Genomic DNA, 111,607 nt, shown 5'->3' with positions numbered 1-111,607 from the left:
TCTCAGGCTTCACTGTATTTGGCGCTACGGGGTTCTCCCAACGAGATATATACTGTTATATGAAGTCGTTGGGTTCTCCGTCTGCTTTTATGAAGAACTCTAGTAGCTCTAGCAGCCGCTAGCGCGGACCTGACTCTCTTTTTCCGCCTTCCACACCTCCTTCCATACTACTCTTCCTCCTCCTCCCTTATTCTTATCAGAAGTTGAGTAAAACGATGTTTCTACATCTTGACACTCGCGAATAAAATACGATCTGTGTGTGTGTGTAGTAGCTCTAACTCCGGCATCACGAGGCACGTGACCAAGGTTCTTTAATATACTAAAGGTTAGGCCAGGAACCGGAAAAGCATGCCATTGGTTGCTGGTAGTGACGTCACCCGAGTGACAAAGATACATCGGTCGACGCGTCTGTTGCATAATTTCAGTAATGGAAAAAATGTAAACTAAAGCAAAATGATAATTTTATATGTAGTATGTATAATAACATATTGGAAATACCGGGTATATACTTTCCTTTTAAGTATTTTGTCAAAGCAAATGTTTATTTTATGTTCAGAATTCGTACGAATGCTAAAATAATTGTAAACATCCAGAGTCGTAGCTAGGGTTTTCAGCGCCCAAGGACAACTGAAGATTTCGCGCCCCTTGCTACTTGCCAAGGATGGAAAAAATTTAATTCTACAATGTCGTAACATCAGTTTGGCGCCCCTTGAATTCTGCGCCCGGGGACAGATGCCCCCCTTGCTCCCCTCTAGCTACGTCCCTGTAAGCATCTTTTTCTTAAAGGAAAGCTTTAGAATATGAAAAATGATATTTCAGTTAATGAAACTAAATATTGTAAAACGCGGTATTTTTAAATCTTTTTACGTTGTATTGCCTGCACTTAATAAATCTTGTTGAATAGAACACATGAAGGCAGAACTGCCAAAACCATGGTAATAACATAATCAAAAAGTATTTTCCCCATATGTTTTTATTGCTCATGCATTTTTTTAATAAAAATGAATTTTGATACTCTTTCAGTCATATATGATCGTGATTTTCAATTTAAATTACATATCTCAAGTAAAAAAATGTATAAAAAGATTTGAATCACCAAATTCATACTCAATTAATATAAAATTCTACAAATTTCTTTACAGCGTCAATATACTTTTTAAATAGACTTATCACATTCATTTTAAGGTGAAAAGTCACTTATATTGATTCATTTCAGATGTCAGCAGAAGTACATATATTTTCAGTATTATCTAAAAGTAATCTTTCCCTAATTCTTAATTTCAATTAAGCCTGCGTACAAATTAAATATTTTTAATAACTACTGTATTTATATCACCTTGTTCCTTAAAATACTTTTGTTATCTTCGAAGTAGTGTTCAGCATTTAAGTATTTTTCTTTCTGTTATAATTAAAAACAAATTATATAGAATCAAAATTAAAAACATATGCTACAGTTAAATAACACTGAAGAGAATAGCTTACTTACTCTTTCGCTATGTGTATTCCAACACAACACACATATTTTTTTTCCTTCAAGGTCAAGCATGGGGAAATTCACTTAGTTATGTTAATTAAATGACATCAAATTCAGTTAAATAACACTGATGGGAATATGTCACTCACTGATTCGATATTTGCATGGTAGTGTGGTCGAGAAACTGTTCTTTCCTCAGGGTGAAGCATATATCAGTTTACTTTGTACGCAATGCTTAACCCAAACATTGCTTCAATATATACAATTACTTTTGGGATGTAAAGAAAGTAACCAAAACACATAGGCATGTGACTGAAGTTGTATCAGCGAATTTAATAATTAGCTAATCATTTAGGTAGTCAATATTGGTAAACATGACTCTGAGTTTAAATATCTCATTGTGATAAAAGTCTCATTCACAAAATGAAGATTATGATAAAAAGTGATTTAAGAAGAGAAAATATTTTAATTTAAATGTAAAATATTAGTAAAATGACCTATAAATGTACAATTACATATACTAATGTATCCATTCGATCACAGTTTACACAGAATATATGTATGAAAACTACATAAATTAATTAAAAAAATGAGCAGATATTTTATCTGGTTCTAACGACTAACTCAAATGTGTCACTTCAACTAAATCAGATGTCTCACTGGGTGTAAACTGTAAACTGAGTTGCACAGTCTCTTATGAGCTTATAGCCTTTCATTTTTGGGGGAAAGGGAAGCTAAATTTTCCAATGATCGTTTCCTTGCTTCGCGAGACTAACAGCTGCTTGCTCTATGTTTTTTTAACCTAAGCTTGAATGAATCATTCGTCTCAGAAATATTTCTCTCCTGATTAACTTCAGTTTTCTGAAGTACAACTTATATAATGCATTCGTGAGTTATTTTCGCACGATGATGATAAAAGATGTAAAGTGGAACAGCATTGGCTTTCAGCACCCTTTTAGAAGTTGAATCAAGCGCATTTAGATACCGTATGTAGTCATCAGTTGTAAAATGAAGGGCACATATTCTTGAATTTTCGATGTTGGAATTATCTGCTTTTTCGCAGCGAACAGTCCATAACTTACGAAGTTCTGGATCACTTGGAAAACGATGATATGTGATACCTTGACTTCTAGTTTTCCTTCTAAATTCTGTCATAACGATACAGCACAACTTGCAATTTCTGACCAGGTATAATAGCAAATCAATAACACAAATCAATTGAAACTGTCGATGAAACGAATGTAAACAAACTCCAAGAACTAAGGACTGTCACTTACATGACGTCATGCGCACGCGGCATAAATTTTCTCCCGGCACTACGCATCGCTCTTGGGCCGCTCCTGGCACGTGACAGAGACACGATGTGACGTCACGATGATGTCGACATGGACCTTACCACAGCCGACTGTATCATGGCCTTGAAGCGAAATCAGTTTCGGAAGGTCACGTGATCGAAATAGTCGATTTCTTCCTCTTTACTATAATACCGGAGTTAAACTTTACCGAAAATAGTAGTTTGTATTAAAATAAATATAAGTAAAATTAATAAACGTGAGTAGTTCGTATGATTAACATTAAATTTTTCATAGTGCAATATTTTTACAGGCGGTAAAAATGCATATCTTCAATAATTTTTTAAACAATTTGTACTTCGTTTATGTAACTAAAAATATCATTGAGAATCACCTCATGCGAACTTTATTTATGTAATTTTGATAAAAATGAAATTCATTTATGTAATCTGAATCAAATTTATTGCCAAAATAATATAAAATCCACATAAGGGGGGGGAATTCAATAGATTTATGGATGCAAATTTTAGATTTTCATACTAGTAAAATAAATATTAAAGGAAGAATTATTTTGTAAAACTCCATGCCGCTACCATCGCATCAGCTATATAAATTTTTAAAAGTCAAATACCCATAGTCATCTCTCTTCACTCTTCACTAATAAAATCTGCATATCTCAATTTTATCAAAACAGGAAAATGAATTAAAATTCCTTAAACGCTAGAAAATTTGAATATAAAGATGAAATTACATGCACGTTATACTATAAATAGATCTTTCAAGATAATTTCAAAGAGCTAAATGCTAATTGCATTCATAAAAAAGGACAGCCATCTATTTGTACCAGTTACAATTTTATGTTGAATCACTTTTTCCAAAGCATCCAAGAGATAAGTGATTTCCCCAAATTACAGGCCTATACCACTATTAAAATTAAATTCATAAAACTTGGAGCTGTACCATATACATACATGCTACATATTATACATAATCTATGCAGAAACAAAGCATAAATCAAAATAAACAATTCAGTTATTAACTGAAATTAATTAAATTTTTTAACATTTTTATATGAACATTTTATATTAATTTTGTCATTTTTATATTTTGTATAATTATTTAACATTATTTTACAAGTTATCAAACATATTTTCTAACCGAGTTTGTAAAGTCATTCCACAAGTGCAAGAATCTGTTAAAGTAACTGTATAGTGTACTAACCGTATGTAAGATAACTTATATAAAATATCCATTTGCTTTCCTGACATAAGAAATGCGTTTTCCATGTTTTTAAGAATTTCACCAAATAAGAAATAGACAATTGAAGATTTTAATAGAGTAACTTCAGATGGAAAATTTTTTATTTCCCCCTTATCTAATTTTTTAAGAAAACCAAAAATATCATCGGCTGTATCTACTGAATGAGTACTTTGCAACAAGTCCTGGCAAATATTGCATTTTATCACCCTTAATTTTTTCATGGCATCATAACCTGAAACATAAACTAGCACTGCTAAAATATCAGAAAAAAACATTTTCTATAATAAAATCATTAATTAGTAAATTTTAATAATCAATTAATATTCGCAAAAGTAAAGATAGAATCCTTATCATAATCTGGTAAAAGAGACATTCATATTTGATGATGAAATTATAAAACGAAGCTTCTTCTCATTTTCTAATAATTGTAGGTCATTTATTTAATAATCTGAACCTGACATTTGCCGATACATTTCAAAACGTGATTCAGGAACATCAGTGTGAAATTTTCCTAACAATATGTATTTAGCTTCATAGTTTTGAAACAAACATGGAATCAATTGAATGAATGCATCTATAGTTGTTACTAATGCCTGAAATGTTTGTGGTGATAAAGTTTATTTTATTGGAACAGAATGTCAAATATGCCATTAGAAAGTAATAATCAAAATAAGGAATTCCTAATGTACTATTCCAAACAAATATTCAAAACAACACTACGCGAAACGTCCAAACTAATGTATTCGATGTTATGTTAAAACGAAATACTTGGATAATAGGATTGAGAACAGCTACAAATTTTCCCAAATAAATCTAAAAATTAAAGAAGTATAAAACGAAGTATAGATAAAAATATTATTTACCTTAGCATAAGTGATTTAAAATCACTTAATAGCAAAATATACATCCAAGAAATCCAAGACCACGAGTTCACAACCACACACTACCACAAAAATACATCGACCATCTTGATCACGTGACTTTTACGCTTCAAGGCCATTATAGAGTTGGCTGTGGGACCTTATAAGAAATAGACTAACCCAATTGCGTTTTCTCCCTCGTCTGGCGAGTTCCCGGCTGTCACCTTGATCACATTCGGAGGAGTAGGGACGACTTCCAGAAATTAGCAATGGTTGGCTATTGCAGCGCGTACAATTGTCACGAAAAAGCTGGTGGTAGTGTCTCATTTCACAAGTAAGAATTTTTAAATATTTTTATTTTTGACACTGAGATTGCTTTTTAAATACTTAGCATGTTTTTCAAGCATAATTAACGTTCTAAATAATTATAAAGCTGTTGCATGCTTTCAGGCTTGTATATATTTTTAGCTTTTTCTATAATGTAAGCGAATTTGTAACTTCTTCTTTTAGAAAATAATATTTTAAATGTGAACTAACAGAAAAATTCAATCAAGTAATTTTCCCTTACAATTACTAAAACTATAACTAATACTAAACTATAGCTAAATACTAAAATGCCTAAAAATGAATTTTTGAAAGTTTTTCTTTAAAATTTATAATTTTTTGCTGCTTTTTTAAATTATAGGTAAATTTTAATTCCTAGCATTATAACTAATCAAAAATAAGAATATTTAAAAACGAAAAGTATACATCTTATATAGCTGGTTTTGTTGTTAAAAGCTTAGCTTATAAAGTAAAATGTAATATCTGTTTCTCAGCTTAAGTTTCAACAGAACCATATGATGGTTTGCTAGGTTTCAAATATTATAAATCTGGATGTAAAGGTTTGACTTCTCCTTCCAGTGACGTCCGAATGATATGAAGAAATAATTTTTAGGCAGACTGAAGAGGAGTTTAAATTGAATAAAAAAAATATTATAAATTTCATGACTCTAAAAGTCTTAAAAAGCGTAGGAACACATATATTTCCTTCTCTTCAAGACCATATCTATGATGATGGGCCAGATAAAAAACCACCTGATTAAATTAATTAAAGCAGTGATATTTCAATATTTAAAAATCAGAATGCATCATGCAGTTGCATGTTACGATGAATCTAAACAGAGAGAAAATATTCGAAGCAGATTTACTAAATTAATTTTATTTAAGCATCAATAAACCATATTATCTGTTTCTCTTCCTCTCTCTCTCTCTAAATAAATATATATATAGGTGTGTGTATTTACATTAATAGATAAATAGATATAATCTTGTTTTCACAAATATTTGAAATAAAAAGTGAAGTAAGCGAATTTTTCAATGCAACAAATATCCTAAATTGTTTACTTTCATACATATGTATTTATGGATGTATAGTCATTCTACTTAAAGTATTTACAGGTATATAAAATTACAAGGTTACTTTAGGCGCATTAATAAAAGTTTAAGATTGGACATATAATATCTTGTATTTTATGGTAATTATTTTTTTAATTTATTTCTAGTTCCGCATAAGATTTTTTTATTTACTGCGAATTTTTTAAAAAATTTTTCATTACACTCAGAAAAGTTTATGCTCCGAATTTTATGAGTTATTAATATTGTCATAAATGATCATCTTTTAAAACCATAATAATTTTGAAAATAAACATTTGAAATGATAAATATTTGCTACTACTGCCTGAAAATGTTCACAAAATTAAAAAAAAATTACCAAATCTTGTTTAATTTTACCTTATTTGTTTCATAGCATCATGTGCTATCAATCTTACTTAATTTTACTTTATTTGTAGGCAAAAGTAAATTCATAAATTTTTTGTTTAGAGATTTAACCGTTTTATCAAAGTAATGATGTTTAGACAAGAATTACGCTTATGCTCAAAATGCAGTAAAAAAAATACTCAAACTGCACTAAAAAGTAGTTTCATGAGATATATAAAATCTTATTAGCAAAAACTGTGATTTTTATTGTCTCATCATTTATACAACGTATCACATTTAATAATTAAAAAGAGTTATGTGATACAAACGCCATATGTTTTAATGTCACGATAAACTAAATCGTCTCTACTCTCTCTTCCCGACATGTGTGTGACGCACGCCCCACCCACTGGGTTAGTCTATTTCTTATAAGGTCCATGGATGTCGACTATTCATCGCAGGTTTTCCTGTAATGTGCTGACTTTGTTGATTTTACTAACTTTGTACTTCGGCAATCTCTTGTAAAATCCAAACGCTTTCCTTACGCTATCGCGCTGGAAAAGTTAGGTTGTTGTGGTAATGATCGTAGAGTGTCTTTAAAAGTACCTGCTATTATTTATTTCTATATTTGGACAATAGGAAGCTATTAAACGGCACATTCCTTCTGTATTCCGTGCCGTATGTCCTTTTGTCCTTATTTTTATGTTTGAGGAACTTTAAAATATTTATCGGAGTCAAAGCGTTATATTGTTGATAGTGTTTAACAATTATGTTCACAGCTGGAAATGTAAGTTAAAAAAACTCTTATTAAAATTATTATTAATTTTTTTATTTGTGAAGCAAAATCGAAATGAATATTTGGTTGTATGCGATTTATCCAAGATTAGATAATTAGTAATAATTTCGGCGATTATTAACATCCTGATCAACACATTTGATTACTATATTTATTACCTTGATTTAAAGTTAGAAGGAGGAATTTGTTTCAGTGAGAGAAAAATGGTCCGTATAGTTTATGCAATTACGCTCACATACTCCCCATTATTGCGCGAGAAGATAAGCACAGAGTAAAGTGGAATCTGTGTAATACGATGTGAGGCAGAAATATTGTACAAGCACAGAAACTGTTTATATATAGACACTCTTTTTTACTAGATGTGAGATTTTCCAAGTGAAAATGCTTGTTGAAATTCTTTCAGTTACTGTAATCCATTTTAGAAATGGTAAAAAATTCTGGTAAACATTTGGATGACAAAGATTTGAATGATATCTATACTTTGAAAAATTGCTGTAACTTACATGTGTTAATGCTTTTCTCTTAGAGGAAAATTAATTACATTACACTAAAGAGTAACTTATGTTCTTCAGTATTTTTTTAGTGTTAGTGTAGTCCGTATTGATGAAAAGGAATGTGTTATAAAAATACTAAAAGAAGTCTGGGGTTGAATGGTTTTAGAAGGGAATGCCAAATGGAAATTGAGTTAAAAATTTACATTTATTATTAATGAGAAACAAATTATCACAGTATCTGAGGAACAGTCCTTTTTTGCTTGAGAGAATTAATTATTCTACCTCTTAATTTCAGTAGTAGCAGTTTGAATGATATGTAATTTTAGACCAAGATCTTTTTCATTAATATTATTGCAGATAATTTATTTTTCAAGGGTTGGTTGCATTACGATTGAAATGTGTATTGCAAACATCAATTAGTTATGTTAACTTCTTTTTATTCATACAGAACCAAAATATCGACTTAATGAGCCCCAGATATCTTGTGTGGTTTTTCAGTTCAAATGCATGTTAACCTTAAGTTACATTTAACCTTTTTGCAATCAGTCACATGGTTATATGATGATTCGATTCAGATATGTCTGTAATTTTATCATCATCAACTTGAGGAGATTTGAACATTGGTCATATTCAAGTGAAAAATCTCTGGGCTGAAATTTTTTAAACCAGTTCTGACACATGTGTTCTTTTAAGCAATCAGTACATAAACTTCACATATCTCTTTGTCAGCCTCAGCTGCCTTCTTACCTTGAAAATAAAAAAGTAAAATATGTCAAAAATGTTCATTTTTGCATCTTATGTTACAGTTGACTGTAAACTTAACAGTTGTAACAGAAAACTATACGGAATTTGTTTCTGTGGAAGCCTAAAAGTGTCAGCTGCCAGATCTTGAAAGAAAAAAATATGTATAAGATTGACAGAAGAATAACAATACGAATATAACGTTATCTATTTAAGTAAACTAAAATTACTTTCTTGCCAACCCAATATTAAGCATTATAAGCATGTGCTTACAGGGTACCAAGGTAGAAAATAATGCATAATGGAATTTTTTTTTACAGGAAAAATTATGATGTGTCCCTTCCTTTCTTTTTTGTTTCTGTATTTTTAGGTCAAGAAAGGTTTTTCTGTATTGAATCCTTGTTCTTGGCATCAGTTGACTTTTAATCCAGTTTGCTGCTTTGAAGGATGAGATTTTTATATTTTCCTTTCATCGGGGATGTATCAAGAATAAATAAATCAATCTATGGAGGGGGGGGAAGCATGTTGTGTAAAATACAGAATTCATAGAATTGAAAAGAAACATCAAAATATATGGTTAAAGAAAGAAGCCATAGGTTAGACAGATTTAATATAAAATTCTATTTTGAATTTTACATGAGATATGCATCAATCTAATATTTTTAAATCATAATTATTATTATTTACTGTTTTTAAGAAATGAGTAAATGACTGGTTAAGTTACAGACTGGCAGCATAATAGGTACACATGCAAAAAGGAATGATGTTAATTTTACCCCATAATTTATTTAGCTCACAAATATAAATTATGAAAATATTACAACACAAAAAATAATAAATATACATAAACCTTTCTGGGAAGTACTCTTATGCATGCCTTCAGTTGGCGACAAATTTCTCACCAAACATTTTCGGCGATAAACTCCATGGCGCCATATTACTGTCTAAGTTTTTTTACACACAATTGTTGCCAAAAATCCAAAACAAAAAAATTAGATAGCAGAAACGTAAAGTTTCTAACCAAAAATCTTTGACAAGAGTTGGTGTACACTATTTTAACTTTAAAAAAATCAGAGAATTGCACAATCTATGCAGCATAGGAATCTAGGAATTACGCACACCTCGCTAAAATAAACTAACATAACAACAATAAATTTCAAACAATACCATGTACACAGCGTTCTGTTTTAACTTTAAAAAAATCAGTGAATTGCACTATCTAGGCATCGCACACAGCCTCGGCATTGTGCACAAATCAACAAAATAAACTAAAATAAATTACAAACTATTAAAAAAACAACAATAATGACGGAAATTCATAGCAAAAAAACAATGAACATAACATTCTACAAAATAAGAACAACAATAAAATAAAGTGCACTTACCATTGTGGATGCTTCTTCAAACAGCAGAAATATCAATTTCAAACATTAGTAAATCTGCTAAAAGTATATTTATGCGTACCTCTTGGCGTTTTTTGACTGTACATGGATACCAAGTTTGTGCAATTCTTTGACTTGTGTAGCGGTGACCAAAAATCGCTGCTACACAAAGTCAAAATAACAAGACAAAGAATTGCACAAACGCGGTATCCATATACACATCGACCTTCACTTCAAAAAAATCCCAGAATTGCACAAAATTGACATTGCACACTCTCTTTATCCATATACACAATCAGTTTTTCACTTAAAAAACATCAGAGAATTTATCCATGTACACATCGAACTATCTTCGCTTAAAAGTCAAAGGAGCAGCCAACCAAAAAATATATAATCCCAAGAAACTACTTTTAAATCAAACAATGAAATAATATAAAAAAGGAAATTCATCTTTGCGCTACACAAAGGAAATATCTACTTTATTTACGAATTAACACGTCTTCGGTCAAACAAAATTCCTTAACAGGAAAGGAAACAGGTCCTAGAAACAGGACACTTAATAATGGCTACTAAGTAAACCTTCATTTACACACCAGTCAAGTAATGCTCTTTTTCCCTTTCTTTCCAAATTGTACAGAAACTTCAAATTAATCTTATTTTATTCAGCCAGTTTACTGTCTAAACCAGAAAATGAGCAATGTACTTCCTAACCAACACGCATGACAAGCCCTTACAAATTCACCACAATCATGCAACTGATTTTGTCATAATAGGGTTTCCATAACACTCAACTACTCAAGCTACCATAAATAAATCACCACTTGGTGATAAATGAAACAACAATTTGGCGATAAATGAAACGGCAACTTTGCGATAGAAAGGGTACCCTTCTCTCTACTCTAACCACAAAACTCATCAGTTTCCACCACCTTATCCTTTCCCCCTATCTTCTGAGACACAGAGCATACAAAGTCCAGCATTCCAAAAATTCCCAAAATACACTTCGATCCACATAAACACAGCTGTGAACAAAAGACTCGTTAACAACTCCAATATCGTACCTTTTAATAAATTTACCTTGCACACAATCCAAAATAGGCAACTGAAATTTTGTCATCATGTCTTTCATTGCAACATAAGCCATTTCAGAACACCCATCAAACCAACCACTCCAGCAAAATCAAGTTTAAACATCAAAAGAGTTGCTATACAAACAACATTGCAGAACACACAATCATGCCAAAAACCAGCGCAGAACACATATCGGCCACATTTGGTGATGCTATACATCTGAGGGCGTATGTAAGAGTAGTACCCCTTTCTTGAACTTTAAAAATATATTGTCTAACCTTAAACACTCATGTCAGAAATTTCATAAACAAAATTGTTTTGCTATATATAATTTTTTATAAAAGATATATTTGCTGAAGTTTTTTTTCCTCTGTCCCCGTTTAATTCTTTTACGTCCATAATTTTCTTGTTTCCGTCGGCTGTAATTTTTTGGGTACTTATGTATTATCGCAACCAGGTCAAAGTTCGCATAAATTGCGAAATTTGGCAACCCTACGTGTTATACGTAGTTTTGTAAAAAGAGCATGTGGAGATTCAAAAAATTTTCCTGCATTTTCGTGCAAATTTTTGTAATTTATGAGAAAATAGCAGTGTACATGGATAAAGTGAAGTGTGTGCGCAATGCCATTTTTGTGCAATTCTGGGATGTTTTTTTAAGTAAAAATAAGTCGACATGTACATGGTTATGGCGAATACGGTTTTTAATCAGTGCTAAAAGCAATAGCCAAAAGATTTCCGCCGAAAAAATAATTCTGCAACTTATTCAAATTCGAAACCGGAAGGGTTTAATTGCTATTTTATATTTTAAAAGAAAATAATATAAAAAACTGTATTAAAAATTATCTGTAATTAATAAATGTACATTTTCTTTCTATTCATACTTTTTTACTCAAACTTACAAATAGCGTCAAAACTTACGAATAGCGTCAACCTGGTTGCGATAATACGTAAGTACCACTTTTTGCCTCACCTTGCCCTGTACCTTTGTGCTGTAACTGGAAAGCATGTACAGCTATCATCAGAATGTCTGGAGTTCAAATCCTGTAGAGGGCATCATTAATTTTTGGTATTGCCTGCAGTGGCGTAGCGAGGGAGGGGGCAAGGGGGTTTATGATGCCCCGGGCGCCGCTCGCAGAGGGACGTCAAATGGTCTCCAAACAAGATTTTCATCATGTCAGTGTGTTTTTTTTGGGAGAGGGGGGCGCCAGTTATGCTCGCTACGCCACTGATTGCCTGCTTCAATTAACCTAACGAGTCTACAAAGTGACTGATAAAATTCACCTTTTAGAAAGTTCCTGATTTATTAAAATTTGCACCTTGCCAGTTTCATTTCTGCAAAATCATTTATTTGATTCCATGAATGTATTGATCCTCAGAATACAGTGATATCCTTCACTTTTTCGACTATATGAACTTCATTGCATAGTTAGTGTCAAGGTTGAGTGGAAAACTTCTTTTCTGCATTGTGAACTCTTCATATTCTACTACTGAAGTAAAAGCAAAATCATTATTTTTAGTAAGCATGTGATTTATTTTCCATTTAAACCAGTAAGGAATATTTATCTATGTTTGACAAGATCCATCGCAAAAACGAATTGTAAAGTCATAAAATGCGACTGAGATGCACTGTCAAATATCACGCTTCCGCTAACATAATCATTCAGCATCTGTGACTTTTGAAAGGAATTCCCGACTGTGAGCTTGGCAAGATATCCTGGGCTGCTGAAGTTTTTCCGCACAAAAGACTATTATTTCAGACCATCACAATAGATAATTGTGTACAAGCATAAAAAATATTTTGATTTGCATAATGATTGTGCTTGCTGCTTAAACAATTTATACAAAGTGCATTTGTTTAACAATCCTGAATCTTTGCATTGGAGTCATTATTAAAAATAAGGAACTATTATATACAAAATGCGACTGTTTACATAATATGCATGATTAACTGTTTGATTTTAACATGAAATTTCTGGTTTTATTTGAAATGTTTTTGGTGATGATAATTAAACTCTACGCAAATTTTCGAACAGTTGTAATTGTTTTTCTAAATATTCCATGAGCATTCGAAATGTTTGAATGACAATTTTTATTTAACAATTAATTGATGCATTAGTTCATTAGCTTCTAATTTTAGTAAGTTAAACCCCCTTAGGTTTTTATTCAAAACATCAACTAAATTTCTAAGACTCTTACATGATTCAGTATGTATTTTCTTAAAAAGTTCAGCTTAAAATAATTATAAGAATTAACAAATGTTGATTTTGATTTCTCTCATTTAAAATCTCAACGGCTAAAAATTGTCTTCTGGAGTTTCTGCAGCATTTGCTTCTCCTTTCAACAAAGAATGCAAATAGAACAATTTTTTAAGTATCATTTAAAAAAGAGTTATTTGTAATCAAACTATCAAATTGTTTAAAATTACTCCAATTCTCAGTACAACCTTCAAATTGTGATAAGCTTAAAACATATACCGTAGTAGAAATATAATTATAATTCTCAGTCTTCCATTATCAATTAAAATCTATAAATTAAAATTTAATGATGATGTTTGTAAGCTTTTTATTTCTTTTAATTGGTCTTCGAATTCTTCATATTCTAAACCCACAATTTCATCAGCAGCAGCATCGCACTATTCTTTCGCAGTCTTTTGTAAAATTTTGTAAGTTTTTTAATCACTTTCATCTGGAAACCAGAAAAAACGTAAATAGTCTATCCTCTTCCGCTATTCCTATGGTCAAAAATACTCCCTAAATGTCCCAGCTGAATGCATATTCATATTCGCGAAATCGCAAGATTGCATCCAAAATTCTGGGATTCAACGGTGGCCCAGGATTCAAGCATTCATTAAGAGATTTGCACCCATTACCTTTTGACGATGCATCAAAAACCAATTTGACTTTCGTAATGTCCCTATCTGATCTTACTACAGCTGAATGAGACATATAATAAGAATTCTCTTCTAAGCCGGAAAGACATTCTTTAACAATATTCAGTTTTAATTGCTCCTTAACTATATTCTTATATTCATTATAAACCCAATCATTTTCTTTCATTTTTATACTTAAGTTACGAAATCGTCGTTTTGCTACCGCTATGTTGTTGGACAAGTTTTCTGGTTTACCATCCCAGAATAATTTAGTTGTATGCATTCCATTTTCATATTTTAAATTACTTTCAAATTGAGAAATAAATTCCTCATTAAATTTGAAATCTCCACTATGAGTATCATTTATCCCCATTGAATCTAACTGCCAAAATTGCGTTAGTTTTTCATTCAATGCGGTGCAACATTCAATTTTCATAATAGAAATATCCCGATTGGCATTTAAATCTGATGAAGGGATTCGACCTTGAACAGCCTTTCCAAACAGAATATCAATCAAATACAAAGATTTGTTTAATCGCTCCTTTTCTCCCGTATGAATATCCCGAAAATACTGTGCTCCAATAAGCAGGGACATTTCATTTCCTGACGATTTACTTAAGTTTGACAATTGAATGTTCTTCGTCGAAAATATTTGCATTAATTTGTTATGTGATACTTTAAACTGCGATCCAGAAATACAGTCAGTCAAAAGTGCTCCAATCGTTATTTTCTTGTCCGAATCACATAAATTACAAAGTGTAAACCGAACTACATCATACGTTTTTTGTACTGGCACTCTAGAGCCGAAAATGTAAACAGCTAGACTTTCTTGTCGAATTACGAGTAATTTCATTTTGACGGCTAATTCTTTTCTCAAAAAACATCTCTGTGACGCATTATCTAACAAAATATTAATCTTCTTACTTTTATTACTGCCGAGCAAGTTTCGAGTAGTATGTCGCAATCATCTGATTCAGTCACACATGCTATGGAAGACACAACATTTAATTTATTCATGTCGACAGTCTGACGAGATTCCTGAGTGGAGGAAGAAGAATAAACATTGGGTTGATCGCAAATCAATTTGTGATGCATAAAACATTTACAACTTCCACAAATAGTTTTTGTTTTACACTGCTTATATGCATGCCCCTTCGAAAGGCAGGCATAACACATACCATTTTTTCTAAGGATTAATTTTCTCTGTTCTACTGATAAGGGACAAGAGGTAGAATTGTGATCTATTTTCGGTTTTGTACAAAATATAAATTTTTTCACATCAACAATAAATGCAGAAGTAGTTGGAATGTTCGAATTTAATTTATTTTTCCCGTTATAATCAACTTTGGTTTTATTAAATCTCCCATACTTTTGATTAGGTTTTTGTAGAGGATTAAATTTAGGTTCCATTCGCGAATCTGAAGTGTTTAAATTAAAGTCTCTACTTAAGTACTAGTTACATTAACGACAGTGAATTTCAATCTTTAAAAATTTCAATAAATCAGATATTTTGTTTTCATCTTCCGAATGTGTTTTACGAGAAAATTCTAAGGACAAATCTTTGGGTATCGATTTTAACAACATGGGATACAATAGACAACTGTAACTATTAGGATTAATTCCGTTATTTTCTAATCCTCGAATATGTGTTTTGCATTCTGAGTAAAGTCTACGCAACGCTACAATGTCATATGATTTTCGTACTGGACTTAAGTCTAAAAGTCTTGCCATATGCGCATCTATAATAATATCTTTTCAACCAAAGCATTCTTTTAATATGTTCAAGGCAATTCATAGTTTTCAGAACTTAACGCTAAACCACGTAGAGCTACCTCAGCTTCGTCTGTTAAGTACGATTTTAAATAACTAAACTCCTCTACATTACTAAGATTCACATTTTTATGGATAGCTACTTTAAACTGAGAATAAAATTCGTTAAACCTTAATATATTGCCATTGTATTGAGGTATCTGCAAGCGAGGAAGTTGTACTGTATTCTGCTGTTCACTTCTGGTTTCTACAACATTCGTTCTTTCAGTTTCGTTAACAACTTCACTTTCTTTCGTTTTCAGGATTCTATTCGCACGAATTTTCCAAGTAATAACTATTATCTTTATATTCTTGCTGTTTTTCAATTTCCTTTTCTATTTCTTCCGTTTTGCACAGTTTTAGAAATTCCTCGTTAAGATACTCTAAATTAGCTTCCTTATCTAAAAGTTTCGCTAAAAGTTCATCAATTAAATCAACTGATCTTTCCTGTTTGTTTATTTCAGTTTCTAACAATTTCATAGTGTCAGTTGCGGCACATCTGACAGGTGCTCTAATCGTTTTTAAAGCTTCAATATCCATCATAACAATTTAAATTGTTCAATTCGCTAAATAGGCCCACCAGCAGCTGAGCGGTAAAGTCATTGAACACTGGTAGTTCGGTCCGAGGTACGAATCCCGCGAACGGGCTGGCTGCATGGGTGTTTTCGTGGTTTTCCCCATGTGTACCGTGTATGAGCCAGTTTTCCTTAGAAAGTCCTCCATGAAAGCATCCCTCCCCTTAGGCAGATAGATAGCCCTAGTGTGCTTTGCCATAATTAAATACACACACACCACAATTCGCTAAATATGTTTTTCAGTATTCAATTTGCAATTTACTTTATCTAAAGGTCTCTTCCGGATTATCGGCGCCAAAACTATTGTAAATATGCATATACATTCTTTTTCGCGTTCGCTAAAATATTCTAAAACTCAATATTCAAATCAAGTAATAAAGAAATTTCGTTTACCTGTCAGACACCTCATTGATTCTCTCTTTTTGTCATTTTATCCAATTTTTATTGACGACACAAATAGCTGCATTTACAATAAAGAAACACATATAAACTTAGTTCGTAATTCGCACTTAATTTCCTGTTGCATAACTCACAGTCATCAAAGTTCTGAAGTCCTCAAAGGAATTCAGGTGCACACAGCGCTGTCTGGTGCAATACAGTTTCTACGCCATATAAGTACAAATATTACTAATTTGTAGATCCTAACAAGTTGCATTTTTTGTGTTACAGAGTGGCATTAACAAATGGTTTACTTAGATATAGTTTTATTTTATGCATACTATGCACATAAAACAGTCTGCCCCAAAAATATATATGCACCCAGAAGTCGAGGCACAATCACGAAACTTGGCAAGAATGTAGTCTGGTAACAGATATGCAAATGATTTTAACCACTTGCGCTAAAAAGACGTTCCACACATGTCGAGATGCTTTTGTCTCAAACCGCGAGCGACGTGAACACCACGTCGCTAGGCATTTATCGCAAAAATGAAAACGTGGTGCACACATCGCCTAACAACGAGATTGTTTATTTCTCGAGTTACAGCTCTGGATTGCACTTGCAGACACGGAGCGGCGTAAATGAGACACTTTACTGCTTGTTATGTTGTAGCGCACGGCACCGCAACCGCAAGTTTAGTCATAATGCAAGTGGTTAATTCCAACGCCAATGAGACAAGAGAAAGCGCTGTGTGCATATGAGGTGTACAGCTGGGAGAGTTTAACAGCATGATTGCAACCAATGGCAGTACGAACAGTTGTCGGACTTTTTAGAAGGGGCGTATTGTAGGCCTCAGAGAAGCAGGTTCAGTGAACAAGCGTATCAGCTACCACCTCGGTCAAAGTGATATAGTAGTTGCTCGGAGTTGGTGACAGAGGGTCACCAAAGGGGTAGTCTACCATTGCAGAATATCAGGGCATCCCAGGAACACAAATGAGCATGAGAATTGTGCAATCATAAGCGGAGCCATTTCTGTACCAACAACATAACTGCAATCGATAAAACAATATTTACCACCTTCTAGGCATCTGGTGTATCGAAGAAAACCATTGGGAGATGACTGGCTGATGCTAGTATGTTCTGCTGATGTCCATTAAGCCACCTACTACTGACCTCGCATTATAGGCAGTGTCAATTGGATTTTCGCCAAACTTAGGCAAGCTGGAGTGTGACCGACTGATCTTCAACGATGAATCCCAATTCAGTCTCAGTGCTGATGACCAACATGCATGCATGTGGAGGCGGCCAAGCCTGGGGTCTAATCTGGTATTTGTTGTTGAGCAGCATATGGTGATTATGCAAGGTGTGGCAAGCAATTTTTTGGGACTCGCAGTCATCTCTAGTCATCCTTCAAGGTACTGTGATGGCTTGCAGTTACCTGGACCTCATTTTAATGTTAGTGGTACTGCCTGTGCCATTGAGTCGCCCGGGTGCCATTTATCAGCAAAACAATCCTCACCAATATACTGAAAGACTCTCCCTACAGTGTTTTCGAGGATATGACGTACTCCCATGGCCTGCCAAGTCAGCAAACCTCTTGCCTATAGAGCACATTTTGGAAATGCTTCGAAGGTAACTGCAGCCGTCCCGAAATATTGGTGAATTAAACTGCCCAGTTGCGAAGATTATGGTATAATCTTCCACAGGGGATCATAGGAGACCTATTTGATTCGATGTCATGTATTTTCTCTTGTGTAGCTGCCAGAAATGGCTATACTACTTACTGATTTAATCTTTTTCATGCCATAACTTCTAAAAACCATCTTTTGTTCTGAATTAGTAATCATTTGTTTATCTCCTCGTACAATACATGCATATAGTTTCATTATAGTAATTCGTTTTCTTCTGGGTGCATATATTTTTTATGACAGAGTGTATATCAGTGGATTTTTTCCCACAAACAAAATAAATAAAATTTTAATATGGGATGGTATATCACCTTATCTAATGCAGTTTTTGTATCAGTGTTTAACCTTCTTTGTCAGGTGATCCAGTATTGTAGGGGATGGTACCTGTCATTCCTCTTGAAAGGCACTTCTGATTTTCTTGAAAGACACTTCTGAGTATAAGAGGGATTTATAGTATCTTTGCTGATAAGACTTTTAATTATTCTCTTCAATCCTTCATATGCTTAGAATTCATGAATGTACATTCTGTTTAATAATTGCATTTTTTGGGGAGACAGTGTGTTTATTAGTGTTGCAAAGTTGATTTTTTATAACTATCAAAAGCACGTAATTAAATTATATTGAAATCTGTTTCTTTTCATGCATTAACAGTAAAACTAGAACATGGCATTTTGAAAAGCTTATGTTATTTTTAATACTTTTATGATGGTACTAATTGTTATTAGCTTCAGTCTTGTAACTATTGCATTGTTGTGGTGTTCCATTATAAAGTCCTTTGGTATGTAACGTTAAATCTCAATACTAGTATAAAGTCCATGGCATTTTTTGAATAGGCTTTATTGTAAACACAGCAACAACTACTATATATTGATTTTATTATTTCTGTATACTGTTTCTGCCATTCCTCAAACATTCAGTGTGCTTACTCAGCAGTTGCATTTGATGATAGAGTACAAAGCCTGAGATCTGGATTCGTAGGGATTGGTTTGCGATATCCGAAAACCTTCACATTTGTGGCTTTCATATTCATCATCATGCTAGGTGGGCATAAAATATGGCAAGCATTTTTTTAAAGTATCTGGAGACACATCCTCCCACAATCTTGCTATGCTCCACACAGAAGATTTTCTACTAAACTATTTCAAAAATTCTTGAATAATCTTGCCATTATTCAAGAAATTTAACATGGTTTCTAAAAATTCTACTTTATATTTGCATTTCGGCGAGCATGCTATTCCGATATCCACAGGCTGAATGCTGAAGGTACAGTTTGGAGAAAAGAAAAATGTGGATACATTATCTTTCATTAAAACCTTAAGTGAAATATGAGCCAAATAGTCATCTACAATCAGGACTATTTTTTCATTATCAGGTAAACCAACCGAATTCTTCCGAGCTTCGTGTATGAAATGATTTTCAAACCAATCATTCATTAACACTTGTGTCATCCATGTTCTTTTGTTTGCACAATATAACGAGAAACTCTTTACTCTTTGAGGTCGTGTATTTTTTCCAATTACGAAAAGTTTACACTTGTGCATTCATGCAGCATTTGCGCATATTAAAATTGTTAGTCTCGCTCTGGAATCTTTGACACAAGTTGGAGCTTTTTCTATAGAAGTTGCTAAGACATTTTGTAGTACATATTGCCATAAAAGACCAGTTCCATCAGCATTGTAAATTTGTTCTGGAGATAACTTTAAACTGTTAATGAGTTCAATGAATTCATCTGCAAATAGTTCAGCAGATTTAGTATCAGCTGAAGCTTTTCCATCTGAAATTCCTAATTGCCTTATACCACGGTGATTTTTAAATTTGGTAAACCAACATATTGAATATGCCCACTCAGTTTTTAAGTTCATTTCTTTGTGAAATATTTTAGCTTAAGCCATTAGCATTGGACCCGTCAATGGCACGCCCTCCCTGTGATGCTGTCTGACTCATTCAATCATCACTTTGTCATGATCTTCACTTTTAGCTTAATTGTTCTGTTGTTCATTGCAAATGGCGTGAAAAAAGTTCCTATTTTGGTTTTGTTCTGTCATATACAGTTGACTTTCCAATGCCATACTCCTCACATAATTTTGAGACAGATATACCTTTAGCCATTTCTTGCAGCAACTCCACTTTTGTTTAAAGGACATTGAAACATGCTTTCACTTTGTAGATCCTGTTGCAGCTTCACAATTAGAAACTATTTTCGACAAAATCGAAAGTTGAAAATCTGGTATTCGTAAATTGCTATAATAAAAACAGCTTGAAAAAAAATCATGGATCAAATCAGAAGTTAAGGAATAGCTCAATTTGCTATATTGACTGAAATTCCTTGAATTCAGGAAAGTATAATTTTAGCCTAGCTTAGTGGCATCCACTATACATTATTGGCTGTGTATCATGAGATTGGCGACGAAAGACAAGTTGTTCTGCTAAATTTTATCTTGCTTCTATTGCACACCGAGACAGTTAAGCCCGATTGTATTAGGTTAGTTATTATATTTATGTCTATTTCTTGCACATGCTTAAGGCTTATCTGAGTCCTGAATTAATAAATTCCCACATATATACTTTAGGCTTATCGAGGGCCAGTGCTAGGTATCTTACTGCCTGATACAGTCTCTGTGGATCCCAAGTTATGCTACCAAGCGCCTAAGTTCTAAATTTTTGCAGCCCCTAAATTTTGGATCCCAGTGCTTTCCCTAAATTCTAAAAATATTTTCATTTCTTAATTCATTTGTTGCTTGGGATTTTTCTAAATTCCAAAAATCTTGTCTTCCCTAAATTCTGCTTCCCGATGTAGCTATACGTGCTCTGGCGCTGCTTCTAGGTTTCTGTGAAAAACAAATCAGTTATTCTTAATTCAAATTGTACTAAATGTAATCGTTTGGCCTATGAGTATCATTAACAAAACTATTTTTAGCAGATGAAAAAATATTTTTGTGAAATTTTTCCTCGTCGATATTTCTGAGCTTTCTTAGCACATTTAATTTAAATCCATCATCATCTCCAAGCTTAATGTCACCATAAAAGGTACCATTTGCTATTAAATTGCTGATGTAAAAAATTGTCTGGGCATTGCTGCATGAGTCATTACTCAAGTTGTCATGTGTTGATTAACATGTGGTGATGAAAGCAAAATATAATAAATAATGATTTGCCAGGTTGACATCAGGGATATAAAATATTTGTAGATGTAAAATCAACTATGTTTCTATTTAGAATGTTTCGGTTTGAGATGTATGCCAAGCAGATATGCAGCCAAACTATTGATCACACAAATTTATTCTAAATTATTGTTTCTTCAATAACAAGGTATTATTTAATGTCTGAAGGGAAATTAAGAATCGAGACTCTCCACATGTTTTATTTATGGGGGGGGAGTATCAAATGCACATGCGTAAAATATTGGGGAAAAAAATTGTTGGTGGTTTTGAGGTCCGGATATTAGATCATTCCGGATATTGGACGTCTGAATCTCAGACTTTGTACTGTAGTATGATGTACTATTTGTCAGAAGGTACCCAGAATGGATTAACAGAAATGTTAAATTAAGCCAGGGGGTTGATTAATGTCTTCTTTAATATGTTAAGTGCCATGCCTGTTTTGGCCTGAACAAAAAGTGTTCTGTCAGTAACTGGTGACTGACATCTTCCGAACAGAAAGTATAGTGTGACTATTGACTGACTGACTTTATGCTTAATGTATTAATCGATTCCTGTATTTCAAGCTTCCTAGTAGCATACTAAAATTCTAAACTGTGTTTCAAGCCTCTTAGTGGTATACTAAGAGTCTTGAAACACAGTTCAGAATTTTTTTATCATATTTTTTGTCATTACACAGCTAATTTAATTCAAAGTGAATGCTAGGCATTTTGAAAATTTTCTTTGTACATTGAAACTGTTAAGCCCAAACAAGTTGTTTTCATTCCATGACTAATTTATCATTTGATGTTTATCTGTGATCATTGATTTAACCCAGTAGAATTCATGGATGTGCGTGCTGTTCATTATGCTACCCGACATTGAAAATGCAATACCAAGAAAGAGTGGCCCCGAAAATTATGCAATTTGCAGGGTAGATGCACATCACCAAGTTAGGCAAATAATGTGAAATGCGCAGCAGTCCAGCACACTTTGAAGAAGATATAAGGGAAGCAACCTACAGAATGTTCAGTTTTCATGCTGTTATTTATGCTAGGGAAATCATCATAGAAAATTTGTTTTTGTCTCGGAGGACGTGTAATAACAGAAAATGCCATGCTGCCATCAACTGAGGCACTTTGAGCAGACAGACAAATTTACGAGGGGTATGATGATTCTACTGAGAAGGGCAGGTTACTGCACACGGCAAATCTCTGCTGACACATATCTGGAAGCAACCATGGTTGGAACAAGGAAATTTGGCACGTTCAAGAGGTGCCGGTGCAGCCAGGCGTGCATCGATGCATCCACCGACAAGTGGTGGGGTAGCCACAAGCCACTTCTACCTTTAGTCTGCAGCATGTTCAAGACGCTCTGGATATTGACCAGAACCATTTACCATCAACTCGTGGCTTGTGGCCTGCACTCATGGCATCTGTTAAGAAGAGTGACATTGACCCCCCCCACACACACACACATCATAGACACCAATGTCTGCAATGGTGCCGGGCTCGAGCGATGTGGACGACAAAATGGCAGAAGGTTGTGTTCTCAGATGAGTCCCATTTCTGTTTCTACACTGATAGTCACCATGTATGAATGTGGCATTGATGTGGAAACAGGTCCAATCCAGCAGCAATTGTGGAACAGCTCACCACGCTACAGTGTGGCATCATGGTTTGGGGCACAATCACGTACTATTTCAGGTAATTTCTAGTTCGTATTCAGGACACTGGTGGCCGAACGATACATGGATGATGTGCTGGGCTCAGTGACACACCCCTACTTTCAGAGATGCCCTTTATCAGCAGGATAACACCAGACCACATACTGCTCGCATCAGTCAACATGCTGTGTAAGGTGTACAGATGCTTCCTTGGCCACCTTTCTCTCCTGATCTCTCATCAGCTGAACACATTTGGGATGTGATTGGATGCTATTTGCAGAACCTGCCATTTCCGTGTTCAGAAGACGAATTGTGACAAATGTTAGACAGGGAATGGAGAGCCATTCCTCAGGACACCATTCATAGTCTCACGGACTCTGTACCTAAACGTGTTTCTTCATGTATCGCCATCCAAGGTGGTCATACAAACTACTTAGCCGACACTCTTCTCACTCTGTATTGTGCATTTCATTTCAAAATAAAGGTAATTTATTGTGCGTAGCTGTCTCTCTCTGTTAGCCAAGTTTTGTCACTTTCTGGCCACTTTTCCCTGGTATTTCTTGGCATTTTCAGTGTTGGGTAGTGTATTTTGCAACTTTTGGAGGCAGTGTGCTTATGTGCTTTAAGTTTGATTTGATATGGCTTATCAAAAGCGCTAGTTAAATAATAACTGATTCTTTTTCCATCTTAAATAGTAAAAAAGCAGACAGGCTTCTGTGAACAGAGTGCCACTTAATGCCAAACATAAAAGTTAGTGGAAAATTTAACAAGATGGTGGCAACTGTAACGATACGTAAAGCTTTATGGGAAAAAGTAAACTTGTAATAACGGTAATGTGCCATATAATACGTATATATATAATGTTTAATATGTGCGATAGCAAATTTGTGAAATTGTCTGATTTTTTTTAAGCAGTGTTCTCGTTATGTACACAGTGATCTGCTTTCAAATGGGGGGAAGCAGTGGATAGATCAAGTTTGGCATTGTGTGCATTAAATGTTGCATTGCTATTTGTGATGCAGTGTAAGCAGGCGTTTTGTTACTTATATCATGTCGTTTGTCATTTTGGTGCATATTTGTCGAGTGGCACTCTGTTAACAGAAGTGCCAAAGTTTGAGTGTAACAATTTGATAAGCTTATATGCCATTTTTAATTTTTTTATAGGTCGTGCCAATTGTTGTTGGTTTCAGTCTTGTGACCATTACGGCAATTTTGATACGTTTTTTGCTGCAGAAGAAAGATGAAACCTTGAAGTTATTAAAGGATCCTACTGTAAAATACAGTGTAGAACTTATAGAAAAAGAGGTATGGTAAAATAATAACTAAATTTTTTTGCTTTTCATTTCCAGTTGTGGAACCTGAAACAGACAAAATGTTCACTTTTTCAGAAAACTCTAATGAACATTGTAACATTGTTAACTGTATTTATGTCTTGGATGTTTGCTTTTTAATTCTTTCTATATAGTATGCAGTCAAAAGTCGTTAACTCGTCGGGACTTCGGCGATTCCGGATTATAGATCATCAGTTTAAATCTGGTAAGATGGCATGCAGAAATTATAAAATTAAAAATATGAAACTGTAATTTATGAAATAAAGAACAATTATGATCTAAAGGGATCAAAATTTACAAAAAAAAAAAAGCTTAATATTTATTTGTTTACTGTATTTAACATTTCTTTCAATGTAAGTTGTTTAAGTTGCTTCGTTTTTTATGTGATAATACATTCTCTTTAATTCTATAAACAGACAATTTCTTGTTCAGTTACAAAGTTCCGCTGTTCAAGTCCTATAATTGCTGTGTCGAGAATACCGACTAATTTGTCAATCGAAATTTTTTCGTTTTCATAACCTCTGTTACTTTCTTCGCTATCGGAAGCGAATTATAATGACGAGGAATTTGATTTAAATCATATCAAGATAATAAATAAAATAAGACGTACATCGAGATGAAATACTACATTTAGTAAGGAATTATAAGCCAAATAAAATAAAAACATCTGCCCTGAAGATAAGGATAGTGCTGACAGATCAACTTCCAATTCATTGTGCGCCGCGGCGTTAAAAATAAAAAAAGTTTAGATAAACAAATGTTAAAGTTTAGATAAACAAAGGATATGCCTTTATCCATTTTTAGCAGCAATTCCACTTTTTGTTTAATGGACTTTGAAACATACTTTCGCTTTGTAGATCCTTTACATATTAGTAAATATATATCAGAAATTCTATTTGACATAACCGAAAGTTTAAGCTTACTTTTATAAAATTGCTCTAACAGTCTGCAAAAAATAATAAGTCGAATCCAATTTGAAGATTAAGGAACAACACAATCTGCAACATTAACTGAATTAGATAATTTTAGCTTAGCTTATACCGTCCGTTGTACATTAAACGCGCATCAGTAAACGTATTTTGCGCACGCGCACACGCATATTTGCAGCCGTAAAGGTCTTACAAAAAGTTTGTAGCTTTGAGGTCCGGATTATAGATCATTCTGGATTATGGGTGTCCGAATTAACGACTTTTGACTGTATTTGTTACTACAACATAAAAACTCAAAATATGGACGGGTAAATATGACATATGAAAGATTTTTGGAATCATTTGTCAAGTCTGTCTGAGAGTTTAGGGCAGTTTCCATTAATATAATAGTGTTTGAATGCTGAATTTTTATATTCAGTTCTAGATTTTTCTTTTCTAAGTGTTATATTCAAATATCCTTTTCATTTTTATATCTGTTAAACAGAATTATGCTTTATTAACTTAAACCTGTATCATATCTACTACAGACCCTCAACAATGCATGAAAAGAAAAATTTCAGTGAATTTTCATTTTGAGAATATCTGATTCATTTTCATGACAAAATGCTACTGAGTTTTTCAACAGCATGCTGCCAAGGAAGAAGCTTTAAGCGAAACATTTTTGAATCATTTGTACAGTGTCCGACTTAGCTTAACAGGACATCACTTCCAGTGAAACATGTTTCTACTAGGAATTCTCCAGTGTAGGAAAATGAGAAGCTCGTTGCTTGAAAAAGTTTGTCAACCTCACACGTTGTTATTTGTGATAATCCCAATAATGACAGTAATTTTATTGCCATCTTTTTAATTTCATTTATTTTTAACAAAAGCATTTTATCATATATTTCATAATGGTAAACCGAGCAATTAAATCAGATCTGCCCTATTATTATTCTTAGTTAAGATTATTTGTATTCTTGTAAAATATAATTATCTGACATGTTTGATGTGAAAATTTCAACTGCTGGATTAAAATATTTAGAAGGAAGTATCTTTGTTCTGCCCCACTTTGTTGGGGTTTCGTTGTACAGCATGTGCCCCATATCAATAAATTTAAAATTGTGCAGAAGGAATTATTTTTCTGCTCAGTACTGTAGTAAAATCCATATTAATTACTTCAAATGTACAGCTTGGCACTGAATCAACATTTTTATTTAGAATCAGAAATTTATAACAAAATGAGTTGAATGATAATTATGTCTTCTCTGATTCTGTCCTTCTGTGCTGTGCAGATACCAGCATCAAATAACAAAACATTTTTATGTGGGTAAAAGGGAACATCTTGCCCCTTCTTTCATGTTACAATGTAAGAAAGTGGATGAATTTTCTCCTATCTGCATGTACTCTCTTTATTGCATGCAACTGAAATCTGAATGAGAGAAAGTTAGTATTTTTAGTTTACTAGTGAACTTGGAGCAGTTTGTTATTGCGTTTTAGTTCAAAGCCATGCTTTTTGCTTTAAAGTTTACATTGTATTGTGCATTTGGTGTAAAGTTGATTTCTTCTTATTTCTATATTATCTTTTAAAGAGATCTTTTAAAGTTCTATATGATAATGTATTAAACCTATAATTGAGTACAAAGTCTGAAATCTGGATGTCTAATATTCAAAATTATCTAATCTGGACCTTGGGACCACAAGCGCAAAAAAGAAAAAAAAAAAAAAAAAAAAGAAAGAAACTTATAATATTCTTCTTAGGAATAGAGAATATTGTAAGGAAATTTGTATTCCAAAGGTGAATATAAAAGTATACTATATATATATATATAGATGAAATTCAACAATTGAACAACAAATACTTTATTCAGTTGATTTTTTGAGAAGTTCACGAGTGGCTACACTTATGGTTATATGTTTATCTTTTGTGTTTACATTTTCGTCTCTCACTTTTACATTGTTACAACTATTTTAAACAATTCTGATGCCATCTAGCAGTGTACTGTGGAAATTGTTAACATTTGGGCGTCCTGACTAAAATTAATTGCCCTCAGTTTTAGTCATAACATTTTCCCCATCTCATTCAATTTTTCATTAAGTTGTCCAGTGGGATGTATGAGCTTATTTTTTATTATTCAGTCAATTTCCTTAGCCATTTTTTCTTGTATCCTTCTCAGAACAAAGAGTGTATTTGGAATTTTGTTTCTTTGTGTTTTTATCTTTTGTGTTTACATTTTCGTCTCTCACTTTTACATTGTTACAACTATTTTAAACAATTCTGATGCCATCTAGCAGTGTACTGTGGAAATTGTTAACATTTGGGCGTCCTGACTAAAATTAATTGCCCTCAGTTTTAGTCATAACATTTTCCCCATCTCATTCAATTTTTCATTAAGTTGTCCAGTGGGATGTATGAGCTTATTTTTTATTATTCAGTCAATTTCCTTAGCCATTTTTTCTTGTATCCTTCTCAGAACAAAGAGTGTATTTGGAATTTTGTTTCTTGCTTGAAAAGTCGACAATGAAAGCTTACCAAATGCTTCAGCAGGCTTTTAAGGAGGATGCTATGAGCAGCACAGACGTTTTTTAGTGGTTTGGGTGCTTTAAACGTGGTAAGATGAGTGTTGAAGACCATGCTTGCTCTGGATGCCCTTCAACATCTTGAAACAACAATGAAAACGGGGGAAAAAAATCTACGAAGATTGTCATTTCACAATTGACCAAATTTCAAAAGAGACAGGTTATGAATTGGAGCTTGTATCAGCAAATTTTGATTGAGGATTGGCAAATGAGGCATGCTTCCGCTATAGAGTCTATAGTGGAAGCATATACTATGGGTATTCTTTGGTAACACACAACTTTGACTCTATGTCGAAGAGAGAGTAGTGAATTCTCACTATATCTTTAAGAATAAATACTTTTATATTGAACTAAAATGAGCATATGCACACACTTGGTGCTCACAAATCACCACCACTTGTGGCTAACTTAAATTAACAGAATATAAGAATGTAAATGCACATTAAATTTAGAGATAACTAACGACTTGCTCCTTAGCTTAAACTAATGCTAAATCAACTTCATACCACAAAGCCGAGCCGAGAAATATCAGTATAAACTGAAAAGGTGTCGAAGACTACAGAGCTAAATTTAAACTCTCAGCATAAAAATTAAAGCTGAATCCACTACTAGTCTTTGAACTCTTTACACACAACTTAAATACTGCTTCTGAAACATGTTTGAATTTGTTTACTACGTCATAACAAATTTTCATTCCAGCAGGAAACTGAAATCAGGAGGGGCAACTAAAAGTCAAACTAAAAATAATTGGTTAGAATAAATCCTTACACCACTAAATTTGTTCCTCGCCTTCTCACATGATAGAAAATAAATAAATAAATTTGATTGAATTTGAGCCAGGACTTAAAAACAGAGATTGAAAGTGATCTAAGCTTTTTGACCAAAGTCATTACAGGTGATGAAAGTTGGTGTTACGGGTATGACCCAGAAACCAAGCAAGCATCAAGCCAGTGGAAGACTTTCAACTCTTCCAGACTAAGAAACGCAAGACGAGTGAGATCGAATGTGAAGACAATGATCATTGTCTTTTTAGATGTTCATGGAATTGTGCATCAGAATTTGTTCCCCCTGGCCACACTGTTAACCTGCACTAATTTGGGAGTTTTAAGATGTCTGCGAGAGAATGTGCGGAGGATACATCCGGAACTTTGTCGATTAGATGACGGGTTCTTTCATCACGACAACACCTCTGCACACACTGCCTTATGTGTAACTCACTATTTGATCTCTCAGAAATGGTCTGTCATTCTCCACCCTCTGTATTCACCAGAACTAGCCCTGTAAGACTTTTTCTTGTTCCCAAGAACAAAGACAAATCTAAAATGGAAGTGTTTTGATGATGTGGAGGCAGTAAAAACAACTTTGCAAAGGGGTCAGTAGTTTTCTGTTTGACCTAGAAACTTATTTAGAGTGGGATGTTGCTCATACTGGTTTTTTCTTCCATTGATACAGCAGTGAGGAAGGGAGAAGGAATTAGATTTCAAAGAGCTTAAGTAACATAGCAAAATGTGTTCTTTAATCTTTTAATATGATCAAGCTTTTCATATTTAAAAAAAAAAAAAAATACTGTCGTTACAACTATTTTATTAAAATTAAAAAATCTTCGATTATGTTGAAAAGAGTTTCTAGTTCTGAATCTGCAAAGTGAAAACATGTTTTGATATCTGTCAAAAGCAAAAATTAGGATTGCTGCAAAAAATGGATGAAGCGTTTCGGTCTCAAAATTATGTGAAGAATGGAAAGTCGACAATATGCAGTATAAAAAGCAAAACGAAATTTCTTGTGGATTCTGACAATGCATTCAAATTAAAGAACAGAAAAATCTTTCCTTGTGCTGAAAGTGACGATCATGGTAAAGTGATGATTGAATGTATGAGACAGTGCTAAACAGAGGACATGCCATTCAAGCATCCAATGCTAATGGCTGAAGCCAAAATATTTCGGGAAAAAATGGACTTAAAATCTAAGTGCACGTATTTGGCAAGGCTGTTAAGTAAATTTAAAAATCATGCTATGATGTGGTTAAAAATTTCGGTCAAAACAGCTTCAGCTGAGCAGTTGGCAAATGAATTCATGGAACTCATTACTTATGAAACATTATCTCCAGAATAAATTTATAACACTAATGAAACTGGTCTTTTTTGGCAGTATGTGTTCTGAATTGCCTTGCCGACTTTCGCAGAAAATCCTCAGGTGGTATCAAAGATTCCATGATGAGATTAATAATTTTGACATGTGCAAATACTGTAGGAACTTAGAAATATAGACTTTTGGTAGTCAGAAAAAAAAAAAAAAAAAAAAAATTACATGACCATCACCTTTGGTTTGAATAAGAAAATATGGATGACATAAATGTTAATGAATGAATGGTTTAAATTATTTTATACCAGTGGTTCAACAGCTGATGAAATCACTTAATTTACTAGTTGACGTAAAAGCTGCTGATTATCCACAAAGTTCAGCTTATAATTCAACTAAAAACTGTTTACTTTCACAAAATAAAGAATAAAAGAAAAAAAAATGAATGCACAAAATTTAATGTTTTGAGTAAAAGTATAATAAAAAAAATCCCTAAAATGGAGTTTCTATCAATTCATTTTTAGACCAATAAAGTGTAATATCAGGTTTCAGTGTTATACCTTGTGAAATCAGTATGCCGAGAAAAACATATATTACTTCTGAACTGATTGAATGCCACGATTTTGTTCTTGATTTTTCATTTGCAAGGTGTTGGCTCATATACTCTTCTACAAAACGGTTAGTTTCAGTAACAATATGTGAAGCATGAGCAACTCATAAAAAAATAATTCAAAAAAAGATAAATGGGTTTGAAACATTCGTTATATCGTTCTTTATTCCTGGAACCTACTCCAAAAAGTAAACGAAAACAGGGGGACACAGAATAGGGGGAAAAAATGTTTTACTCAAACAACACCAGCCAATACCGCACAGTCATTATTTTCACCGCTTTAGACACATCCCTCTCTCCAATTTCTCCCCACACTTCTCTGAAATAGTATCCTCCTTTGCATACTTTGTCAAGGTCATTGTGGTGTTGTATATAAAGCTTTGCAAATAATTTTACAGATAGCAGCACAAAGCAAATGATAGTATTTTGGAAGGGCATATATATACGCCCAGGGCAGTTAACGCATTGGCTGAGCAAGGCATACATATGCGCCCGCGGCAGTTAAGGGGTTAATGACAGTCTAATATTGCAAAATGGCTTGCAGTGGACCACACAGATATGAGAAAATTGTGTGTCAAGTCACTGTTTCCAAGCTTTTATGACATGCCAGACGACATAGTCTGACATTGCAGATGTACTAATTCGTTCCAGTTGACAGTGCAAGAGACATAACTTCATGACTAGTGTCAAGAGATATTAGCGTTCTGCACTTGTCTGTCATCAAAGCCTCTGAATTTCAGGAGGGCTGACAAACCGTTATTTTTTCCTCTGATATTGTTCCAGATATAACGAATCAGAGGATGTAAAATACTACTGGAAATTAAGGAGGCGTGACTAAATCAGTCTGGATATTTTTTCCATCAAAACAAGACCTCAGAATGTGCTTAAACTCTCGGCTAGAGAGACCCTTACATCACAAGGACTATAATTCACTTCAGTAATGGCTCTATGCTATCTGTGAATTAATTATATTCGTAAAGAGCATCTCGTATTGAGTTCAATAATGCAGTAAGTATTATGCAACTTCATAAATGTACTCGTCATTATAAGAAGTCAGATGTGCTACCTGCAGCCACTCAACACAGTGACCACCACAGGCTAAATGTTGACTATTTCATGGTAAACCAGTTGTGGAACTGAGTTTCTAATAGCTAAATGCCATTTCTAATGTAAAGACCAGAGGAAGGCTATGAGTTAACAACTTTTGCAGATGATTGCATTTACAATTTGGTGTGCATCGCAACAACTGCAACTCCATCTCAGCTTAGATTTGTGGTTATTTCTGCTACAAGAAGGACAGTGTCAGACACAACAGTACACAGAAGGCTGCACAAAAGAGGTATGTATGCTAGGTGACCAGTACTATGCATCCTGCTTACCTCCCACTACCAAAGGAAGAATTTGAATTGGGCATGTTTTCATGTAAACTGGAGTGAAAATTGATGGATATCTTTCTGTTCACTGGAGCTGCTTTACTTTGTGGAGTAATTCTTAATTACATGTGAATAATTTACATGTGAAAAGGAGCAAACACTTGATATCTTCTGCTGATATACATTTTTTATGTATAGAATATTAAAAAGAAAGGTGTAAATGTGTGCATTTTTTTGTACTAAGTTGTATTGCCTGTTTTATTGAAAATCCTATCCTTTTTTTATGTTTTTTACTGGAGAATCGACTGATTGAATAAAATTCAAATTGAGTCTCGCAACGTAGTGACCAAAATGACATGATCATTTTAAAGGCATGTTTATTGAAGTGCATGTTATCAACATATGGGATACCTGTGCAGGAGGTAGTATTCTTATATGGAGAGGAGTATTTTTAGTTGGATGTGCAGACCTGTACATGTTGCTACATGGAACTCTGAACACTCAGAGGCACAGAGACAACGTACTAGATCCTACTGTTCACCTGTATGCTAATGCAATTGGCAATACCTTCATTTTGAAAGCAGATAATACCCTCTCTCACACTGCTCTTTTCGTGCTCTAATTTCTTGAAGAAGAACCTATAGTCCAAATGGCACACATTAACACATTTTCCTGACCTTAATCATACTGAGCATGTGTGGGATCCTCTAAAGAGGCATGGTGCTGGCCTCCAAACCTACCCTAAACCCTAGATAGGATAGGAATTGCTTTCCTTGATCAATAGGCATTGCTACCCATTCTGCTTATGTACAACATCATAAACTGCATGATACATAGATGTCAGACATGTATTACTGTTTCGGTGTGGTCATACTCTCTAATGAGATTTTTTTTTATATTTGTGAATTTTGGAGTTTTTTTGTTTTGTTTGGTTTTGTTTTTGTTTTGTTTCTATGGAACTCAATAACTTTTTCCTGTGTTTTTTAAGTTACAGAAGGTATAATAAATATTTTCACCAAGTTTCATCGACTTTGCTTTTATACGTTTCAGTTATCAGTTTCCCCTTGTTGCTTAACTTTTGGAAACCAGTGTATTTTAACATAAAATTTGCAGTGTATAAGATCATGGGAAGACATGTCTGAGTATATTTTAAAAAGTGGTTGGCATAATTTATATCCAGCTTTTATTGTGATGATGATGGTAGTGTAAAGTTGAAGGTTTTTATATATCAGAAGTAAAAAGCAAAATTTTCGAGTGAGTGGGATTTGTGGAAAAGTGATAATAAATGAATATGATGTAAAAGAAGTTTTCCATTACTATGAGACTATGCTCAAATCATCAATCAACCAACACATGGTGAAATCTGTAGCACAGTTTTTAAATCCAGAAAATATCACTACCAACAGGGAAGAAAGTGATAGAAATGAGTTCTTGTTGAGAATAAAAAGATTTCAGTTGATAGTGGGACTTTGCAACTGAATAAGAAATTATAACTGTCAATGGTTTTGGTTTTATTTAATTATGGCAAAGCACTCGAGGGCTATCTGCATAAGGGAAGGGATGCCTTTGTAGAGGACTTTCTATGGGAAACGATCATATAGACATTACACATGGGGAAAGCCATGAAAACGCCCATATAGCCAGCCTGTTCATCAGATCCAGGACCAAACTACCAGTGTTCAGCAACTTTAGTGCTCAGCCACTGGTGAACTTATATCTGTATATGAAATTAAAGAGAATATATTAAGACAAAAATGAAACAGCTAAAATAATTTGCACTAAAGGAAATTGTTGGAAGCAATTCAATGGTTATGTAAATATAATTTTTCTTAAATTTCTTTTTTTTTTTTTTTTCGATTTGGCAACAGTATTTTTAGTTTATGTTTAGAATATTAAAAAAAAAGGTGGGAATGCATGTATATTTTCATACTAAGCTGTATTGCCGGTTTTATTGAAAATCTTATCCTCTTTTTGTGTTTTTTTACTGGAGAATCAACTGATTGAATAAAATTCAGATGGAGTCTCACAACATAGTGACCAGAGTGACATGATCATTTTAAAGGCACGTTTATTGAAGTACATGTTATACTGAAATTGGAATTACTTCTAAAAGTGCTCACCTAGGGGAACTAATTTTAGGAAGTGCTTTAATGGTTTGAATGACATTATTAAAAGAAGGTAATGTTAAGAACATTAGATCTAATTTTACTAATTTATGTAGAATTTATTCTCTGCTAACAATAATAGATTATGAAGTAAGCTCTTATTACTAGCAGCTGAAGATGATAAAAATCATCAGAATGAGTATGTAATAATAGAAGAATATAATGAAAATTTTGTAAAAGCAAAAGTAAACATAGAAATGTACTTTAGTATAATTTTTAAAGCCAAAATTTCCATTTGCTTCTTCACCCATGCAAAAATGAAAGTTAAAAGTTGCCAAAGATTGAACGTTTGAATTATGTGGCAACCTATGATGTTGCCAAAAGTATTTATATGGCAACCCAGATATGCACGTAACACACATTTGTTTTGGTGGTGCAATGCCGAATTGCGTAGAGCACAGATGCCAAGTTTATATAATGCTTTGATTTTTTTTTTTTAAAGTGAAAACACATCGTTTTGTTCATGGGAAGAGCAGCAGAAAAAATGATTTCTCGAAAAGTATTTTAATACTGATGTTTCTTGCTTTCTTAATTTTATTGATTGATTGCTTTTGTTTGGAATTCATAGTATAGCATCATTTTGAAAACGGCTGTTGCCTTTCATGCATTTGCTTGTCAAAAAATTAGAAAAGATTTCACGTTTTTTTTGGGGGGGGGCAGGTAGTCAGAAAGTGTCATATTTTAATTTCATACCTTAAATCTGGTAATTTAAAATTTTTATTAAGTGCATTTTATTATTTTATATGCTATGTTATATTTAATAATATATTTATATGCAAATACTATAGCCAGCTTTCAAGTGCAATGTAATTCTAACTTCCACTCATTAATGTAATTAAAAAAAAAATTAGTGTGTTGGCTTTAAAAAAGAATTGGCATGCTCTTTATAAAAATTCAGAATCTAGCCGAGAATAGCAAACTTCTCATAAAAAAGCAAAGATAGAGATGAATGAACTTGGTTTTTAGTGCAGGCATTTTTGACATTCTGGAAATGATTTTTTTTGGGGGGGGGGTCTTATGTATATATATATATGCTTTTGAGAAAGTGGATGCACGTTGGCATATAAAAGAAGAACTGGGTGCTCTTTATTGACAGGTAAAGCATTACTTCCAATGCTATTTATAGGCTGATTTGTAATTTTATTATTCTGATACTGGACTTGTATTACTTGATTTAGGTAAAGCTTACAAGGGCTATTAACCTCACATCCAGTTTTGATAATGTTCCCCCCCCCAGGAGATGGGGATCCAGAATTCTCCCTCCTCTTTCCTACAACAATCTCTTAACCCTTTCAGGCACTACCTTTTAAAGTCATAGTTTTGATTAAAAAAAAATAGTAGGCAGTCTAATTAGGCCTAGAGGAGTACACAAGTAAAATTTTGTTACGATAGCACTTATCGTTCTAATTCTGTGGGTGTGCCCAAAGTGGCACACTGATTGAATAGAACTTTGAAAAAGAGTGCTGAAACAAGCATTGTTGTCAGTGAACTGACCGGTGAGATGTGGAGAAACAAAGAATACAGACTCTCAGTTGTCTTAGATTATCGGTGAACCCGGTCTGGGCACACCTAGGGTTCGCCGTTTGATTTTAGGCAAGAAAACAAGGTAAAAATTTAAAACTAGTATAAAATAAGGAGATTAGCATACAGCCAAAAAATAACATAGAAATTTCTTTTCAAACAATTCCTTTTATACCCTAAAAAAAATCTAGAAAATTTGTATGAAAAATGAGGGTCTTAAAAAACTAAACATGGCTAAAATATATGGACTGGTTTGTGTTGAGCTGCCATCTTCTATAAATAAAGAAGGTTCAGAGTAGCCTATAAATCCTTTTTCATTCAATTTTACTGTGCGTACAGAAGGAAATTTTTAGGTGTGTCCATACCGGACACGCTGTGCCGCAAAGGTTTAAGTGAATGTTTGGCAAGACAGATTTTAAGTGCTTTTATGTCATAAAGACATATTTAATTTAGGCATATGTGTATAGAGTGAGCTTTATAGTAATATTATGACAGATTAATTTTTTCCCCCTATTTAGGAAATCAGCCATGATACCAGAAGGTTTCGTTTTGCATTGCCTTCTCCAGATCATGTCCTTGGGCTTCCTGTAGGTATGAAATTTAAATACAATGTTCAACATATTGAAATTTTATTTCAGGTCAGCTTATTAAATAATAATAAAAAATAAAAGGTGTATTATTGAGAATCAGTCAGGGTTACTTCAAATCAGATCTTATGGGTGTGTTGCTATATCACTCTTATCCATAACTAAAGGTGCATCCACACAACTACGCTAGCAACGTAAATGACGCAACGAAATGCATGTCGCAGGTGAAAAGTCGTCCAAACGAGTGAAGTCTGCGCTTAGCCAATAGCATTATTGAAGAGAAAAAAGCATGTGACACTCATAGAAGGCTGTAAGTTTAAAGTGTTTCATCTTCTGTTTCATAGTCTGGTCAGAAGAACATCACATCGGTTCGGTTTATAGTGAAATTTTGTTTGTTAAGCAAGTTAACGGCTCGGATAGTAGGATTAAACAGTTATTATATGCACAAGTCCAGTTTTTATGCAAATTAAGATTTATAAAATTTTACAAAATTTAAATTTATAAAACAGTATATAAAGAGAATTAAATGAAACACAGTCCACATTATAATAAAATCATCTTCATAATTTTTAATCTTTCCTTTGTCCCTTGGCTTGCTTCATTATGTGAGCTATGGGAGTAAGTTTAAGGGAATCTGTATAATAGGTAAACTGTTCTGTAATTTGATTATTCTGCATATATTATTACACAAATAAATTAGAAGAAACAAGTTCATCCAATAAAGTTTCTAAAGATATGCTTTTATTAAATATTTTTAGCACAATGTGACGTTAGCCCAAATGCTCTCAAAACATGTATGTGCTTGTGAATGGGGGGAAACACCCATTTGGGAGTAATATAAAATCTGAAAGCTTTCAGCTACAGTACAAAATCTGTAATCCGGATGTCCATTATCCGGAATGATCTATAATCCGGACCTCCAAGCCACAAACTTTTTTTTTTGTATACTTTACGCATAGTCGTAATGCATTTATGCATGCGTGTTTAATGTATAATGGACGGTATAAGCTAGGCTAAATTTATCTTTACTGATTCTAAGGCATTTCAGTTAATGTTGCAGATTGCGCTGTTCCGTAATCTTCTAATTGGATCTGGCTTATTATTTTTTGTGGACTGTTAGAGCAATTTTATAAAAATTAAGCTTGAACTTTTGATTATGTCAAAAAGAGTTTCCAATTCTGGAGCTGCCAAAGGATCTACAAAGCAAAAGCATGTTTCGACAAACATTGAAAGAAATGTTTAATAAAGTAAGCAAATAAATATAAAGCTTTTTTTTGTTTTGTTTTGTTTTTGTTTTTGTAAATTTTGATACTCTTTAGATCATAATTGCTCTTTATTTCATAAATTATGGTTTCATATTTTTAATTGTATAATTTCTGCATGCCATGTTATCAGATTTAAATTGATGATCTATAACCAGGAAAAAGAATCAGGATTACGGACTTTGTATTGATATTTTTTTAAACCTATTTTTATTTATTTTTGAATTTAGAATAAGGTTCAAATTCTGGCCAATTTACGTAAAATTATGTAGATAATAAAATATGCAATGAAGTAAAAATAAAGAGATAATTCGTACAAGAGATGCCTATATATCATTACATAATGGGTTAATGGTTTCTATTTACAGTGCACAATTTTAAACTAAATTTAAAACAATAATAATAATAGATAAAATAAGAAATGAAAATAATAATAAATAGATGAAATAAGAATAAAATGAATATAAGTGGTAATATAATTCATGAATAAATAAAAGAAACATGCTCCATAATGAAAAAAGCTATCTTTAATTTACAATGGCTGTGGGTGAGGTTTGAACTTGCAACCTTTCCCTTGGCAGTCCAGCGCTCTGACCACGCAGCTGTCTGTGATATCACTTGCTACAAAAAATAATATAACAGTTAGAAATCACTATGAAGGTAATTTAATTAATATTCAATAAATGAATGCCATATGACTTAAGTTGTAACTGTATTTTATCGAGTACTCATTCACAGTCAACTGCTTTATTTTAAACATTGTTATATTGTTGAAGTTAGTATTTGGTGTATTTAATATTGGGATATGCATAGAGCTTCTTGTTACATATGAAATAACAAACATTTCTAATAATTAAGGAGAATTTTGTGAGGCAGAAAATTTGATTTCGTAAAAACTAATTTATTTAGGTTCCTATTACTTATTTTGTTACATACAGGTGAAGCATATGGATATACTGGTCGGATCATTGCTTTATAAATATAGAGTCTTTTCCATTTAATGAGAATATGATATTTATGCCAATCTATATGGTTTGAGAGAACTGAGAATGCTGTAAACAATGACGATTTTATTCCTGTGGACAGTTACGATCTATCTCTTGAGGGCGGGAAACTCATCGCTGTGTGGTTCCAAAGCAATATTGAAAAGTGTAAACAAGAAGTTATTTCCAACTACGGCACGTGATAAGAACTCAGTCAGCTACTGGCTGTTGGTCCACGTCACGGGCTAAAAAGCTGAACATGAGCGAACTCAATTTTACATCCTCTGCATAATGCGAATTTATGCTGGCGGAAAAAAATAACGTCGACTATGTTGCAAGAGTACTCGTGTGGACGGGCCTTAACATGTAGCTAAATTGTGCTGTTTGGTGAGTTTCACAGTCAATGGGATAATACATAAGTACCATTCTGTATTATTTTATCTTGTATCTTTGTATATTGATTTATTTGAAAATTGGAAGTTTTGGAGAACCAACAAGTCATGAGGTTGCTTTTAATTTTGTTGTTACTTGCTATTGATTTTTTTTTTTTTTTTTTTTTTTTTGAGGAGGAGTATAACTGGTGGCAAGGCAATGCGTATTTAGTGTTTTTTGATGCGTTTTTTTTTTTTTTTTTTTTAAAGTGTTTTGATAAACATGCGGTGATAAAAGGAAAGTATAATAAATAATGATTTGCCAGGTTGGCATCAGATCAACGATGTATCTATGTGGAATGTTTCGGTTTGAGATTTGGAGCAGTGTGTAAATTTAATTATACGGTTTAATGTTTCAGAGACCCGCAGCCTAGGCTTTCCCTATTTTCTGTGGCTGTTGTGTTACACTGTCGGGATATTTATCATCCATGTAGCCTGACAATTATTGCCATTCAACAAGGTATAATCTATAATTATTGCAAAGCTGATTGTTTATTGATTGCATTCTCAAGCTTGGCAGATTAGTAGCTTTCTGAGAGGCGTGGCACTTGACATGACATATTTAATTGGTACATTTCCGTTTCGCCGGTGCAAATCTCTCCAAGCAGACTTTGTTGGCGACAACATACAGTATACACATAAAAAATGTTAGTTCTAAGAATTTTTTATCCTGAAGGCATAAATATTTTAATATGGTTTAAAATTTTGTAAAATGCCAATAAATAAAGTCAATAAATTTGTAAAAAGACATTAATTTAAGAATTTACTATGCTTTCATGGTTCAACATCCTGATTCGCCGGTTCGTATCATGTGACCCCAAGTGATTTCATCTCACGTAAACTATGCTACAGAAATCTAATTCTCTTTGTAATTATCTACATTAATTTCAAGTTAAATTTTAATTTGGAATACAAGTTTAAATGCAAGAATTCATTAAATTCTGTATTCAGAATGCATTTTATTCCAGCTATTAAGCAGTCTTCATTGAGGATATCTTTTATTTTTATGCGAAGTTTGTTAAAATTTTATTTTGTTGTTGATATGAAGCAGTCAATCTCTGTATGTTATGTTAATTTAATTATAATGAATATGTCTGTTTTACATGTTATTTTAATATTTATAGGACAGCACATTTATTTGAGTGTAAAAATTGGTGGTGAAATTGTTACACGTCCATATACACCTGTGTCTAGTGAAGATGATAAAGGTTATTTTGATCTTGTTATTAAGGTAATATCTCTCTTCTCTTTATAAGACTCTTATTAATTAATAATATTGTATATACTTTTTTATGCTGAAAACGAATTTGTGCCAATATATTGATGTTTGCTTACGTAACTGAAATAAAAATATAATTATTTTGCCATTCCATAATTGCACTTCCAGGCAGCTTCTAATTGTCATTACTATTTTAGCATTCAAGGTATCATTTTATGATTTCCAAAAACAAAGTATTAATATGAAAGGGAAATAACAGTGGAATTTACTGTGCCCTTAAATTAAATTTATATCCGTTATGTATTTTCTTATATAGACAAGTTTGTTATGATCATACAATGTAAACTCTAAAATATTCTAGGTGTAAAAAAATGGTTGCTGGATTTATTTCATTGAATATGCATTATAGACATCTCACTTCTAATTACAAAGTTTGTCAGAATAAAGTAGGGAGTTTAGGAAAATAATTCCAGCACTGAGAGGAGGATTTTATAAAGAAAAATTTTTTATATCCTTCCTCACATAATAATATATTTATTCTGTTATAGTAATTTAAATAGAAATTATTTGTATGTATGATTTTTTTTTTATATTGCATTTGATAGAGATTGAAACTGACAATAAAATGTTTTAGGTGTACTTTAAAAATGTACATCCAAAATTTCCTGCTGGTGGTAAAATGTCACAGTACTTGAATAACATGAACATTGGAGACACAATAGACGTTCGTGGACCATCTGGGCGATTGATATACTTAGGAAAAGGTTTGTCTTAAATTTCTAAATAGTTTACTGCAATGGTGACTGAAATTTGAGTTTTCATTTTTGTTTGTTTCTTGCATCTCATTATGAGGGGCAGACCTAATGTGTTTATTCTGAGTAACACTGGAGGGAGATTTAAAATATTGAAACAGTTTGCAAATTTCTAATGATATGGAATTCAAATTTCAGTGTCCTAAATTGTGTACTAATCAGCAGCATGTTTATATCGCACTTCTAACTACTAACAATCTAAAGTTCCAATTACATGAATTTCTAAAAATGACTGTTATGGTATTGAATAAAAATCAAAATTGTATTATTTTTGATCCTGTTAGTTGCTCTACATGTTGCATTCGTAGTTAATATCGTCTACCATTAACTGAGTGATCAATCCAACTCTATAGGCAAGCTGCATGAGCATTTTCATAGCTTTTTTCATTATTTATTGAGAATAAAAATGAGTTTTTCTTAGAATATCCTCTCCAAAGACATCCATTTCGTCACCTAATTTGTCATAGTAAAAAAATTAATTGAGCGAGTATTTGTTATGTAATACTGATATTAAGAATACATCAGTTTTTTTTTTCATAATGGTTCACATATTTGTCTAAAGCACTGTTTCTCAACCTATCGTATGTGTACGCCTATGGTATGTGAAAAGGTCCAACGGTTATGCAAAAAAAAAAAGAAAAGAAAAGGTGTAATGGTGGACATTGACAGATATATTGAACATAAGAGAAATCACAAAAAGCTGTTGCAATAACTGGCAATTCTGATCCATTTTAAATGTCATTATGAAAAATCTAAAACCAAATTGAATCTGAATTAGTTTAGAAAGATATGAATTTTGAAATTCAATTTAGGTATGCATTTTACCTGCTAAACCAGTACCTGTCAAGGGAGAGATAGGGTCACTGGCTGACATCTGACAATAATAGGTATGCATTTGACCTGCTAAACCATTACCTGTCAAGGGAGAGATAGGGCCACTGGCTTACATCTGACAATAATAGTATATTTCAGTAATCTTTACACAAAGTGGAGAGGCAATTTGGCATTATTTTCTGTAATAAAATTGTATTTCTGCAAAGAATCTGGGATAATTCCAATGTTAGTCATTGGGTTGGTTATTACTACCATACTCTTTTTTTTTTTTTCAATGGCAGGCACTTGCCTATAACCGTATTGGCCACTACTAAGGCCAGAAGTGGTGGCTGTATTGTGGAAGCATCTAATAGGTGGCCACTGCTACCTCATATGAAAGGGCAGACAATTTTACATCTATGCCTTCTCCAGGATTCAAACCCGGGCCCTTTGGTATCACAGTCAGGCTCCCCTAACCACGATATCCATACTACTGGATCCGTACCAAAACTCCGTATCTGGAAACATTCCGAAATTCTCTTTCAAATCTCCACGGGGCCTGAGCTGTCATTTTATATCTTTGACAGCTATTGTGCTCTCACAGAATAAGCCTCAAATTCGATTCCGCAACCAAGGATCAACTCAACATCTGCTTCTAGAATGCGAACGGTGTTCTATCCAAAATTCACGAACTTCAAGACTATATCAGTGAGCAAGACCCTTATTTTTCAAAGAAATCTTCCAGATTTTTTTAGGGTATAAAAGGAATTGTTTGAAAAGAAATTTCTATGTTATTTTTTGGTTGTATGCTGATCTCCTTATTCTATATTAGTTTTAATTTTTTACCTTGAAATCTTGCCTAAAATCAAACGGCAAACAGGGCTCACCAATAATCTAGGACAACTGAGAGTCTGTATTCTTTCTTTCTCTGCATCTCTCGGTCAGTTCATAGACAACAATGCTTGTTTCAGCACTCTTTTCAAAGCTATATTCAGTCAGTGTGCACACCCACAGAATTAAAAGATAAGTGCTATCTTCACAAAATTTTACTTGTGTACTCCTCTAGGCCTAATTAGACTGCCTACTTTTTTTTTTTTTTTTTTTTAATCAAAACTCCAACTTTAAAAGGTAGCGTGCCAGAAAGGGTTAAGCCTAGCATAATTCCTACACCACAACTGGAGGCCCTTGAGGCTACAATTATCCAAATTTATATTCAAAATTACCCCCAATTGCAGTAGCGTCCTACTATATGCCTCCGAGACAGGGACCTTCATTTATTCCTGATCTAAAAAAACTCAGTGGGGTATCTAATAATCTGATTATTGCAGGAGATCTAAATGTCCGTCATAGAAGTTGGGATTGTGTCACTGCCAACAACTATGGCAATTGGACTCAGGAAGCTCGAATCCAAATTATTGCGCCCGGGGAACCTACGCATTACCAATTTCCTGATGGCATAGTCGCTCCCTCTATTATTGATCTGGCATTGTTTAAAAACATACCTATAGATTATTCGATAAAAGTGATTCTGGAACTGTCATCTGACAACAATCCAGTTCACATATCCCTTAGTCGCACTAAAATTAATCAAAATTTATGGGCACACGTCTCAACTAACAGAGACAATTTTCGACATATTTTAAACTCTAAAATCCTCCCCCCCCTCCATCAAAATTTGCAATAATCAGCAAGTTGACCTTGCGATCAATCAATTCGCTAGCACCCTAAAAAATGCTTTTGATGAGGCCTCAATTCCTAAATTTAGACCAAATTACCGGCCAATATTAAGAATAAAATCAAAATTAAAAACTCTCTTTGCAAAAAATCGTCAAAAAACCCGTTTAGAATCCATTCGAACTGAACTGCGAAGAATCCAGAATGAGATTAAGTCTGACATCAGAAAACACTCAGATGAAAATTACTCAAATTAAAGACTTCGAACAATAGCCTCTGGGAAGCTAGCGCTCGGCTACGCAAACCAAAACATGACATTCCCTCCCCGATGGGCACGGTCAATGACTGGATGCCGTTCACCGACACTGAGAAGGCAGAGCAATTAGCTGATAGCCTTTAGACACGATTCTCACCAAATACTGGACTCATGCTCGATTTTTGCACTTTGCATATGCATGAAGTCCAACAAAAGGTTAAAAACTTTCTCTCCTCTGTTAATCCTAATGAGGAAAACATCAAAACTAACAGACTGAGATTGTGAATATTATTCATAATCTCAAACCTGGGAAGGCGCCTGGCTTGGATAAAATTTCTAATCGCGTGATTAAAAATCTCCCTGTCAATATATATTTTATCTAGCAGTTTTTCTTAACACCGTGCTAACGTTAAAATATTTTCCTACTAGCTGGAAGAATGCTTGTATCATTCCTATTCTAGAACAGTGTTCGTAGCGGTCCTTACAAGTGCTTATAAGTCCTTATATTTGAAAATAAAATATAAAGGCCCTTATAGGTGCTTACTTTTTCTTTAAAGCCTTTATTTTTTTGTTTTTAGTGCTTATTTTTTGCTTTTAGTGCTTTATTTTAATCCTTTTTTTAATTTTTTTTTTTTAATGAACGCGCATTTTTTCCCCCGTACCAAAACCGAAACTAACTAAACAACTTTTCTTCCTTAATGCAACGTCAGATGGTGAATCATACTCCCGGAAATTGCTTTCCCCCCTTTTTCTGCATTAACGTAACCTATGGTGCATGTGAGAGTACAGACAAGTGCACGTCGTTCTATTGGTCAAAGAAATGCGAAAATGGTAGAAAATACTAGTACATTCGGTGTTCTTTTCCTCCCACACAAATACTACACACGTTTGAATTTCTATCAAGATTTTAATAATTTGCATTCTCGTTCCGCGTGGTCATTCATATGCGTGTTTATTATGATTGTTATGCTTATATTATGCACATATGCATGAATATTTATAATAATATAGTTGCAGTAACTGCTGAAGTATAGATAAACTTCCTAAAATGGGTGTGTTTTTACACAGATTAGCTTTCTAAGGAATAATATTCGGAATGTCTTAAATAAAAGGAAAGTAATCAAGAAATCAAAAAAAAAAATTGGGGGGGGGGCCAATCTATTATACAGTATGGAGGTTGGGAGGTTCTCCCCTTTCTTCGCAAAATCTCTAATATTGAAGCAGCGGACTTTTTTTTGTCACTGTCCAATCTGGATTGAATAGGACTAAAAGTTTTTGCGGTCTATCCAACCTAAGTGAAGATTGATTCTATTCCGGAAATTTAACGCAGTCTGTTGAAAATTATAATCAAAAACACCCCAGATTAGTAAGTCTCTTTCTTTTCCTTTATTTAGTTCTTTATTCTCCGAATACCGGCAGCTGTTGATTCCGTTTGCGTAATATCACATGTAGAAGAATTATGCAGCAGGTATTGCGCAATAACATTTACGGTATTTTGCAGAGATAAGTTCAGTGTGAGATTTGTTTATGAACACTCAAAAGAGTTTTACTGTGCTTTTTAAGCAGAATATTTCTCAGTTCCGTTGGTCTATTTTTATATGATGCACATATCGAAATGTCAAAATCATTTATTTAGCCGAGAAATCTAAAGAACGGCTACAATCTCCCCCACTCCTCTTTTTCCAGTTACTATCCAGAATATTTGGCAATTTACGAGTATGCGGGTTAGTTAAGCTTTTACTGTTAAAGGATGACTGCATGAAGCAATTCCCCGTCTTCTGATTTCAGAAATGTGCCTCTTTTTTACTTAAATTACTTTGCTTGGAATATATGTTAAGGGAAAACTGTTATGCAATGAAAATTTAGAAAATGTTCAGAATTTTGATTTAAGTTAAATTATTTAAATATTAATATGAGTGGAAAAATAAATTGTATTTATTATTAGGTGCCAAACGAATACAATTAATATGGCTTATTATTACTTATTTTCTATATTTTGAACTGAAATTTCATCATTAAATCTTGTAATTTAGTTTAGTTCTGCATAGTTTTTTTTCTCTCATTGTAAACTAATTCTGTAAATTGAACTGTCATTTAAAATTTAAAGAAAAGTTAATTGTTTTCCATGGTTGAGGTAATGCTCATTCTCTTAATAAATATTGCATTGCTCATATTTTAAATTACAAATTTAATTTTTCTTTTAATGTTATGCAGTTGTGTATAATGTAATTAGACAGGTGCTTATTTTTTCCTTAAAATGTGCTTGAAAAGTGCTTATAGATGCTTATTTTTTTAACTAAAATGTGGCTAAGAACCCTTCCAATATCTCACACTGGTCAAAGTTCCTCCATGGAACACATGTAGGTCAGTGTGACCACCGAGAGAGATTTAAGCTCAAACCATTATTCCATCTCTGTAACTGTCTTTCCACAGTGCGGGATTGGTTGTGTCTGGTGCATTCTTTCCTCCAGATCAGCTGACAACCTGAATCACTCTTCAATGTGAATCTAGACTCATCTGTCAAAAGAGCAGATGCCCATTGTTGACTGGTCCAGGAGACGTGTTCTCTTGCCCAACATAAATGGGCACCTCTCTGGCACATTGATAGACTCTCCTGGATATTGGCCACGAAATTTTTATAAAAGCTGAAGATTAATACTCGAGAACAAAAATTACAATTTTTGCATTTTTTCTCCTATGTAAGTATTCATTTCTTTAAAATAAAAGTGGTAGCTATTATTTTTGCATATATTTCCTTAAACTCCATTACTGTTATGCATATGAACTGTGAATTTAAATGTTCCTAACATTTTTGTAATGGTGAGCTTTGAAAAACATGCTGTTCCTTAACCTTTGGAGAGCAGTGTATTTAGTTTACAACTATAAAAATCTTCTGTGTTACTTCTCTTGAGGAGTTACAACAGTATTATTACTTTACCTTTATATGTAGATATTCGTAATTTTACGTAGTGAGGGTGGAGTATGCGGAGGAGTGATGATAGGTTAAGGGCTATGTGATTTAAAAGAGGTTGAGAAACATTGGTCTGTAGCGATCATTTTTGTTTATCTTTATTCTAGGTTTGTTGTTTATTAATAACTGCATTTGCGTAAATACATTAGATATTTCTTTTTAGTATTATTATATTTATCATTTAGTGTTATTGTTTTTAATAATAGAGATTATAAAATCAATGTTTTTTAGGAAAATTCAGTGTAAAAGCAACTCCTAAATCCCAACCAACAGTTCATGTAGTCAAGAGAGTAGGCATGATTGCAGGAGGAACAGGTAGGCTTGCAATATTTACATTTTGCTTGTATTTTTGAGATGCTTTGGAATGAAAAATAAATTCACAGCTCATTATTTCATCGAGACAGTATGTTATATCATAGCAGGAGATATGAAAAATGAGCAACGCCCTCGCCTGGTCTCGAACCTTAGACCTCTCGAATATTTGTCAAGTGTGCTGGTTATTACATCACAAAGGCATAAGAAATACCTTATGTACTCTCCTTTTTAAAGGGCAACTGGGGATTAAGGGACCCAATCGCCGAATCCTGGTAATAGAGAATCATCATCCACCACCTTTTTTAGTTTGGGTGTTACTGTAAGGACATTAGGGTTTTTTTTTTGTTGTTGTTTTGTTTTTTGAAAGCAAGAGAGTTGAAAAATGAGCATTAATGCTCTTGCCGGGACTCGGACCTTTCGAATACGTGTCAAGTGTTGGCCATTTAAGAAGGTGGGAAAAATACCTTATATACTGCCCCTTTTAACCCCTTCTCGTGCCATATACCTCAACAAAACTTGGTCCTAAGGGTTATGGGGCAATGCATGGTAAACAAGCCAGACTGGTGCTTGAGAACAGTCACAGTACAAGCCGAAACATAAATGCCTGTGTTATAGTCAGTTTTGCGTAATACTGCTTTCATGGAAGTAAACTTTAATCCTTCTGCCTTTCGTAGATATTATAAATATATTTTATAATAAATGGCAGTTTCAAAATCACATCTCATAAATAAACAATACTCAAGTAAGTAAACTTTAATCCATAGTGGAAGTAAAGTTTAATCCTTTTGCAGATATTATAAATATGTTATATTTTTAATAAATATTATATAACAAAGAATCGTGATTAACTCTTGTGTGTACTGATAGGAACTAATGTTCGATTACGACTGTGAAGTTATGATGATAATGTTTACAAGCCGAGCTCGTGATGTTTATCTTTGGATCAAAATCTTCATCACGAGTCAGACTCATTAAAGCACAGGAAGGGGTTAAACGGCGACTGGGGATCAGAGGATCCAATCGCCAAATCTTGATGATAGAGAATCATCAGCCACCGCCTGTTTTAGTTTGGGCACCACTGTAGAGACATTAGGTATTTTTTTTTTTTTTTTTTAAGCAGGAGAGATGAAAAATGAGCAATGCTCTCCCCGGAACTCGAACCATGAAGGCATGCTAAGGTAGGAGAAATAACCTATGTACTCCCCCCTTTTAAAGGGCAACTGGCGGTACAGAATCTTCAACCACCACCTTTTTTTTTTTTTTAGTTCAGGTGCCACTGTAGACTCATTAAGTTATTTGGAAGCGGGAGGTTTGAAAAATGAGCACTGCCATCGCCAGGCAAATGAGCAATGCCAGGGACTCAAACCTAGACCTCTTGAATACACGTTGAGTGTGCTGGCCATTACACCATGAAGGCATGCTAAGAAGGCGGGAAAAATACCTTATAATTTATTTATTTATTTATTTTATGTATATGTGATTAAAAGGAGAACTTTACCTATGAGGAGTTATAAAACTGGATGTGAATCATAGAAAATAAATTGTTTCACAGTGGAGTTAGGGAAAGGCCATTGCATTTGCATTTTGACATATTTTTGTGTAGCGTTGTGCTTTTCCTGAGCAGATAGTATTTGGGGCATCACTATCCTATCAGTTCAGCTCCCATCTCATACTACAGAACAGATGTGGGGCCAAATTGCAATTCTTTGGCCCTTAAATTGAGCTTGCATATTAGCAAGCAATAGTTTAACCTCCTATGTGCCATTACCCACTTTATCTGGTCATGAGCTATTTTGTCTCTTCATGTATATTAGCTTTTGATATTTTCCTTTCTTTAATAATATAAATATGATCTTAGTAGATGAAAGTTTATAAATACAGAGACTAAAGTAATTATACAAATTTAGCTCTCAATACAAATCTTCAGGAGCAGATCCCTAAAGACATGCCGCTTTTTTAAATGTAATTATAGTTTGAAGCAAAAATCACTTTTTAAGACACTTTTGAACTATCAATAATTAGTATTTTAAAAATTGTGTAAGATTATTCAATTTCAAATTGTGCACTAACTGTTCAAGTAAAGAACAAAACACAGATATAATTCTAGTTCCTTGACTTTCTGTCCTGGTCTGTTTTAGAACAGGTTACAGCAATTGCATAGTGAAAAAGGCAAATGTATAGGCGGTGTACTTTGTTAAAAATGTACATCAAATTTAACTGAAGAGTGCTGCAAATACTTGTGGTTTTAACTTGCTTTGAGAGAAATAAATATTTTATAATCTAATTCATATCAAACAAATTAAACCATTTAAAGTGAGGTTTGATTTCTGTATGTTGATCCTCATATTAGCAATGCAGCAAAAACAAAGCTGTTTTTTTTTTTTTTTTTATTGCTAAATCTGAAAAATTTGACAGTTTATTTAAAAATAAGGGACTTTTCCGTTTTGCCGGCACAAACGATAAAGTCGCCAATAATGGTACAACTGATGACAAACGGAATATCTTCGCTGGTAACCTTTTATGCCTCATTTTCAAAACAAAAGCATCCATTTCTTGCCAGATTGATTGTTTCTTTCAATACTCGCATACAATTACATAGAATATTTACAAAGATAATTAAATTTGATGCCCTAAGACTATTCACGGTCAATTAGGATGTAATCACCAAAAATCAAGGGTTAAATTCATTAATTCTAATGAGAATGCAGTAGCGAAGTGAAGCATTGTAGTTTTACATAATTTCTGAGTAAGCTATTGGTACGAATTGAAATAATCTTTGCATTTAAACTTATATTCCAAATTAAGATTTAACTTGAAATTAATGTAGATAATTATTGAGAGAATTATAGTATTTTTGTAGCGTAGTTTACGTGAAATGAGATCACTTGGGGTCACGTGATATGAACTGACAAATCAGGATGTTGAACCATGATAGCATAGTAAATTCTTAAATTAATGTCTTTTTACAAATTTATTGTCTTTATTTATTGGCTTTTTACAAAATTTTAAAACATATCAAAATGTTTATGCCTTCAAAATAAAAAATTCTTAGAACTAACATTTGTTAACATTTTTTATGTGTATACTGTATGTTGTCGCCAAAAAAGTCTGCTTGGCGAGATTTGCGCCAGCGAAACGTAAAAGTACCAAAAATAATTTTCAAATCTCGAATTTGTATTTCCGTTTTGTTTACTGTCCTATGTTGGTTATTTTTTCCCCAAAAAGAGTACATGTGGATTAAGATTGATGAAAAATTGCAAGTCCTTTTCTCAAATAAAAAGCTTCCTATGTTATTATAGCAAACACAATGCTGTTTTATGTTTTATTATTGTCTTTTTACTCTTATTAAAATCAGTTATTATAACAAGGAAGGAAATTTGGAAACGAGGGGGAAAAAATGCTTGGTTTCTGCCCAAAAATGAGTAGTAATTGTACAGAAATTTAAATTTTCTAGTGAATGGAATACTTTATGCTGCAGCAAGAAAAATGTATGGCTTTTGAATAATCCTGAAAGTATCATGAAGTTTGGTCACTTCTGCTAAACATAATTTTATAATTTCTTTCTCTCGTTTTGGCTTACTACTCTTTTTTCAAAGGGAAAGTTCTTTTTGTTCGTTGCCTTTGGGGGGGGGGGCTTATTCATTCTGCCATGGTTGCAGCAAAGATGTATTAGGTATCTTTTGAATGTGATCTGTGGACACTTGATTCAATATATTGGAATTTTTACTTGGCAATGTATTTCACTTAATCATATTGACTTATTAATTAATACTCCCATGTAATTTGGTGCAGTATAGTTATGATGAAAGATTTCATGTATAATTCATGGCTTCTCTGGGTTTTGAACCCAGGCCTAGTGGTATGGCAATCAGCGTCACTAACTACTGTACCGGCTGGGCACCACTGATGTATGTATATATCTTTTATTTATAATTTTTGCCTTCTATGAGTGCTATAGAATGAAACACTGTATGGACCATTAATTTTTTATGGCACTTTAATCGGTGAGAAATACATGTAAATTAAATTTAAAATATTGAATAGATTATTGTCGAGCTTTTTAGCATATAATGTCTCACTGAAAGATTTGTTAATTGTGTGATTACAGCAAGACTGTGCCCTAGCGTATAAGTTCGCAGGACAACAAAAAATTTTTAGAAGCATATTTGGAAATAATATTATTGAATATGGGATCTAGTGGCATGGTTACCATGATCACTTGACTTAAACCCACTAGATTTTATTCTCTTTGAGTTTTGAAAAATGAGATTTGTGAAGGGAAATCAACAAATGATTCAAACATGTTCAATCATGCACTAGCTGTGAGTGCATATGTAACATCAGTTACATTGGATCATATAAAATGTCTCCGTGCTTTTTTGGTACATTTTTGAACAAAAATTTTATTTATTGAAAAATCAATTTTAATCAAGTACATATTGACAATTATTATCTATGGTCTTTTGCCATTTTTGAAGGTAGCTTCATAATTCCATCGGTATAGAACTACTGTGGTTCATCATCGAAAAAATTGGGTGAGTGATTTTCAGTGGCTCTTCGGTCGGCCAGTTTTTTACCATCAAGAGAGTTTTCCAGAGACCAAAGAAAATGGTAGTCAGACGGTGCAAGGTTCAGGCTATATGGTGGATGCATCAAAACTTTCCAACCAAGTTCCGTCAATTTGTTCTAAGTCATCAAAGATGTGTGTGGCTGTGCATTGTCATGATGGAGCACAACTCCCTTTCTTTTGCCCAGTTCTGGTTGCTCTTTCTGTATTGCTTCATTCAGACGGTCGAGTTGTGCACAATACAGAGCCGAATTGATGGTTTTGCCAAGTTGCAATTTATGCAGCACCCAAATATTGAGCTTCTTTGTGCAACCTGCTCTTTTTAAATGATTTCAAAATGTCATGTGGCTGATGTTTAGTGCTTCTGCTATTTCCTGACAGCTTGCGTGCTGATCTTGCTCCACCAGTTGCAACTTTTCAGTGACTGGCCTGCCAGAGCGAGGTGCATCTTTGATATTAAAGTTTCCGGAACGGAATCGAGCAAACCACTCCTGGTCCTTCGTTCACTCACAGCATTCTCACCATACACTTCACAAATTTTTTGGCATGTTTTTGTAGCCGTTTTACCTTATTTATAGTAAAAAAGCATCACATAAAGTATTTCTTCAGATATTTCATTCATTTTCAAATCAATATAACTTTATACACAAGCAATGAATTAGAAAACTATTTTCACAAATAATGGAAGATGAATGTCACCTTTTAAACACATGTTCGTTTGAAACATTTCGGTGAGTGTTGTTAGATATATAGGCATCAACACCATCTAGTGGCAAAAAAACACAGAGACTTTTTATATGACTCAATATTAAGGTAGTACAAGAAATCATTATTTTATGGACAAAATTCATATAGCACCTGAGAGCAGACATTTCAAACAAATATTATACTAAAACCATTCAATTAGTGAAACCTATGTTTTGTCTTAGAATTTCTCATTTTGATTTTCTTTTGAATTATAAGGATGTCTGTTTTTCTTAATATAGTCGAAAACCTGGACATGCAATATCTGGAATGATCTAATATCCGGAATACCTATTATAATAACTGCCTTTAATCAAGGTAGTTTTTTTTTTCTTTTTATAGAGTAGGAATGGAGACTGTAATACTAAAAAGCAGGTAAGCCATGAAAGCAGTTTTTCACCCAATTGATTGAGATTCCTTTGTGCCAATAACAGAACACTGCTGTTAGCCACAATCACGCTTTTGACTTTGAGTGGTTGTTGAGGAGAATCATCATTTGTCTGATTTGAATAATAAATAAAGCCCCAATATGTATTTCTTTGAAGTGGGATGGGTTTTCATAATTTTCTTTAATTGGCTCCTGAGGATTCATAGTAGTGTGTAAGAGATAAGAATTAGATTTCAAAGAGCTTAAATTTGAGTTCACATGGCAAACTTCACTCTTCTTTAACTTTCTAATTTCACCTAGCTTATTATTTTTTCAGCCTATTATTCTTACAGCTATCTAATCAAAATTAAAGTTTGAATTTTCTATTATATCAAAAAGTGTTTTTAATTCTGGAGTTGTACTAAGATTTGCAAAGTGAAGGCATATTTGTTAGCTGGCTTCTATAATTATTTTGGTGCTGACACAGTTCATGCTTTGGAAAGTGCAATTTCAAAATTTGGCAGAGCAACAACCTTACTTTTGTATAGATTTTGAATGCTTTAGAAATATTTTCCAATTAATAAAATTTGCAAAATTTATAATAAATGAAGATGGGATAGCAGAAGTTTATTTTTATAGTGATAGTGCCCCAACAGCAATCAGCTAACAGACGGCGAAATCCGTAGTATGATTTTCATCCAGAAAATGTCTATCCCGATAATGAAGAAAATGGCAGAGAGGTTTCTGAGAATGAAAAAATTTTGATTGACAGTTAAGTGAGAATTCTCAACATGACAAATAGTGGACTCGACAGGTGGAACTTTTTATGTGAATAAGATATTATGTCTGTCAGTAAAATTAAGAGAATGTAATAACGCACACAAAAAAAGAAGCTTAAATAACTTGCATTGAAATAAATGTCTACTAAATTTAAACTGATAATCTAACATCTGGAAATTTCTGAAATCTGGAATTGTGAAAGTACTTGTTATTTTGGATCCAAAACTTTGTACTGAAGAGGCTGTGTTCTAGTTTTTCATGAATTATTTATTCTTGCTTTTTGTTATAGCATTTTGCAAACTTTTTTTTTTTTTTTTTTTTTTTTTTTTTGTGTGTGTGTGTGTGTAGTTGCTGATAATAATAATAATTAAAAAAAAAAAAAAAACATTGTTCCATCTTTAATTTTTCTTCAAATTCAAAAGAATATGCAGATTCATTCTTTTATTTAAAGAATTTTGCAGCAGTCCATAGCCATTTGCATTTGGTGCTAAAAATTAAGATTTAAAAAAAAATTTAGTTACATACAAATTTAAATATTGCTGTCTGCTTTTTATGCGCTAGGCAATCCTGAGGATTCTAGGAAAGCTATCTGAAACTTCAAAACTAAATACTTCTGCCAGTTTCATTCATATATAATTTATACTTTTTTAATTTTTTATCATGAGTACAGTATTTCCTAAAATACAGGGACTGAAGGAACATATAAAAAGCTAAATTTCATATTATATATATATATATGTATAATATGAAATTTCATTTTTTGAAATTTCCTTTCATATTTATATATGTGTATATATTGATTTGAAAATGCACGAATAATTGCATCATTGTAAACACTTCTGTAATTGAAAGTATGTGTCTATGACCAACACTTGCAAAAATAAATGTTGGGTAAAAATTTTGTAGACATGATATATATTTCTTCTGTCCTCTTGTGTATGCCAAATGATATAATGATGAGATGTTGACATATAATTTTATGCCATTTTGTAATTCTTGGAATCTTATTTGGGAGTAATTTATTCAAAATTGAGCAAAATGTAGTGAGTTATTCATGCTGGCTTTTTAGAAAAAGTATACATTTTGAAGGAAATAGTTACGAGAGGCTTCTTTTTTAAGGAGCAATAATACTGTGTTAATTATTAATCAACCGTGCTGATGGATGATTAGTATGACCTAGGATGCACTCCCTGTATGTTCACACTGCTTACTCAACCATCGTATTCCTCAATCCTTTTTAGTAATGGATACATGTGAACTGCTGCTACATTTGTAAACAAGTCTTTCTGTTTACTCTGAGTATCATCATCAGTATGCCATTTTAAAGTTCGGCTCAATTTTAAAATTGGGTTTTAGTTTTTCACAAACTATTTTACTAGGTTTCCCAAATTATTTTAATAGATATTATGTGAAATAAGCTATTGCTTTCGGGGATATTTGATGCAGGTCTGAAAAATACATCATTATGGTTATTTTTAAATGGCTGAAAGTATGCCATGTATATACCTGGCAAGTTTAAAACCCTAGGAGCAAAATATCCCTCTTGCAGGCCATTGAAGAATCGGAAAAAAGTCCTACTTTTTTTCTTTCCCTTATGCATAATAATCACATTTCATTTACCTGTTGGCACCTAGTTTTGCAGGGGGGAGAAAAACATTTCCAAGAAAGCAACATTACAAATTCCCCGCCCTGGTACAATCCATATAACAATAGTACTATATTTTATTCTTTTAGATGTATTTTCTGTCATGTATATAACTGTGATTTTGAGTTATGTTGTTTCATTTGATTTTGAGTTAGTTATGTTGTTTCATCACGTAGATTTTCCACAAATCATGAAGTAAGTGCATTAATAACAAAGAATTTGTGATTTTATAACCATTTCATGCATTTTTTTAAACTTTTATTATCATTATGTCATGTATAAGTAGCTGCAAGAAAATTTCCCTTAATGAATCATCCATGAAGGCATCTCTTTCCACAGAAAGAAGCCTTTGAGTTCTTTGCCGTAATCTAACAACCAAACCAAACCAGAACCATTCTCATGATTTTCTCATGATCTCATTTTAGGAAAGATTTTTAATGAATGCTGGTATAAATATTATGCTTTACCATTAAAATTCTTGATGAAATTTTTTTCCAACCCATTTTTATCAGTTCATGTAATGTACTTGTTGTGCATTTTGAATTTGTTATTATTTTTTGAAAATTTTTTTTAAAAACATAGAATAATTCTTAAACACAAAAATTCCCTAAATATTGTTTGGAATTAAGAATTAATATGATAATAATCTTCAAGAATTTTTATCATATTTTTTTTAATTTTGCTGAATATATTTAAAATTATATATTTTACAGGTATAACACCAATGTTGCAACTGATTAAACATGCTCTGAAAGATCCTGAAGATAATTTAGAGATGTCATTGCTTTTTGCTAATCAGGTATGTAGTAGGTTCCAAGAATATTTTATATAAACATTTTATAAATTTTAATTTGTTTTCAGTTCAGTTATGCCCTTGTATCTGCAGTTTATTAGCCAGAGGTAAAAAAAAGGTTTTCCTGATATATGCTAAGTGAGCACTAGTCATAACATACTTAAGTATTGTCCAATTCAAAGCTGCCCAATTCTGTTATCCAAATAACAGTTGTGTAAATTTTAGATGTATATGACCAAATGTGAGGTTGAAATTAGTCTGTGCAGAATCATATGCATTCGTAGATTACAGAACATTTCTCAGATACTTATTAGTCTGCTGAATTTACACATATATTGAATGGCTGTCTCTGTAGCACAGAAAGCAAGGGATCAGCTGCAACTTTAACAAAACGACTTCTTACCATGATACTTTTGAAAATACGTGTAGAATGTGTCATAGTTGTAGTTAATGTAACCATATCATGAACATTTCCAGTTCAAAAGCCAAGATTTTGCAATGTCACAAAATTCTTTATGACAAAAGATAGTAGTAAGACATTGGAATGTCATGTCTGTGGAACAATGAACAGTAGATAATGATCTTTAAACAGCAGGAAAAAAAGTAAGACAATGCATATGACAGCACACCGATATAGTGAATGAAGTGATAGCACCATAGTTGTTGTACACTGGCCATTAAAGTTAAATCATGGTGACAATTAAAAGTAACTGATACTTAAATGAAACATTATTAATAGAAATTTGTACAAAACATAAATACAGTGTTTGGCAGTTGATTATTTGAAAAATACTGAAATTAAAACCATAAATCTGGTTTTAATTCGAAATTGGAAAAATTAAATCACCTCTTGTTGAAATTTTTTTTTCTTTAATACAGTATATTGTCATCTCAGTCTCACATTGTGATAGACTTTACCATGCTGATCAAGTCTTGTGGAATTGCATGCCACTCTTCTAAAAGTGCACTTTTCAGCTCCTGGATTGTCCATGGAGGAATTGGGTGTGCTGAAATTCAGTGTCCTAAGACATTCCACATATGCTCATTCGGTTGAGCAAGGTGGCATTGTCAGTCGGTTGAGCATTGTCATTCATAAGCAAAAAACTTGGTCCAGCAGCGCTCCTAAACATCTCCGTATGGTTACAGAATCTCCTTGAAAAATATGCAGCTTGGTGCAGCCATTTGTCATGATTCTTCCCCAAAGCATTAAACCACAATCACATTAACAGGATATTTCATCAACAAGAGAGGCAAGTTTTCATGTTCCTTCCTTTCTTCAGATCAAAACATATCTATAATCACTGCTCAGATTCATCAGTAAAGGATACTTTGGCTTAGTCGTCTTGGCTCCATTGGACATGACGATGACACCAGTTTAAACTGGCCCCTCTAGAATCTGGAGTGAGTAGGACACAAAACGTTGGTTTTCTTGCATTCAGTCCAACCTTGTTAAGCCTTCATGCAGCAGTAGAATAGTTAATTCGAGTTTCTGTGTGCAGACTAAAACCAAATCTCTTGCAGTCACTTTGCAGTGTCTTCGAGCCGACAACAACAGAAAACGGTCTTCTGATGCAGTTGTGTTTTGGGGCACCCTTGACCAGGCTTTCTATCAGTTGATCCAGTGGTTAGAAAGCATCATCAGGTGTTCATTAAGCCATCTCTCAGTGTGCCAGGAGGACATCCTGCATGCATTCTGATACAGCTTTTCTTGGGTGCAAATATTACAGGACAAAGATTCCTTTTATAGATGACCTTTGTTCTGGGGTTTTAAAAATGGCACACTCAAGATGAAAATTTTTCATTACAAATTCTGTTTAGAGTTGAGAGACATTTTAAGCTGGCTATGCATACTTAAAAAAACATTTATTATTAATCAAGCATTAGTCTTCCCAACTTGTAAATGCCATTGCAATATGTCAAAGTGACTGGCCTGCTGCCTTTATAGTTGTCTTTTTCATTTTCTGCTCATTTTACGTAATTTTCACTGTGTAACTGATACTTCTTCTCTGTCATGACCATGTGAACTGATATTTCTTGTTCTGTGTGTATCATCCCAATCTCAATTCTCAATGATTTAAAATTTTCAGACAACGGTTATGCTAACTGTAACTATGATGCGATTTATAACCCATGTTTTCAGGTTTAAAATGGCCCCATTACAATCTGGAGTGAGTGGGGTACAAACTGCTGATTTTATTGCATACAGTATGAAAAATCTGTAAAGTTGATATTTACATCTTCACAAGTCATTTTATAAGTTATGTTTATACCATGTAAATCATACATGTGATATAATTGTGTAGTATCCCCAAAACAAAAAGTGTGCACTCTTTAGTGTCTATGCTCATCAGTTATTTTTCAATTGAGTATTTCATAATCAGAATGTGCAAAGAACTGATAAATACAATTGCTGTCAATTGCATAATGATATATGAATTAATTAGAAATGACTTCAAATAAACTTTCTAACGATTTTCATTTTTATGTGCATACATACATATAAAATACTCACATAATTAAGTCATATGGTTACATATACATACAGAGAGATATGATGGTTTAAGCGTTGTTGATGTATGTTTCTTAGTATTAATGTAGTGAATAAGATGTATATTAATGATTGTATATACAGTCAAAAGTCATTAATCTGGACACATCAGGACTTCGACGATTCTGGATTATCGGTTTTTCCGGATTATAGATCATCAGTTTAAATCTGGTAAGATGGCATGCAGAAATTATGAAATTAAAAATATGAAACCGTAATTTATGAAATAAAGAACAATTATGATCTAAAGGGTATCAAAAATTACAAAAAAAAAGCTTAATATTTATTAGTTTCCTTTATTAAACATTTCTTTCAACGCGCGCATGCGTGAAGCATACATTACGCATAGTCGAAATTAGAAAATTGCAACCAGAAAACTATTCGGTGTGTACTCGTGATATTTATAATGACGAGGAATTTGATTTAAATCATATCAAAGACGGAATACATCGAGATGAAATACTACATATAGTAAGGAATTATAAGCTGAATAAAATAAAAACATCTGAACTGAAGATAAGGATAGTGCTGACAGATCAACTTCCAGTTCATTATGCGCCGCGACATCCCCCCCCTTGCAGAGCAGCGTGAAATTAATAAACAGATTTCGGAATGGTTAGAGAAACAAAAAGGATATGCCTTTATCCATTTTTTGCAGCAATTCCACTGTTTGTTTGATGGACATCGAAACATACTTTCGCTTTGTAGATCCTTTACATAATAGTAAATATATATCGGAAATTCTATTTGACATAATCGAAAGTTCAAGCTTACTTTAATAAATTGCTCTAACAGTCTGCAAAAAATAATAAGCCAGATCCAGTTCGAAGATTAAGGAACAACGCAATCTGCAACATTAACTGAAATAGATAATTTTAGCTTATACCGTCCGTTATACATTAAATGCGCCTGCGTAAACGTATTATGCGCATGCGCAGTCGTAAAGGTATTACGCGCATGTGTCAATGTGACGCACGCACAGAAAGTTTGTAGCTTTGAGTTCCGGATTATGGGTGTCCGAATTAATGACTTTTGACTGTACAAATGTTTTGCATTGCACATAATAATAAATCCATAAATTTGAAATATATCAGTCTGCAGCATTTATAATAAAAATGTAGTTTCTAATGTATTTATAATGTAAAAAGTATTTCATTAATAACAGATAATAGCATACAAATTTAATTGAGTACTTTTCTATTTTGCTGGCGCATGTGATAAAGTCGCCAAAATTGGTACAGCCGATGCCAAACAGAATATCCTCATTGGCAACCTTTTACACCTCGTTTTCAAAACAAATCACAGCCATTTCTTATCAGATTGATTGTTTCTTTCAATACTGACATACAATTACATAGGATTTTTACCAGATAGTTCAATTTTATGTCCTAAGACCATTTCTGGTAATTAAGTGAATTAGGATGCAATCACACCCCTCACCCGAAGGTGAAAATACAGAAAAGGCAAAGGGTTAAATTCATCAATTCTAATGAGAATGCACTAGCGAAGTACAGCACTGCGGTTTTACATAATTTCTGAGTAAGCTATTCGTACGAATTGAAATAATTCTTGCATTTAAACTTATATTCCATATTAAGATTAACCTGAAGTTAATGTAGATAATTACTGAGAAAATTAGATTTTTGTAGTTTAGTTTACGTGAGATTAGATCACTTGGGGTCATGATATGAACAGGTGAATCAGGATGTTGTACCATAAAAGCATAGTAAATTCTTAAATTATTGTCTTTTTACAAAATTTTAAACGATATTAAAATGTTTATGCCTTTAGAATAAAAAATTCTTAGAACTAACATTTGTTAACATTTTTTTTATGTGTATACTCTGTGTTGTGGCCGATAAAGTCTGCTTGGCGAGATTTGCGCTGGCGAAACGGAAAAGTGCCTTTAATTATTATTCTCATCGTTACATAAGCAATCCTTTCTTTTTGTATATGAGGTGTGACACACACAAAAAAAAAAAAAAAAAAAAAAAGAAGAAGAAGAATTGTGTAGCTTGAAAACAGTGGAGTTGGTAACAACTGTTTTGGTGATATCATGCCACACACCTTCCCTATCTGTGCTGCTGGTTTTGACTTAACTGACCACGCCAGTGGAATGTACTGCATCATTGAGTGAACATGTGCAACTGCATTTTGCCTGAAATATGTCTAATTTAAAAACAGAACAGCGAATCAACATCAAGTTTCTTGCGAAACTTAAGAAATCAGCCATGGAGGAAACATTTCAAATGTTAACCAAGGCTTATGGAGATGAAACTTTGTCTCATGGACGTGTATTTAAATGGCAAAAGCGGTTTTCAGGGGGAAGGGACACTGTGGAAGATGATGAACGTGAATGAAAGGGTTCCCAGTGGTCAGAATGTTAATCAACACTACTACATTGAAGTACTAAAAATACTTCGTGAAAATATTATAAAAAAAAAAAGGCCATAGTTGTAGAGTGATGGATGTCTGTTGCACCAGGACAATGCACCCGCTGACACGGCTCTGCAAAAACATTACTGTGATGTGGCACACTCTTTATTTACCTATTTTGGCTCTATGCGACTTTTTTTATTTTCTAAAGTTAATACTTAAAGGGAACACATTTTACCTCAGCTGAAAAGGTTCGGGCAAAAACAGAGAATTTCCTGAAGGGCCCTCTGAAAACCCTGTTTTGGAACTATTACCAGCAGTGGCAGCACCGAATGCAGGAATGCTGAAGGAAACTATGGTGAAGGTGATAATGTCATGGAGAACTGATTCTGTAAGTACAATGATTTATTGGACTTGTCTCTTTTTTTATTGCACCTTGTACAACTCTGATGTTTACAATGTCATTGATTATGCAATAAACAATTTAAATGATAAGTAATTAGTAAAAATGTAAAGTCGTACATATATATGTATGCACATATTTTTAAAAATTATTCACCTTAAATATAATAAAGGAAATTCCATTATATAATAATGAGAATATTTCTACATGGTATGCTATGGGTTAGTACAAAATATAACAAATTTGGCAAACTTTTGGGGACAAAACATTTGTTAACAAATCATCAAAAGTATAAGACTAATAATAATCTGTCTTGAAATTTTCACAATTATAAATTTAATCAGTATAAAAACATTTTTTAAATGACTTAGACGGTTGTATTATAAAAATACAGCTTTTTCATATTTCTTCAACAAAATTGGCTTCAATTTTTATCATATGCCTTATTCATATTCTACCTCAAACTACAGCCATTGTCTTATTGGAAATCCTTCAGAAGCAGAACTGGGACATCATTTCCTTGGCCAGACGGAATATTGCTTACGGTGGTACTGGCTTTTCTCGGAATCCTCTCATTTAAACCAGTGTTACAAGAATCTCATTTCTCGGAAATGTCCTGCCTAGCATTGCTAGATGTGATAACCGCTTAAAAGAGTTTATACTCTGTATTACCTTGTTTGGTAGAACATTATGTAATGTAGCATCCATTAAACTTTACATAATGTGGGTAATGTCCTCACACGCGCAGTTCAATAAATTAAACTATATTTATTATCTGTCCAATAAATGTCATGTACACTGCTCAACATTGAAAATGCAACATCAAGAAGGAGTGGTCAGAAATTTATGCAAATTTTAGAGTTGACGCACGTCACTGAGTTATGCAAATGATGTGAAATGCGCAGCTCTCCTACACACATGAAGTAAGATATAAGGGAAGGAATGTGCGGAATGAGCAATATTCGAGTCGTTATTTCTGCCAGATGAATTATCAAAGAAAGTTGGTTTTTGTCCCGGAGGATACGTGTAATAGGTGAGAATGCCAGGCCGCCATCAATGAAGGCACTTCCAGCAGATAGACGATTTTACGAGGGGTATGGTGATCGGACTGAGAAGGGCGGGTTGGTCCTTACGTCAAATCGCAGCTGATACCCACATGGATGCGAGCACGGTGCATCGGCTATGGCGAACATGTTTGGAACAAGGAAATGTGGGAAGAAGGAGGGATGCAGGTGCAGAGTGACGTCAGCACCCGTGGATCGATGCATCCGCCGAAAAGTTGTGGAGATCCAGCAAGTCACTTGTACTGCGATTCTGCAGCATGTGCAAGATACCCTGGATGTTTCCATGTCGACCAGAACCATTTCCCATCGATTGGTTGAATGTGGCCTTCACTCACGGCGTCCGTTAAGAAGACTTCCATTGACCCCACAGAAAAGACGCCAACGTTTAGAATGGTGCCGGACTGGAGCGATGTTGATGACAGAATGGCGAAACGTGTTCTCAGATGAGTCACGCTTCTGTTTATCCAGCGACAGTCGCAGCATATGTGTGTGGCATCGACGTAGAGACATCTAATCTGGCAGTAACTGTGGAATGCCCCATCACGCGACAACGTGGCATAATGGTTTGGGGCGCTATTGCTGATGATTCCAGGTCACCTCTAGTTCGTATTCAGGGCATTATGATGGCCCAACGATACTTGGATAATGTACTGTGGCCGGTGGCAATACCCTACCTTCAAGGGCTGCCTAATGCAATTTTTCAGCAGGGTAACGCCCGACCACACAGTGCTCGCATCTGCCAACATGCTCTGCAAGGTATACAGATGCTTCCCTGGCCACTGTACTCTCCTGACCTGTCACCAATGAAACGTGTGGGATGTGATTGGATGACGTTTTCAGACTCTGCCTCTGCCTCGTTCAAAAGATGAGCTGTGGCAAATGGTTGAAAGGGAATGGAGAGCCATCCCTCAGGACACCATCCACACTCTTACTGACTCTATGCCTAGACGTGTTTCTTCGTGCATCGTTGTCCGTGGTGGTCTTACGTCCTACTGAGCCAAAGCTGTTCTCGCTCTGTATTCTATCATTTTGAAAAGATCACTTATTGATGCTTGCTGTCTCTGTCCTTTTTCGAAATTTCATCACTTTCTAACCACTCATTCTTGGTGTTGCATTTTCAATGTCGAGCAGTGTCTGTCCAGTAAATGTAGTATCCATTGTTATCTCTGGTGTAACATATCTTCAGGTCTTGGAATATGTAATGTGCAGATACAAGGGCATTGTTGTGGTAATAATGTTAATTTTTGTAACACTTTGATGCAACAAAAGTTATCAAAAAGTAAATATTATATTTTCTTCCCTGAAGACCGAAGATGATATTTTGCTAAGATCTGAATTAGAAGATATTGCTGCTGCACACAAAGATAGATTTAAGCTTTGGTATACTGTTGACCGACCCACAGAAGGTAAGATTTATTGCTTTAATTTTTCTTAACTTTATGTCTTTATTTTCAAGAAAGAAAAAAGATGATGGTTTATATATTTCAGGAAATTGTTTGGAGTTTTGCTTTCTTTTCATTCTAAGTGTGTTTCTTGTTAAGCTGGTAGAAATATATTATCAGTAACAAATTCTTCTAATGGAATTGAAGATTAAATATATGACGGGGGGGGAGCTTTCTAGCTTAACCTGTTCAACATAAAACACCCAGATGTACAAACAAGTTTTTACTTTTGATCTAAAATGTAAACTGTTTGAAAGCCAAGAAAATGGTAGAACTAGAGGAAACTGCAATTGGAAATCAACAAAGAAAATAGCAGTAAAGTGTTGGAATGCTCCAGTATTTAAGCTAAGCTGTGAGAATGCAATGTGGCTATATTCACAAAGCAGCCAATTGAAAATCAAGGAAGAGGATTATGACAAGGAATATAAGAAGTAATAAATAGTTTTCCGAAGTTAAACATGGTTGAGAGTGCAGTAGATTCTGTCGTGTTTCTGAGCTCGAAAAGTAAAAGAGATTGCTGAAGTGTCTATATAATTGTTGATAAAAGTGTTGTGTTATACTAAGAAATTCATGGAGGTGATTAAAAAAATGAGAAATTTAGCTGTCTCTTGACAGGTATAACGTTTAGGCCAAGCACAATAGCCAAGAAAAGCATTTAATGCCTAGTAGATGAAGTAGTATTCTCAGTGTTTGTTCCTGAGATTTTAGTGATGTTTCATCTGCTAAATTTTGTTGTGTTTCATCTAAGGATTATTAGCATGATTATTAGTATTATGCTATTTATATAGTAAACCAGTAATTGATTTTTTTCAGTTAATGACATGCGTAACATTTTATTTGATATGTGATTGAAATTTTTAATTATTATTTTATTTTAACATTCACCCATTAGTCTGGATTTATGTTTGTTTTCTATAGAATTTAAGATATGGTTTTATGGTTGACAGACCAAAACATAATTCCAATTACCCACTTTTCTAATTTCTTTTCTCCCTGGAGTTTAGACCAAAATTTAAATAAGCTTGTATGCTATGTTACAGGATGGCTTCATGGCATTCAGATTCCTTTTGAGTGGAGAGTTATTCAGAGCTGATATTCTTATTAGATTTTGTATTCAAAATTCCAAACCCAGCCAGTTGTTTCAGCATAAAAAAACAAAATCTAACGAAATTTATCAAAGGTTTAGTATGGTGTTCGTCCTTAGAAAGCCCTTAGATTTTTTAAAATAATTAGAGGATTCTTACAGTCCTTATAAGTACTTAAAAGTCTTTAGGTTTTTTTGGAAACGATTTTTCCAAAATCGGCAAAAAGTTACTCGTCTGACATTTGTGTCTGATTTTTGAGTGTGAATTAACATTTTGGAGGAATATTTTTCGTGATGCACTGACAAATATGTATTTCATGGGTGAGTGTTTGATTTCTTTCCTCTTCATATAAATGGTAGATACTGCAGTTCTAGGCATGAGGCCCTGCCTCGATTGAAACATAAGCATATCTTTTTTTTTTTTTTTTTCCCCGAATGACGAGTTTATATAAAATATTACATTAAAAGCACTTTTTCCCTTTTTTGGGATATGAATTCTTTTATTATGTGATGCTAAATTTAACATCTTATCGTCATGCTGGCAATTGCAAGATCAGTTTGCATACAAAATGTTTTATTCGAAGATTTGCGAGTCCTCCCCCTTTTTTGATTTTTTTTTTACAAACATAACATTGATAAATATTATAAATATAATGATAATATATTAAAATTGTATTTAAGAAGTAACATTAAAATAAAACATTTTTACTTTCTCTTGCCATATTTTAAAGTGACATCACTTTCCATTTTTGATGTAGGAATATTTTGATTCTGAAATATAAACAAGATAATAAAATGCTGTAAAGCACAGCTTCCGAAACACTTCTTAGAAAAACCAAAAGGCTTTTGTAATTATTTAAAAAATTGTCATTTTCTTTTATATTTTTCTTGATAAGAGTTTTTCCATGTAATTGTATCAGCTTTTTGTTGGAAATTCACATTATTTAAAAAATTTTCATTTTCTTTTATATTTTTCTTGATAAGAGTTTTTCCATGTAATTGTATCAGCTTTCTGTTGGAAATTCACGTACACTTTTGTTTTCTGAAGTCCACCCCCACCCCCGAAAAAAGTCTCCTGTCTTTTTGATGTTACAGAGTTGGTAGGCATAATTTTTGTTCAGGATTTTAGACCTTGCACCTGAGAAGATTTAGGATTTGAAGGCAAGATTTATAGACCTACAATTTGCAGGAAAATGTGATGAAAGGAAAAGTAGCTTCTTGTTGTTAACACATAGTGGACATGTTTTATAGAAAATTTGTGATTAATTTTGCATCTTTTGGAGAATTTTTGGAAAAATGGTGAAAAACAAAACTTTTTTAAACTTTTGATCCTAGAAGTCTTTCTTTTAACATGTTTATCATACCTCTATTTTATCTTTCTGCTAGACTAGCATTGAAGCAATCAAAGAAAGCAAAAAAGATGGAAACTCAACAATTTGTTATCATCATATATGTTTCAGTACACCGTACATTCCTCCGTGCCTGCCCTAAATTCTAAAAATTTTGCCATTCCTAGATTTTTTTTACTTAATGCTTCACTAAATTTTAAAAAGATCTGCCTCGCTGGCTATGGCACCAGCCCTGACCTTATATCATTTCATATTTGTTCTGCATACTCATCCTGGGTAGCATGCATTTGTAAATTTCACAGGAAAAATACATGCAATTTACAAATGGCCCTTTGTATAAAAAACATACAAGCTTGAGTGTAAAAATATTATAAAATATGCCCAGAAAAAACAGTAGATATTTATATGTATTTTTAAGATGCAAGTATGTAAGTTGTACATAAATTTCAGGAGTTTTCATGTGAATGATTGTACGTTATTCATAGCTTTTCTATTTAAATATATGTATATTTTAATGATTTATGTATATTTATCGCATATACTTAAATCTTCCCAATTTTTTCATTCATGTATTTTATATGAAAATATAAATCCGCGCAGTTTTTTTTTTTTTACCTACCATACATGTATACTTTTTGTAGAAATTTGTGTTAATTTTACCTATTTTTTCTATGCATATAGGTATAAATTTGCTAAATATTCAGGTAAATCTACATATATATTCATGATTATACATACATTTATTTAGTATCATGTTTCTATAATAATATGCAAATAATATATGCGCATTATGAAAGTAAAAATGCCTTTTAAAAAACACACATTTTTCATATACCACCACTTTTAGTTACATAGCAGTAAAATAGAATATATATGTATCAAACATAGTTAAACTTAAAAAACACCATCCAAACTTTTTTTTTATCCATTTGCATGTTGAAATTTTCTACAGTTTATTAAATGGGATAAGCTAAAATAAGAAACCAAAATGTTGGTCTTTAAGGTAAATCAACTTTCTAAAAATGTGTGAATTTAATATTGTAAAATTTTATATTAAAGCAATTACTACAATGAAAAGTAAAAATAATTTTAGAATTTTTTTTTTTTTTTTTTTTTTTTTTTTTTTTTTTTAAATTTAGAATGTTTAGTATTATGTATTGAATGATCAAATAACACAGCAAATTTCAAAAATAAATTACTCCTATATGGTTTACCTTTCGAAAGAACACAAGCAGTAATAGGCAGCTACCTTTTTGTTTCAGATTACAACTTCAATGTTGTGCACGTTCATAACAATTTACCTGTATTTTGCTTTATAGGTACTCTACTTATGTATCAATCTCAATGAAATTTCCTTTTATTAATGGTCATTTTATTTCCATAAATTTATTTTTGGTTACTTTATTGTTTCACAGCTAAAGGTATTTTTAAAATATATTGAAACTTAAATTTTATTTTTTCTAAGTGATTTTAAGAAGTATTTTTGTTGAGCTAATGCTTTAATAGTGTAAATAATTTTGCCTATTGAAAAAATAATATATGCTAATTGATATAAAGTCTCTAAAATTTTGGTTTGATGCATCTCATGTAAATGGAAATAAACCTTTTTAAATAAATAAAAACAAATGATACATAAATTAGAAGTAGCAACTACTTTTAAAAAACGAACTCTTTATTTTATTATTCAGAGAAAAGTCAATGGAATTTAAATGCTATTCAGCAGAAATTAAAATGTATCTTGGATATGGTACTTTATTATTCTTAACTTAGATGGGAGGAGGAATTCTTTTTTCACTTTGTTATCAATAATTAAAAGTCCTAAAATGTATTTTGTATTTTTTATATAGCTTTTTCCCATTGCTTATAAAAAATACTTTTACATCTTATTTTTGTTATTGAAAATGCCTACAAAAATCAAAATGACTGATAATAATATACATTATTTTAATAATCTACTTTTACATTAAATTTCGAAATTTGACACAAGTCTTCTCAAATATATATGGAACCAATAGAGAATTGAGAACTATTAATTTTCAAAATATTAATTTGAAAAGTGCTATAATTTTTTTTTTTAATTTCAGTAATGCAAAATTAAGTGTTAAAATTAAATTCAAATGCCTAAAACGAAATTCGCATAATCAAGTTTCATAGGAGCACTAAATACTAATGTAGTAAGGGAATTTTTTAATCTTTATGCTACATTTGCCAATAAATAATACTCTGGTATAGTTTTTCCCTATCATAGCAATGTAACCAATTACTAAAAAAATAGAGTTCCGTTCTCACTGTCAGGGAAAGTAATGAGATGAAACATGTCACCTTATTTCATTTTAGAAATTGTCATCTCTATGTAATCTATTATAAATGGAAACAATTAAAAGCATGTCCCAGAATATATTTCATGTAATCCCTATTTTAACATTAAGTCCTATTCTTTTAATCTGAGCATATTTTTAGATACTTATTTAAAGATTACTAAGACAGTCTGTCTCCTAAATACACGAAAAGGGACAGCTTCATGATGGTGCCAGCAGTTTTATGCAGGTTAGCACTGTTTTAAAAAATCTGATGTGAGTATGACAACTTCCGTGTACAGGCTATAAAATTATTTTACAGTAATTTTAAGTTCGATAAGGGAGTGGGTGTATATGTGTTATACTGCCGATTACAGTTAAAAAAAAAAGGGAGATGCACAACTAGATGTTTTAGCAGTCCAAGATTCCAAATTTCAGTATTCTACGACTAATAGTTTTTGAGTTATACAAGATATATACAAATTAGCACAGTCGCATAAATTTTAATAGCACAGGTTTGTCAAAAGTTGTAAATTTGTGAAAAAGTTTAAGATCAGCTAACATTATATGCACACATCAGTAAGAAAAAAATTACATGGTCAGAGCACGAGTACAAAAACATGTCCAAACAGAGCACGAGTAAAAAAAAACATGTCCAAACAGAGCATATAGAGGTTTCAGCCTAATTCCTGAAAAATTATGAAAAAATTCTGAATATTTTGGAGGCTTCTGAGTGGTCAAGTGGCTAAACTAACAAGGCATACTCTGTCTTGGGTGTTCATCCCAGGAACTGTTTGGAGTTTTTTCAGTTTTCCCAGTATATTAAGTAAAATGAGCCAGTTGTCTTAGAAAAGTGAGATGACTATTTTATTTTATGTGCCTTGCCATAGTAAAATAATCCAATCCAGCGTAGATTTTAAGAACACATAAGTAATAAGATGTGTTCTTTTCTGTGAATTTTAAAAGGAATTAACAAAATATACAGTGGAAATACTCATTTCCTGTGGTAAAAAATGAATTTAATCTACACTCATCTTCCAAAAAAATTATGTTGATCATTTTTGAAGACCATGAATGTATTGTGGTAAACTTCCAGGAAAATGCAGAAACAGTGGCAAGTGCTGCATACTCTGCTGTATTAAATTGAAAAAAAAATTAATCTTTTATTTGTTGCAAAAAATATCTACTAAAAAGCTAAAGGGATACTCCTATATGAAAGAATCTTGACTGTATCTTTAAATGAAACTCTTAAGTTCTGTAAATTATTTCAAATGATTAGGTCTTATTTTAAAAAATAATAATAAGATAATTGATTATGAAGTTAAAAATTCTTTTGGAGAAGAGTGATTAGTAAAAGAGAAAATGAAGAGTGAATAATGTAATAAGGAGTGAGTGTTTTTGGAACTAATTTATAATTTTTGTAAGCTCCCCTTTTTTATGTATAAAGTTAATTTATATTTAAGAGAAGAAAAAAATTAAGAATCTTCAAATATATGACATACTCATGCTGAACCTTATATGTTTACTGCATATCAATCAAAACTGGTAATTAAAAGATTATTTGCATGATTTTAACACACTGGCACCCATACTGAGGGTACCTTGCCAACAGAAAGCACCAGGCTTCTTTACTCTGTGGAGTGACAGAATTTATTTGTAATAATTGTTTATGACATTTATTGATAGTTTTAATGACTAAGTATCATGCTCTTGGGGGAATGGAAAGTTTAATGATCATATGCTAGGAATGAATAAAAGTATTTTAGTTGCTTTTTATCTGTTTACTCCAGTCAAGTTTTCATTCCTCTCTGTTTAGCTAAAATTTAAATTTCATCCTATCACCCTTTTCCTCCGAGTTAAATGTATTGATTTTAAAACTGGCGTCAAAACATATTACACAATTGTAGAGGTTAAATGCGGTATGTTAACCCTGAAAGACCCCCATCGCTTCGTATTTTGCAAAACCATAGAATGCAGTGAAAATGAAAAGAGATGATTTATGGCTAATTTGTCGTATTAGAAGAGTTTAGATAAGATTGCACATGCGCAAACCACAAGGGTTTTTAATAAGATCACACAAAAGGGAAGCTCACTCACAAATACTGGAAATAGGCATGCACTTTAGATTTTCCCCTAATCGTGGAATGGAAAATCTGCTGATTTAAAAAGCCAGGTGAGAGAACAAAAGAAATTTTCCTCCTGGGTAGGAATACAAGTAGGCAGTTTTCAAAATAAGTCTTTACAGTTGGTGAAAGGGGGAAAAAAAATAAGCCAGGTTTAGATGCAAAACATTTATTTTTGGAAGGAAAATATCCACTGGTTCCACATGGCCCATAGGCCTGACAATCGAAAAAACAAAAAGGGGGCCTTTGAGGTGTGTTTGTACTTTACCTCTAATGAAGACATTTTCTTGAGCAAAATTATATATTACTACCTTATTTATTGAAAAGTTAAAAAGGGACCCATAGGGGACTCAAGGGACTGAAAAGCGAAATTCGAAGATTTCATTTTGATTTTCAGTCCCTTGAATTTTATTAATAAATTAATGAAAAATAATAAAATAGTTTAACGACTGTTCTTCCTGAACAAAATGATATAATACAATCTATATTTGCAAAAAAATTAAAAAGGGCCACTTATGGTGCCCGATTATCAAAAGTGTGTGGCGGAATGGAAAGAGTCTCTATACCATAGTGGGAAGCAGGTTCTTTTTATATATTATCTAAAGCATAAAATATAATAATTTCAAAAATATAACTTTAATTTCTCACCTGAGTCATAATGTTTCATTTACTTTTTATTTTTCAGCTGAGTTATATTTCCTTCCAACATTATACTAGTTCAGTTATTGGTTTAGTCATGCAGTGTTATATTTGCTAACTTTTTTGATAAAATAATAATATTGAATTTAAATCACTTTCAAAAGCTTTTCACTCATATTTTACATAAGTATGTTCAACTGGGTGGCATCATCAAAGTGCCTAAAAACATAAATTATATTTTAAAAATTTTTAATTTCTAGAGAAATTATAGAACTTCTTGACTTCAGATTTACATAACTATTCAAGTGCCCATTTCAATAGATACATATCAAACGTATGCAAAAACAGATTAAAAAAGCAAAAATTAACAATTGGCAGCTGCATGGAAAAAAAATGCGCTACGGGAGCAGCGGTATAAAATATATACCGGCTTTCAAAATTCAGGATTTCACTCTAGATTTTTTTAAGTTTCAATTGAGTGTTTTTAGGGTCGATAAGTTACAATTTATGCACAATTTAAATTACTTTATATACCGCCCTGGAAGGGGTTAACTGATTGTATTTCAGTAAAATTAAGTGCATTTTTGTATTTCAGTAAAATTAAGTGCATTTTATTAATTAGCTAATTTACCATGCTTTCTATGTCAGTAGTTTTTTAATAGAAAATAAGTGCTATAAGTGCTTGAATAATGTAAATCCGTAATGCAAATTGCTAACTGCCATCATCATTTGTCAGCTTCTCTAAGATGACTGCTTCCACGTAAGACCAGAATCATTGGACTCTTGGATAATCATCTTAGAGAAAGTTAACCATGTATTTTTTCATACTTATTAACCCATAATGGGTACATTTGATTGTAATATATTTTAAGTAATTAATGCTTCAGTTGAAGTTCTTTTCCTTTAATATGCATAACAGTTTCCAGTTTTCTATTTGTTATGAATTTTTTGTTAACCTCTTTTAATGTTTCAGGCTGGAAGTATAGCGTGGGATTTGTTTCTGCAGACATGATTGCTGAGCGTTTACCTCCTCCAGCTGAAGGTGTTTTTATTTTGATGTGTGGGCCACCACCTATGATAAAACTTGCCTGTTGGCCTAGCCTTGATCAGTTGGGTTATGATGAAAAATTAAGATTTGCATATTGAATATTAGAGAATAACGAGTGAAGAAAATATTGTTTTGAATCAACTATTCTGTGTATCAAATTTGGATTTAAATTTTTTATTAATTTTTGACATAAGTTTTTATTAAACATATACTTAATTGTACATCTTACTCATGTTTCTGTTATTATCTGTTTTATGTTAATAAAATACCTTGCAAAAAAGAAAAAGGTCTTGTTAATCTGAAAATAAAATTATATGAAGTTCTGTATATATAACATATTGCTGTGATTCAGATGGGAATAAACAACGTTATAATTTCTTACCTAATACTAGATAGAATTTTATTGCGTGAAATATTTAAAATTTTATTTTAGCATGCTTCATTCACATTAGTTTAATTAACCTTTTTTTCCTAAATAAAGGTGGATTAAAAATCTTCCGTTCATTGCAAATACTTAAACATGTTCTTTTGATAATAAGTCACAATGATCAGTTCTAAACGAAATAAAAATCTGATTTTCAGTTTGTAGTTGAATAACAGAACAGAAGAATACACACTATGATTACTCAAAAGTTATTTTAGTATAGTTTAAAAATATGAAAGCTGTTTATTAAAAAGCTTTATATATAGAGCAGAACAAAACAATGTAAAAGAAAATTTCAGACTACAATTTAAAATAATATCCAAAATTTAGTATTGTTTTATGTCTTAATTTTTCCAGTGCTGTTTAAATTTTCATATAACTATTATAGCAACAAAATCGGATATAAAAATTTCAAACATATATTTAGGTATGGTTTTAAATACGAAGATAATTGCACACTTTTTTAAAAGGGGAAAGACCTATAAAATGCTTACTTTATCAGATTGCACATAACTGCACTTTCCCCCCTTACAATTCTTTGAAGTTTTAGTGTCACTTTGGCTTATGCTGTGATGTTCTGAAATTGCAGATTTGCCGTTGTAATCATTTCTGCCAAAATGCTTTCTCTTTGTGTTAGTTTTCGTGACAGTATGTTTCTGAAGTTGCTTATGCCTGTGAACTTCGTTCTCTAACAAGTTGTAAACATTTAAGTTTTTAACTTGTTTAAATGAAAATAAGCTCTGGATAGCATGATAGTTCTACATTTGTAAGACACCCCATAGTAATATTGTTTTTAATCTTGCTGGCTTTCATATTCACCTTCCATTTCTCTTGTGAAATTCATTTTCAGCTATCAGTATTCACCATTTAAATAGTACTCCAGCCTTTTTAATGCATTTTGGTATAAATGTGACATAATTAATTCATAATTATTTGCATAGTCTTAGACATGCTTGTTAATTAGTATCAAAACATACCTATAATAACTGTAAGTTTAGTGTATATATTAATAGATTTCAAAATACCTTATTTCTAACTACAAGAGAAACTCACACTCACTAATTTAAAATTGAACAAAATAAAGCAACATTAGGTTGACACATATTTTGAATGAAACTAAAAAAAACTTTAATTCAAAATCTACAACAGCCTAAGGTTGCTCTTTTGCTGAATTTTAAACCTTGTTTCTTATCTTGCAGAAGCAAGGTGCATAACCATATCCTGTATTGCCTAATTAGTTTGTTAAATGAACTGGCCATTTCCATGAAGATCAGCAGACTTAAAAAATATTCACAGGTTAGCTTGCAGTGGCATCCTACAGTGAAGAGCCAAAATATTGTGACCACCTACTCAATAACGTGTTGTGCGATCTTTCACCTGCAAACCAGCTGGAACTTGCCTTAATATAGGTACCACAAGTTCTTGGAAGGTGACTGGAGACAGATTATGCCAGATGTCTAAGCAGCAGTCATGCAAAGTCGAGATATTCCGACTTGATAGTGTTTGAGCTCCGAGCTGTCACTTCATGACATCTCAAATGTGCTCGATTAAGATCTGGCGAGTTAGGCAGCTAGGACATTAATTGAAATTCATCTTTATACCACGAACCACTCACACAATTCGAGCTTTGTGACTTGAGGTGTTTTCTTGCTGAAAGATTCCATTACCATTTGAGAAGACAGATGCCAAGTAAGGGTGCAACTGATCCACATGTATGTTCAGATAGTTTACAGCTTTCATGGTTTCTTCTGCCACAACTAAGGGTCCCAGAGCCACCCATGAGAACATCCCTCAAAGCATAATACCGCCACCAGCCTGTGTATGACCTGTACAGGAGATCAACTGCTCACCTGGAAGACTATGTACCCTGACATAACCTTCGATGTGATAAATGAGAAATCATGATTCATCCGACCAGGCAACTTATCTTCCTCTTTTATGGCCTTTATGGTCTAGTTTCAATGTTCCCAGGTCCGCTGTAGGCATAGTTGAAAATGATGCTTGGCAATGGGGGCACACGAGTGGGATGTCTCCTACGCAGTCCCGTATCCAGCAGTGTCTGCTGAACTTGTATGTTCAGAAACACTTGCACTTGGACCTGTATTGTATTGTGCTGTGAACTGAGCCACTGTCTGGTGCTGATTTTACTGTACCAAGCGACACAGTCTCCAATGTCCTTTTTCTTTGAAGGTGTGTGGACATCCAACATTGTGCCATCTGCTGGTTTCACAGTCATTTATCTATTTTGCATTAATACTCACAATGGCAGATGGTAAACATTCTACTAGTTGTGCAGTTTCGGAGATACCTCCGAGTCTTTTGGGCCATAACAGTATGCCCTCTATCAAATTTGCTTAGCTCAGCAGCCTTTCCCACCACTCACAAAACTAAGTATAAGAATGATTCCTTACCTTCTGCAGCAGCAGTTAAATACCATTTCCACTTAATCACATGCCCTCCATATCATCCAGATGAGTTCGTTGAAAAATGTGGTGATGGCATAATGTTTTGGCTCATCAGGGTATATTGTTAAGCACATCAGCTAGAAAAGTACAGGTATTTTGTATATTACAGCATATAATGCATATTTTTAATACAAAAAATAAGATCGAAATTTACAGGTGCACATTATACACCAGATGCAAAAATGATAGATTTAAAAATATTGAAAAAGATAAGTGTACAAAAATTAGATTTCTACATGTACTTAAATGCCGTTTATTTATAAGAAATGACATAGATTATGAACTTTATATCTTCAGGCACATCATCAAGTTCTGTTTCATCTTCACCATCATTTTTACACTGATCCACAAATAAATAATCATCTTCCATTTAATTTAGATTGTTATAAATACTACATTTTGTAAATGACTTTAGAATTATGTGGTGTTTAATTTCATTTCATGCTTTTATTATCCACTCACACACCATTTCTAGACTGGCATGATGCATTTGGCTTCCTTTTGTATTTATTTTCACTTTCTAACATCCATGTATTTCACTGTCGTTTAAAATTTTCTTTGAATGCTTTATTGATACACACATCTAAAGGCTGAATTGATCATGTTAATCCCCATGGAAAAGCTGCCATGTCTGTATAACATGATTTCAGCAAATTCTTCGTATTATTTGTTAGATAGAATATGAACATGTCCCAAACTCCAAGACTTTCTGAATTCTTTAAGGCTACAGGATGGTTTCGCTAGACATTTCTTATCCACAATTCACACCACTTTCGTTCTTTCATCTTTTCAGATGAACATGAATGAAAGTACCATGTGGGAAGTTACATTTCAGCATCGTCTTTCTTTTAAAATTAACTGTGAGTTTCAATTTTGTATAGGAAAGCACTATGGCGAGGTGAGATTTCTCGTCACCTTTTGTTTCTATGTGACCCATTTTTTTTTTCCTTTCACATTAATCGTTTTATTTCCTGTGATATCAAACATTAGTGTAGTTTCATCTGTATTTCCAATATGTGACAGTAAATAATTCCTTTTGCTATCGTACCTTAATAATGAACTTCTGGAAGCTTATTAGTTTGTTGTCCAAATCTTCCAGAAAACTTTACGAAACTTTTGTTTTTTCTCATAAACTAAATTATTCCTCGCCATAAATCGACTGCACCAAATGAAAGTTTTCCCATTTCATCTGTTTTTTTTTTTGGTTTGTTTGCTTTTTTGTTTTTTGTTTTTCATTCTCCTAGGGCATCTGCATTCCTTCATCTGTTTTCTTCATTCTTCTAGGACCCAGTTCACAACACTTTCTTCTAGGATAGGCCATTTCGTTATTCCTTTACACAAAGCGCATTTATTCTTTGGCGTATTGATTATCGCGATTTCTTTTTCTTTCACTCGTGTATCAAGTTTTCACCGGCATCAAACATACTAGCTGCTGCGCAATTTCCATTTTATTATATTACAGATTGAATGATTGCATCTGAAACCAGCACTGTGTTTGTTTGGTTTGGCAGAGCCACATATCCTACTTAATCCTTTGAAGGACATTAGTATTTGAGGTTAGAAAATGCTAAGTTTTCTACACCAAAAGCTGTAATCATAAGTTTCTACTGTGTCCTTTTTGTTGAATATCTGAAAATTTAATACTGTTTTAATACTTTTTAACTTTGACTCAACTTATGGTGCCGGACAAATTAACTAAAAAAATATATATATAATCAAAACAAATCGTAATTCATAATATATCAAAGATCAATCGAATAAACAATCATATAGTGGTAGTACAATTTAACTTTTAGGTTCGCGTTGTGAGTAACCTATGCAAAGGAAAAATCAATAACCCAAATTCAATAAAACTCCATGTTTCTTAAAAGCCTTCCATCTCAAACAAATGGAGGAACATAACAGGCCACAGTAAATTACACACTAAATTAAACAAATGAAACATAGAATATATATCAAACACATTTATTAATTTCTAGAATATTCAAACATATGATAACTAGGTAAACTGATCAGTCCCCTACAAATTAACCTAAAGATGTAAATTAACATATATATCATTTTAAATCTTACACTCATGTTAAGTGTAGGTGTACTAATTTTTTTTAACATTACATAACTCATAATTTAGGTGGTTGTACCAATTTTCTAATCATTCGTTTAGAGGTATATTTAAATAACTTGTCATTACTTAAATCTTCGAATCATTTCGTTTACAAGTACATTAATATAACTACTCATTATTTAATTCTTCTATTCACTTTGTTTACACGTATTAATATAAGTATCGTTACTCGGTTACAGTTTAAATAGAAAAGACAGAAAAAAAATCACTCACAGGGTGAAGTTCATACATCAAACTCCTATTTTCTCGCGTGTGCCATCATCGACGGATTAATACGGAGTTTTAAATAGTTCAACAGATAGTCCTGCTTATTTCGTTGACTGATTAATACAGAGTGTTAAATTAATAGTTCAACAGATCGTCCAACTCATTTCGTTGACCATTCGAAGAAATCCACAAAACCCAAATCGCGCTGCTTGCCGGATGCAGGTCAATGATACACACTGCATTCAAAAACACTTCAATCAAGTCAAAACCCCAGGAAAATACTGGTATCAGGCAGGAAGACACAGGTATCGGGATGCTTCTTTTAAATCCGGAGCAGTCTATCAGGAACGCTTCAATAAACCAGGAAAAACGCCTTGAAAGGACCGAAACTCGAAAGGCACTAGCAGTCCCGGATCTAGCGGGGGGGGGCAAGCCGGGGTTCTTGCCCCGGGCGGCAAATTCAAATACAACGCTGGATCGTTTTGGTATGTTGTTCGCTAAAAAAGCTCTCTAATTTTAGTACAATGTTAATAGTTTCAAGGTAAAGTTAAAAAACCTCTTTTAAGAAGATTTATAATTAAATACTAAGAACCCTTTTAAAGGAACATGATTTAAAATAAAGTTAAGTACAGCCGATTACAGCTATATATACAAGATCAGAAAGAGATCAATAGAAGGACTCCAGGCGTCATTGATAGAATTAGACTGACCTTATCAGTAACAAATGAAGTCCCTGTATCATTTGCTCTCTGAGCCGGGTGTATTCAAATGAGAAATAGAACGATAGCTTGAAGAAGTCGCCTGATTCCCATAGCAACGTCTGCTAGGAAATGGAGAAGCATTGTAACTATTTTTTAAGAGCTAACCCAAAAAATTAACCTTGGGCCATCCTGGACAAATGAAATAATTCAAATTAATATTCGTCGAGTATATACAAGACACAGCCATTATGTCTTCAAGATGAAGCAAGGCATTTAGATTTTTTTTTGCACATAGTCGCCAACTTAGGCTCACCTTTGGGTTGGCTCGGAACAGTGGTGGAACGCATTTGGATTTTAAAGCTAGCTTTATTATTTTTATGGGTTTTTTTTTTTTTTTTTTTTAGTTTTCAGGTCTCTTCTGTACTCGTGTTGCAATTCTCAGGGCTACAACGTGCAGGTTACAAATTAAATAATCACAGCAGGGATTATTAATATAAAGATTTAATATGGATATCTCACACAAGCTGAAAACGTTACATTACTCTATTAAGTGCATACATATAACTGAGTGAAAAGGGAATTTCCCTTCTTATTTCTCAATTAAAGAAAAAATAAGAATAATAAAAAATAGTCCAATCAGATGCGGCGCTCCTTCTGTTGACCTTCGCCGAGCCGTTATGTAATCGTCTGTCTGCGGCGGCCGTCTCCAACACTCTCCCCCTCTTTGAGTCGACTTCAGGTTGGCTCAAAGACATACAGTACTTGGTCGAAGAGATCCAATTTCTGAGGCACCTTGATCACACGTCCAAATCTTGACACTTTAGCACCTTGCAGGATGTTACTAGAGTCATTTGAAGAATCATTAAAATCTGAATGCTCTTCACTAGAAATAGAAGAAATAGGATTAGTAAAAGAGTTATCGTTTATGGGATCAGTGGGTGTGTCCGTTAACTGCACTTCCAATAGAAAGACTCGCTGAATGGGACGAAGCAGCGTACCAGTTTGAGTCTTCAGTTCTATAGTTCTCACCTTGCCATCTTTCCCAGGAATTAGTCGAATGGCCTTAGCTAAAGGCCAATGCATCCGTTTTTTGATGTCATCTCCTATTAGGACAATTTCACCCAACCGTAGCTTTGACGATAGATTCTTCTTATTTTGGACCAGATGGCCTAAATATTCTTTCCTAAATCTATGCCTTAAATCATTAAGCAGTTTTCGGCGATGTCTAGCCCTTTTTCGAAGACTTTTCGAATCGCAGAAATCAACATCAGGAACACCTAAGCTACGATTCACGATGAAAAACATGGCTGGGGAAAGTGGGATTAAATCATCCGGATTTTCCGACACATACGTAAGAGGTCTAGAGTTAATTATTGACTCGCAGTCGCACAATACTGTGTACAACTCCTCGGTTGTAAGAACCGCGTTACCGAGTGTCCTTCTCAACAGTTCCTTTACTACACGAACTAACCTCTCCCACCAGCCACCCCACCAAGCGGCTGTGGGAGGATTAAACTTCCATATTATACGTTGTATAGCAGTTTGCCTCAAAATTTTTTCCCAATCGATGTTACTAAGTTCTCTTTGCGCTCCTCTGAAATTAGTTCCGTTGTCGGAATAAATTATTCTCGGCCTCCCCCTTCTGGCTACGAATCGTCTCAATGACAACAAGAATGCGTTGGTAGACAATGAGGAAGTCAATTCCAAATGAACGGCCCGATATATTGCACATGTGAACAAAACAATCCAAACTTGTTCACCTCCCTTCACATACAAGGGTCCTGCCAAATCAACTCCTACCACCTCGAACACCGCTGCGTCATTGACACGATCGCCTGGTAGCGACACCGGCTCGCAACCGGGAGCCTTAGCCTTGTATCGATTGCATCTTACACAATTTTTTACAACTTTCCTGACCGCTTTTCTGCCCCTCACTATCCAAAATCGCTCCCTTAATATTCCAAGTAATATTTGGGTTCCAGCGTGACAATTTTGTAAATGATAATATTCTATCAGACGCTGGGTGAAAATACACCGGTCTGGTAAATTAATTGGACAAATAAATTCAGGGTCGTCTGATCGCTCTGTAATGCGCGTTTTCACCCTTTTTATACCCTCTTTGTCTGAGATGACACTCATGAGTCGGCAGAGGGAAAATACTTATTTTGTACAATTTTTACAAGAGTTTTTTCTGCATATTCCATCTCATGAACGGTTAAATCTCCAGTCTCTCGAAATGCACGTTTACTTGTTGCGTTTTTCACAAACCGCAATATCCATGCGACTAATCGAATGATGGATTGAAAATTCGAAAACCTAATTGCATACCAAGGTATTTCCTCTTCAACTGAATTAAGGTTACACAATCTAACATTCCTTTTTTCTCGTTCTACCTCAGAGGTCTCGTAAGCCAAAAGGTCTGGTGGCCAGTTGTTATTAGGTTCCAGGTGCCAGGATGGACCCTCCCACCAAAGAGAATCTGAAAATGAACGAGGGGAACTGCCTCTTGAAAGCATATCTGCCGGATTTAAATCACCTGGAACATGGCGCCAACACTGAGAAGGAATCAGACTGTTATTCTCTTTTACCCTATTCGCAACGAAAACTGACCAATCCCCACGGTTCTTAATCCACCAGAGTGCTGCCATAGAATCACTCCATGCAATAATTTTCAAATCAGGCAAGTCTAAGGCGGCGTATACTGAGTGAACCAGTCTCGCGCCAATGCAACAGGCCATCAATTCTAACCGAGGTATTGTCAGAGATTTTAACGGCGCTACCCTGGATTTGGCTCTGATCAATCGAATTTTGACTCCCACGGGCGTTACAGTTCTAATGTAAACACATGCACCATAGGAGCTCTTACATGCATCAACGAATAGATGTAGCTCTGAATTCTCATTTATCTCTACATATCGTGGAATTCTAATTTTCTCAAGATATTTAATTTCATCCTGCCACTTCTGAAAAGTTTTCTGAATGTTATCTGGCAAGGGATCATCCCATTTTAATTTCATAGTCCAAGCCTCTTGTAATAGTAACTTAGGTAATAAGGTAGTTGGACTCAAAAAACCCTGCGGATCAAAAATTTTATGTACCATAGCCAAAATATTACGTTTACTTATCTCATTATCCACTGAATAATTAAGATTACATTTTAATGTATCGTTATCCAAATCCCATAAGATTCCAAGAAGAGAAGTTATACCTGAACGACGGGAAATACAATGACCTGGAACATTACTTTCCCAACCCCGTAGGTTAAAACATCCCCGAGCCATTACTTCTGTCGCCTTAACTATAAAATTTTCTTGCTGTTTGATATCGTGAACCCCAGTAACACAATTGTCAACATAAAACGAATGCTTTAATTTTTGGGATCTCATTGTCAAACTCGGCAGGGGAATTATCCAAGAGATGCTCTATCGATGCAGAGAGTTGGAGAAATCGTCTGTCTGCAGCGGCCGTCTCCAACAGCATGCTTTTAATAGCCCGCACTATATTTAGCGAGATGCGACCATTTATTTAGGGCTGTTCAGTGTAATTATGTCAATTCTTAGTTATTCTTATTAAGGCAATTCATTTAGATTAGTGAATTCATTTTGATAGTGAATTTCATTTAGATTAAAAGAAACCATCTGCGCGCCGAGGGGGAGAAAAGCGGAATACAGAAAACGAGTCAAAGAATAAGGCCAAACAGAGAAAAAAAAAATTAGCTAAGATGAAAAAACAACTTCACGGAAGAAGTAAACCGTCAGACCCTGCCGCAATTCCGATTCTGCTGAGATTCTAGAGGGTATTAATATTGCTTGCAATTTGCACGACCAAACATGACTGCATATATCATCCCCAAACAATCTACAAGTCAGCATTTGAAAGAGTAACCTTCTTCATTGACATCAAACGAATAGCTGGAGGACATGAAACCATAATATAAAGATCTGTTCATTTAGATGGGGGCGGGCAGCAGAAAGACAAAAAACTAAAAATTTTTAATTTGTTGGACGCATGCAATTGGCTGGTCATAGAAAAAAATGAACGGTTATCAACAATCTTTCTTAACCAGTCAGTCAGTATTATTAGTCGGTAAACACCCGGTAAAACATAAACCTCAATCCCATTAAATGTGATGGCAGACATTTGACATGTAATGCAGAACATTAGTAAATAATGAAAAGCTTAGATCTTGGTTTACATATTCTAAAACCAAGAATGCAATTTTTTGTACACCCTGCAAGATTTATCAGAAACATGGAGCTGCCGTTACACCATACAGCAGGATTCATTAATTGGAAAAAAGTTTTATCAAGATTAACTGAGCGCGAAGATCCACAGATGTTCATGATTAAGTAAAAAATTCGAGTACAACAAATGAAATCGTGCCAAGGCATCGATCACGACAATGAGCGACTCATTCATACAGAGGAAGAAAAATGGAGAAAAAGTCTATATAATCATGGATGCGGTACTATATCTTTCAACAAACTGTCGTTCTTTTCTTGGGTCTGATGAAATCCCAAGTAGCCTGTTCACAAAGTGTCCTTGACCTAGCGAAGGAAATTTTCTGAATTTAATCTCTTCTCTTGCCAAACATAATTCAACACTTAAGTACCAGTCAAAGCACCTAACAAAGGGACAGGAATCATATTTACCCCATATGTGTCTCATACAGAAAAAGAAAATGAACTAGGTGACTCAATACGTAAAAACGTGTTGTGATTATGTGAGATAAGGAAAAATTTAATTGATTTCATAGAAGTTGGTGGAAGGATAAGAGAATGCATTTCTGAACCCATTGTAGAAAATTAGTGTCTTAATTGAGACTTGATGGTTTAGATATTGGACAATGTCGGTGTCAGTCTTACGACAACGGGTCTAATATGGCTGGCATTTCTAAAACAGTACAGGCTAGAATTACAGAAATGAATAAGCTGGAGGAATTAGTGCCATGTTTGGCTCACTCCTCGTATTTTGTCAGTATGCATTCTGCTTCTTCGTGCCCGGAAGCAGTTAATCTGTTTGGAATTACTCAGAAAATACTTCGCTTTTTTGTCGGATGCACTACTCGACGCTATATTATGAAAAAATGTACAAAATACAACTTAAAGGAAGCAGCCAGACGAGATGGTCGGAAAAATATGTGGCTGTGAAAGTCCTTCTAATGAATTTACCGGAAATATTCAAATATTTAAAAGAAATTAAAGATATTTCTCTTGATGCGGAATCAAAGCACGAGGTAGGACATCTGGTACATGCTGTGAAAATTTCGAATTTACTATCAACCTGAAAATTCGAGCTAATATTTTTCCAGAATTCAATCGAGTAAATATAGAAATTCAAAAGGAATTCCTCTTCCGCATTCTGTCTAGTTAACGAAAGAACTGACCAAAACTGAGGAATTATAAAGAGAGAAAAATCCTATGGAATATTGGATACAAGAGTCTAAAACAGTAGCCGAAAAACTTGCGGTTGAGTCTATTCTGACAAAGAAAGAATTCCAAAGCACAAAAAGCAATCTGATGAACTGTTTGAGGACGAATCACAAACATTTCAACCTGTTCAGATCGAAGTTTTAGCAAATTAAAACATATTAAAAAATATCTTCGATCATCGGTGAGCCAGGAGCGTTTGTCAAGTCTCGCGATTCTGGCAACCGAAAATCAAACCGCAGATCAAATTATGACGATTCCATGCACTTATTTGCAGAATAAAAGGCTTACAGAGTAAAAGTTTAATTTTCGTTAAGTAAAAGTTTAATTTTCGTTACTAATTCCGTGATATTTTAATAGCGTTAAGGCAGGTAAGAACTTAAAATTGCTTATGAGATAGGAAGTATGAAAAGCAAGACAGGAAGCACGAATACCCTCAGTAATAGCCCATATACTGTATAATCGTTTCAGAATAGTTCTTACGACAATAACCCATATTTTGTATGCAATGGTCCCATTAGTGGCTGAACAATAAAAGCCTTTGAGCACTAGTAGTTCGGTCCGAGGGTAAAGTATAGGTGAATGGGCTGGCTGTATGAGCATTTCCGTGATTTTCCCCGTGTGTAACATAAAGCCAGTTTCCCTTATAAAGTTTTTTTCCACGGGATATTCCTCCTTTTCCATGTAAAGCCTAATGGCGAAACACATAGTAAATAATCAGACAAATGTCCTCAGCAGTGCCCAATTGATTAAGACCGCTGAATACTGGTAGTTCGACCTTGCCTGGGTTCAAACCCAGAAGAAAAAGCTGGCTGTATGGTTTCTTTTGGTGGATTTTCTCACGTGTAATGCGAATACGAGCCAGCTTCCTTTAAAAAGTTCCTCCACGAAAGCACCTCTCCTCTAAGCAGGTAGCCCTCCTGTCTTTGCCATATTCATGTAATCTAACCCAACATAATTTAACCAGTAAGACAATAATATAGAATAGTGAGAAGCTTAGGGGATGCCCGTTGTCCCTAGAACAAAAACGAATGGTGGCGAGGACTGGAGGGCTAGAAGCACTCAGGATTAGAGTTAGGATTAGGCTTGAATCCGAAAGTAAGCTCACCAGAAAGGCGATTCTCCTAGAAGGGGACGATTTTCTAATTATGTAACTTCGGTACGTATTTTTCCTTTATCCTTTTCCCGTGGGCTCAAAAAACAGTTGTGTACCTTCACTGGGGGCTCTTGGCTCAGCGGTTATGGAAAGGGGGGGAAAATTATCGAATCGAGTCCTTAACGAGTGGGTGATTAGTGTTCTTTTGTCGGCAGGTAGGCAAACTCTCAGGATTTCCTTTCAATCTAGTTCCAACGCTCAAAGCGTTAGAATGCGAGATGTACTCTAATCGCTTTCACACTGCAGGTAGATAAATACAGTTTTTCCAAGGGAAAAAAAGTATTATTTTACCTTCAAATGAAATGTATGCTATAACTAGAAACTTTTTTCTAAAAAGTGTTCCATTTTACGATTAAAATAGTTTTTTAAACTTGCACCTATATTATGTACCTAAAACCTAGCGAAGTAATCAGTGTTAAATATATTCACTTATCATCGTATCGAAAATTCAGTGATTTAATATATTAAAACATATCCTTCAAACAATATATGCATTTTAATTTTTAATAGTATTATTATTCTGATGTTGAAGAGCAAATTAAATAGAGTTTATTTATTACAAGTGCCATTTGAAAAGCATTTTCGGATTCCAAAATAAGTGTTAATACTTTTACACCTATGATAATATTCATTCCTGGAGAAATAGAATTTAGTCACTGCGTTTGTACTGCACTAAATTATTATTGAAGAACGTCCAGCACTAAAAAAAAAAAATTACAATGCATGAGCCAAGAATTTTTTTTATTTATTTTTTTTCCGTGTGGCATTGAAAATAGCGGTCCCAGAGTTGATCTGCCTTTACATCAGAAATATAAGATGTTTAATTTATTTAATCGCTTCATAGTTTTTGGTTCAAGAAAGAAATGCAGATGCAAACCCTGGAGCTTTAGAAAATAAAATCTTTGTTGAGTTTTAATGTATTCAAAAATTTAGTTTTATCACTTAGAGATATAAGATACTACTTTTACCTTAGAATAGAAAGGGAACAGTTGTTCGATGATTTATATTGCTACTCCATTTTTTCTTTGAATGCAAAATTGCATATACAGAAACGCATTGAAATTTCAAAATGTAAACATCTTTGTGGAATGGCGAAATATTTCTTCAGTTTTTTATGATCTACATTTACAGAACGCTAAAATCGCCTTTGAGGTATCAAACTGTTATGCGAAATTTTCACATCTCAAGCTATTTACTGTTGCTTTCTATGGGCTGGGAATGAAGCTTCGTACTGAGTTAATGAATATTAATGAAGATTCGCACTGAGGATTAAATTCAGGGAACTAAAAAGTAGTAAACATCTAATTCCTGTACACATGCTTTAGTATTCCAATGTCTTGTTTTATTCCCTCCAAAACACGATTCTCACGTAAAATTAATTACTTTCTGAACACTACAAATTACTAAGAGGTTAAGGCCGTTGAATGCTGGTAGTTAGACATAGATTCGACGTCAGGCGATCGAGCTGGCCGCGTGGTTGGTTTTCGTTGTTTCCCCCATGTGAAACTTGAATATTAGCCAATTTCTCCTAAAAGTTCTCTACGAAGGCATGCTTTCCTTCAGGTAGGCAGCCTTCGTGTGCTTTCCCATATTCAATTAACCTAAACTGCCATATCTAATTTCTGAACAAATTTTACAGATATGACATTATAGACGCAAATCATATAACAAAAGATAAATCAATAAGTTTTGAAACTTTTTTTTAATTTTGAATTAGAAAATGTTCCATACTAATTGGTTTAATAAAAATTCGTATTTCATTTGTCGCACAATTAAAATTCATTTTGTCATTAAAATGATTGATAAAAGGAAAGGTTTCTAAACATAGTTATGAAACTCTCCTAAGTTTTGCTTTCGTATTTCGAATATATTTTTATTTTTATTTGTCGAATTAAAGAAAGTGTTACCTACCTAAGTAAAAGGGGCTTTCGTGGAGGGCGTCCAAAGGAAATTGGCTGATATACCCTTTACATATGTGAGAGAACAAGAAACGTTCATGCAGTCAATCCGTTCATCGGAATTTGAATCGAGGTCAAATTATCAGAGTTAAAGAAATATTATTCGCTCGGCCGCTAGTTATCATTTAGAACATAACAAACCAAAATTTCACTCAAGTAAGCGGTAGTCGTGGAATGCATGTCATTTAGAAATAACATTAAAATTCATTTTCATTACTTGAAACATTTATATTACTACACTGCCTTATACTAAAAATTGGAATAAAGTTATAAAAACACTTATGAAAAGAATGAAAAAGACAGTTTCAAATTCGAATTCAAACCAAATTAAAAAGAATTTAATTAGAAATAACTGAAAAAATTATGCAATTTTAAATACATTCAAGGTTTTAAAATAATTTCCGAAGAATTTTAAGCAGCCGAGCTTCCGAAAATAAAATTTCTTTGATATTTGACCTCCAAGCCGCATTTGTACAGGAAAAAAAACCCGAAAACGCAAACGCGTGAGAATCGAAGTAACAAACTGTTCTTTTTATTTTCTCCTCTCAACAAAATATTTCCTGCAAGATACCGAATTTGCAAACAAGCCGTGTGGCTTTAAAACACGGACAATTTTCCCCTATCCATTAACGGAATCCCACAAAAGAACGCACTCTACCGAGTGTCGTCCCCCCTTTTGGAGCGAGCGCGGAGAGAACGACCCCCCCCCAAGCAGAAACTAATCCTGCAGCCGCAGTTGAAACGTCACAAAGCAATGAATCAGAGGAGCAAGGAGAGAGTAGTACTCCCCCCCCCCCCACCCGGTCGCGAAGAATACCATACTTCTTCGTCGACCCAAAAGATTTTCAATTTCTTGTCACTGTGATTCAAAATGCTGTACCTTCGGCCCAGTGCCAAATGAAAGGTAAATATCTCAGAATCGCAGTGCAAGAAGAAAACGACTATCGCACCGTAGCTTCTATTCTAAACACGCACGGTGCTCAATACAAATCCTTCAATCTGAAGCAAGATCGACCCATAAAAGCAGTTATTAGGGGCCTCCCCATTACTGCCAAGCCAGAGAAAATAGCACAGGAATTGACCTACATAGGATACAGTGTTTTGAGTGTCACTCAATTTAAAAAGCACAAAACCCGGCACCCCATGCCTCTATTCCTCATACAGCTAAATCCCTCATTAAATGCTTTCGACATTTTTGAGGAAACCTCAATGATGGGATTAGATATCAATATTGAAAAGCACATCGGCAGGAAAGGCCTAAGCCAGTGCTGGCGCTGTCAGGGTTTTTTCCACAGCTCAGCTGTCTGCACCTTACCAATCAAATGTCTGAAATGCGCTGGGCCGCATTACGCAGCTCAGTGTACGAAAGACCCTGAAACACCTAATACTTGTGCCAATTGCCTTGGCAGCCATGCCAGTAACTGGCTTCACTGCCCAAGATATCCAAATAATATAAACAAAAACAAGAAACCCCCAACTTTTCGACAAGGTGCCGGGACTACAAAATTTGTACCTGCTCCCACTCCTGCTCCTCTCAGCAGCACGGATCCCCTTTTCTCAACAATTGTTTCCGGACATAAAAATAATCCCGGACTTCATAAACCAAAGCCTCAGAGAACCAGCCCTTGTCCTAACCAGAAGCAAGAGCAGCTTCAGAACCAGACGCCACTACCAGCAGCCCAGGCTCCAGCCCCGACTCCCGATGATGGAAGCTGCACAGACACTCTGCGCAGCGTATTCCAAATTTCACGAGAGTTCGGAATACAGCACTCAATACTCCTCCAAGCATTCCGGGAGGCTCTGCCGAAGCTCAGACTTGTCTCATCTGGGCCGGAGCGAGCCTTCTGCATCTATGAGGCTTATTGCAGCCTCCTCAACTAAAAATTTACATTCAATAGCCAAGCAGCAGACGACCCAATCTCAATAGGATTCTGGAATGCCAACGGTATCAAGAAAAAAAAATACACGAAGTCCGGGATTATATTAGTGAGCACCACTTGGACCTCTTCCTCATTTCTGAGACACACCTGGTTGAGGGACTAAGTGCGAATATCGCGAATTATACCTGCTACCGCAATGACAGAGCGGATAGCAACAGTGACACTATTCGTGCTAGTGGCGGTACTTCCATTTATATAAAACGCTCCTTGAAACATTCAAGAATTCCTACTCCACAATTAGAGGCTTTAGAGGCAACAATTGTGCAAATTTATCTTCCAAATTGCCCCCCTATAGCAGTAGCGTCCTGCTATATGCCTCCGAGACGGGGACCTGTCTTTATCTCCGATCTCAGAAAACTTTGTGGAATTTCTAATAATCTGATTATTGCAGGAGATCTCAATGCTCGTCATAGAAGTTGGGATTGTGTCACTGCCAACAACTATGGCGATAAACTAAAAAACTGGGCTCAGGACGCCCATATCCAAATTATTGCGCCAAATGCACCTACCCATTTTCAGTTTCCTGGGGGTATTGGTGCTCCCTCAATTATTGATCTGGCTCTCTTCAAAAATATTCCTTTAGCTTATTCGATAGAGGTGATACAGGCATTGTCCTCAGACCACTATCCAGTACACCTGACCCTTAACTCTAACAAAATCAATGAAAATTTACCGGCGCAAATCTCAACAAGTTGGGATGACTTTCGGTATGTTTTGGAATCTGGTATTCTCCCCCCTATCCAAATTAGCAATAATCAGGAAGTTGACTCTGCCATTCAAAGGCTCAACCAAACCCTCATAAACGCATTTAATGCGGCTTCCAAACCTAAATTTAAAACAAATTATTCCAAATTACCGGCCAATATTAAAGAAAAAATCAAAATTAAAAACCGCCTTCGCAGAGATTGGCAAAACACAAGACTTGAATCTATTCGAACTCAACTGCGAAGGATCCAGAACGAGATTAAGTCTGACATTAAGAAATTTTCAGACGAAAAACATACAAATTATCTTAAGTCCCTCAAGACTTCTAATAATAGCCTTTGGGATGCTAGCGCTCGGCTCCGCAAACCCAGACACGACATTCCCCCCCTAATGGGCACGGTCAATGACCGGATGGCACTCACAGACACTGAGAAGGCTGAACGCATTGCGGACAGCCTCCAAACACAATTCTCACCTAATACTGGACTCATGTTCGATTCCTGTGCTCAGCACACGCATGGAGTCCAACACCAAGTTGAAACTTTTCTCTCCTCAGATCAACCTGAGGAACCCATTATCACAACAATGACTGAGATTTCTACCTTCATCAAAAATCTCAAACCTACCGAGGCACCCGGCCTAGATAGGATTTCTAATCGCATGATTAAGAACTTACCTGTCAAATTTGTATTTTACCTAGCAGTTTTGATGAATTCCATGCTTAGGTTAAAATACTTTCCTAATAGCTGGAAAAATGCCTGTGTGATTCCTATTCTAAAACCTGGTATGGACCCAAAGGTCCCTCAAAATTATAGACCGATCAGCCTCCTGTCTTCACTTAGTAAAATTTACGAAGCTATACTGCTTAGATACCTGAATGATTTCTGCCGAAGCCGAAATATTATTATTTCTCAACAATTTGGTTTTCGTGCTAAACACTCAACTCAGACCCAGCTACTGAGGGTAGTAGAAATCATTCATACAGGATCTCGCAGTGGAAAGCCTACAGCTATTGTTTACTTAGATGTTGCAAAGGCTTTCGACAGGTGTTGGCACATCGGAATTTTATTCAAGCTCATGCGACTTGAAATTTCGGCTAACTTTGTGCACATAATGCACTCTTATCTCAGTAATCGTTCCTTTTCTGTCAAAGTTAAAAACTCTATTTCTTCTCCTAGACCTATCCAGGCGGGTGTACCTCAAGGAGGAATAATTAGCGCATTGCTTTTCAACTTGTATGTAAATGATATACTACAATCACCCAGTGTTGACCTAGCACTTTATGCAGACGACACAGCCATTATCTCACAACACCCATCACGACACCTTACTCTCATGCACCTTCAGCAGTACTTATCAGACTTAGAGTCCTGGCTTGTTACATGGAAAATTAAAATTAACGTTGCCAAAAGTGCCGCCACAGTTTTCTTCTCCAGGAAGAGGAATGTCCATAATCAACTCCAACCACTCAGGCTCTTCGAAGAGGATATACCCTGGGTGGATTCATATAAATATCTAGGAGTCTATCTTGATTCGAAGTTACTCTGGAACACTTATATTAACTACGCAATAGCCAAAGCCAGAACAGCTAGAACTCAACTCTTCAGCCTCATCAATAGAACCAGCCACCTCTCTCTGAAAAACAAAGTCCTCCTCTACAAAAGTACCATCTTTCCAATTCTCACCTACGCAGCAGCAATATGGTCTACAGCAGCCAACAGCCACCTCGAGAAAATTCAAGTGTTTCAGAGTATTACACTTCGTATCTTGACTAATGCTCACTATTATGTCCGAAATGAAGTGCTTCATAATGATCTTCAAATTCAACCCCTAGATGCCTATTTCCGGCACAATTCGGCCAAATTCTTTAATAGATTAATGTTTATAGAAAACCCGGTCCTGCACTCACTCCCTGTATACAATCCGGCAGAACCCAGTTCTGCCAAGCGACCTAGGAGCGTTCTCTCGAGAACATTTAACATCTTTCCTAGGAAGCCAAAACGGAGGTGTTTGCTTGACTAGGGAATTCTCTTAATTCTACCTAAAGCACTTCACGGGCCTAACCCGACAATCTTAAATTATTTCTCCTACCCCTGCCAGAGTCGTAGCTAGAGTTTTCAGCGCCCAGGGACAACTGAACATTTCGCGCCCCCTACTGTCTGCCAAGAATGGAAAACATTTAATTCTAAAATGTCGTAACATCAGTTTGACGCCCCTTGGATTCTGCGCCCGGGGACAGATGCCCCCCTTGCCCCCCTCTAGCTACGCCCCTGACCCCTGGACCTAATCCAGCTTCATTCACTTTGACAATTAAATCCGTGCTGCTCAGTCCATCATATCTCCCTTTGCCATGACCTTTACCATTTATCAAAGAATGCAATTTAAGAAACTGAATAGTATAGCAAAAAACGCCTTTATTCCATCTTAATCAAACAGTAAAGTTATTAGCAATTATATAGTAACCATCTAATTCACCACTGCCAGACGTACCTATTGTATCTTAACCTACCTTAAATTAATCTCCTAAAGTTTTAATCATTAACTCAAAATTCCTTTTAATTCCTCACAATAGATTTCATGTTTTAATTTCAGCCACAATCATCAAGCGTGCATTTCTTCAATTACAACTCCAGCCAGAAAAAAAACCTGCTAACTCTTACGCAAAAATAATCCCCTTTATTTTACCATTAAACTGTTCCTCTCCTAGCTTTTCTTTCCTTTACAATAGCCTTTACCTTTCCCCCCCCCATCCACTCCTCGCGCTTCGAAAAAGTTCTCCAGTTTTTCTCGCAGTTAAGCGACTAACGGTTTCCCTGCGGGCGGTCGGAGTGAAAACTCCCCCCCACCTACCCTATCGCTCCTCTCTTCTCTCCTCTCCTCCGCCATTTTTGGCCCCCCTTCAGCCATCTTTGGTCCTCTGACCGCTGCGAAAAAGTTCTCCAGTTATTTTCGCAGTTAAGCCCCTAACGGTTTCCCTACGGGAGGTCGGAGTGAAAACTCCCCCCCGCTTACCCCATTGCTCCTCTCTTCTCTTCTCGCCCCCGCCATTTTTGGCTCCCCTTCAGCCATCTTTGGTCTTCGGACCGGCTCTCTTCCCACGCTCATCCCAAGGCATTAGCGATTCCGCTGCTTTTCAGAGTAGCCAAGACATAACCTTTCCCGGGGCCAGAGGCAAGTTCCTCTCACCCCATTTTCTTTCAACAGTCTCGATTTCATCCACGCAAAGCGTGCAGAAATCGCCTGCGATCTCTTCGATCTTTCTTATCGCACAGGTCTTTGACCCTTCCTAGCGAATTTGAAAGTCGAAGGAACTTCTCGTCCCTTGAGTGGACTCCTCATTCATTACCGATTTTTAAACCCTTAACGGTTTTCACTCCTCACTTTAGCTATGCTTAATCTTAATTATTCAATATTTTCTTAACGAAGTTGTGGAGGTTATTGCATTTATTTGCAAAGGTACTCCGGAAGCAAAACGCCTTGGGCCTTGGGCCGAGTGTCGTAAAATAGTCATCAAGCCTCAAGCGCTAGAATTCCTACCCCTGTCACCCACGGCAAACTGTCTCGAGCCCCCAGTTGCTGTGGTGGCTTGGCAAATGCGGTCAACAGCAGGAGACTGACGTTAATTACGGAAGGGGAAAGTAAACGGCTATGTCGGGGATCATAAGGGGAGATATATTTAAAAAAAAAAGTGTTTTTAGGTCTCATTCAGTATCAGTATATCATTAACGTAATTAATGAAAGCCATTTGAAACCAAAATAGGATTTGCATTAGTAAATTATAATTAAGAATAATGGCCCCCATTGTTCTGATTATTACCGGAAAAATTTAAAGATTAAATCCGATAGTATCTTAAGATGTTTTTGCAGTTGGAAAAACATGAATATAACTCATTTTAATTCACTTTTCTTTTCTTTATGAATAACGAATATCTGTTTGCCATACACCTGATCAAATAGGGAATAAGTGTTTAATCCGTAAGATTATAAGTATTGATTAACATTTCCTATAACTACTTCTATTTGAGGCTTTCTAAGAGCAACCCCCTTAATTTTGATTTTCAACTTTTAATTTTAGACTAAAATATGAGCATAGAATCTACCTTTAAACAATGCGATTTTTTTTTAAACTCTGTGGCATGAGAGTGCCTAGTAATAATAGTTTTAGCGTCGCTAAGAATCATTTTCTGGATTCTCATATTGATTTTTTTCCAAAAAACATTAAAAGCTGCAATTGACGAGTATGAGCAATGCATAATACATACATATATAGCGTAAGCATACCCATAAAGAAAAATGAACCCCCAACAAAAGCTGATCGACTGCTATTGAACTCTAAAGAGGGGTTTATCAGAGGGAAAATGGCAATTAAAATCAATTAAAATTCCATTTAATTGATTTTAATTATTTATTTACTGTAGCGATTTATTACTTATTGGATTGGAATATTTGAATATGAATTAGCTGAATACTTAAGAAAAATATTATGACTGCGAGAATCGAAAAAAAAAAAAAAAAAAAAAAAAAAACATTTCTTGAATATTTGCTTTCTTATAGAATGCAGATGAATTCATTTTTACTCAACGAAAATCAAAATTTAGTAGCTAATTAATCTGTCCTGTATCGAGCACTTTAGTTCAGTGATCCGTATTAATGTGCGCTTTTTTAAAAAAAAAATTAAATGCTTCAAGAATAATTAGAAAAGGGCATAATTCTCTTCTTACCCTTAAATTCTTCAATAAGAAAACTGCATTTTCAGCTATAACCAAGTGAAATAATTTTCTAAATATAATTCAGTGTAGAAAAAGTAAGATACATAAAGGTCTAGGAAATGGAAGCAGCGTTGCGATTCTCTTTAAGAAATATGGTGAAGCTTAGCAAGAAGTCTACGAAGTGAAGTAATTCCGTAGAATATTTTCTCTTTATGATTAAATTGCACTCAATTATACTTTATAAACAACATGTAAATACTATTTAATGTAAATTTGAATATCGCAAACTATAGATGTTATAGATGTGACAGACTAAATCATAGAGGTGGTGGGGCCGCGATTTTTGTGAAAAACACCCTGCAATCTTGCCTCATTAGCGAAGATCGTGATAACGGATATGAAGCAGTTACTGCCTCAGTTTTACTCCCATTTTATGGAGTTGTCTATTTTATCGCAATGTATAATCCACCGAACAATGTACTGGATATCGAAATATTAGCTGAACTTCTCCCAAATAATAAACATATCATCCTGGCTGGAGATCTGAACTCAAAACATACTGAATGGGGCTGTCGAAGAACCAACAATAATGGCGAAGTCCTAATCGAGTTTATCAATAACCATCCTATTTATTTCTACGCACCTGCAGTTTATACATACCTCCCAGATAACCCTAGAAGAGGTGACATTCTTGACATTGTGCTCACAAATACTGACATTCCAATGTATTTGGATGTTAAAGTTGAACTAACCTCCGACCACGTGCCGTTTATTGCTATTTTGGGCACTAACAAATGCGAAGAAAACAAGTTTAAAAATATCACTGACTGGCAGCAATATTACACACAACTGTTAGAGAACCCTCCAATTATTAGCTCACTCAAGAATAAAGAGGACATTGATAATGCTATTGAAATTCTCAACAATAGTATCCTCGGTGCATACAACACTGCTACCAAAAAAATCCCAATTGATAAAGACAATTTCCGTTTACCCAGAGAAATTAGAGATATGATTAAACAGAGAAACCGATTGAGAAAGAGGTGGCATATCTCTTGGGACCCAGGGGTCAAGAAAGAACTTAACAGACTTAATAATAAAATCAGTTGCAAGATTCGGAAACATCGGGATGAGGTCTGGAATAATAAAATTGAGAGTTGTAATGAATCTGGAAATGATTTCTGGTCTTTCGCAAGAAACCTTAGGCGCAAGCCCCCTTGCAATAAACCAATTTATAGTAACAGAATCGCACTTACATACAAGGAAAAAGCCGCCCTTATGGCAGAGCACTTAGAACAACAATTCGTACCGAATCAAGACCCTTGTGACCCTCTTTTCTCATCTAATACTAGGCAATTTATCAAAGACTGGCTTGAAGGACCAGGGGCCCAAAATCGCACTGAATATACATCCCCGACCGAGGTTAGAAACATTATCAGAAATCTGAAAAACCGGAAAGCACCTGGTTATGATGAAATAACGAATGTTGCAATTAAAAATATGCCTCTTAATACTGTCACAAGATATGTTAGCATTCTCAATGCCTGCCTGGAAAATAACTACTTTCCCGAAAAATGGAAAAAGGCCAAAGTCATTCTTCTACCAAAGCCGGGAAAAGATGCCACCAAACCGGAGGGATACCATCCGATTAGTCTACTCCCAGGACTAGGTAAGATTTTCGAACGGGTCATCTATAAAAGAATTGAGCCGCATATGGATAAGCTCCCAATGGAACAATTTGGTTTCCGTAAAAATCTCTCAACGACAAAACAACTTGTTCGTCTGTGTGAATTCATTGGATCTGCTTTATTCAGGCATCAAAGTGTCGCCTTACTCATGCTAGACGTGGCAAAAGCTTTCGACCGCGTCTGGCATGAGGGGCTCATTTTCAAGCTCATCACACTAGATTTCAGTAGAGACCTCATCTTATTTATCAACTCTTTCATACAGAACCGCAAATTCTTTGTAAATTTTGGATATGAACACTCTGAGACCAAATATCTGAAAGCCGGGGTAGCTCAAGGATCTATTCTTGGCCCTATTTTGTATCTTTTTTATGTTTATGATTTACCCAATAGTGCCGACCTCAATACTTACCTCGGATGTTATGCTGATGACACCGCCCTTGCCGTGAAGTCACATAGTCAAGAGCATGCACTGATAAAACTTCAAGAAAAAATTCCAGCCATAGAGGAATGGTGCGCTAAATGGAGAATTGCGATTAACGGACAAAAATCCCAGTTGATAATCATCGGTAAGAAACATTCCAGAATCCCTTTAGACAGAAAAATTAATATCTTTAATGAAGAAGTACCACTTGTTAAAAAGGCTACTTATCTTGGGGTAGTTTTGAATCACAGATTTACCTGGAAAGACCATATTCACAATATTAAATGGAAGACCTCCTATACTATCAAAAATCTCCTCCCACTAATAGGTAAAAACTCTAGACTTGATCTTAAAAGGAAAAGACACATCTATACAGCAATTATCAGACCAATTTTTTGTTACGCATCCCCTGCCTGGGCGACCTACACTCAAAGTGACATGAAAAAACTCCAAGTTACTAATGCGCACTTTTATGTTTCGAATGAGACCTTACATAGACACCTACGTATAGACAGAGTTGAAGAGTTCCTTCATAAAGCTAATAGCAAATTCTTTGAAAAAGCAAAAAATTGTTCACATATGAAACACTTCAAAGTATTCGATTACCAGATCTTTGCAGAGGACGCACGTATCCGACCACTCGCTGCCTTCACCACTCGAGATTCGAACTTCCCTACGTAACTTTATCACGAGTGCAACGTCGCTGTAAATATGTATATAGACTTATTTTGCCGTATTTTATTTATATACTCTTTTTCATTTTATTTGCATGTATTTTATTATTCTAATAAATTGTATTGTATCAGCTTATTTGTGTAACTTTATTATGACATGTACCTATCATGAACAACAGAACAAGTCTGATTTTCACCCTGTCTTCGCCTCTCCTGGTCCTGGGCTTCGTCTGCGTGTTTCTCTGGACTTGTGACGTCATGCTGTCACCCCCTCTTCGCACTACTGATGCCTCCTTTTAATCTTCATTGCTTACTACCGTCATGCGCCCTTCGGGCCTATGTGTCATGAGCCGGAAACATTGCGTAAAAGCAGCAATATGCCGGCAATATTGATGATGATGAGGATGATGATGATATTTAATGTATATGTGTGTGTGGCTCACTAGCGGCTGAGCTGTAAAAGCGTTCAACTCTGGCAGGTCGATCCGGGGTTCGAATCCGGATCGACGGGGATGGCTGTATTGGCGTTTTCGAGGTTTTCCCCACGTGTAACGTGCATAAGAGTCAGTTTTGCTTAGAAAGTTCTCCACGAGGCACCCTTACCCTTAAGCAAATAACCGTCGAATGCTTTGCTATAATAAAAAAAAAAAACCAGACCAAACAATAGATATATAAATAAGTAGCTTAAAAACTGCTATATTTTACGTATACTTATCAAGTAGTATTTCAATATATATAATGATTAAAAGAAAGGAAAAGTCGGATCCTAACTGATTGTATATAATGTAATCCCTATGAAGGCCCTAACAATTCTTTCTCACTTAAAGTCGTAACCCAAAAAGAGAACAAATTAAACTTCAGATACGTATACAATACTGAATCTAATACAAAAAAATACAAAATATAAAAATAAATTATATATGTACGAAACCTAACTAACTATTTATATTGATATTACGTAAATATACGTATGGTAATGAACATTGTATAAGGGCGAGTCAAATGAAAGTGAGCCAATGCGAATATATGACAAACAGAGTACTTTATTTAAAGGTAGTCTCCATGAACATTGAGACATTTATCCCATTGACAAATGAGCCGCGTGATCCCCGTCTCATAAAACTCCTTGGGATGTCGATTCAAAAAGTCTGTAACCGACTCCTTCACGGCGTCGTCCGACACGAATCTGGTACCCTTGAGATGTTTTTTCAGTTTCCCAAAAATGTGAAAGTCGCATGGCGACAAATCTGGGCTGTATGGAGGATGTTGCAGCGTGTCCCACTTGAACTTTGCCAGTTGTTCTTAACCACATCAGCGACGTGGGGACGAGCATTGTCGTGTAGCAAGATCACACCATTCGTCAATCTTCCAGGTCGTTTGTTCTTGATTGCGACACGCAGCCGATCCAGCGTTGCACAATATCTCGAACTATTGATAGTCTCTCCACGTTTAGCAAATTCAATCAGTAATGGCCCCTGACGATCGAAAAAAAAAGTCAATAGCACCTTTCCCGAGGAAATGACAGCCTTTGCTTTCTTCGGGGGTGGTGAATTCAAATGTTTCCACTGTAAGCTTTGCCGGCGTGTTTCAGGTTCGTAGTGGTGGCACCATGATTCGTCTCCGGTCACAATTGCAGACAAGAAGTCGTCACCCTCATTGTGATACCGGATGAGATGAGTCAAAGCAGCGCCGAACCTCTCCGTCTTCTGGCGGTCGTTCAAAATCTTGGGCATCCATTGAGCACACAAAAGCCGATAACTGAGATGATCATGAATTATGGTGTGAACCGAACCGTGACTGATGTTCACACGCTCTGCCAGTCCATCGATGCTTATCCTCCATTCTTGTCTAATCAGCTCATCAACCTGTGCAATTGTGTCCGGGGTGATTGCAAGGTGGCTTTGGCCCGGTCTTGGATCGTCTCACGTCCTTCTCTGAACCGTTTGCTCCAACGCTTCACAGTGGCCAATGCGATGCAATGTTCACCGTACACAGCAGTCATACGGGACTAATTTCATGTTGGGAAACACCTTTAGCTGTCAAAAACCTGACCACACCACGCTGTTCCTCTTTTGGAGCGTCCATTATGTCACGCTACCGTCTTCAACCCAGTGTAAGAGCGCCTTAAAGAACTTTAACCTCACACTTTCCCGCCACTTTCGTAAATGAAGGCTGTCTCTGTGCTACGCGCATGCGCCGCAGATGATGGACCGAACCATTCTTGCTGAGGAGGGGTTGGCTCACTTTCATTTGACTCGCCCTTATATAATAAAGATATTTTATACCTTGTTCTATATTTGGTTCCATTTATATATACCTATACATAGATACATATAATTTAAGGATTCCATTTAAGGATTATAGTAGTAGTTAATACTACTACATATAAAACACAAAAGTGCATCAATAATGTATTTTTCAGTATTATTTAACTTCCTTCTTAAGAATTTTCTGCAGTCTAGTTTGCGTTATTTTATTCATAAGTCTCAAATAAAAACAACTAGTGTTTTTATGTCATTAGAAAATTAACCAAAAAGCAGCGACCACAATGTAATTGAGAAACAGTCCTTAGCCGTGAAAAGGTTGAAAGCCATTCGGTTATGACTATTATCTCACATACTCAGCTACTTCGCATACATGGAACATAGCATTCGAAATGAAAAACTCAATATTTACTACAAATTGATTCGTGTAACAAATTTCTGTCTTTCTACACCTATGGCTTTAAAAAAAGATGTTATTTATCTTACAGTTTATCATTAAGTAATACATTTTCATTGTACAAAATTGCATTCATTCGAAGAATTCAATTTGTATTTTCCTCTGTATAAAACTGAATGTAGAGAAGTTAGATGTTTAAACGACCCCCAAGACCACGAGCAAGATTATTCCCTACTTTTCAGCCCCCCTGTGAAAAAAGGGGTTCTAAATTTACGACCTGACCGCATATAAGGGTATTTCGTTGCTGTATCCTTAGTACGGGACACATATGTTCCAGCCCTCGGGAAAATGTTACAGTAAAAAAAAAAGAAAAGAAAAGGGTCACGTAAGGAATTTAGTATAAAATGGAGCTTAGGTTTTTACCTCAAACTCTCCCCTATTTCTGTATTTATTAAAGAAATTAAAACTTTTTAGAGAAACTTAAAGGATGATGAGTGAGGGCGGCAATTTTAGCTTTTGCCCCACATCAGAAAAATTAAAGATCCGGCGCTGCGGCACTGATAAACAAGAAACCCACTGGTATCTGCATCACCCTGAGAATACCTATTTACAATTCTCGTAAAATTATAATGGAGAAACGACGATGCTATAAATTTTTGCGATAAGGTCTAGCGACTTTTCTTAAATGTAATTTCTCATCTGATCAAAGTCGGGAATCCATAGCCGCAGCCCGCTGGTACACGCCGCTCGCGAGAGCAAGACCCGCAAGGAGTCAAGCCACCACTTTTTTCCTTTTTTCCTTCTTCTTCAAAAATTAGAATCCGAATGAATTCTAGCAAAGTGTAAACCTCCCAGGAAATCTCGGTTTTTCCGCCTCTTTGAGTTCATAGGCTTTCAAAAATCATAAAATTAAAATCACACCAATGCCAGAATTTTACTTTATCTAGACTGAGAAAATGACACCCCCATGACGAATCCAAAACAAGAAAAATCTCACAATGAGCCAACATCTGTACTCAGGAAAAACGTGGGAAACAAAGTGGGCCCTCCAACTAACAAGCGGAACTAAGCTTTACCAGAATCCAATTACCTAAGCTTAGTACAACCCCACTGTCTTGAAATAGACAAAATTGAAACTATAACAAAGCGAAAGGAAGACGATTTTCGTTTCAAACGCCATTAGTAAAAGGCGACAACACAACACCCTACTGTCTTCATTGTTAGTAAAAAGGCCATAAACCAATAAACCAGATGTGTCTTGCAACCGTTTCCTGTCTTTGTTACACTACACTTTCTACCCAAGAATAACGAGTTAAATAAAGCCTTAAAACTTAAGAATACTTTTTTTACCAGATTAAAATATACATGAACACAAATAAAAATAATAGAATAATAATAACTCAAAACGCATATTAATAATTAAAATTCGCGACATGACATTTTGATTCTAAATGGCAGCACTACCCTATGAATGTTCAATATTTTGCAGTTGTGAAATTAATATACCTCTTTCAAAAGTATTTTTGAATATTCATAAATTCCATTGGAGGATAGGAAACACTCACAATCTTCAAATATATGATGCACACGTGTTGAACCTTTATATTTACTACATTTCATACAAAACTGATAATTTAAAGAAGATTATGTATACGGTTTCAATACCGGTATATAATATACACGGTGCCCCTACTGAAGGTACCTTGCCAATAAATGGCAGCACCAGGCTTCTCTTTCTCTACTCTGTCAGATGACAAAATTTCTTTACATTATAATAGTTTATGATATAATAATTTGTTTACGACTAATTTACAAGTTGTTTAAGTTTCGGTATTATGTTCATGGGGGTATGAGGGTATGAGGTTCATGGGGGTTTCGGTATTATGTTCATGGTTCATGGGGAAGTTTACTGACCCTGTCCTAAGACTGAATACAAATATATTATATATATATATATATATTATTATTATTATTTGTTTACACCACTCGAGTTTCTCCATTCGTTTCTGTTTAGCTAAAATTTTAATTTCAGCACTCCACCCTTTCCCACGAGAAAGACTCGTCTGGCGTCAAAAAACGTTACACAACTGTAGGGGTTAAATGTGGCATTGTTAGCCCCCAAACACACCCGTTTTTTGGTGTTTTCCAAAATCCTAGAATGCAGCGAAAATGAAAAGAGGTGACGGACAACTAATTTGTCACGCTGGGGCATGCCATCTTCACAAAGGGACTGTGATAACATCACACAAAGGGAAAGCTCTAAAAGTACGGAAAATTGAATTGCATTTTAGGTCCATTTCTTAATGCAATGGAAAAACTGCTGATTTGAAAACACGCTTTTATTCTTTAGGTCTTTGTTAATTTCAGATGAGAGACTAAAGAGGTTATCACACTTGGCAACAGTCCCGGCTAGACGGGAATTTTCTGAGAAACGAGATTCTGGAGGAACTAATTTAACCGGGAGGATTCCTAGAAAAAAGAGCCCCGCCTGAAGCGAAGTCCCGCCTAGCTACGGAAACGATGTTGCGGCTACGCGGAAATTTTTCAAACCTCATTGAAAATGTCTCGGCTGGACCTCTGTCCCGGGTAGAGACGACCTGTCAGACGAAAGTTCTGCTTCTGAAGCATCACGTGATCCCAATCTGAGCGATAATCGATTAATGTTTGGCGTTCAAGTCTTTGTAGTAAGTGAAAATGGTAACCTTGCTACGTGGGTTTCTTGGAATTGTGCGGGTTCTGAGAATTGTCCCTTTCGACTTTAAGTCCCGCGTAGCCGAAGCATAATGTGATTGGGACATAAGGAATAGAAGAAAAAAATTTTCCCTGGATTAGGATACAAGTAAGCCTTCACAGCTGGTGAAAGGAGGGAAGTATTTCTAAGGCCAGTTTTACATGCAAAGCATTTATCTTTAGAAGGAAAAAAGGGGAGCAAATATTTGAGTTTTTAAAGTTTTGATAGAAATAAGAGCTTTGAGGTATATCAAATAATAAAATTATTTAACACCTTTTCTTCTTGAACGAAATGATATATTACAACCTATATTTACAAAAAAATTAAAAAGGGCCCCTTACCGGGCCTGATAATCGAAAGTATGTGGGGGCGATTTTTGCTATCATAGCATGAAGATATATCATAGCATGAAGCTCTTTTTATTTATTATCTAAAGCCTAAAATATAATAACTTAAAAATGCAACATAATTTTTCGTCTGATTCATAGTGTTTCATTTTTAATTTTTCTTAATTTTTCACCTGAATAACATCTTCTTGTAACATCTTACTAGCTCAATTACAGTTTTTTTTTTTTTTTTTTTTTTTTTTTTTTTGTTTCAGACTTGCATAACTGTACTCAAGCACCCATCCCTAGAGATGCACATCAAAAGTTCACAAAAATAGATTAAAAAAAACAAAAATTAACAGTTGGCAGCTACCCAGGAAAAAAATGTAGTAGAGGGGCACCGGTATAAAATATATACCGGCCGTCAAAATTCAGGATTTCTGTCTAGATTTTTTTAAGTCTCAATACGGCTACATATGACTACAGAAAGAGTGTCTAGTCATCTGACTCCTAATTTTGCGATCGGATATGCATTCTTACCCAAAATTATATCCTCTTTTTCTCGAAACACTAGAATACCACAGGACTTAAAAGAGAAGGGCTAGCTCATAGAGCGTTTCCCCCTGAAACAGGCAGTGGGGAGTGATGACGTAGCAATGATGCCACTGAGCGCGGAGATGCAATTGACAACATAGAAATTAGCGTTTTAAATTTGAAGAACCAGCGTTTAAAATGAGCTGTGTGTGAAAGATAGCTATAATTTGGAAGAGACAATGTTACTGCAGTATGCATTTTACACTGAACATTAAAAAATTTAATAGTACTTACTCAATTTTAAAATAATAGATAAAATGCGCTACTCTTAGCATAAAGTTCCTTTTTTTTTATTTGCAGGGATTTTTTTTTCTTTAAATGCCTGTTTGTTTCTAATCATTTCTTTATCTGCATGTTAACTAAGAGAACTGTACTACTGCTTCTAAGATAACTATAATAACAGCTATTTAAAATTAATCCAAAAAAAAAAAAAAAAAAAAAAAAAAAACACCTTAAATTGGCATAGTTTTAAACATGTATGGTTATATATAGCAAAATTTCTGCTAATCTAAGTTTGAGTTTCAGCCTAATTGTAAATTTTACATTGGCATATTTTTCTCCCGATTCAATATAATAACATATATTTTTTAAATAATTTTGTAACTTAGGCTTACATCAATATTTCATTTAAATAAATACATGTAAGATTGTTATCTTAATTTAGACAAAACAACTTTACTCACAGTACCTAAAATAATTATTTAATTTTTCAAAAGTGGAGGTTAAGGGGGCAGGTCTTCTTATGCCAATTACTTTAATATTATACTTTGTATATAGTTTATCTAGAATGCTAAGCTAGCACAAAATCGAATCAATAATAACAGAGGATACAATAAAAATAACTGTAACAATAATTTAACAGAATTAGTTCTCATTTGAAATATTCTTTACGCTATTAACTTCTAAAATGTCATCTAGAAATATTTCAAATCAAAACATATTATATATGCTTACTTGTAAAGTCGCAATGCAACTACAAGTTGTTGAAACATTATTTATTGGCTGCCACATTCCAAGCAATCCATTTTTTTGCCTTTTGGGTTGCTTTTCTTTGGGAAAAAAACATATGCATTTCTATTTAAGAAACGTATTCTAATAAAAGTTCTCACTCCGCAAAATAAACGAATTGCTTCTCTGTTAACTTCAGGATAATGTTTCTCCAGTTTATTAATTAAAGAGCCAATTACATGCTTCCCTTTATAGTAAGTTGTACCATGAACTGCACAAAATATGTTTTCGAACTCATAAACTGTATTCATCCATGAATGAGAAGGTGTAGTCAAACCTCCTAAGGACAATAATTTAATCCATTCTGAATTAAATATTGGTTCATTAGCACTATTTTTAGATATTGTTCCCAATGATGGGTCTTTGTCTCGGACACGATAGGCAATATAACCTGCAACATATGTTAATGCTTCTTTTTCGGCTGTCGAAAATTGTCTGTCGGAATTCAATTCTAATTCCCAAGCCATAGGAGAAGGTTCCTCTATGAAATCCAAATCCAAATATCAATAGTATTTAATCGAAAAGCATCTTCCTCCTCAGTTTTCAAAGCCCTTTCAAGTATTTCTGATGTTTAATATGAATCAATATTTCTGCTTTCTTTAGTCATGCATACTTTTGAAGATAAATTTGGCAGCTTATTAGCGAGTATTAATTGCTTTAAGCGACGTATAACTTCACTAGGTGATGGATGGTCATTAAACCTACCAAGCCCTCGAATCTGACTAAAGAGACTTTCAAGTGCATCCTGAGTTAATCTAGAGGTTAAAATATATTTAGCATCATACGATGATTTCAAATCCTGGTGTAGGCCAAAAAGAGAATTTATTGAAATTATTATTCCTTTTTGGAAAGGCAGTAAGTTGCCTTTTCCCTGAACTCTTAATCCACCCATGATTTTCTTCATTAATTCCAAAACTTGAATTTGTTTTTCATGATGTTCATTTAATCCAAATGCTGCTTTAAGTATTTTATCTGAAGGAGGGTATGTTTTGGTACTATTCATAATATCGAAAAAATTGTCGATTAACTCAAAGAAGTCGGATGCTTTTTTATTTCCTGTGAGGTGGAGTATACCTTTTGCGATAGTTCTTGAAAATAATGTTTTCGCTGGAGCGACTTTTTGTCTCTCGTTTTCCTTGACCATTAAATAATTTGGTTTTAGTTTGTGACACAATTTAATTTCTCTTGAATCTTTATTTAAAACCTCTTTAATAATATCAACATTTAAAACAGTTCCATCTTCTAAAACAAATCCTTTATCTAAAAAGTAGTTTCTCAGTAATTTGAGGTAGTGTGCTAAATCTGCAAAAACCCATATTTTTTTGTTTGCAATACTGGATTTGGAAACTGAGAACTGTTAATCGAAATCTGTAACTCTTTCCGCAAAGTACTACATCCTCCTAAATCAGACACTATTGCTTTCACTTCTACTCCAGATGATTGAATATGTCTTATGAGTGAAAAAAGAAAATCTTTCTTCATTAGAGTGTTAAAATAAAAAATATATTGGTTGTTTCCACTGCGAAATGAGACCTCTGATTAAAACAAACTGCACGTTTTGAAAAGGACCGAGAATTTGGTCCAGTTTAGAGTCATAGCAGAGTTTAGAATCTATGTGCATTTCGTCGAAACTGAGAACGCATATTTTTTCTACAGAATTCAAATGTTCGCATCTTTGCTTCATTACAGCAAGAACATCACTCTGAATTCCTGGACTGCATGAAAATTTAGCGCACCATCTCTTTAATGTGCTAGTGCTAGGTAAAGGAATTCCCATTTTTTTCTTTCCAAAAATCGTAGCTTTTAGATGACAGAACTCTTATGACAATGTAACGTGAAATATCTTCACTAGTCCACCTGATTTTTTCCTTCTTTTCTAGCAATGCGTTAATCTGCATCTTTGTAAAAGTATGCTTTAGACGTTTTTCCAAATTCTCCGATCTGTGCTGTTTCTTCCTAAATTTCGCTGTTAGGGATTTTAATCCCAAACAGCGAAACAGGTATCCCAATTTCTGAATTTCCGATACAAATTTCTTTCTAGATGTCGTTCACCTTCTTTGTCGCTGAGCAAACATTCTAAAATTTTCCTTTTCTCTATTTTTCAATATTTTATTACAATTTTCTAAGGATATTATTTTGTTCTTCAAATTATAAATACATTCTTGTTTATCTTTACACTTAGGGCATTCAGGGATATTGTCACATAGGGCATTGTCACTTGTGAGTTTTATTTCAAAATCATTCACATTTGATTTATTATTGTCAGCTTCAATTTCGTTCTCGGCCTCAAAATAATTTTTTTTTTTTTTGGAATTAATTCGTGTAGTCTTTCAAAAGCACTCTGCATTAGTTTTCTTTTCAAATGTCTCCGATTTCTTGGTGTTATTTCGTTTACTGCACACGATAAATTTACTTTCGGCACAGTATTGCATTTCAACAGTTTCTTTTGCGGCAATCCAAGCAAGCTATTTCTCAAGTCATCTTCATAATCACTGCACAGAAAATGTTCGCTGCAAATTCTTGCGTTTTTCACATTAATAGAATCCTGTCTTCGACATTTATGTATCCATTCTTTCGTCAAAAGCAAATTGTCCTTGGGGAAAGCATGAAATACAATATCTCTTCCTTTCGTATTTCTATAAGTGTTACGGCACGTTGCTACAGCACAAGAAGCCATATTACATAAAGGATACTTTAAATATAGAATTTAAAAGGAAAACTGACTAAAACTATATATATATATATCTACACAAATTATTTTAAATATTTGCATTATTGGAAAACAAATATGTATGATTAAAATTAATTTGGGATATGCGACCTCCAGAAAATCGTCTCGCAACTGAATGAAACTACAGTTTTAAAGGCGCGAAATGAGAGCAGGTGCAACAGAGACACGTCAGATTACTTCCAGTTCACCTCCTCCATGAGGCTCGTGTCGGCGAGGAGTCGAAGAAAGGAATGACCTAGCCCTTCTATTTATCCCTGGGAATACCATTCCTTGTGCACATATATATTGAATACAACACACCCTCTTTACAGAATTATATACTACCTCAAGCTTTTTCCCCCCACACGTGTATTGTTTCTTTAATCGCTTGTCAGTTGTCAGTTCGAAAGGCTGGGGAAAACGTTCGACTGATTGACTTCAAAGGTAAGAGCATCCCGCGTGTATCTTTCTGGTTTTTTGTGCAGAAAAGGGTGTGCGTTATACATCGAATAAACCTAAAATTAAAAAATGCAGTTTGAAATTATAGGTTCTCGTTATACGCCGGAATATACAGTATATATATTTTCAGTTATTAGTCTAATCGGCATTCAGTATTGATAATTTACTCAGTTTCATTTCATAAGCTGCTTTTAACAGAACTTTCCTTCAAAGAAATTACACATTAGAATGAAACCACATTCATTTGTTTTGAATTTTTCTAAATTCTAAATATGCACTCTTTGTTCAGATAAAGTTTCATAAAAATCTTCAATAAGACAAAAAATTAATTAAAAACTAGCAAAAATTATTTTTATATTATTCACCTTCACTCTTATGAGTTTTACTTATTGTTGAATCTCCACATATTATTTCTTGAGAAAGTTTTATTAAATATTTCAAACGATATTATCTACAATTAAAATAATTCCTTCAGTGATGAAAAGACTGAATTAAAATGATCATTTATCATATATTATAAATGATCATGTATCCTCTTATTTGAAATAAATTTAATTGCCATCCATCGTAAAGATTTTGCATAACAAGTAGTAATTATTATAATGTTTCTTTTGTATTACTGGTCTAAGATAAATTCTGAATTTATAATTGAAAATTATAAAAAAAACGTTTGCTATTAGGATAATCATGTAAAATCAACATGGGCAGCTATTGAGTGACTAAGCCGTGAAACATTGTTATTATATCCCAAGATCTACTTCTGGCAGCAGAGTATCTTAACTTTATGAAGTTTCCTCACGTTTATTGCGAGTATGAGTGCCTTCTTTCTTTAAAAAAAATTGACATACTTTGTCATATGCAAATATATCTAATGAGCTTTGTCGTAACTAAATAACCCAATCCATTCATGCCCTCACGTGCTCTTGATCCTTCAAATTGAATTATGCAAACATGTGCTCAGCAAGCGGAGTAATTGTAAATGCCTATAAAGGCATAAACTCCTGCATCTTGTAAATATATATATATCTTTTTTTTTATCATTGTCATTTTATCTTTGTGATTTTCTTCATCTTGTAGGGTTTATATTTATTTTAACTAACATTTATTTTAAGTTTAAGCTATCTTTCCTGCCAAGCCTTTACTTTCCCCTAGAATTGCCAATGAAAGACTATGTAAATCGTAGTAGAACGCGCAGGGTATTCAAATTTTAGCAGAAGTAAGTTGAGTTTAAATAGAAGGGAAACGAGATTGTATGTGTGCTTCTTGAATCGCGAGCGTGAAGGTTGCTAGGTAGAAATTTAAGAGCCGCGCGTTTCTGCCTGTGTGCCTATTTCGGCAGTTCGTGGAATCTTTCAACTTCTTAATCAGTACGTTTGCTGAATCTCAGCTGTACCTTAGAACGCGGTTAAGTTAGTTACGATTATAGAGCCTCGTAGGTAGTGACCTCGTTATTTATTCATCCTGTCATTTATTTTTAGTTGTATTTTTCTATTTTGTTACACCGCCGGGTAGGCGTAGTTTGGGAGCGTCAAGTAAAGGCATCTGTGATTTCTAAAGTTGAATAAAAAGGGATTTAAACCCTTCTTACGAGTTTGTGTAATTTACAGTTCAAAGCAGTCACTACCACTGTTGCTGACAAGTTGGGGCCACGCAACATTATATTGGCGCCCGAACACCTTACGAACTGAGATGGCCGAAAACTGGATGGAAGCTCCTGTACAACTCCAACAACAAGAAATGGCGAACCAGTTAGAAGGACTTGGATACCTGGTCCAAACCATGAGAGCATCTATCAAGCCAAACGTCAATTTCGACCGAAAAAAATTCGGTGGCGATATTCTTAGAAGGCCTCGAAAATCATTTCCAGTTATACCCTGTGCCTGAAAGACAAAAAGTTGCCATTGCCACGTCTGCACTAAGAGGACAGGCCTCACTATGGTGGAAGAGTATAGGGAAATTTTTATTAGGAGAATTCGGAGGCCAAACATATACCTTTGAAAATTTCAAAATATCATTATTAAAGGCCTTCCCCATAGTGAAAGACCGAGCAAAGCTAGAAGCCGAGCTGTATAGTTTTTATCAACGTAATATAGAAGAGTTGACGGACTTTATTGTGCGAAAAGTTAAACTGACGGATATGCTGTATGGAAAGAAACCTGACACGGACATAATTGAAATAATCTTACCAAGATTGCTACCTGCTGTCCAAAATTACTTCGAAATTAGAAATCCAAGCACCTTGCAGGAACTTTTCGAGTTGGCGGTCAAGTTCCAAAACCGCAGAATAGCGGAAAAATCTAGAGGCGCATCGTATTCTCAAAGTCACCGAAGGCAATCCTCAAATCAACAGACCGGAAACACAAATCGCTCTCATGGGGGAAAGAGCTATCAAGCCAACTCATCGAAGCTCGAAGGTAAAGGCCCAAAAAGGAAATTTGAAAACAACCGTCCGCGTACCCAGAAGACTGAAGTTGAAAGGAAAGCTTTAAACGAGTAGAAGGGCCTGTAAAAGCGAGGGTCCAGACCCCGTAAGTTTCGAAAAAACCCTCAAGAAGATACTTAAATACGGTTGGGGTAAAGAATTCACAATTACCGATTATACAAGTTCTGGTTGGCGATGTACCAGTACAAGCCCTCGTTGATACAGGGGCAGAAGGTAATTTTATGAGTGATACATTTTTCAAGAAGAATTTTATCAGGTTACGATTATTTAAAAATAAAAACATAGAAATTATAGCGGCGCAAGGAAAAACCTGTCAATGTATCGGGAAATTATCATTAAAAATACAGGTAAAAGATGAGAACCTCAAAGTATTAATTTTATCAGTCATCTTAGGCATGGAGTTTCTAAAGGCCTCGAAAGCCAAACTAAATTTTCAAGAAATGCTGGAAATGGATCGGAGGATGATGGAGCCAGTGAAACAACCGCAGGTAGACCTTAGCCATTTGAATGACCATGAAAGCCAAGCCATCCAGCAAGTGGTGAGTACTTTTTCAAACTTGTTTTCAGAACGGCCTGGTAATTGTCGAATTGTAACGCCTGATATACAACTAACGGCCGATAAACCCTGTAGGACTAAACCCTACCGTTATGATAAACAGAAAGAACAAATAATTGAGGAACACATTCAGGAAATGCTGCACAACCAGATAATAACGCCCATAAATAGTGAGTACGCGAGTTCAGTCGTACTATGTAGGAAAAAGAATGAATTCTCTCCTTCGGATAAAAGGGCTTGGAGGTTTGCTATCGATAACAGAAAGCTTAATAGTATTACTAAGTTCCCAGTTTATCCTTTGCCGGTAATAGAGGAAATTATTAGAAAGATTTAGTCTACGAGATACATGACTACGTTGGACTTAACGTCTGGCTAGTATCAAATAGCTATGAGACCTGAAGATATACATAAAACCGCGTTTATCACAAAATCGGGCACTTATGCATTTTACGCATGCCCTTTGGGTTGTGTGGGGCCCCGTCAACATTCCAGAGAGCTATGGACATTGTTCTAAAGCCTGTCCTAGGAAAATCGACTTTAATCTATCTAGATGATATAATTATAACGAGTAGTACGTTGGAACAACACATTAAAGACTTGGAAGAGGTTTTTAAATTATTAAAAGAGGCCGGTCTTACAATTAACGCATCAAAATGCAAGTTCGCGACTAAACAACTTAAATATATGGGTTATAAAATTTCGCAAAAGGGTATAGAAACTCAGGATTCAAAAATAAAAGCCATCAAGAATTTCCCACCTCCCAATACCGCCAAGAAATTTTCTTCTTTCCTTGGGTTATGTTCTTATTATCGGTCGTTAATAAAAGATTTCGCGAACATTGTTGAACCGTTGCTAGTAATTAAAAGAAGAAAAAGTAAGTTTACGTGGACAGCAGAAGTAAATACAGCATTTGAAAGGTTAAAAGAAGCACTCATCAATGCCCCTGTTTTGAAATTCCCGGAAGGGGCGAAAACATGGAAATTGCAGCAGATGCGTCGGACTATGCCGTAGGTGCGGTTCTCATGCAGAATGGCCATCCTTTGGCATTTTTTAGTAAACTTTAAATTCTACGCAAAGGAATTATACAGCTACAGAGTGAGAAACATTAGCCGTATTAATGGCTGTATA

The 111,607-nt window shown here is 34.4% G+C and overlaps 1 protein-coding gene across 1 annotated transcript; it reads left to right on the top strand.

The window, feature by feature from the left end:
* Window positions 1-7,045: 7,045 nt before the first annotated feature.
* Window positions 7,046-72,675, top strand: LOC118195835 (NADH-cytochrome b5 reductase 3-like). The gene is made up of 9 exons (XM_035367168.2): window positions 7,046-7,413; window positions 24,398-24,538; window positions 36,316-36,388; window positions 40,185-40,291; window positions 40,914-41,043; window positions 47,037-47,120; window positions 55,937-56,022; window positions 63,714-63,813; window positions 72,315-72,675. The coding sequence occupies exons 1-9, from the start codon at window positions 7,396-7,398 to the stop codon at window positions 72,485-72,487; spliced, it is 912 nt and encodes a 303-aa protein (XP_035223059.1). The 5' UTR covers window positions 7,046-7,395; the 3' UTR covers window positions 72,488-72,675.
* Window positions 72,676-111,607: the final 38,932 nt, after the last annotated feature.

This window comes from Stegodyphus dumicola, chromosome X2 (genome assembly GCF_044657685.1).
Source record: "Stegodyphus dumicola isolate Sdum_Otavi_A_Nest chromosome X2, ASM4465768v1".
NCBI lineage: Eukaryota > Metazoa > Arthropoda > Arachnida > Araneae > Eresidae > Stegodyphus > Stegodyphus dumicola.
Note: the sequence above shows the minus strand (reverse complement) of the source record. Positions and strands in the feature narration are given on the sequence as shown.

Coding starts and splice junctions, on each gene's coding strand:
- LOC118195835 (XM_035367168.2), top strand. Junction 56,023..63,713: donor CATTGCTTTTTGCTAATCAG/GTATGTAGTAGG, acceptor TCTTCCCTGAAG/ACCGAAGATGATATTTTGCT. Junction 63,814..72,314: donor TGTTGACCGACCCACAGAAG/GTAAGATTTATT, acceptor TTAATGTTTCAG/GCTGGAAGTATAGCGTGGGA.